Source organism: Euphorbia lathyris, chromosome 1 (genome assembly GCF_963576675.1).
Source record: "Euphorbia lathyris chromosome 1, ddEupLath1.1, whole genome shotgun sequence".
Classification (NCBI taxonomy): domain Eukaryota; kingdom Viridiplantae; phylum Streptophyta; class Magnoliopsida; order Malpighiales; family Euphorbiaceae; genus Euphorbia; species Euphorbia lathyris.
In genome coordinates, this window is record NC_088910.1 from 54,966,562 (window position 1) to 55,092,805 (window position 126,244).

At 35.9% G+C, this 126,244-nt stretch overlaps 5 protein-coding genes, 2 long non-coding RNA genes and 1 other non-coding gene across 11 annotated transcripts in view; 4 read left to right on the forward strand and 4 right to left on the reverse strand.

Moving 5' to 3' along the window:
• The window catches only part of LOC136233724 (ADP,ATP carrier protein ER-ANT1), a 4,260-nt gene extending 3,757 nt beyond the window's left edge, over positions 1-503 (reverse strand). For 3 of the 4 annotated variants that reach the window (XM_066023439.1, XM_066023435.1, XM_066023430.1), the window contains exons 1-2: positions 373-503; positions 1-73 (exon numbers count right to left, since the gene is read on the reverse strand). The exon at positions 1-73 is cut by the window's left edge. In XM_066023439.1, the coding sequence (XP_065879511.1) occupies positions 1-64 (64 nt within the window). In that variant the 5' untranslated portion in view covers positions 65-73; positions 373-503. The remainder of the gene's footprint in view (positions 74-372) is intronic. The other variant, XM_066023432.1, reaches the window with a different exon arrangement.
• Positions 504-36,182: 35,679 nt separating this feature from the next.
• Positions 36,183-36,631, reverse strand: LOC136203493 (uncharacterized). Its single transcript, XR_010674873.1, has 3 exons — positions 36,500-36,631; positions 36,296-36,424; positions 36,183-36,203 (listed from the first exon to the last, which is right to left on the reverse strand). It is a non-coding gene; the product is annotated as an uncharacterized lncRNA (long non-coding RNA).
• A 3,286-nt stretch (positions 36,632-39,917) lies between these two features.
• Positions 39,918-45,044, forward strand: LOC136233758 (hexosyltransferase GAUT11). Its single transcript, XM_066023453.1, has 2 exons — positions 39,918-40,613; positions 43,245-45,044. The coding sequence occupies exons 1-2, from the start codon at positions 40,461-40,463 to the stop codon at positions 44,697-44,699; spliced, it is 1,608 nt and encodes a 535-aa protein (XP_065879525.1). The 5' UTR covers positions 39,918-40,460; the 3' UTR covers positions 44,700-45,044.
• Positions 45,045-56,640: 11,596 nt separating this feature from the next.
• Positions 56,641-57,822, forward strand: LOC136203370 (uncharacterized). The gene is made up of 3 exons (XR_010674815.1): positions 56,641-56,890; positions 57,214-57,508; positions 57,592-57,822. It is a non-coding gene; the product is annotated as an uncharacterized lncRNA (long non-coding RNA).
• A 7,681-nt stretch (positions 57,823-65,503) lies between these two features.
• On the forward strand, positions 65,504-67,979 carry LOC136203418 (cytochrome P450 CYP736A12-like). Its single transcript, XM_065994601.1, has 2 exons — positions 65,504-66,247; positions 67,037-67,979. Exons 1-2 carry the CDS (start codon positions 65,528-65,530, stop codon positions 67,868-67,870), a joined length of 1,554 nt encoding a protein of 517 aa, XP_065850673.1. The 5' UTR covers positions 65,504-65,527; the 3' UTR covers positions 67,871-67,979.
• Positions 67,980-74,743: 6,764 nt separating this feature from the next.
• On the forward strand, positions 74,744-77,219 carry LOC136203498 (cytochrome P450 CYP736A12-like). The gene is made up of 2 exons (XM_065994697.1): positions 74,744-75,487; positions 76,277-77,219. The coding sequence occupies exons 1-2, from the start codon at positions 74,768-74,770 to the stop codon at positions 77,108-77,110; spliced, it is 1,554 nt and encodes a 517-aa protein (XP_065850769.1). The 5' UTR covers positions 74,744-74,767; the 3' UTR covers positions 77,111-77,219.
• A 15,796-nt stretch (positions 77,220-93,015) lies between these two features.
• Positions 93,016-95,846, reverse strand: LOC136203577 (isoaspartyl peptidase/L-asparaginase 1-like). The gene is made up of 4 exons (XM_065994802.1): positions 95,610-95,846; positions 94,328-94,561; positions 93,810-93,896; positions 93,016-93,693 (listed from the first exon to the last, which is right to left on the reverse strand). The coding sequence occupies exons 1-4, from the start codon at positions 95,766-95,768 to the stop codon at positions 93,211-93,213; spliced, it is 963 nt and encodes a 320-aa protein (XP_065850874.1). The 5' UTR covers positions 95,769-95,846; the 3' UTR covers positions 93,016-93,210.
• A 7,181-nt stretch (positions 95,847-103,027) lies between these two features.
• On the reverse strand, positions 103,028-103,134 carry LOC136215967 (small nucleolar RNA R71). The gene has a single exon (XR_010682968.1). It is a non-coding gene; the product is annotated as a small nucleolar RNA R71 (small nucleolar RNA).
• Positions 103,135-126,244: the final 23,110 nt, after the last annotated feature.

Consider the following 126,244-nt stretch of genomic DNA (forward strand, 5'->3'; position numbering starts at 1 on the left):
ATACCACAGCTGCCGCCCCTCCCATCAGAAAATCTGTAGAAAAATTTTCAGACTTTCTAGCCATTTCTCACCCCTGCAAATATAGAAACTATAACATATATTGTTTTTCTATTATATAAAAATCGTGTTAGGAACAAAGGGAGAGAATAACGATAGATTAGAACAACAAAACGGGCAGAAATTTGGAAATGAAGAATGAAATAATCAATTTTATTTGGATATTTTACTTCCTACACATTCTCACCTTCTTCTTTTCATAAGGTAATAAATCAAAATTAAAACTCGATAAGAGAATTGACAAATTGAAAACATGAATTGCAGCAGAGACCAAAATTGAAAATGAGAAAGAGATAAGAAACGAGAGTTAAGAACCTGAAGAAATAAATTACTGAATTATCAGGGATTTGGGCGGCAAAGTTCAATGTAGGAGGGCGGAAGAGAGACGTTTGGTTGTTGCAGATGCACCGGAGTTCGGAATTGCAGATAGTGGCGGTTTATTTTCTTTATGTATTTAAATTAACGAATGTGAATAAAACTGTAGTCACACAAATCACAATTTTATCAAATTACATGATAATCCCCACTAAGTTTCCAAAATTATATTATTACCCTTATTAAATATCATTTCGGATTTTACCACCCAACTTCTTATATATATAATCCAGCCACATAATTAAACAGAAGAAGAAACACAATCCGACGAATACAAGGTAAAATAAAAAACGAGAAATCTTCAATTAGAATTTCCATTTGAGAAAGACAAATAGCTCAAGCCGTTAAATTATGAGTCACTGAATTCGCTTGACGTCTCTCATATATAAATTTAGTTGTAGCAAAAGAATTTGCCACTTCTAGGAAATCACAAACAATAACACCCAACCAATTTGAAGTTGATTGATCTTGGCGCAATAGATGAATACAAGATAAAGAATCTATAACCATTAACATGGAATGAAATCCAGAATCCCGAACAATCTTGAGTGAAATTAAAATAGCACGTAACTCTACATGTATACCCGAAATTGTCAATCCAAGAGGACCACCACCCGACAAAGCTACAAGACCATTATTATCTCGAACCACCAAACCAAAAGCACATAAATGATTCTTAATCGAGAAAGATTGCATTACAGTTAACCTTATATAGCATAAGAGGCGGCGGACATTATCACATTGAATAATTACATTGCAAGCTTGCTGGCAGTGAGACAACATACTTGTCAAACTAAAAATTGAATGAACAATGCCTATATAATATATCCCGCAAATACAAAACAACTTTAATCAGGCCTATGCGAACATGACAAAGAACAATTGTGTTCCGTTTAGGGGTGGGGCAAAAGAATCGGTCAAAATCGGAAACCGAAAATTCGAACTGGAAAAACCGAACCAATGGAGGCAGTTGCGTTTGTATATATTGATTATAACGGTTTAGGTTTTGTATTTTTAAAAACCGACAGTTGCGAAGCGTTTATATTATTTTTTTATAAATATTATTATTATTATATATTACAAGGATCACTAGCTTAACCTCTCTTCCAAATGATTTCAGACAATTTATAGGATCCTTTCTAAAATTGCCCCTGTTTCCACGCATTTCACTCGATTTCATGCGGTTTCACTCTAACTACAGCCTAGTTTCAGCTGTTTCTTTATGGGTTTTAGACGATTTTAAGCGTGGCGATCACGAGCTTCACACGTTTTCAAACAGTTTCAAGCATGCGAAAGTTAGTTTTACCCACTTTCAGGCAGTTTTGATCATTTTCTGGTTTCACATTTTGCGAGTTTCACCCACTTTCATATAGTTTCAAAGGGATTCTTTTGGTTGCCTAATGGTCTATGAAGCTAGGATCTAGACATGCAAATGGTAAAACGTTCCTACAGTTAGGGGGTGTTTGGTTGCTCCTTTTTTTCCTCATGTTTTCCTTTTCACTTTAAAATCAAGAGATTTAGGTGTTTAGTTAGACATTTCCTGTTTGCCTTTATGTCCGAATATTAGCTTTTTATAAAAGCATATAATCTCTGTTTTTTGGAAAACAGTTTTTTAAAACAACAAATAGCAAACAACAAATAATTGTTCAACCAAATACGCCTTTAGTCTTTTTTTTCCTATCCCTGATCTATTTTGATTTTTTTTTTTTTTTGCTTATGAGTTCTTCCAACTCCTTTTTTAGATCACTAGACCCTTTGAGTCTCGGATACCATGAAATACGCCCATTTGGGTGCAATCACATGACGAAGGAAATAGAAAGGCTACCTTTTTTTTTTGCGTATAGAACTCTTAGGAGTTTTGATATTTTACTTGCCTGTTGTAAATTGAATGTTGTTTACTGAAGTATATTATGGTGTACAATCTTTATCATCTTTCATAATTTGGTGTATAATCTTCAATTTTACACACAAAACTGTACAACCTTTTGGTAGCCTCCCACTAAAATGTACTTCTAGTAATTGTGACCGGTCAACGCATCGTGTCAGCAATTTGACATCTCTAAAAGTAAAAAATTGACTCATCTAATATGAAATTACTTTTTATGTCCTTATCACGTCCACCATTTTCTCTCTCCTTCATCTCTCCCTCATTTCTTATTCTCTCTAAAAGCATCTCTAATGGGGGATGCTTGGAATGATGCTTTATGAGGTGGATGGTGCATAGAAGAGTGTCTTCCACTGGAGTAACTAAGGTTACTTAGTTTTTTTTTTACGTAATGTTGCTATTTTTTGGCATCCACTTGGTTGGCGCTCCTACTTTATCCTTCTTTTTAATATAAAAAAATGATTTAGTGGTCTATTATTGATGCATTGTTATGACAATATTTATAATTAAAAAAACATTATAAATAAAATAATGATTCGTGGAACCTTAGTTATAACTTTTGGAGTTGCTTACCGTTGGAGCATTTTCTAAAAAAAGTGTTAAAAGTGATGCAAATAAGAATAAAAATAAAATAATATATTTTAGGATAATATGTTAAGTTTTAGCAATTTTTTGAATTGCTTGCATTAGAAATGCTCTAACTCTTATTTTCTCTCTCTAAAACCAGTTGCAGCCTCACTCCTCTAGTTATCTTTCATTTTCTCTGCCTAACTCTAATGATCAAAGACGCTATGCAGAAAGCTCTCCAGCGATTTGAAGATAAATCACTTTTTCTTAAGGAGAAATTGTCCTTGGCGGTTAAGAAAGGCAAAGGACTAGTTCAAGATCGGGAAAACTTGAAACTTACTCCGATAAAAAGAACTCAGAGATTGAGAAGTTGAAGCTTGAATTACGACAACAATAATCTACTATTTCTAAAAGCAGTGATCAGATAATTAAATTTTCTATTGTTGTGGAACAAGTTCCAAAATTGGAGGTTGATCTTGCTGATGTGAAAAATCAAAAGGATCAATTTGAGCAGTTATTATTGGAGAGTAATAACATGTTGCAGAAAGTAATTGAGGTTGTTGACCATATTGTTCTACCTGTCGATTCATCTAAGTATAAATTCATTACAGGATGCATTTTCCGATGCCCAGAACCAAATTTCCCAGTTGTTGTATATAGGGGTGTTCAACATTTTAACCAGTTCATTCCAGAATTCTGAAATTTCCAGAAATCAAGAATTTCATAAATCAGGAATTCCAGCAAAAAAAAAAAAAAGAAGAAGAAGAGAAAAAAAATCAAAAAGTAAAAAAAAAATCAATTTTTCAGAAAAATATTACTGCAGTTTAACGGTGTTAAAGACTTTACCTTATTCTACTAATGACGCAAACTATAAGGTTTATTTCGGGGCAAAAAAACAACATAGTTACCAATCTATAAAAACGTGAAACCACATGGATTTTTTTTTTTTGAAATTAACCCTAAAATAAATTAATTATTTAGTTTAATCAAAATAATAAGGGAGAATTACTAAACTAGCCCCTTTTAAGGGGTTAGTTTACATTTCTAGCCTCTTTCAATTTTTTTTACAAAACTAACATATTTCAACAGACAACTTTCATCTTTGCCCTCATCTTCTTCCTAAACAGAACTTCATCACTCTAACGTATCAAACGCTGCGATAGGAAGAGGAGGAAGAACGAGAAGCGACGGCGGCACACTCAAATAGGTGGAGAAGCAAAAGGCGTCGATAGGAAGAGGAGGAGAAGCGAACGGCGAGGAGAAAGAGGAGAAGCGAATGGCGGGGATAGGAAGAGGAGGAGAAGAAGGCGAACGACGAACGGAAGAGGAGGAAGAAGGCGAACCTTTTCCGGCAATCTCGTCCCAATATATATTGTTTCTCTTCATTTTTCATGTTTTTCCTAGTCGTGCGTGTTGGTCCCGTATAACGTGACAAGGTTAGTTCCAAGGGGGGGATAGGAACTATTTAAAATTTTGACCGTTAAGGCTGACTTCTTTTCTTTGAGAAAAGGTTTACACAACGGCGCTAAGTAGTTTTAAGACACAAGCTTAGTCAACTGGTGACTAAGTTTGCTTCTTTCCTTGAGTCAGAAGATATCACTTAAGTCTATTCCTGAACTCAGCTTCTTAGTGTACTCAACTCAGCGTGAGTTCGTTACTTAGTCAGTTTTAATAGCAAGCAATATATAAAGGAGTTTAAAGGTTAGAAATATGTTACTCAGCAGACATATCCTAGTTCGGCCTCTCCGCCTACGTCCAGTCCCCGGAACTCATTCCGAGCTTTTTGAATCCTCTACTGAGCTCTTTAAAGGTAGAGCACGAAACCTTTTACAACAGAAGCTGAGTATACAAGAGTACTTTCCTCTATTCCTCTACTCACTCCTATAACTACCGCTGAGTACTATAACCGAGTACTCAGCTTCTCCTTTCTATTCTTCTAGAAATGATAAGTGTTTGTCCTAAACAACAATTGCTAAGACACCTTAGATGAATAAAATCACTCTAGACTTTTACACAATGATTGGAATTGGTGTAAGATTTGCTTTGCTTTTCTCACAGAACTTCAAGTATGAATTTGGTCAGCGTTTCGACTTGATTGAAGATCTGCATTGAATGAAGCATTTGAAAGGCCTATTTATAGTGACACTTCAAGCACCGATGATTTCGAATTTCAAAATAACCGTTGGAGGCTAATGGCTTCCTGTCGCTTTCACTCTGGACGTACTCAGTGTCGTTGGCCAATGAGATTCTTGTATCTTCTGTTTACGGCAGTGCTCAGCAGCTTTTCGTCAGATGAACAGAATGTTTCGACATTTATAGTAAAGTCTTCCAGACAGCTTACTGTGCCTTCTGAGCTTTACCCAAAGTAGAAATACTTTGTCTCTAAGTTGGTTCTGTTCTGCCGCTGACTTGTACTTCTTGTCGTTCAACTCAGCAGCTTCATCTTGAAGCAATTGATAGAAGGCTTCTCGATCCTTCTTCATGCTGAGCTAGTGCTTTGCTTGGAACGACTGCGTTTTGTCTTCTTGGGCCGTGAGGTCTTGATCTGTTGACTTGGGCTTGACTTCCTCTTATGGGCCTTTAGGCTTTTTATCTTAATGTCTTTAAATCAAATTAACTCAACATTGAACAAACACATTAGTGTGAATAAATTAAAGCATTTAAATTTAATGTGTTAGAATATTTTTATCATTTACATAAATAATTTTGTCAAATCAAAATCATGTGGAAAGGTGTTTCAACAAACTCCCCCATTTTGATGTTGGCAAAAATATTTAGTTAGGAACTCAGTGTTGAGCTCACTCATGATAGTTGACCTTGTTTTTCTCAAGATACTCCCCCATAAGGGTTGAGCTACTGACTTAGTTTTACTTTAAACATTTCAAGGTTTAATCAAGTAAGTCTAAGGTCAGTTTTCAGAAATAGGTCAGCTCATGGAACATATTCTATTTAACTCGGTTAAGTTCTGCGGAAGATTTAGATATCAGAGTATGCTGAGTATATCTTTGTTCAATGAGTTTTAGTTAAGAAGACATATAAAAGAGGTCAACTTATAGATCAACACAACAGACAATCATGAAGCAATGTAAGCACATAACACAGTTGATTTAATGAAGATGCGTTAAGTGTTTAGCACAAAACATAAGTAAGCATCACATAAGATTAGTCACTTTTGAAAAAAGGTAGATGCATGCATAGTTTTGGATTAATGGTCAGCACAACAAAATACATCAGGAAAAGAATACAAGTTTTAAAAGCAAAATCTAGCAATCCTAGTCAAGCTATTTTTTCTTGTAGTTGATCTGGACAGAATGCTCTTTGGCTTTTCCCTTTTGTTTCTGCTGACTTCCAGATGCTTCTCCTGTATGTTGAGTTCTTTGAGCTTGTTCTTTCTCCCCCATTTTGCTAGCATCAGGTGGAGGAGGAATGAAGGTGTCGTTGAGGGCAGCACGAGTTAACCGTACAGAGAATGTCTTAAGCTTGCGCATGCTTTCATTTATACCATCAAAAACAGGACCACCATCATCCAAGACAGGACGGGGAACCCTGTCCGAGGCACTGAGCATACTTAGAAGGTATGCTTGAGACTTCCCAACCTAGGTGATACTGTCAGTTAGCATGGCATAGGCTTGATGAAACATTTTAAGTAGAGCCGAGTCATAATACTGATGTTGAGCATTCGAGTGACGCACATGTTTGAAGATGGATTGGGAGTGTTGCAGAAGCTCATTTGTCTTGAGTTGGTCAGTTTCCATCTCTTCCTTACTCAAGTTGAGTAGACGGACAGCCTCACTAATTTGCTCAATGGAGCATTGGGAGGAGGAAGAGAGTTGCTCGTTGGTTTTGGCTTGCTCAGCGTGAAGTTAGTTGAAGAGTTGATGAAATTCAGCAGAAGTTGCATACATTGAGTTCGCAGCTGACAGGTTTTGAAATTGACCCTAGAGAGAGTTCATGTGATTGACCATTGTCAACTGGAGTTTGGCCAACTTTGTTATTGATTCCTGCTTGGGCTGTTGAGATTGGAGTGATGTCATGACACTCAGAAGATCTTTAAGACCTTTGATTTCTGTGAGAAGCTGAGTGACAGACAAAAGTTGAGTTGGCTCAATAGGAACTGACCCAGCGGCGTCGGCATTGGTTTGATGGAGGTCCTGGAGTAGAGCTTGAGCTGAGTCAATTATTCTTCGACCAGACTCAGTGGCATGCAAGTAGTTGTAGGATCCATCAATGTTTGACCCAAATGCCGGAGTATGAGTGGAACCGGATGGAGGAGGTGTTTGGTTCAGTTCATTATTGGAAGTGCCAGCATGATCAGCGGTTGGACTTGAGTTTAGATTGCCAGCAGGAGCTGACTGGTTGATATTCTGCACTTGAGGATGTGGGAGAGGATGATCGGCAGAATTATCTATTTGCTCAGAGTTAGGCTGAAGCTGACTGGTTTGAGGAGGTTGAGGTGTTTCAGCACTGACCTGAGTAGGTGTTTCCTTAGCTAGCTCAGTATGTTGAGGAGCAGGAACTTTGAGCACTTGCTCGGTATCACTTTGGCTTAGAGTAGCAATTGAGTCGGCATGTTCCTTAGGCTGAGAAACAGAGGCTTGCTTTTCCTGGTTCTCTCTTGGAGGAGACTCAGTGGGATTGGAGAAAAACTTAAACTGCATATCAGAGAGATCAGTGATCGGATCCCGCAGTGGTGAGTCATCCATAAGGTCAATCATTAGGGATTTATGAGCCTTCTTCTTAAGTCTCCTTAATCTCTTAGTCTTTGGAGGAAAGGGGTCATCAGGAATGGACTCAATTGAGTCAGTAGGTGAAGTTGCCCCTTGATCAGCGTGATCATTTGCTGTTGGCTCAGCTTCTTCTTCAACCTGCTCAGTGTTGGTTGGTTCATGTTGCTCAACATTTGATGTCTCATGTTGCTCAACATCTACTGTCTCATCAGTATTAAACTGACCACCCAATTCTTCTTCATCTTGGTTAGTGGGATTTTTATCAAGATCAATGCCCTGACTTCATGCAAAATGAGAGTCTTCAGAGATTATGACGTCAAGTGGAGGTGCATTGATAGGACTTAACCCAGAAGAGATCTTCTTCTTCTTTCTCAGTGGTTGATCAGGAGTGTCCTCTTTTTCTTCTTCCTCAGGCTCAGCTTGCCTTTTAAGGTTTTCTGCTGACTTAGGTCCGACCTGACCTTGTTGAACTTGAGGCTTAGTTCCCTTGGATACAAACTGAATCTTTTTCGGTGGAGCGTCAGCGTCTTTGGAAGAGCTTTGAACAGCTTTCCTTTTTCTGTCCTGCTTGTCAGCTTGAGTTCTCTTCACTTTCTTTCCTTCTCTGGTCAGCATCCCCTCGGTTTCCTGAACAATGGCCCCTTTTCCTTTCTTAGGGACAATCGGTTGGTCGTAGACCAAGCCGAACAATGCAGCTGCGGTAATTTCAGTTCCCCAAACATTAATTTCCTCAACCAAATTCACCTGGTGATCTTTGAGGATTCTGGTAATAAGGGAGCCTAACCTAAGGGTTCCAGTGCTCCGTTGAAAACCACCGATTAGAAAGACTGGCATGTTGATCGACTGGTAGTTCAGCATGTGCCAGATGAAGCACTGCTCGAAGTTCGACCTTTGGAAAGAGGAAATTGGTCAGTATATAGTGGGCCATCTTTTGATTCTGACCCATGGAGGTGCTCGAGATTTCCCCAACAAGACCGGCAGGTTTGCAAAACTCAGCGGGATAATCAATTTTATCTTGGTCACCTGATTTTCTAAGTTTAGCTCCTTCGTTTTTCAGTTTTAGCAGTGAGGCAAGGTAAGAAGGGTTGATGAAGATATCCTTCCCTTGAACCTTGGTGACCATGTAGTCCCGTTTATCATCAGCAGCTCTTAGGTTAGTGTAGAACTCCTTCACTAACTCAGGATAGGTGGCTTCTCGAGTCGAGAACAGCTCGGTCCAGCCGTTCTTTGAGATCCACTCACAGAAGGGTTTCTCAGCTTTCACAAATCCCTGCGAGAACTAGTGGGAGTGGTCAACCTTATATCCCCTTACGCTGTTGTACACTAGGGAGTAGGTACGTTCCATTGGTTTCTTTCCCTTATCCTGCTTCTGTTTCTCTTTCGAAGAGGTAGCTTGGTCAGCTTGGGTTTTCTTGCTCGGTGTAATGACCTTAGAGTGGTCACGCTGACTAGGTTCTTGAGACTTGGTGGGAGTCTCACTATACTCCTGCTGAGCAGGAGATGGAGGGTTTTCATCGGAGCAGTTATCGTCGTAACCGGCACCGGAGACATTCTGAGAATCGTTAGACATGATTCTTAGAGAAATTTGAGAAGTTTGGGATTTTTAGAAGTGAGAGGATTTGGATACCAGAAATTTCCGAGTGTAAAGAGGTACAAGTGGGAATTCGTCCACTATTTATAGAGGTGTCGAGTTGATCTGAAGCGTTGAGGTGGCCGTTTGACCTCGAGATACTCAACCGATAAAGATTCTGGCATTTATGACACAATTGGCGCATGTATTTTCTAATTATTACGCTTACGTCATCCTAGGTGGATATTTAATTCGCGTGTTTAGCATTAATTTGTGCAACGGATCTTTTACTCAGTGTTAAGAATTCTAAACGTTTAATGTTCTAAGTAGTCAGTTCTACGCAAAGGAATAATTCGTGTGCTTAGTCACTCAGTTTAAGATAACCACTCAGCGTATATATCTACTCAGCATGTAATAGATATTGATTTAGCATAAATCACTCAGCATGGTAATCAACTCAGCATGCATATATCACATATTACACTTGGAATTTATTGAAGAGGGTTAAACATACCAATGGCTTCTCTAAGTATGTTGAATTGCTCACGAGCTAGTGGCTTTGTGAAGATATCAGCAAGCTGCTCATCCGTTGGGACATAGGTCAGCTTGATCTCTCCCTTGAGTACATGATCTCTGATGAAGTGATGTCTTATGCTGACGTGCTTCATCCTAGTGTACTGGATTGGGTTCTTTGATAAGTCAATGGCACTTTTATTGTCACATTTGACTTCAATTGTTTTAGTCTGAACACCATAATCTTCTAGTTGTTGCTTAATCCAGAGGACTTGAGCGACACAGCTTCTAGCAGCAATGTACTCAGCTTCAGTGGTTGACAGGGCTACTGACGACTGCTTCTTACTGAACCAAGACACAAGACAGCTTCCAAGGAAGTGACATCCTCCTGAGGTGCTCTTTCGTTCAAGCTTGTCTCGTCTGTAGTCAGCGTCAGTGTATCCAATGAGTGTGAAATCATAAGTATTGGGATACCATAAACCTGCATTCACTGAGCCTTGCAAATATCTAAGGATTCTTTTTACAGCTATGTAATGAGATTCCTTAGGGTTAGATTGATATCTAGCACAATAACATACTGAGAACTGAATGTCCGGCCTACTAGCAGTTAAGTAGAGTAGAGAGCCAATCATACCTCGATACAGTTTGCTATCTACTGACTTACCATTTTCGTCAGCGCAGAGGACAGTGTAAGTGCCCATAGTGGTAGATATTGACTTGCAATTCTCAAGTTCATACTTCTTCAATATCTCCTTAGCATACTTAGTTTGACTGATGAAGATGCCATTTTTCCCTTGTTTGATTTGAAGTCCAAGGAAGAAGTTGAGTTCTCCCATCATTGACATTTCAAACTCAGTCTGCATCTGCTTACTAAATTCCTTGCACATGGATTCATTAGTGGCACCAAAAATAATGTCATCAACATATATCTGAGCCAGTAGGGTATCTTTACCCTTCCTCTTAATGAATAAGGTTGTATCAGCTTTACCTCTGACATAATTTCTAGTCAGCAGGAAATTGGTCAGCCTCTCATACCAAGCACGTGGTGCTTGCTTGAGACCATACATAGCCTTTTTGAGTTTATAAACGTGGTTTGGGAACTTGGGATCCTCAAACCCTGGAGGCTGATTAACATAGACTTCCTCATTTATAACTCCATTAAGGAATGCACTCTCAACATCCATTTGAAATAATTTAAAATTCATATAACTTGCATATGCATATAAAATTCTTATAGCCTCTAGCCTTGCCACTGGGGCAAAGGTCTCACCGTAGTCAATACCTTCTTGCTGACTATAGCCTTGAGATACAAGTCTTGCTTTGTTCCTGACCACGTTCCCTTGTTCATCTAGCTTGTTGCGGAAGACCCATCTTGTTCCTATGGTCTTCTGGCTTCTTGGATTTGGCACTAAGTCCCATACTTCATTTCTTCTGAACTGATCAAGTTCTTCTTGCACTGCACTCATCCAGAATTCATCGTGCTCAGCTTCCGAGAAGTTCTTTGGTTCCTGAAATGAGACGAATGCTACATTGCTGAGGTATCTCCTGAGTTGATTTCTTGTCATCAGGGTGTTTTCAGCAGCATCAAGAATGGCACTCTCTGAGTGTCCTCTTGGAATTCTAATCTCTTTTGGTAGAGTGATGTCTTGAGCTGGTTGTGTTTCAACAATCTCTGCAGGTATAGATTGGTCAGTGAAAACAATTTGAGTTTCGCTTTTACCTTTGGTCAGCCCTTGAGGTAGTGACTCAGCAGCTGTTTCTTGGTCAGCGGGTGTTGAGTATGGATCATCCTCAGTCAGTTGCTTGTCTTTTCCTGCAGGGTTAGTTTCATCGAACTCAACGTGTACTGACTCTTCTAAGACCTGAGTTCGTTTATTGAAAACTCTGTATGCTTTGCTGTTTGTTGAGTAGCCTAAAAAGATAGCTTCATCAGCTTTTGAATCAAACTTAGCAAGGTTGTCTTTAGTATTTAGAATAAAACATTTACAGCTGAAGGCACGAAAGTATCCAATGTTGGGCTTTCGTCCTTTCCAAAGTTCGTAGGGAGTCTTCTTTAATATGGGTCTGACTAGAGCCCTATTAAGTATGTAGCAAGCTGTGTTGACAGCTTCTCCCCAAAAGTACTTTGGAAGCCTATGCTCACTCAATATTGTCCTGGCTATTTCAACCAAGGTTCTGTTTTTCCTTTCAACAACCCCATTTTGTTGAGGCGTTCTAGGAGCAGAAAAATTATGGTCAATGCCGCTTGCTTCACAGAATTCAACAAATTATGGTCGGATGTGAGCTAACTTTAGGTCTTTATCATTTTCAAGTTTTCTTACTAATGTTGAAAATGTCTCAAAGGTTTCATCCTTGCTACTTAGCAAGATGACCCAAGTGTACCGAGAAAAGTCATCTACAATGACCAAGGAAAATCTCCTACCACCCAAGCTCAGCGGCTGGACTGGTCCGAAGAGATCCAAGTGTAGCAACTCAAGTGGACGCTTGGTTGAGACAATGTTTTTACTATGAAAGGATGTTTTAGTTTGTTTTCCAGCCTGACAAGCGTTGCATAATTGATCCTTTTCCAACTTAAGTTCTGGCAGTCCCTCAACTAATTGCTCTCTTGCTAATTTGGCCAGGAGGTCCATGCTTACATGACCAAGTCTCCTGTGCCATAGCCATGAATTTTCTTCCTTTGACACTAAGCATACATTTTTTGAAAATTTCTTTTCCAAATTCAACATAAAGACATTATCAATACGAGGGGCAGTTAAAATCAACTCATTTGTTTTACCCTCGAGTATTTTACATCCAGTGTCATCAAATATAACTTTTCTCCCATTATCACATAGCTGAGCTACGCTGAGTAAGTTATATTTGAGTCCGCTGACTAGGGAGACTGACTCAATAGTAGGATTACCACCAACGGTTCCTGACCCTACTATCTTACCCTTTTTGTTGTCTCCGAAACTTACGCTTCCACCTCGTTTACGCACAAGTGTGATGAACTGAGTTTCATCACCAGTCATATGCCTCGAGCATGCGCTGTCAATGTACCATATCTTTGACTTCTCAGCACACCTCAGGCTTACCTGCAATATAACTAGTTATCTTTAGGTACCCAAGTCTTTTTGGGTCCTTGTTTGTTAGGCTCAGCAGGTAAAGCATCATATTTAATCTTATGATGACACACTTGGACAGTGTGTCCATTTTTCCCACAGAAGTCACAGCTGACCTTCCGTTTAGGATATCTCACTGACTGGTCAGCACCCCAGTACTGAGCGTGTCAGCACACCTTTGTAGTGTGTCCTTTCTTCCCACAGAAGTCATAATGGACATTCCGCTGAGGATTCCATCTCTGCTGACTAGTACTTCGGTACTGAGTGTCCAGAGAAATATTTCTTTTATTCGGAACTTTGAATTGGTTCTGAATAGATGTGATGTCCTTTCTCAGTTTCTTAGAATCTGATTGGACCTCAGAGACAAACTTGTGCATAGTTTCTACGTTGCTATGCAAAGTTGAGTTGTCTTGGAGAAGATATCGAAGGTCACTCAGTTTGACCTCTTCAATCTCGTCACATCGCCTGCTGAGTGCTCTAACCTTCTTATTACACTTTTTGATAAGTGTGTAGAGGTCACTCAGGGCATCTATTATTTCATTTCTGAGCAGGGGTAGTGATATTACCTCAGTTGAATGTGCCTCATCGTCAGATGCAATGGAGGGGTCAGCATGCTCAGAAACACAAGGCTCAGCAAGCTCATCTGCTATGAAACAGATCTTTGCTGACTCAGTGGCATCAGCTTCTGATGATGATGATTCACCACTATCACTCCAGGTTGCCACCATTGCCTTCTTGCTGTTCTTCTTTTTCTTCCTCAAGGTAGGACAACTTGATTTGATATGGCTAGTTTGATGACATTCAAAGCATGTGATGGGCTTTGAGCTGTCCTTCTTGTACTTGCTGTCGCTAGACTCAACTTTGTACTTGTCAAACTTCTTGTAAGGCTTCCTGGAATATCTATCATTCTTTCTGAACATCCTTTTCATTTTTCTAGTGAACATGGCCATCTCTTCATCGTCTGTTGAGCTCCCATCAGTGGAGTCAGCTTTCATGACAAGAGACTTTTGCTTCTTGTCCTCAGACTTCTCTTTCACCTCAAAATTCTTCATTGAGATCTCATGGGTCAGTAGAGATCCAATGAGTTCATCATACTTGTAGGTGGCCAAGTCTTGAGCTTCATCAACAGCAGCTTTTGGGAAGACTCCTCAGTAAAGATCTTGCCAAGTCTTTTGAGCTCGTTGATAATGTTTGTGAATCTTGAGTTCATTTCAGAGATTCCTTCATCATCATTCATTTCAAACAGCTCGTACAACCTCATGTGCTGGTTCACCTTGGACTCCTTAACTTTGTTGGTTCCTTCGTAGGTGACCTCCAGTTTCTTCCAGATCTCCTGCACTGACTCACAACCTGAAATCTTGTTGTACTCTGCAGCATCTAACGCACAGTGAAGCATGTTTATAGTCGAAGCATGATTCTGTAGGTTCTTGAGGTCATCCTTTGTCCACTTAGTCTCAGCTTTAGCAACCATTTGGCCGTCAATAGTTTCAACAGGAACAAATGGGCCTTGGACTATAGAAAGCCATGCACTCATATTTGTTGCCTAAATGAAATTTTTCATTCTGTTCTTCTAAAAGGTGTAGTTAGACCCGAAGAACAGAGGAGGCCGAGTAATGGACAGTCCCTCAGGAAGAATCTGAGTTGTCTGATTTCCTGGGAGGAAACGAGTGCTGTTCTCAGCTATTGTGGGGGATTAGCTCAAGATAGTTATATCTTGCTCAGTGAGCTTTTAAGCTCTGATACCACTTGTTGGTCCCGTATAACGTGACAAGGTTAGTTCCAAGGGGGGGGATAGGAACTATTTAAAATTTTGTCCTTTAAAGCTGACTTCTTTTCTTTGAGAAAAGGTTTACATAGCGGCGCTACGTAGTTTTAAGACACAAGCTTAGTCAACTGGTGACTAAGTTTGCTTCTTTCCTTGAGTCAGGAGATAGCACTTAAGTCTATTCTTGAACTCAGCTTTTTAGTGCACTCAACTCAGTGTGAGTTCATTACTTAGTCAGTTTTAATAGCAAGCAATATATAAAGGAGTTTAAAGGTTAGAAATATGTTACTCAGCAGACATATCATGGTTCGGCCTCTCCGCCTACGTCTAGTCCCTGGAACTCGTTCCGAGCTTTTTGAATCCTCTACTGAGCTCTTTAAAGGTAGAGCACGAAACCTTTTACAACAGAAGCTGAGTATACAAGAGTACCTTCCTCTATTCCTCTACTCACTCCTATAACTACCGCTGAGTACTATAACCGAGTACGCAGCTTCTCCTTTCTATTCTTTTAGAAATGATAAGTGTTTGTCCTAAACAACAATTGCTAAGACACCTTAGATGAATAAAATCACTCTAGACTTTTATAAGGAAAAAGTTAAAAAGTGGCATGATGCCAAAATCAAAATTAAAAACTTTAATGTTGGGGATAAAGTCTTACTTTTTAATTCGAGATTAAAGTTATTTCCAGGTAAGCTAAAATCTAGATGGACTGGACCATTTTTGGTTGTTAAAACATTTGATTACGGAACTTTGGAGCTAGAAAAGTCTAATGGTGATCGATTTAAGGTTAATTGTTAACTTGAGGAAAAATCCTTGATCGGAGCACTTCCATGTGAGGTGCCGTTGGGATCGGCCGGGGACACTCCGATGCCAAAGTCAGTAAGATGGATCAAGGAAACCAACGGAATTGACAAGAATGGTGAGAATGTGTGTGTGTACCTTGATAACTTAGGGGATCAGGCTATATATATAGCTGGAAAGTCGTAACCTTCAGGTAACTAGAAAGTCTCCATTAATGCCTCATTAATGGCGGTTATGGGTTATTATGAACCTGGCGGATTAGCTAATTAATAACTCATTAATGATCTTTTATGGCCGAGTCAGCGGCCAGCCGTTATAGAGGCGAAGGGTGAGATTCGCCCTATAGGTCCGCCAGCGGATCTCTCTGAGCTGATCTGGGGAGATCCGCCAACCAGCTTCCTTTTGGAGACCACTACGCGGCGTACTTTGAGCTGACCTGCTTTCATACCTCACATCGAAGTGTCTGGTTTCTGCAGCACTTTTCTCATTGGTATATTCGTTCGAACCACTACAGTATGCGCCTGAAAATATGGCCTAAGGCGGATTGTCGTGGTTACAACAGCCAGTGCCATTTTATCAAGCTTTGAATACCTGGTTTCGGCGTCTTTCAAAACCTTGCTCACGTAATAAACCGGAAACTGCTGGCCATCCTCTTCTCGTATCATGACCGTGCATACGGCTTTGTCTGTGACCGATACATACATGTAGAGATCTTCTCCCTTCAAAGGTTGACTCATCATGGGTGGCTCTGTGAGGAACTGCTTGATTCCTTCGAAGGCTCTTTCACAATCCTCGTTCCACTTGAATGCCTTTTGCTTTTTGATGACTTCGTAAAAAGGCTGGCATCTGCGAGCTGAACAAGAGATAAACCTGCCCAAAGCTATGATACGCCCGTTAAGGCGTTGTACTTCTCTGATATTCCGTGGTGCTTGCATTTCCAGGACTGCCTTAACTTTGTCAGGATTTGGGCTAACTCCTTTTTCGCTGATCATGAACCCTAAGAATTTTCCATAGGTTGCCCCGAAAGTGCACTTCTCTGGGTTTAACTTAATGTTGTGACGTCGGAGTACGTCCAGTACCTCCTTTATATCATCTGCATGTTTTTCTACGGTCGTACTTTTGATGATCATATCATCTACATAGACAGAATAATTACCCCTTTTACTATCTGCGGATATCTTGTTCATCATCCTCTGATAAGTTGCACCTGCGTTCTTAAGCCCGAAGGGCATAACTTTGAAACATAAGTGGCTTGGTGTGTTACGAACGAGGTCTTGATTCTATCTGAGGGCTCCATAGAGATCTGATGATAGCTTGACTTCACATCAGTAAAGGAATACATTGCGTGACCGGCGGTTCCATCTACAAGCATGTCAATACATGGCAAAGGATAGTTGTCCTTAGGGCAAGCTTTATTGAGATCTGTAAAGTCAATGCACATACGGTAAGATCCGCCAGCTTTTTTCACCAACACGACGTTCGCCAACCACTGAGTGTAAAGTACCTCCTCGATGGCATCCGCCCTCTGGAGCTTGGCGATCTCTTCCTCAATCACCTTCTGCCTTTCCGGGCCATGATTTCTCCGCTTCTGAGCCACAGGAACTGCATCCTTATCAATGTTGAGTTTGTGAGTGATTACGTCTGGGCTAATTCCGGGGAGAATTTCATCCTTCCATGCAAAGACATCCTCCGCCTCACAGAGCACTTTGGTGATTGCATCTTTAATCTCACCCTTGAGCCCCTTCGCCATTCACACCTGCTTTCCATCCGCCATAAGGTACATTTCGGTCTCGCCCAAGGCCATTGTGACGCGCTCCTCTTCGTCTTCCTCTTTAGACTGGGGGCGAATCATTAATGATGCCAAATACGTCTCTTGGGCCACCTTTTGGCTACCTTTGATCATTACACCTCCCTTGGCCGTGGGAATGTAAAGTGTTAAGTGGCGAATGGAGATAAGAGCTGCAACTTCAGAGATCAAAGGTCGCCCGAGGATGATATTGTAAGCTAACTGACCATCCAAGACCGAAAACTCTAAATCTCCCCTCCAAACTTGATCATCGTCTGTAAGCTCACAGTCTAAAGTAACTTGGCCTTTTGTTTGAATAGTATGTCCCGTTACTCCCAAGATATCGACCACGATTGGCTCTACTTGAACAGGATCAATCCTGAGTTTGATGAAAGCTCCTCGGGTAATGACATTGCATGAACTTCCGGTATCAATCATTACCCTTTTCATCTCCCAGCCTTCAACCATCATAGTGACGACCAGAGCATCTGCATGGGGTGGTATCTCCGGACCTGCCTCTGAAAAGGGGCGATTTAATGACGTTCTGTCAAGGGCAGTAGTCCTTGCCTTTTTCACCGTTGGCTGGTACCCAGGTCCGCCTGCTATGACATTGATGGTACCCTTTCCTTTCTTCTTTGGGTCTTCCCTGGGTCTGTCACCTTCTCCTCTTTTGCCTTCCGTTTGGATGAACCGATCCAATTTGCCCCTTTCTATGAGACGCTCAATTTCTCGAGCTAATTCCCAGCATGCATTAGTGTCATGGCCATTTTTCCTGTGGTACTTACAATAGTTTTTAGGGTTTTTACCATTATTGGTATACTCCCCCCCCTTTGGTTCGGGGTATGAAATGCTCCGCTTGTGTTGGCTGTTCTCGATCCACATAAGAACTTCACTCTTAGAAGCATTGAGAGGTGTAAAGGAGGTGACAAACGTTGATTTATTCCTAGAATCTCTTCGCTTACTTCGGGAGGAAGGATCCTGACGCTTGTCTTTGTCCCGATCTCGAAGACGAGATTCGCCCCTGTCTCTTTTTGGCGATGATGGTGAACCTCGGCGAATGTCGTCTACCTCTATAAAATCTTTACAACGCTCCATCAGCTCCGCCATGCTGGTGGGTTTCTTTCGGATGAGATCTTCCTGCAAACTCTTGCAGGTAGTGTTTCTTACGAAACATTCCACAGCTACGGAGATATCTACATCAACGATTTGTATGCACAATTGGTTGAAAGTGTCCACATACTCCCGAAGGGGTTCATTCGCTTTCTACTTTAACTCAAAAAGCTTTCCAGATTTTACCACTGCAGGAATACAACCGGCGAATTTAGCACAAAATTCCCTGCTTAATTGATCAAAGTTGTTTATCGAGCCCGGAGGTAGAGATTGAAACCACAGATAGGCTGGGCCCCCCAGCGTGGTGACAAACATTTTGCAGAGCACGGGCTCGGTGGCTCGATTGAGCCTGGCCAATATTCGATATTTTCGAACGTGAGCTTCTGGATTATCTTTGCCTGTGTATATTGCGAGATTGGGAATCTTAAAAGCTCTTTCTGTCTCCTCCACCTCAATCCAAGCTGCAAAAGGCGAATCTCTATTGGCGAACGGGTTATGCCTGGCATTTTCTTCATTCATACGGAGCACCAGGGCCCTTACCCTATCATCAAAATTTTCCGGATCCGCCCTGGGACGGCCTCTTCGTGGCGATCTGCTTGGAGAAGAAGTAGAAGAAGAAGAACTTGAATCAGACGATGGATCTGATGGCGAACGTCTTCCTCCATTACCGCGTCCACTTCCTCCTCCACCTTCTCCTCCACCACCACCTCTCCCTCCATTTCCTCCACCTGGGGGAGTCAGACCGTTTCCTCCCCCCTGGCCTCCTGACGGGATATGTCCAACAGTCCCTGAAGGCGGCGGCGGCGGTGGTCCACTTGCATGGGATGCCTTTTCTGGCCTTTTACCTCGCCTACGGCCAGTAGATGGGGGCGATCTACCACGACGGGAGGATCTTGCTCGTCGGGGCGAAGGTGACCTTATCCGCTTATCTTTCTCTTTTCTATGCTTCTTGCGAGTTGGCCCTTTAGATCCGCCAAGGGATAAATTCGTCCGTGGTCGCCTGGGTATATCGGACCCACCAAGATTCAACCCCGGACCCCCAGATCCGCCAGGAAGGGTCGTATCATTTCTTTGACTTCCTTCACCAGGGAATAACTCCCGATTAATTGGTCGCTCGCCACCTGATGTCGTGGCCGTTAACATGGAATCCGTGTTGTGAGCTTGAAGGAACGAGGAGCTATGGGCACCTGGTCCAAGGCCAAAGTTTAACAAAGGCAAAGATGAAACGGTTGAAGTAGACGTCGTACTCCAACGCGGAGGAAGAGTCATGTATGTTCGAAGGCGATTTCCTATCTCGAGTCCATATCGCGCCTCGATATCTTGTGCACACATATTGATAAAAGCAGCGGTAGGCATGTTATTGTCGACATGCGTTATTGGAGCGGTTGTATCGGTGCGACCAGCACTAGATGGTGTAACTAACGGTGTTGCAATCCCTGAGGAGGGATTTTCACCTCCGTTGGTCATTGTGTTTTCAGCGTGAACGAAAAAACCCTTTGTTTGATTAAGGATTCCACGTTCACCGCACCAATGTTAACTTAAGGAAAAATCCTTGATCGGAGCACTTCCCTGTGAGGTGCCATTGGGATCGGTCGGGGACACTCCGATGCCAAAGTCAGTAAGATGGATCAAGGAAACCAACGGAATTGACAAGAATGGTGAGAATGTGTGTGTGTACCTTGATAACTTAGGGGATCAGGCTATATATATAGCTGGAAAGTCGTAACCTTCAGGTAACTAGAAAGTCTCCATTAATGCCTCATTAATGGCGGTTATGGGTTATTATGAACCTGGCGGATTAGCTAATTAATAACTCATTAATGATCTTTTATGGCCGAGTCAGCGGCCAGCCGTTATAGAGGCGAAAGGTGAGATTCGCCCTATAGGTCCGCCAGCGGATCTCTCTGAGCTGATCTGGGGAGATCCGCCAACCAGCTTCCTTTTGGAGACCACTACGCGGCGTACTTTGAGGTGAATATCCCTTTTGGTCCTCAAGATAATATCTCAATGTTATCATTAATGGTAACCGTTGCAAGATTTATTTCGACGGAGCTCCAATTCAAGCAATTGAATCCGTGGATAAATTCTATGAAAATTAATTTATTTAGTTTTCATGTTTTTAATTTATAGTTTTTCTTCTTTTATGATCATAGTTTTTTTTATTTTAGTTTATTTATTTTATGTTCATAATTTTTATTTTACTTTTTTTTTAATTTATTTATTTTTATTTATTTATTTTTGTGTACAAATGAGTTTTGTCAACATTAAAATTTTAATTTAGTCATGTTTTGAAAATGATTTCATTAAGTGTTAAGTGTTATTGAGAAATTAAATATGCAGAAATCTCAGTTGAGATTTTCCATGTTTCAGGATTTGGAAATGTCAGTTGAGATTCCGAAAATCTCAATTGAGATTTTCTGTCTTTTTGCAATTGAAATAACTGTAAGGGATTACAGTCTTCTTTCTTTAAAATTTCTGTCAGTTGAATCAAAGAGGTATCACTTTGGCACCTTTTTCTTTTTAACAGCCACAACCTTTCACTTATAGATCTTATATATTCCTGTAGGATCAGACTTCTTCCATTTCATTTTATCTTTCTGAATTCTTTCTCAAATTCTCAAATCCTACAGACTTCATTTTTCTTCTCTCTCACAGACATGACTAAGTCTTTGAAAAATGTTCAAAAACACACTTCTGCTCAAAGCAGGAAAGTTGATATCTCAGATCGTTATGGTGCATGGTTTCCAATTTATAACCATGACAAAGGGAAACGCTTTCTGCAATTCAGATATGCTCAATTCTTTGGCATGATGTATATGGACGAGTTTCTGAACGAGGAACTCGGGATAAGCGAAGACATTGATCGATATCTTACTAATTTGGGTTGGACCAAATTTGCTTCTATGAAATTTCCTATAATTGGAAATTGGGTTCTGGAATTTTTATCCACTGTTCGATTCGTCAATAAGAGACGTATTCGTCTCAGTTTTCGTTGTGAGGGGCATGTCTTCACTTTTGGATATCCAGAACTACATAATTGGTTTGGTTTTCCACCCCGAGACACAACTCAACACCATCCTGGAAGGGATATGGCTTCTAGAGATATATGGCGGATGTTAACCGGATTTTGGCGATTCAATCCACATCTTGCCTTCAACAAATCCATCAATTCTAATTCCTTGTTGTATCTACATAAATTCCTTTGTCACAGCCTTTTTGGTCGAGTCAGTAGCAATGTTGTGAAAGATACTGATCTCTATGTGTTGGGCGACATTTTCCAAGGCAACTCAGTGAACTCCTCGAAGATTCTAATGGAGGGGTTAGTTGCCGCTTCCCGTTCGAAGAACCGGAAGATTGGGTTCGCCAACATCATTTGTGGAATCATACTAGGAGCTAAGGGAACCATTTCTGTCCCTTGGACTGATACAGAACCATTCCCTATTCTAGACTACGAGTTCTTGGAGAACGAGGGGCTTGTAAAACGCGTTTTTCGTTCTGGTCCAACATTCCTTTCTGCACCAGAGAGGCAAGTCTTCATTCAAACGAAGATTAATAGGGCCAATGCACGTCGTCTGTCATCTACTTAGGGATATATTATGAGTTTCTGTTTGTTTTTTTATATATATGAGTGTTTCTATTTTGTATTTTTAGGAGTAAGATGTTTTTATGTAATATATATAATAAGGTATTGTTTATATTTTTGATAATAATAAATAAAAGTGCATTAATTCCTTAGTTTAATTCTTTTATTTAAGGAACAACCCTTGGTTTTCCTTTCATTTAATGTTTCAGTTTTGTTTATCTCAGTTTCAGGGATTAATATTCACATTAATGTCACTTAATTATAGGAGGAATTGGTTTAGAAGCGTTAAAATCATCAAAAACAGTCCCAATTTTACCCAGAATTTCCAAAATCTCAGTTGAGATTTTGAATTCTCAGTTGAGACAGCAAGAGGACCACTTTCAGCAAAATTTTAGACCCCCTACGTACTTGCTGTCGCGACTGAGATTTTGAAAATCTCAGTCGCGACTTGCGACTTCCAGTCACAGGATTTGGGCGAAATTTTGGTTCTTTTCCTCTTCCTACTCTAATTAATTACCCATTAATCTATCCTAATCAATACCTATTACTTACACCTATTTAAATCACCTCTTTTTACACCAATCAATCATCTTTTCTCTTCCCAATAACAAGATTCACTCATCTTCCCCATAAATCTTTACCCTATTCATCTTCTTCTTCCCTAAATCACCACCATTATCTTTTACTCTTCCTTCCATCCTTTCATATTTTCTTCATTCCATTCACCAAAATTCACAAACAAAATGCCTAGACAAAAGACCGTTGCTAACAAAGCTAAGGCCACCGAAGTCAATAGATTACGGGTTCAATATGGATCACCGTTCGATATTGCGACGGAAGCCGAAGGACGCAAATATCGTCGATTTTCTAATAGCCAAATAGAGTTCGTCGACATGCTTTTTCTTGACACCGACACGGTAAATACACTTTCTTTTACCGAGCGTATTGATGAATTTCTTTCCGTTCTTGGTTGGAAACGATTTTCTAGTATGCGTTTTCCTAGTCTTAAATCGCATATTATTGAGTTTTTGGTTACTCTAACCTATGGCAAGAAGAAAGGAGTTATCTCTTTTCGGAATGATGGAGTTCGTTATGACGTTGGGTATGCGGCCATGAACCGTTGGTTTGGCTTTCCTACTCGGAATTTTTATTCCAAACCAAAGCCTTTTAATTCAAACCCAGTTTGGCAATCTTTAACCGGTTTAGATGTTTTTAATCCAAAGAATACATCTAGTAAATTGCTTAAGGATGATTGTATCTTCTTATTTCACAAGTTTTTATCATTTTCCTTATTTGGTCGGGTTGAAAGTTCCAAAGTGCAAGTTCGTGATTTGGTTGTGTTAGATGCTATTTTTAAAGGTTTGACCATTGATAGTATCGAGATGATATTTACTAATTTAGTTCGAGCTTCCAAGTCCCGCAATAAGCAAGTGCCAATGGGTAATTTAATTACCGGCATTATTTTGGGTGCTCGGGGTGAATTAGTAGATTATCAAAATATGCCTCATGTTGGTTTACCTTTCTTGGATCTCATGACACTTCAAAGGGCCAATTTATTGAAGAAAATGGGACCGCCCGCCTTTATCTCTTATGCGGATCGCACAAGACGTGTTTTTGCTACCATGGGTAGTGAAGCCTCGGGTTCTCAAGGTTTGGGTGCCCAAGATGATGATGAGGAAGATGAAGAGGAATTTGATGAAGAAGAAGAGGAGGAGGAGAATGTTGATGTTCATGCCAACGAGCAAGTAAATGTGGAACCGAATGTTGAAGAACAAGTTGGATGGCAACGTGTTTTGCAACAAATGAACGAGCATAACCGTCACATGAATTTGCGGTTAGATGAAGTCGTTGCCACCAATACCGAAATGAGTTCGAGGATAAACACGGTGGATGCCAATATCACTACGTTGAGATGTGAGCACAAATCTACTCGTCACCGGTTGCTATCTTTCTTCCGACGCCAAGGAGTTGAGACTACGCCTTCTCCACCGAGTTCACCTTGATAGGTTTTATCCTTTCCATCTTTAACTCATTTTCGTTATTATTATTATTATGTCTTGTTAAATTTGGTACAATATTTTTTATTTATGTTTGGTACAATTCTCTTTATTATTATGTTTGAATGTTATCGTACTATATTTTTCAATTCTAATTCGTATGGTTTATTTCGTACTATTTTTCGTGTTTTATCAATTTTTGCACCAATGAGGATATGGCCCAAATTAAGTGTGGGAGGAGATATTTCATATTCGTTTTAATTTTAAGTACGAATGAATGCAACGAATAAGAATGAATGCTATTTATTTACATGCATATTGTTATTCAATTTTAAGTAAAATATAATATGCAACATTTTGCAAAATCAATTGCAACATTTTTATAATAAATGCAACACTTTTCAAAAATAATAGCTATTTTTCATAAACGTAAATTTTTTACAAAATATATTTTTCATATGTTTCAAACAATTTAACTTTCAAATTAATGTTAAGCATATTTTAAGGTTATCATTATTGGTAGAAATAATATTTCTATACGGGCAATATTTTTACAAATCTCCGATACGATTTTATAAAAAACGTCTCGAGTAAATGTATATAAGTAAAATTTCTTTAGTTTCAAATCTCTATTTTATATCATGAATTCATGATAAATATAAATCTTATTTTCAATTTTCAATTAGGTTTATAGGCATAAATCGAACTAACAACTTTAGCTTTTTAGCTCGATATTATTTTTCGTCTCACATTAAAAACCAATTGAAGTTTTTAAGGAAACTTTAGCCATAATACATGTTGAATTTCAAGTCAATATAGGATGAATGTGCTATTTTTCTTTCCCAATTTTATTTTTACATTTTTAAATCAAGTAGTCGTATTCTTAACTTTTGGCCACGATTGAGACCAACCTTATCACAATCGAGGTATGAAAGGGAAGAACATTAAGTACAGTTTACTTTTGGCCACGATTGCGACCACCCTTATCACGGTCGAGGTATGAAAGGAACGTTAGAAATTAAAACAAAATTAAACGTGTTTAAAGTTTTAAGTAACGATTGCGTCCACCCATGGCATGGTCGGTACCTCTTAAACGAACACAAAAGCAAATTAATTCATATAAAGTCACGGACGAGACCACCCTTCTCACGGGCGTGACTAAGCAAATATATCAAACCTAAGTCCTTAATAAATCTACATTTGTAATAGTTTAGGTTTGGGAAAGGAAATTTTGTGCTTAGAAATGCCTTGAGACGAAAGATTCAAAAACATGCGTGCTTACACCGTCCCGAATACTTCAATATAAAAATTGAGATACAAGATGAATAATATATCTCTTTTATACTAGCTAGTTTGATGCTTTGCGTATAAATTTACCATGAAAAGTTTATCTTTCGGTTTAACTAATTTAAAGAGGAATATATGGATATATGTTCTATTTATAAAGAGATTGATTAAAGAATAAATTCAGTGAAATTTTGCTCGGGACTAGCAAAAGCTTAAGTGTGGGAGTTTGTTAAGCCCAAAATATACCTAAAATATCATACATAAATACATTAAATTTACATTGAATTCGTGCTAATTATATTCATTTGGAATACTTTTACGTCTTTATTTACTTCTTTGATGCAAGGTACTTAATTATTTGGTTAAATCCAAATAGGAGCTAAAATGGAGCTAAAACGAAGCTAAAATGGAGGAAAAACCTAAAAAACGTACCGAGAATGCATATCAGTCAGAAGAACGCTCAAGGAGGACGAGAAGCAGTCGAGAGACAGGGAGATAACTCTCTGTCGCGACTGAGATTTTCATAATCTCAGTCGCGACTTACGAAAGGCGTCACGGAAGAAGAATGAAATCTTCAACTCACCCTTGTACCCCCTGTCGCGACTGAGATTTTTAGAATCTCAGTCGCGACAGCGAAGTATTCTGCACATAATTCACATGTTTTAATCCGAGAAACGCGTGTGTTCGTTTGGATAAAAGCGACCCTTCACCAGCGGACACGACCCATCATTTACAACCCTTCAACAACTATAAATAAGTGATCCATTTCAGAAATCCATAGGTTGGAAAAGTTAGAGAAATTAGAGAAGAAAGTTATTATGTTGAGTTTCTGATTCAGAAAAGAATCAGAAAGTTAGATTTCATTTCTGTGTAAACAAACTTGCTATACACAAGTTGTTATTAGATTAGTTATAAACACAGTATTAGTTTAGTTTCAAAGGTTGATCAGAGACAAGTTTTCATTCTGGTAGTGGACTGACCAGTCTCTATTCCGAAGATCCTGCGAGAAGAATTGACGGCTGAAGCGTATGAGGTTTGACGCACCTACGGAGTTTGAGGGAAAGATTGACAACCCGAATCTCAAAGTTTTCGTTGCAATGCTATCCAAGTTTCTACTTCTCTGTTAGCTTGTGAAAATTCACATTTCATTAATGATATACTTATTTATTCAATACATTCTTACTGTTGTTATTTTGATATTGTTCTGACAAAATGATTTTCAAAATGATAAATTGGTGTTTTTATTAAAACGTTCTATTCCATCTTATTCATATAAGAACTTTGTTGAACACTTGACAGATTTAGTTTTTATGGATGACATGATCGCTGATTTCGGCTTATCAGACATAAAATACTAGTTTGATTAAGGTAGAAATCTGCTCCGATCCAGAGAGATTTCTACGGTTCAAAGCCATTTAATTGAATAAATCCCTATATTATTACATGTCCATAATCTTTACAAAGTTAAAGTTGCTTTCTTTGCTTTATGAAAATGAGTTTTATACCTACTATTTATTCCAATTACGGAAGTATCTGTCTTGTAATCAAAATCTCAAGACAGAACTGTTCTCTAAACTCGATATAATACTTCTATCTAATCCTAATTTACCAAAACCAATTCAATCAATTAAACGAATTTCTTTTATTAAACCTAAACACGTGATTAAAACCGAATTAAATAAAGTTTTAGTTAAAAAGCGTTCCCTGTGGGTTCGATATCTTTTATTACTACAAGCGTATACCGTACACTTACGGAAATCACTCAACATTCTGCCGCTGACTTGTACTTCTTATCGTTCAACTCAACAGCTTCATCTTGAAGCAATTGATAGAAGGCTTCTCGATCCTTCTTCATACTGAGCTAGTGCTTTGCTTAGAACGACTGCGTTTTCTCTTCTTGGGTCGTGAGGTCTTGATCTGTTGACTTGGGCTTGACTTCCTCTTATGGGCCTTTAGGCTTTTTATCTTAATGTCTTTAAATCAAATTAACTTAACATTGAACAAACACATTAATGTGAATAAATCAAAGCTTTTAAATTTAATGTGTTAGAATATTTTTATCATTTACATAAATAATTTTGTCAAATCAAAATCATGTGGAAAGGTGTTTCAACAGTGCGTACCCCAAAAAAAGTGGCATTGTTATCTGAAAATGCATTTTGATTGGAATATCAGTTTCAGATTTTTCCCCGACAGTGTCGATATCTGTAGATATTTGTAGATATTTGTAGATATCTATAGATATGTGTTGTCGATATTAATAGGGGTAAAAAACCCCTATCTTTGGGTACGGTTTTAGGACGGTTTTTAGCGTTATTTCATGAATAAGCGAGCAATTCTCGCATTTATATGCTTTTGTGTGAGTTAGTTAGAAATTGGAAATGTTTTATTTACTTTTCGTTGTTTAGGCTCGTTTTCTGGTTATTTTAGGCAAATATGGCCAAAATAGCATGTACGTTAAATTTCCATTATCTTTTATAGCTAATTGATCTGCCAAAAGTCGCACCAAACGGAGTGTTTACTCAAAATGAGCGATGGCGGGTCAATTTAGCCTCAGAACTAATGTTGTTTGGAGTTTATGTGCGTGTGCAGGTTAAAACATGATCAATTTCAGGCAAAAATCGCGTCTCGGGGACCCCCAGGCACTACTCGGTGAGCTGGCCCTCAAGGGCCTGCTCGGCCGAGCTGGAGGCCAGCTCGCGTCAAGCTGGCCTACAAGAGCCAGCTCGCCGAGCTGGCTCACCCAGCTCGGCGAGCTGACCTGCGGGAATTAGTCAAAAGACTGATTCCCAGCCCCACGAAGTCACGATTGACCCCACGACTTCCCACCTGCAAAAGGATACGAATTAGGTCAGAAAGAGGGCCCGAACCGCATCTATAAATAGAACTTTTCAATTGTAAATTAGATATCTTTTATCTTTGTAAAAACCTAAGCTTCCACCTTGAGAAATCCTCTCCACCTCCTCCGTCTCCTTCAACCTCCATTGAAGACAGCTCTGAAGCTCCGTTCACCGAGGATTGCTCAAGTTCCATCTTTAAGTCCTAGGAAGACGCCTGCATTGGTAGACAGGTTCCCTAAAAGGGATTTTTCTTCTTTTATATTCTGTCTAGCCTTTGATCCATGCTATGAATCCTAGGCTCATTGTATCTTCGTGACAATACTTTTAATCTTTAATATATGTTATAGTTTTGTTTATTCAATTGTTTTATTGCTTAATTCTTTGTCTTACGCTTTATCTGATTGGATTAACTCATTCGATAATCCCAAAATTAAGTTGGCACATATTGCGAGCTGAATCTGGCCTAGTCAGTGCCTATAGGATTGACGACCCTATAGAAGATGAAGCCCAAATTGCTGAGCCTTAGAGCTAGTTTCGGCCTTACAAGGGAATCACGAACTAGGGACCTCAGGAGGATAGGTAGGGTTAATCGCCTCGGACACAAGTGACTTAGATTAGGTTTTAATTCCGTTGTCTAAACAATCTATTTTCATTATTATCGTATCACCTCATGTTCCTTCGGGTAATTACATTGGTAAAAGATCACCTAGGAGTAGTTTAACTTAATTAGGAGTAGAATAACTTAGTTCGAATTAGTATAACTTAGTTAGGAGTAGCATAATTCAACTAGGAGTAGATTAACTTAATCAAAACAAACTCAAAACCCACACAACCTAGATAACACCTGAGACCAAGTAGCTCGATACTTGTAGTAAATAAATCCTGTGGATTCGATACCTGGACTTGTCCAGATTTTATTACTTGATAACGACGGGGTACACTTATCCCTTAGTGAGCCTTCTCAACGGAGGCGCATCAGATATCGACAAATATCTACAGATATTATAGATATCTGTAGATATTGTATTTGTAGATATTGTATTTGTCGATATGTGATGTAGATATTTGTAGATATTCTACAGATATCTACAAATATCTACAAATATCGACAAATATCGACATTGTCGGGGAAAAATCTAAAACTGATTTTCCAACCAAAATGCATTATCAGATAACAATGCCACTATTTTTGGGGTTCGCACGACCAGGAAAAACATGAAAAAGGAAGAGAAACAATATATATTGGGACGAGATTACCGGAAAAAGGGTCGCCTTCTTCCTCCTCTTCCGTTCGCCGTTCGCTTCTGCTCCTCCTCTTCATATCGCCGTCATTCGCTTCTCCTTCTTTCTCCTCGTCGTTCTCTTCTCCTCATCTTCCTATCGCCGCCTTTCGCTTCTCCACCTCTTTGAGTGTGCTGCCGCCGCTTCTCGTTCTTCTTCCTCTTCCTATCGCAACGTTTGATAAGTTAGAGAGATGAAGTTCTGTTTAGGAATAATAAGGGCAAAGATGGAAGAATTTATTGAAATATGTTAGTTTTGGATTTTTTTTGAAAGGAGCTAAAAATGTAAACTAACCCTTTAAAAAAGGCTAGTTTAGTAATTCTCAGGTTTATGTGAAATTAATTAATGGATTGGTTGTTAATAGGGACAATTACAAAACTAGCACCTTTTTGGGGGTTAGTTTTCATTTCTAACACACTTTCAAAATCTCACCAAAACTAACACATTTCATTAACTAATTTCCAACCTTACCCTCATCTCTAACCTTTTAATAACGTTGTCTTCCCCCCATTTTTCTCTTTTCGTCCCGCGCTCTCTCTCTCTCTGTCTCTCTCTCTCTCTAAAGAACGGGATCAATTTACAGCTAACGATCAACAATCAATCCAACCCACAGTGTGTGCTTCAAGATTTTATACACAATCATATAAGTTTTTCATGAATTTACAATATTTAAAGCTTCGTCCTATTCATTGTTGATGTATCGGTTTGTTTCTTTGAAACCCAATGTATATCGTTGTTGTCGTCTATTCATGCTATTCCTGTTCGTGCGAAACCCTAAAATGAGTGACATCAATTGTAAGAAGATGCATTTGATTTGGAACTTCAATCTGCGATTTTCTCGACAGTGTCGATTATTGTCGATACTGTCGATATGAATGTCGATACAAGATTCATATCGACATTCAGAGATGTGCGATTTCCATTCTAAATCATAAAATTCAAACACAAAGCACATAAAACATAAGCATAATTTTTATATTATATATTAAAAAGGAAAGAAATACATAAAACATTAAAAAACGAAAAAAACAGAGTAACAAACACAAAACACATAAACAAAAAAAAAGAAACAAACACAGAACAACTAATATAAGTACGTAAACATTAAAAAAAACAAAAAAAAAACACAATTATTGGTACTCAGGACCCATTAACACCTCAGCGTAGTCCTTCTTGGACTTCTCCAAGTCCCACTTGAGGCGCCTTACTGTCCTCCTGAGCCGCCTGTTTTGGGCCATGACTGACTCCAGAAGGTCAGAGGTCTCTTCTGCAGCCCAAGACATGGTTTGTGCCATGCCCCTCATGAACCTGACGATTTCGTCCGTGTCTCCATCACGGAACGAGAGGATGAAAGAAGCCATGAGTTCTTCGAACTCAGGCATAGGATGAGGTGGTGGTGGTGGTGGTGGTGGCGACTGTGGTGATCCCGGTGGTGACGCTGCCATTGTTTTTGGATAAACTTGAGAACTGAAGAGTTTACTAGAATGAATAATAAAGTATGAACAGGTAATGAGTCTATTTATAGATGAAGGAATTGTAATATGCATGGGGAATCTCAACAGACTATAGGGTGATATTCGAATAAGAGTGACATTCGAAGAAGAGTGAAAGTCAAATTAATCATTACCTGCATTTAATGCTCACTAATAGAGTATTCCAGAAAAACGTCTATTCATATTCCGTTGATATACGTCGATATATAATCCGTATCGATATTCAAACCGACAATACTTTGCAGATACGTGCCGATAGGTGTCGAAATCTATGTTGTATCGGCATATATCGACGTATTTAATGCTTAGCCTGATAGTCAAAGTCATCATTACATGCATTTAAGGCACCGCTTAACAGATCATTCTAGAAAAACGGCTATTCAGATTCCATCGATATACGTCGATATATGAGCCGTATTGACGTATATGAGCCGATATGTGTCTATATGCAAGTTGCATCGACATATATCGACATATCTCATAGTTTGAAGTGTGAATACCAATAATATATAATTTTCGTTAACTTTCTTCGTTTAGATACAATAATATAACATTTAATTTACTTATGTGTTTATGGTAATGCAGAAATATGTCCACCCCGAATATTTGTCTGTGTATGGTTTCGTGGGATGGAGAATGGAAAAAAGAGGGGCCAATGGACACTATGATATACGTTGGTGGTCAATCTAAGGTGCTCCATTTTTCCACCCCAACTGATTACCAAACTTTGAGAGATAGAATTCACGCTTCCCTGAATGTTGATGCAACCTGTTTTGACATACAAATGGCAATGCACACAACATACGGTCCAAATAAACTTTTTGCACGATTAGCACAAATTGTGGATGACAGTGATATAGCTGGTTTCGTTGAGTTTTGTAGATGGAATAAACCCGATGTGATGCCATTATATGTGACTATGACTTCTCGAACAAGTGTTGCGGAAGTAAGGAGACCAATGGTTGCTGAAGTGAGGCGTCAAAAAGTTGCGGAAGTAAAACGTCCAATTGGTGCAGAAGTAAGACGACCAACTGTTGGTGAATTCAGTCCACAAAATGTTGCTGAAGCAGAGGCAACCAGAATAAGTTATTGTGTGCCTAACATAGAAATTGAGACTCGTGGTCCGGCAAAACATGTCATGAATCCATATACCCAATCTCCTCTTGGGCTAGACGATATTACATTGGATCACAATTGTGGGTATGATAATGTAGTGCATGGGGATGATCAAGGATATGGTAATGGATGTGATAACGATGACCATGGATACGATAACGACTACAATGGATTTGACAATGATGATCACGTATATGATAACGATCATCGCCAAAGATCCGTTTCAGAACCATCGATTGATAATGTTCAACCAAGTTTGCATGAGATTGATGATGATACAAGAATGAGGAGGAGAACGGATCCATTTCGTTTTGTTCCACAAGTACCAGAGGATGTAGGCATTCCGATCAAAAGTACAGGATCTTCCGGGGGTGATGGGTTGAAGGCGCATGATATGTTCAAAAGCAAATGAGAACTGCAAGATGCACTTGGGAGATATTCAATTGATAATATGTTCGAATGGAAGGTGCACAGATCAACTAAGTCCTTGTTTGAGGTCCGATACAAGCATGTTGACACATGCAAGTGGCGGGCTAGAGGTGGAGTCATACTCGGTTCAGATATGTTCATACTTCGGAGAATTGACAGTATGGACAGTCACACTTGTGATAGGGGTGGACAACTATTGCCACATCACAGGCAAGCGGGGAAACGAGTAGCAGGTATCATACTTAGTGAGAAGTTAGATATGGAGAATCGGGTGTACCGTCCAAGTCACATCATTTGGGAGATTGAAAAATTATTTTCAAACAATCTATCTTACATGCAAGCTTGGAGAGCAAGATGTTGGGCGGTAGATAGCGCGAGTGGTACACCTGAAGAATCGTACATGTTGTTACCTGATTATTGTGAGACACTGAAATTTGTTAATCCAGGTACGGTGACACATATTGAAACTGACGATGAAGATAATTTCAAATTCTTCTTCATGGCCATTGGTGCTTCAATCCGGGGTTTTAAGGCACATATTCGCCCCGTTATATGTGTAGATGGAACACACTTAAAGGTTAAGTATGGCGGGGTACTTTATGTTACGGTTGGAAAGGATGGTAATAATCAAATTTACCCTCTTGCATTCGGAATTGGGCCGAATGAATGTAATGAATCATGGGCTTATTTCTTCACCAGGTTGAAAGAATGTATTGGTGAAGTTGAAGACCTCATCATAATATCAGATAGGAACAAGAGCATTGATTATGCAGTCAATATGGTGTATCCAAATGCGGTACATGGAAGTTGTGCTCAGCATTTGAAACAGAATGTGAAGGCTAAGTTTGGGGGCGGGAAAAAGTTAGACATAGCGTATTGGCAAGTTGTAAAAGCATGGCGGACCTCTGATTTCCAGGAAAGATTCGCCAGACTTCGTAGTATAAGTCCGGGGGCAGCGGACTATCTAGAGGAAGCTCGTCGAGAGAAATGGATACGTGCGTACTTCTGCGCACGTCGGTATAACATTATGACGACAAACATATTAGAATCATTCAACGCAAGAATGGGAGATGGTAGACGTCTACCGATCACATTGTTGGTTGAGTATATAAGGACAATCCTCCAAGCATGGTTTCATGAGAGGCGCACAAAAGCAAGTATGATATTAGGACCTCGTCCATGGTATAATAGTAATAGTTCTTATGTACTCACATATTGAAAATGTTTTTGCAGGGGAACGAGAGACATATTTGTCCACATTTTATAATGAGAAGATGCATAAACATGTCAATAAGTCCGTTCAGTGTTCATATAAGCCCATTGATGCACACAATTTTGAAATCGGCGATCGAGGTAAGGGTGGGATAGTGAATCTGCGCGCGGGAACATGCACGTGTAGGAAATGGCAATTGTCACAATTTCCATGCAGACATGTATGTAAGATTGCATCCATGCATCGATTAGAGAATGCATATGCGTAGGTGCATCGATACTACAAAAATGAGACTGTACGATTATCGTACCATGAACCCATACATCCACTAGGCCACCAGTCTGAATGGAAAGTTTGTGATCCTCCTAGGCGGGTGCTTCCTCCTAAAAAGGCTGCGCCTAGAGTGGGACGTCCGAGAAATCAAAGCCGAATACCGTCAAGGGGTGAGGAGGTAACTCCGACAAGGTGCACCAGATGCGAGCAAACTGGTCATAATCGAGCGACTTGTACTAGTATGTTACAAGTTCCATCTCGGCTTCCACCAACAATATCGAGTGAAGCAAGCTGTTCTAAAAACCAGTGTTCTCCTTTATAATTGATGGGTATTAGCACATGTTTAACCTCATACCAGGGCCGACTGTGAAACTCTTTCATCCCATTGATTCGTTGCACAAACACATTGGAATGTCCCCATTTGCCGGGTTTGTCATAATTCTTGGTCATATTTGCAAACTCCATAAAGCCAAAGAAATTTGAGTCGATGGCAGTCCAATCCTGACTTTGATGGACGTATTTACCGTTTAATAACCACAAAAATGCATTTACAAGCTGCAACACACATGCACAAATAAGTTCAAACACAACATATACATAGTGAAGAATATAAACCAACAACTTGGAAAGTGACCAATATCTTACTTGACTGTCTATATACTTTCCAGTTATCTCTGCCTCTTCAAACCACGATACAGTCTGACCCCAATCGGTTCCACCTAACGTCCTTAGCTGATCGCGGGGGGTACTCTTCTTCCAGTCGTCATATGATTCTAGAAGGTGTCCTTTTATATGATCGCGACCATCGTGTTGTTCCACGGGGTACTTTGCATCATCATCATCATCAAAGTGATATTCCATCCGAGGATCAGTGAATGGTGACTTAACGTCTTTCCCACGTTTCTTTTCTCGATGGGGTCTACCTTTCACGTCTTCCTCCTTGATGTTTACATCCCTTCCTCTACCTCTCCCTCTTCTTCCTCCTCTTGTCCCTCTTCCTCCCACTCCATCCTTTCCTCCTGCATCCCTTACCCCCCCTCCTCTCCCTCCTCCTCTTCTACCTCCTCTTCCTCCTACTCCTCTTCCTCCTCTATTAACATGCCCTTCCTCCTCATGTTTAACCTCGATAGTCAAATCTTCTATTTCTCCTTTGTCTTCACGTATAGGTAAAGACGATTGGACAACTTGGTTAACCAGAAGAGTAAGCTGTCCATGATCGATCTCAGCATCATGGCCGTCATGGCTCTCATCCTGTTAAAACACCAAATAGAGACACAGATTATGTCATTGTGAATTCAGTTAAAAGCACCACCTTAAACGTTAAAAACAAACTTACATCAATCATTATAACAATTTCCCTCTCCTGCTGCTTCTTCTCTCTTTCCTCCTGTTCTTTCTTAGCCCTCTCCTCCTGCTGCTTCTTCTCCCTTTCCTCATGTTCTTTCTTAGCCCTCTCCTCTTGATCTTTCTTCTCTCTTTCCTCCTGTTCTTTCTTAGCCCTCTCCTCATGATCTTTCTTCTCCTTCTCCTCCTGCTCTTTCTTCTCCCTCTCCTCATGCTCTTTCTTCTCCATCTCCTTCTGCTGCTTCTCCCTTTCATCATGTTCTTTTTTAGCCCTCTCCTCATGATCTTTCTTCTCCCTCTCCTCCTGCTCTTTCTTCTCCCTCTCCTCCTGCTCTTTCTTCTCCATCTCCTTCTGCTGCTTCTCCCTTTCATCCTGTTCTTTCTTAGCCCTCTCCTCCTGCTCTTTCTTCTCCTTCTCCTCCTGATCTTTATTCTCCTTCTCCTCCTGGTCTATCTTCTCCTCAGTTTCTCTATTCTCCCTCTCCTCCTGAACAGTTTGGTCATCCAGACCTTGTCCTCCAATCCCCATATCATACATATCAACATCGCGTTGTGACTTCAGTTCCTGCACATCACGTTCTACAACGGACAATCTATTTACAAGGGTATTCAGTTTCCTATCTTGCTGACCAAAGTGTTCAGTTATCATCTTCTCCTGCTCATCAAACTTGGCATTCATCTTCTTCTCATGCTCATCAAACATCCTCCTCAGTACTCGTTCAATACCAGAGTGTTTCTTCTTCTGGACAGGTACTCTAGGTGAGACAATGAAGGCATTTTCATCATTATCAGTATCAGATTCACTGCCATCCTCTACATCAACATATCCGCCTTCATATGTACCCAATCCCTCCTGTTCCTCCTTTTCCATACCTTCATCCTCTTGCTCCTCTTTCCCCTCTTCTTCCACCTCCTTCCCCTTTGCAGCCTCTTGCCCTTTTTCCTCCTCTTGCACCTTTTCCAAATCGGCAAAGACATGGTCATAATTACAATGCAGACCATCCACATGGTTTACTAGATGATCATACCATGAGCTTTCTTTCTCGGTGTCTTCAGCTGTAAGTTTTATGGCATTTGGTTTTACACCCGACTAAAAATACAATACAAATGTACAAATAAACAAATCAGTCAGATGTATAGCACAATAGTGACACATATAGGCACAATGCTTGGTCAACTTACTTCAAAAATGGTTAGGACTTTGGGCAATTTAGCGATAGCGGTCTTTTTCCATCGTAGCCATCGTGGGATGCGAGTGCCTTTCTTCTCATACCATGTCCGGGTGGCATCCCATACTTCCAACAACCAAGCCTGCAACAAAGGTCCAATTCATTATTTATGCCTATGACCAACATTTCTAGTATACAGAATATACACACATCATACCTGAAATACGTATGCAAAACCATATAGGTTGTATGAGACACGGTTAATCCTTAAATTCTCCCTATAAGCGATCAATTGATCAATTCGGTCTTTTCCACCATCTATTCCATTAACAAGAGACCTGTAGGTCACATCCCAGCCACAAACACCCTACGGGAACTCGTTAAACAATCTTGGAAATTCAGCAAGTTCCAACACCCAACGAAGAACTTTTTTTTTCCGAGTGTTATCCAACACACAGCCAATGGCAAAATACAACATGGCAAATGAAACTGCATCCTGGTCAGACTGATCCTTCCAAATAGTTTGCAGCATAATTGTTTCCACGTCTTTATAGGATGGTGTAGGGATGCCTGGAAAAAACTTATTCCTAAATCTATATGGCTTCTTTATCCCACTGAACCTTTCCAGAAATGCTTCCATGTCCCCAAACCGTAACCCACTTAGGAGTCCAAACTCCCAATCCCCAAATCTTAACTCAACACCTCTAACTCTGAAGCAAAGCTCCCTGGGTTTGAGGTCTTCACGTATGATCTCCCTTGTTAAAACGGTGTGGCATAGGACTCCTTCAAATACTGTATTGGTCATTTCCAAGTACTGACCGAAGCAACTCTTCCTAAATAGATTTAGTTGGTCTGATGTTAACAACCCCTTTATCTGTTCTACTGCTTGTAGGTTACACCTAACCGTGATGACGCTTTCCGTTCCAAATGCTTTTTTGTATTTATATGCAGGTTTCTTCTTGGATTTCTTCTTCGACGGAGAGGCATGCTCATCTCTCTTCCTCTTGTCTACACGATCATGCTGAAAAATGTTGTAGACATATCATCAGGGAACATAAAATCAAGCTAATTATAACGTTGACCTAGAATGAGCTAGCGTATGCTAGAATAAGAGAGTTATCGGCAATATAACGTCGATATGAATGTTCTATCGGCAATATAACGTCGATATGAATGTTCTATCGGCATTATAACGACGATATGAAAGTTCTATCGGCAAACTGATCGACGATATGAATATTATAGCGGCAGTATATCGTCGTTATGGATGTTCTATCGGCCATTAGGCTGTCTATGAATATGTGCTATCTACAATTAGGTTGCCGATGAACATACACATCGACGAATTTCAACCAAACCGAATGACTTCCTAACACCAGATGAACCCAGAAAAAACCCTAACACCAGAAGCAGTAAACGAAACGAAACGAAACGAAACGAAATGTTCCTTCTCAAACACAACAAATGTACATGCAATAGAAGAGAGAAACGCAAATGTAAAGTCAAGTTATTTACCCTCTTTTTCGTTCTTCCTTCTGAGTTCGATTCGTTGTCTGAGCTTTGTGTTCTCGCCATGTCAACTCCAAGTAACAGAGATTCGCCGGATGAAATGTACAGAATCGGCCAATGAATCGCCGGAAAGTTAGAGAGATGAATAGATGGGTGTTAGGTTAGAGTGATGGAAGTTCGAATATTGAAGAGCGGGAGCGGAGTGTTAGAGATGAGGGTAAGGTTGGAAATTAGTTAATGAAATGTGTTAGTTTTGGTGAGATTTTGAAAGTGTGTTAGAAATGAAAACTAACCCCCAAAAAGGTGCTAGTTTTGTAATTGTCCCTTGTTAACAACCAATCCAAACCCAAACCAACCCAATCCAATTTTATAGAGTATTTATGGATTGGATAGGTTATTTAGCATCAATCCATAAATTTCTCAATTGATCGGATTTGATTGGTTTTTATATTCAATAACCATTGGATTGACCTATGAATACCCCTAGTTGCATGGACAAGAGGTGTTAGGAATATCTCATTTTTCGCGTTTAGCCATTGACGCCGAATCCGCACTGATTCTTTCAAGCCTTCCCGGTTTTCATACTGTCTAATCTTTGATGGTGCGAACTTTAGAGTCTCGTTTATTTTAATTCAATTGCATTCCACTACCGCAACTTAGATTCTCGTGTATTTCCCTTTCCCTTTGGTCTCCCCACTTGGGGACCTCCTGTACATGCTAGTCCCACTCATATTTATAGTAAAACAAAGAAGTAAAAATAAAGCCTTAAATTACTAAAGGGGCGTTTGGTTTGAGGTCTTTAGGAATGGGAGGGTTTCATTCCCTTTGTTCTTGTTTGTTTATAAAAAAAAACCCATTCCCTTTACCCACTTTAGGTTAAGCCATTACCCCACTTCAGGTTAAGCCATTACCCCATGCTCTCTAGGGAATTGGATTCCCTTTACCCCATTCCATTTCCTAAACATATCCAAACACATAGGGAAATTAATGGTTATTCCTTTCCTTTCCTTTAGTTTCCATTTCTTGATTCCTTTTCCCTTACCCCTTGTGAACCAAACGCCATCTGTTGATAATCACATGGTCACTGTGCTTGTACATGTGAGTTCCTCTCATCCTTCATTCTTGCTTGTGAGTGGGACTTTTGGGCTTTGCTGCCCAAGTTTTGAATCTGCTTCTTTTTTAAAATGGGCCTCAAATTTGGGCCTTGGACTGGATTTCTCACTTGCTTAATGGGCCCGGCCCAAATTGGACTCAGACTGAATAATGGATTCAGACTTTTTTGGACCCGGATGGACTTCGCCTTGACTTGTTTGGACACTGTCCCGAGCTTGAAATCTGTGGACTTGTAACGAGACTAAAATTGGTCACTTGTAAAAAAAAAATATCCCCGAATAGAATGTGGGTTTTGATCGACCTTTTGGGAATATTAAAAGTAGCATTTGGATTTAAAGCGAGGACTCCATGTACCTCCGACATTAACGTGCAGACCTTCGGATTCGCCATATTTTTTTAACTGTAATAAAAGCGAAAATAGTTAGACAGATCTTTGTAAAAATGTAATATTATGTTTATCTTTTATTAATAAAAGTTCCATTTTTATTTGTTTATTTATATCTGGATTATTTTATTTGTTTTCTCGTTACAAATTGTTGCTTAGAAACATGTTATCTCGAACCTAAATTGTTTATAAAAATCTCGATCTAAGTTAACATCGTATACAATGAAAGAATGAAAAATAAATTGATTAAATGTTTTGACGGGTTATTACGAGATTGAAATATAAGAACTCGTTAACTTAAGACGATTTAATAAGATATCTTGAATTATCATAGCCTAATAAATAATTGAATTCGAATATCATAATAATAAAAAAAGTTTATTTATTTAATTAATATAAAAATTTCGTATTCTGCGTATGATACGTTTTTTACTACGAATAATTTGATAAAATGTGGAGTTATAAATTGAAATGGAATTGATGGATGACATTTTAACGAAAAAACTAAAAGGACTATGTATAATGAAAATATCTTAATTTTTCTTTTTTTTTTATTGATTATTACAGCAATAGATAAATATATATAAAAAGATTGCGAAAATGATGAAGTAATTTTGATAGAGGCGGAGGCAAGGAAGGAAGGTATATGGGAAAGAAAATCAGAGTCACATGTGGTGGTGGCCAATTATATTCCATGGTCTCGTTGCTTTCCCTCTTCCTAAAACTTTCACTTTCTAGTCCATAGAAAGATTTCAACTCCACCAAACCCACATTCATTCAATTCAATTCAATGGTTAAATGCTCAATTTCTTAAAAGTTTCTTCTTCCTTCACTGTTCATTCACTCTCCTATAACACAACAAGACCTAGATCATTATCACTTTTCTTTCTTACCATTTTAACCCAATCTTGATTTCCAACTCTATAATGCCTTGCCCGGTTTCCTGATCACTAATCATTTCTATTATTGCTTCTTTTGATTGGTATTTTTGTCCCTTTTCTTTTTATTTTCAACTCTTGATTCTTTCCAACTTTGTCTATGTCGATGTGATGTTGACAATTAGTTCAATGGTGACGTTTTAATTGCGTATTCACTGTATTGCTTATCTCGGATATGCTCGGATTTCGAATCTTGAATTGGTGGTGAATTGTGGAGAGCGGATCGACTAAAGATGCGGAGGCGGGCTGCCGATTACCGGCGCCCGGTTAGAAGGAGGTTATCGCAATGGATCTGGACTCTTCTTGGGATGTTCTTGACTGCCGGACTAGTTTTGTTTGTATTCCATCATTATCAACATGAAGATCAGATTAACCAGCCCGTTGAGGTAAATTTCAAAGATTTTCAATCTTTTGTATTTCTGTAACTTGGATTTATGTGTTTAGTTTGCCAAAAGTGAATGAATTATCCCTCTGATCTTGCTATTTTAGTGATAACTTTAGTACTTCGATTCCTTCTTCCTTTATGAACTACAAGTTTTTGCTTTGTAATGATTCATGTTTAGGGAAATTTGTGTACATATTAATATATGTTGTCATGCTTGATTTTAATTACCTGACATTATTCCTGGATTGAATTTCTGGTATATAGTGAGGTTAATTCGTATTGCAGCAGCCAGTCAGGGGTTCAAACTTCAAATTCATACCCTTGCTTTCCTCACCACTATTTCTCTTGAACCAAATAGAAGCCAATCAATTAGGGTTCATTTCAATAACTTGACAGTGCAATTTTTTGCTTTAAATCATCTAATGGCATTCATATAACTAATGTGCTTTCATATAATTCATGTGATCTTAATTTTTTAAAATGCACAAATTTGTTGATTTTGGAATCATATTTGGTTTACCATTGAACTCAAATTTGTGATATTGGAATAATTATGATTTTATTACAATTATATTACGGACGCCTACCGTTTTGAACGAAGCATTATGGCTTTGGATGTAGATAAATTTAAGCACATTATAGTTTTGACCTTCTAGCATAAGATTATTCCATGTTTCTTACTCATCACTTAGTCTGTAGCACTGCATTGTATGCAAATAGATATTTGGTGCCATAATTTAATAAATAGCTTGTTTTAGACATGAAGAGCATAGAAGCATTTCATTCTTTAATCAATGGTAGTATTTGATTCATAGGGAAGGAATTTAAATTCTCAACGACATACTAGCTACATGTATTCTTTCAGAATTCAGAGTCAGTATTAGTTATTTTAGCAGATTTAAAAGCTGTGACCCTTAAATTCTTACAGGGCATTACATTATCCTGCTCAGGATTATACTGGCAGCTTATCTATATGGACTACTTTCAGAAGCATCCTTTTTATTTAATAGAGGAATATGACTAATGCTCTTGAATTTGTACTCATGCTCATTTCAATTAGTTAGCTGCTGCTCCAGAATGTGTTAATTTCATGCTCTTCACATTGATTTCGTATAGATGAGACTAAAATAAGTGCCCGCCATAGAAAGAAATCCCTACTCACTTTCTTGTGCCTGCCACTCTTAGGTTCTCATATCAACAGCTGCTCCATTTTACATCATTCCATTTTGCCAATGCATCTTTTTACTGCTTCAATGCTTTTATACATTAAAACTGAGTGGAAGCATTTTAACACACTTTTCTCTCTGAAATTCCTCAATGGTTTTAGTTCTGCAATATTAGAAATTGTAAGATTAGGTCACTTCAAACTCCGAGATTTGTTTCATTTGAACTCTATTACAGCCCTCAAGGAAGCGATGCTTTTTCTTCTTTACTAGGTTACTAACTACTCTAGCAGTGGCAGTACCAGGCTACTTTTTTCAGGAGGGCCAAATAATAAGAGAGAGTTAATAGAATTTATTCACAAGTATATATCAGGACAAAGTTTGTATTTTGAAGTTGGAACAGTTGCAAGTTTTAGGTGGGACAACTGAATGCAATATGAACCATATAAAGTATCAAATTATACATAACACACACACAAAAAAGGGCAAGCCCCCTATGAGTCTCCAAGTAGTGGCACCACTGTACTTTAATTTGCTGAAGGCACACCTCTTACCATTAATTAAAATCAGAATAGTTTTTCATGAAATGGTTCTATACTCGTTTCAGTATATCCTTTTGCAGGCCATAGGATTCTCTATTAGGAGGATGATATTGCTTGCAGTAATTCTTGGTCTTGTTATGCTGAGAGCTTACCGGCATTTTGTCATTCCCTCCAAGCCATTAACATTATGTATTTGGCTACTGAAGCTTCTTTGTTTATGATCAGGATATAGTTAAAGATTTTGTTTCATCTTTTTCACATGATTTAGTCTATACGAGATTAAAATCATAGAAAGCTACTTTAGCACATGGGTGTTAAATTTATCAGGCTTAAGGCTTAGGTGCTGCAGTTATTGATTTTTGTGCAATTTGCCAATTTCTGCCAGAAGTGCTAAACTTTTTAAGTAGTAGTCGTTATTGCAGTGTCTTATTCTTTTTCCTTTCTTTGATGAAGACTATGGGCTTCTTTTATGTGTCATAATCCAGCTATATGAACCTTTTCAATTTTGCAACTCATTTTTAAGACGATGCTTTAATTTTATCTAGTGAGACAATTATATCCCAACTTTGAATTTATCAGTTTTTGTTAATCAGAATGCAGTAGCAAATCATTGTTTTATATTTGAGGCAAACTTATATTGCATTAGCATACATCTCACTCTATCGTAGGTTAAGCTCAATGTTTTTGTCAAGGAAAATGGCTGGGGAAGCTAGGTACCTGTAGGAAATCCTTAATTAATCACATATTATTTTCCTAAATGTCATTCTTGTTTTAAATGCATAAGCATAACTGTACATATTAACTTTTAGATGATCAATTCTTTGAATAAATCCATAAGTTGTTTTGTTTATAGCAGTTGTATGCAATCAAATGGTAACGTTGTAGTTTTATGTGAAAATACGCTTATACTGACATTCATTTTTCCAGGAGAACATTGAAAGATCTGAACCAGTTAATCATGAGGGTTTGAACTTCACCACTGAAATATTAAGTGCTACGTCGTTTTCGAGGCAGCTGGCTGAGCAGATGACACTTGCCAAGGCTTATGTGATTATTGCAAAAGAGCACAATAATCTCCACCTTGCATGGGAGTTGAGTAAAAAGATCAGAAGTTGTCAACTCTTGCTCTCAAAAGCAGCCATGAGAGGGCAGCCCATAACATTAGAGGAAGCAGAGCCAATAATCATTAGCCTATCACATCTAATATTCAAGGCACAAGATGCTCATTATGATGTGGCAACAACAATAATGACAATGAAATCTCATATTCAAGCCCTTGAAGAACGTGCAAATGCAGCAACAGTTCAGAGTACGGTGTTCGGGCAATTGGCAGCCGAAGCTATACCAAAGAGCCTCCATTGCTTAAAACTGAAGCTTACAACTGATTGGCTTATGAAGCCGCCTCTTCAAGGCCTTGCAGAGGAGATGAGAAACTCCCCTAGACTTGTGGATAACAATCTTTATCACTTCTGCATATTTTCAGACAATGTTCTTGCAACCTCAGTGGTTGTCAACTCCACAATCTCCAATGCCGAACATCCGAAACAGATAGTCTTCCATATAGTCACAAACGGAGTGAGCTATGGAGCTATGCAGGCATGGTTCCATATCAATGACTTCAAAGGGGCAACTGTAGAAGTGAAGAATGTAGAAGAGTTCTCTTGGTTGAATGCTTCTTATGCTCCTGTCATCAAACAGCTTCTAGATGAAGAATCAAGGGGATTTTATTATTCAGGGTATCAAGATATGAAGGTTGAACCAAAACTACGAAATCCAAAGTACCTGTCTTTGATGAACCATCTTCGGTTTTACATCCCTGAGATCTATCCGCATTTGGAAAAGATAGTTTTCCTTGACGACGATGTTGTTGTTCAGAAGGATCTTACACAACTCTTCTCATTGGATTTGCACGGAAATGTCAACGGAGCTGTGGAAACTTGTCTGGAAGCATATCATCGGTACTATAAGTATCTCAATTTCTCAAACCCAATCATTAGCTCGAAGTTTGACCCACAGGCGTGTGGTTGGGCATTTGGTATGAATGTTTTTGATTTGATTGCATGGAGGAAGGCCAACGTCACTACACTATATCACTATTGGCAGGAGCAAAATGTTGATCGAACGCTGTGGAAGCTGGGAACACTTCCTCCTGCACTTCTGGCATTTTATGGACTAACAGAGCCGCTTGATCGAAGATGGCATGTGTTAGGACTAGGGTATGATATGAACATAGACAACCGGTTGATTGAAAGTGCTGCAGTTATTCACTATAATGGAAACATGAAACCATGGCTAAAATTGGCCATTGCCAGATACAAGCCTATGTGGGAAAGGTACATAAACCAGAGTCACCCTTATTACCAAGATTGTGTCATAAGTTAAAATCTGCTACTTCTTCATTATCAATACTTGATGCGATCTTTACTATTTTGACAGCCTCAACCCGTAATCGCATTATTGTAGATTCAGAAGTAGAAAATTTTGACTTTAGGGAGTTTTCTTTTGTGTCTTGATAGTTTCGTAAAGAAAAGAACAAGTTTTATACCATTAGAGAAATTTAAAATTACTAGGTCAAGAGTTGTGGAGAATTCATTTTTTGGGTTTATGGGGTTTCCTTCCCCTTCTGCAAGTTGTTAGAATCATTTGTTCTTCGGAAAATTCATGTAATAATTTTTACAGCTTTTTTTTTCTTGGATTATAATGTAACTGAACGCAGACATTTTTTGCTGTCTGTTTTCGTTATCCTTGAACATATAACAGATATTATGAATGTCACTATGAGGATTCTTGAAATGTAATTTCTTGTTGCTCTTGATTATATAACTTATTCTGTTGTCTTGTTTTTATTATTACTCTCTCTGAGTTTTTACTATGACTGAAAAGATATTAACTAGAATAAAATTTAGAATAAAATTGAGATTATTTTGTTTTAAAAAGCGACCTACAAAGAAATGGAGCCAGTATTTATCCGATGGATGGAGTATTTATTATTGTCTTTTATCCAATATACAAGATTGGAAAAGAGAGAGTTAGGTATTAGTATCTTTATTATTGTCTTTTATCCAATATAAAGATACTAATCGGATTTGTATCTTTATATTTTTTATTTGTTAATAAACAAATTATTATATAAATTAAATTAAAATATGTATTAACTATCTAAAAATAATAATATAAAATGATTTAATATAGAAAAACACATATATTTATAATATATAATAATAATAATAAACGCTTTGGTTCATGGTCTAGATAGGGTCTATGGGCCAATTTGAAGTGGCTGGAGTAATCTAAGAGCCTAACAAAACAAATGATTCTGCTGTTGAATTTGTTGACAAGGAGGAGGTAGTTCTTAATTAGTGTAGCTTAAGTTATGATGGAAGCATAGGTCACTTGTTTTGAATATTCCAATTTGTAAAGCCAACTTGTATTTGACAATAGAATAGAATCTCCACCTCCTTTTTGCTGGTCAAAACACTCATTTCTTCTTCACAAGATATGGAATTTGATTCCTATATGTATTTTTCACCAGTCCTGTCCTCCCATGTTTTTCCAAAAACAAGCCAATTCCTATATTAAGATATGTTATACCCACAATTAATTTGGGTTTCAATATTTTTTATCTAAGTATTTAATTCCATTAATTCCTATTTATTAATTGAATTCATGGTTTTAATTAATTTAAAGTAGATATGATAGAGAAGTGGTATAGTGAATTTTTCGAGTATTAGAATTATAAAACAAACAAAAGTTACGAGAAGTGAGCAGACATGATGCGGGTTGTTAACATGGATTATGATCTATTTACGACTCGAGTAATTCACAATTAAACGAATTAGGACTGACTTATCCATTTATTGTTTCGGTTATAAATGAGACACAATTAACTCATAAATAAACGGGTTGGATCACGAGTTAATTGGGTTGACCTATTAATCTATCTAACAATTTGTGGAAACATGAAAACCTGCTAAAATGAGAAAAAATGAAAAAACCGAAAAAACATGAAAATGTATAAAACTAAATAAAAGTGAAAATAGAAAAAAAAACGTGAAAAATAGGAAAACGAGAGAAACAAAAAAAAAAGAAAAAAACATGAAAAACGAAACAAAAAAAAATGTAAAACATGAGAAAATGAGGAAAAACGAAAAACCCATGAAAACTGGGAAACTAGAAAAAAACAAGAAAAACATGGAAAACTGTAAAAACGGGAAAACGAAATAAATGTGAACGAAAGAAAAACCCCATAAAAAACACCAAAACAATGAAAAACAGTAAAAATGAGTGAAATAAACGAAAATACAGAAAAATATGAAAAAACATGAAAAGCGGAAAAAATAGAAAACATGAAAAACGAGAAAACCGTGAAAACCCAGAAAACAATATAAACATGAAAATTTGAAAAAACTCGAAAAATGAGAAGAAAGAAAAAAAATAGGAAAAAAAAAACGAGAAATATGGGAAAAAATGGGAAAACAAGGAAAATATGAAATGCAAAAAAACGGGAACATTAAAAACGGTAAAACAAATTATTTGTTTTTTTTTTTTTGTGTTTTTCACGTTTCCTCATTTTTATGTTTTATCATTTTTTTCAAGTTTTTTCGTTTTCACGTTCATACCTTGTCACGTGTTATCTTTTTTCGTTCCCCCTATATTTTCATGATTTTACATTTTTTTTTGTTTTTGTCGACTTTTTTTTTCCTTTTTTATCCGTTTCCTCGCTTTTTGTGTTTTTCATGTTTTCCTATAATTTTCCTTTCTTTTTATGTTTTTTTAGTTTGTCGCATTTTTCTTTTGTTTTTTTACTTTCCTATTTTTCATTTTTTTTGTTCATTTTTCATTTTTTTTTATTTCTCATGCTTCCCTATGTTTCCCCGTGTAATGAGATTATGGAATTTCAACTAGATTATAATGAAGTGAAGTCTAATGAATTTTAAATTTAATTGTACTTAAATTAGCTGATCGGGTTAAATGACTCAATCCGTATAAATGACTTGGGTAGTGCCAACCCATTTATTAAATGGGTCGTGTCAAACCGTTTACAATTTTGTAGCAGTTGCTTTTACTATATGAATAGAACACAGATCCATCATATCATGTGTGTGTGTTTTTTTTTTGATAAAAATGTCATACATCATTCCATTAGATTAAAAAATACAGATACAACATAAAATTAAAAGGAATTAAATTTCATATTCATACATGCTACAACCAGTACAAGACCCACAAAGGGGAGAAAATATACTACAAAGAGCAATAATAAAAAATACAAATACAACAAAAATATGAATCATATCCTTTTCGTAAGTCGAATTCCGTTTGAAAAACACTGTAGTCTAGGCTCTTTCGGACGTTCGGATTTGAGTCCTTTTTTGCAACCACGCAGATCTCTGGATCTACGGATAAGATGAACATTTTTCGCTCTTGTAAAGACCAAAAAAAGAATAAATGAAAAAAATATAGCTAACAAGTGTAGATCTGACGGAAAAGAAAGTTCGATAAGGAATATAAACTTCAAACTAACAACAAAAAATAGATCTCAAGCTAAACATAAATGAGAGGAGAAAGAAGGAAGGTAAACTTTATTCTTTCTCCTCTAAGTAAACCTGATTAGAAAGCTAGATCAGAAGTTGAGTGGCGATAATGGTGGTGGCGGAGAGTTGAAGAATTGGATACTTGAAAAGAAAAAAGAGACAGAAACTTTGTCAGGACTCGAATACCCGACTATGATATCATGTCATGAACCAATTGAACTAAAAAATTAAACTAATAGTTAAGATCCAATCATAGATCTGGAAAAAAAGGTTGTCATGGAAAGCTGAGATTCCAGAAGCAACCATTTTTGGAGAGATGCATCAAATTACTTTATTATAAGAGAACAACATAATTAGAATTCAAAAGCCTAATGTTGCTATAGGATTCCATTTGCAGGACAACAACTATGCAAAAAAAATTCTAGTAACTACACCAGAGAAGAAGAGAAAGGAGTTGTCCATGACTCTGGGTGGGGGCTGAGACTACATAAAATTAATGAGTTGCAAATAAGTGTGGGTGGTATTTTCTCTGGATAGTAGCAATGGAACTCTATTGGTAGACCATGTATTTTCTCTAATAAGTTATAAAATAATTTGATAGAATGAAATTGATAATTTTTACATTTAAGAAGTGATGGGTCATTTTCGTAGAGAATAAGTTTGCATTTTGAATTTGTAGGCATTCGTTATCTTGTCACCATCGGAACCGATGTCGTTTAGGATCGGGTGTGACACAAACTCCTCAAATTTTAATTTAAGATTCCGACAAATTAGTCTCTTGGAGATTAAGACTTTTAGAATTAGGAGCAAGATGCATGTGTTAGTAATCTCGTCATAGAGTGTTCTTGTAAATTGAACTTTGCTTTAATGTGTGATATATGACCTATACATAATCAGATTTATTGAGGGTAAATTACACCAATGGCCACTGAACTTTACCCATTTAACATTGTGGTCACTGAACTTCAATTCTTAATAGTATGGCCATTGAACATTACATTTTTTAACACAGGTGTCCACTTAACGTTTCAAAACGACCGTTGACGGTCTCAAAATAAAAAATTCGAAGAGTTAATGATATTCTAAAGAACTTTAATTCTTGAAAATTTTCGTTTTGAGATCATTTAGGTGTTTTTTGGTTAGGAGAGAGAAAATTTGTAGAGAGAGAAAACTCCAAAAAAATGTGATTTTGGAAAAAAAAGGATCAAATACATGAATATCATAATTAAGTACAAAATTACAACTAAGTCATATCACCAAACTTAATTCTTAATATGCCATTATTTTTTATATATTATGATTTTACACCATAATTTTAAAAATCTAGACTCCAATTTATAAATCATAAATTCTAGAAAATATATTCTATACTTTTAATTTATAAATTCTAATCTTTAAAATATATTAAAAGTACTAATTTTACTAGTTTGATATAATACAAAATTATGCCTTGACATCCGAATTGATTAATGGAAGGTTTTCAATCAGTTATTGATGATTGCGAATTGGCTAGCATGTATATGAGAGGTCACCGTTTTACTAAGGAAACCAGTCGGGGGTCAGAAAGATGGATTGAGGAATGTCTAGATAGAGCTCTCGTCAATCCAAAGTGGAAAGAACAGTTTCACCATGCGACTCTCAGCAATGTAATTACCGTCGGGTCTGATCACTCGGCACTACTAGTGGAATTTAAACTTGGGTCAGAAGCGGCTCAGTTAAACGTTTCCGATTTGAGAATTGCTGGTTAACAGAAGGGCGGTGTGGATCAGTTGTTCAACGGGCTTGGGAGACAGGGGGACCTATGGTATCTTGGGTAAGATTACACGATGTTCTGAGGCACTAAGTATATGGAGTCCTTCATTAGAGATGAATTTCAATAAAACGTTGGTGGAGCAGCGTAGGAAATTAGCGGATTTAAAAGGCCGATCAGACAGGTACAACACGAACTTATATTTGGCAATTTTGAATCGGTATGCTGTTACTCTGCACCAGCAGGCCGAGTTTTGGAGACGGCGCGCGAAGATATTGTGGTTGAGCAAAGGCGACTGTAACTCCGGTTACTTCCATGCCCATGCATCAACACGAAGACACAACAATACGGTAACGGCTTTGAAAGACTCCACAAACAACTAGTGCAGTAAGGGCAAGGGGCTGGAGGACCTGTTATTCAATTATCTTGAGGATATTTTTACCAACACTGGGAGTCAGGCTCATGAGATATTATCCCGCGTCTCAATTAGGAGCTCAGAAGATGAGAAAATATTGCTCTCATGCCCGTTTACAGCGGAGGAGGTCAGAGAGGGGTGTTTTTCAATTCACCCGGACAATAGCCTGGGTCTGGATGGCTTAAATCCAGCTTTTTACCAACATTTTTGGAACATAGTGGGGGAAGATGTAACAGCGGCTTGCCTATCGTTTCTTCAGGACACCGGTATTTCTCCCAACCTGAATGATACGCTAATTGTGCTAATTCCGAAGAAGAAAGATGTGGAGGTAGTAACAGATCTTAGACTTATTTCACTATGCAATGTCCTCTTTAAGATTGTATCGAAAATGCTAGCACAGAGATTGAAGAAGGTATTGCCATCCATTCTTTCTGAGAATCAGAGTGCATTTCTGTCAGGGCGTCTGATCACCGACAACATCATAGTTGTATATGAGGCTATCCATAAGCTAAAAGGTTTGAAACAAGGGAGATACGAGCTGGCGACTTTAAAGCTCGACATGAGTAAAGCTTATGATAGAGTCGAGTGGTCATTTCTTCGGGAGATGATGTCAAAGTTGGGTTTTCCGGATAGATGGATCGAATTGGATTATGATGGGAGTGACGTCGGTTAAGTACACTATTGCACATGGGGGAATGGAAATTGGCCCAATCACACCAACGCGGGGACTAAGACAAGGTGACCCTTTATCACCTTTTCTGTTTCTAATTTGCGATGAGGGGCTCTCGATCCTTCTATCTTCTCAGGAAAGATTGGGTCGAATTCATGGATGTCAGATTGCTAGAAATGCGCCAAGGGTCTTGCACCTATTTTTTGCAGACGATTGTTTACTGTTCTTCCGAGCTATTCATATGGAGGCCTCGATCGTACAAAATTGCTTACACATTTATGAGTTGGCTTCTGGACAGAAAGTAAATTATCAGAAATCAACCGTTCTATTTAGCAAAAACACCACTAGCTTCCATCGAGATCAGGTAATGGAGGTGTTGGGGGTTAAGGAAGTCAGTGACCATGACTTGTATCTAGGAGCCCCAATTGAGGTTGACAGGAATAGACTCAATACGTTCGGTTATATCAAAGATAGGGTCAGACAACGTATTACAAACTGGAAGGAGAAATTTTTGTCACGAGTCGGGAAAGAAGTTCTGATTAAATCGGTACTTCAGTCGATTCCTACATTTATTATGAGCGTATGCTTAGCCGTTCTATTTTGCACAGATATGACTAGTATGCTTAGCCGTTTTTCGTGGAAAAATCCCAGCAGTCCTGGCCGTGGCATTTTCTGGATCAATTAGAAACGACTCTGCATCCCAAAAGTCCAGGGTGGCTTGGGCTTTCGTGATATAAGGGGTTTTAATTTGGCCCTGCTTGCAAAACAGGGATGGCGTATCCTTCAATATCCACAGTCGTTGGTGGCCCGTATTTTAAAAGCCAGATACTATCCGTCATCAATCTTTCTGACAGTGGAAGTTGGGCACAATCCATCGTATGCTTGGCGAAGCATCCTTCGGGGTAAAGAGCTGTTACTACAAGGTGTAAGGAGGAAAATTGGTAACGGGGCAGACACTGATATCTTATTGGATCCGTGGCTCCCCAATGATGACAGCCTGTTTCCTTCGAGTGTATCTGACCTGACACTAGGAAACAGCAAGGTCAAATCCTTACCGGATAGGGATGGCTCGTGGAATCTGAACATTCTTCAATCGTCCTTCTCTGACCATGATATTCAGCTAATATGTTCGATCCCTAGGCGGAAGATGTCGAATGTTGATGGGTGGTCTTGGTGCAAGGAGAGGAACGGCAATTACTCGGTTCGAAGCGCATATCGTCTGTCGTTAGCCCATTTCACGGCCTCGCTGCCTCCAACGATTATTAATTGGCAGAAACTCTGGGATACTCGGGTGGCTCCAAAAATGAAGAACTTCTTATGGCGTTTGTTGACTCAGTGCTTACCAACAATGTCTAATCTTGAGCGGAGGCATAGCACCCTTGCCAATTTTTGTCCCATATGTCAAAGTCCGAGGGAGGATGAAGATCACGTCTTTATATGGTGCGGGGTTGCAAAACTGACATGGTTGAAAGTGTTTGGGGATCGCCGCATGGAACAAATTGGCTCGTGTCTCACTTGGTTGAGTTCGCTGCTCGAAAGGAACACTGATATCCCCGTTATTGTTAGCATTTTATGGTCACTGTGGCATAACCGGAACCAAGCTGTTTGGACGACCAGGGCGGAGGGAGCAGACAGTATCGTTGAGTTGGCAAGGAGGGAACGAGAAGGTTAGGAGGCGGTAAATAATAGAATAAATGTGGGAGCTGCTGCTCCTACGATATTGTGATGGAAGAGACCTCCTCCTGACCGGCTCGCCTGTGACGTCGATGCTGGGATTTTCGCAGCAGATGGATATAGCTCATTTGGGTTCCTTATCAGGAACTCCGAAGGATATTGTAGTTTCGCATCACATGGCGCGCTGGAGGGACTGTACGAGCCCATCATTCCCGAAGCAATGGCTATCAGGGAAGTATTATCATGGCTGAAGAATAACGACTACAAGAACGTGGAGGTTCGATCAAATTATTTATCAGTAGTTCAAGCAATTAACAAGGAGTTAGTTCATTTTTCATCCTTATGTGACATAGTTTCAGATTGCATTCTTTTATTGCGAGCATTAGATAATGTTTCAATTTTATTTGTCAAACGTTCAGCGAATGTCGCGGCCCATAGTTTAATTCGGGCGGTTGCATCAAAGTCTGTTCGTGGGGAGTGGACAGGCCCACCCCTATTTATTTCGGATATTCTTTCGATTGATTCTAATTAATAAAGCATTCTTTGATTAAAAGAAAAACAATGAGTCTTATTATGTAATCATTAACAATTCGAATTTTAATTATATATGAAATAATATTTTAAATTAATTTTTATTTTTTTATTCAAAATTACACATAGAATCTATCCTCGTTATTTTTTTTTTTTACTGAAGCTCATTTTTTTACTCTACGCATATATGACATATGCTTGGAGATAAAAATTTTCTTTTTTAGCAAAATTAGAGCATGTTTTAAATAATGTTTTTAGCGTTATTCAGATCCTGATTAAATTTCAAATAACATTTCAGATTAATCATTTTTATTCTATATGTACAATTTCAACAAATGTCGGGATTAATTATGTACAGTAATTAGAATACTATGATAGACTCGGGAATTTAACGAAATGGAATAAAATAATTTATCAATAATAATAAAAATGAAATTGGTAAACAAAAGGAATAAGGATGAATTTCATGTGACCGAAATGAATAAATAAATACTTAATTGGAAGTTGATTGATTATGGGGAGAATTACTAAGCTAGCCCCTTTTAAGGAGTTAGTTAATATTTTTAGCTCCTTTTAAAAAAAAAAATTCCAAAACTAACATATTTCAATAAATTCTTCAAACTTTGTCTTCGTCATTAACACTCCACTCTCTCTACCCTAACACCCCGCTCTCTCTCTCTCTAACTTACCGGCGTTTCATTGCGCGAATCCGACGATTCATTGCGCAAATCCGACGATTTCCTCCGGCAAATCTCTCTAACTTCGAGTGGACATGGCGAGAACGCGAAGCTCAGACAACGAATCGGATTCAGAAGGAAGGACGAAAAAGAGGGTAAATAACTTGATTTTACTTATGAGTTCTTGTATTGTATGTACATTTGCTCAGTTTGAGAATGAATCTTTCGTTTTGCTTACTTCTTCTGGTGTTAGGGTTCATCTGGGTTTGCAGTTGCCGATATCAATGTGATATCGACAAACCCTCCATTCATTGTTTTTTTATCTTCTATCTTCGTGCATATATTTAGGAAGAAGACGATGGTAAAGTTGGAAGTTATCTCTTGAAATATGTTAGTTTTAGAATTTTTTTTTTGAAAGGAGCTAGAAATGTAAACTAACCCCTTAAAAGGGACTAGTTTAGTAATTCTCCTTTAATTATATTAAATCATTGGCATGCTTAATTAAATTATTGGTTAGTGATTAATCAATCGAATCACCACCGGCGAGTTTTAGATCAATAGATCAATTTAATCATAATTCTTTAATGATCTTGATCGATCGATTTGATTGATTAAAGTAGTAGACCGATTCTTTCGATTAATCAATCGATCACCGAATAATTAATCACTCAATCTCATTTATTTACAAAGTAAAATAGAATAATAAATATTAGAGGGGTGAAATAAAAAATAATGGGCTAAATTGCAACATTTAGTAGGGTATAATTGAAATGCGTAACGATAAAATTGAACTGAACTTAAACAATTAGAGTCTAATTAAAACATGAAACGGCGTAATTAAAAGAATTAAGAATTGACAGAGTTAAATTAAAATGTGAGAACGTGGGATGGGTCAATTTAGGAGTCAGGGGACCGAATCGAATTAATTAACACAACTGGGTGCGATTGAAAATACAGAGGTGCTTAAATTTTATGGATTGGAATCAACAAGGTCGAATTAAGACAATTAGAAATTCTCGCTGGTCGATTTGCAACGATTGGAAAATTGTGGAGTTAATTTGTGAACGGAAAAAACAATTATTACAAAGTTGATCAAAAACATAAAAAAAAAACAATTTTATAAATCAAACCATATATTACGAACGAAACGAAAATACATATCATTCTGAATACAGGGCCGACTCCAGTATTTTAGAGGCCCTAGACAGGGCCGGTCCTGATTTTTTATGGGCCTAGATGAAAGAAAGAGATAAAGGCCCTTAATAAAAAAAATTGTACTTAAAAGTTTAAAATAGAAATTTGGACATATTTTAGATCTAAAATATCATATTATTTGATTATTTTAAAAAATTACTATATATACAGTAAAATACAATTTGAGACCATTTTGGCTCAGGTCCTAGGCGATCGCACTCATGGCCTAAATTCAGGACCAGTCCATAAACAATTGAGCCTTTTTATGATTTATTGTCCTACTAGATTATAATTTTCATTTTAAATTTTTAAAAATATTCAGCATAAAAAATTTGATTGGTACAAGTTGTTATGTAATTAACTCAATATGTTATATTACAAAAAAAATTATTTTTTATTAAATCACGTCATAAAACTCGAATACCGAGCTCATTCCATATAAGCCCAAAAAAATATATATTATTTTTAAGGATAAGAAATGATTTGCGGTGGTCTATAACATTTTGCGGTGGTTCATAAATATTCGAACCTTCTTATAAGTTGTTGTCCATAAATTGTTATGTAATTAACTCAATAGCATGAGTAAATTAGTGAAAATTAATTGTGTCCTAAAATATATTGTAACAAGTAAATCAATATATATTAGTCATTTTAGATTGAATATATATTAACACTTTGGTTTAAGAAAAAAATTTAAATTATAAAAAAATAATTATTAAAATTATATAATAATAATAATAATAATAATAACAAAACATATGAAAAATAAAGAGAAAAGAAATTTATATACTAATAAGAAACATATTCTTCTTATTACTAAGAAAATCAAGAATAAAAGAAAAAAAAAAATATATGCTAATAAGAAATATATTCTTCTTCTTGACAGGTTTGAGGTTCGATTTCCCACTCCGTCAAAATTTAGCCCTCATTAGTAGGTAATCTGTAAATACCACTGTAAACCCTCATCGAGGTCTGTGCCCTGACCTTGGGAGTGGGTAGACCTACCCTTACCTAAACTTTTTTCCTACAAAAAAAACATATTTTTCTTATTACAAAGAAAATCAAGAATAAAAAAAATGAAAAATGAGAACCAAAACATAAAACATATTGTTCTGGAAATCAAACTCACTCTCAAAATTAGTTTCATTATACCTTTACCAATCAGCCTTGCAATATATTTTGTTATATATCCAAGTCTACATATTTTTAACCATTGCAATTTTAATAATGATCAAATTTGAAAAAAAAATTCCGATCGGAGACCTTAGGCGTACGCCTAGGTGGTCTCCCCCTAGAACCAGCCCTGTCTGAATATAATAAGAAACATAAAAATCTTCAATTAAAATTTCTATATGAGCAAGAGATTGTGCCCAATATATCTATATCTATATATATATATATATATATATATATATATATATATATATATATATATATATATATATATATATATAGGGGTGAGATCCAGCTAGGGCTGTAAGCGAGCAGAGCCGCTCATGAGTAGCTCGGCGTTCGGCTCGATAAAAACTCGGCTCGGTTCGATTTGTAAACGAGTCGTTCGTGAGCATGATTTTCAAGCTCGGTTTGTAAACGAGCAGAGCTTGAGCAGACCAAAGCTCGGCTCGAAAGCTCGTGAGCAAACTCGATTAGAGGTTCGTGAACAAGTTCATGAACAAGCTCGTGAAGAAGCTCGATAAAAGCTCGTAAATAATAAAAATTATATTTATATAAAATATGATTTACACACAATAAAAATGATAACTTAAATTTAGTACAAATGTTGATATTAGGCCCAAAACAATTAAAATCAAAGAGCAGCCCATGCCCATCATAAAAAATGAATCAGGGACCTAATTTACAAATGGTTTAATTTTAGATATCATTTAACAGGTTTACGATTTCATATTTCTCATCCATACGAGTCGACCTAACCACGCCGCCTCCCTCTCTTTCTCTTCTCTTCCTCGTATTTGATCGCCGCCTCCCTCTCCACGCCGTCGTCGCCTCTGCCTCCCTCTCCACGCAGTCGCCGCCTCCGTCTCTCTCTTCATCTCCTTCACGCCGTCGTCGTCGCTGTCGCCGAGTTCCATCTAATTTCATCATCTCCTCTGTCCTTCCTCCATTTTCGGTTAGTAATTTCTGTTAACTTGTTTGCTTTTATTTTATGGTTTGCTTTTGATTTCTGCTTTTGTTTTGTGGTTTGCTTGATTTTTGCTTTTGTTTGTGGTCTTTTTTGTCTGGGTAAATAGGTTCATGATACTGCCTCTGTTTTTCTTTAACTATTTCAATGAAAAAAAATCCCAAAATAATTGATTTGTAAATAACTATTGTTTTATTGAGCACATCTGATTTTGTTGCAGCAGGTATAAAATGGTTTGAGTTGTGTTGTTCTTCAATATTTTGCTATATCGAATTTTCTTATTTTATGAGTTTGAGTTGTGTTGTTAGCAGAGGCCTTTGAGCTGTCTATTTAGAGGAAAGAAACCATGTGCATAATGATGAGATAGACCCTCCATTTGATGCTTTGAGTTGGTGGAGAGATCAAAGTTTGAAGTTTCCTATTTTGTCAATAATGGCTTGTGATATTTTATCAATTCCAATCACAACTGTAGCATCTGAATCGGCTTTTAGTGCCGGAGGTAGAGTTATTTCAAGTCATCGTACATCTTTGGGCACCGACACAGTGGAAATGTTGATGTGTAGTGGTGATTGGGTTAGAGCCTCACATGGTTTGAAGAAAAAGAAGGTATGTTTTATTAAATTTTTGAGTTTGTGTTTTTTTTTTGTATAAGTTATAATATTGATTTTCTAATTTTTTGTAATATGTAGAATTTGGAGGACGACCAAGAAGTTCACATTATTGAATATGAAATTTGATCATTGAAGAAATTTGGGATGGAAAGAGAGAAGATTTATGAAGCCTAAAGACTTTTTCATCTATTTATTGTTTTAAAACATAGTTTGCTAATTTAGTCACTTTTAAGTATTTATTTTCTATTGAATTTGTACTGAATTTGATATTATTATGTACTGATTTTTCTATTTATTGTACTGAATTTGATATTATTTTGTTCGTGAACACCATAAACAAGCTCAATCGTGAGCAAAACAAACGAGCTGCTCGCGAGCAAGCTCGTTCGTGAGCAAGCTCGTGAGCAAGATAAACGAGCTCGGCTCGTGAGCAAGCTCGTGAGCTTGATAAACGAGCTCGGCTCGTGAGCAGCTTGTGAGCTCGCGAGCTGCTAAACGAGCTGAGCTCGAACAGAAATTTGAGCTCGAACCGAGCTCGAAGCTCGGCTCGAGCTCGATAAGAAACTGCCGAGCCGAGCTCGAGCAGGCCAAAGCTCGGCTCGGCTCGGCTCGTTTACAGCCCTAGATCCAGCGTGACAATGAGCTTATTATGTGACATAACAAAACTACGTAGTTTTGATGATAATTAAAAAGGGCAAGGTGGCAAATTGGTAAATAAAATGAAAGAGGGGATAGAGAAAATTATTTTATTTCTTTTCTTTAAAATACATTTTCCCGACATTTCTAACATCGTTTTTCGAAAATTTTTGTACTATTAGACTCGTCTAAATTAGACGGTCATTTTAAGAGCCCTGAAGCTCAATTAAAAAAATTTCCGGTGAACGGAATCCGGGTGGGCGTTTTCCGGCGAGAAAAAAATGCCCAGAAAATTCTCAAAAAATTTCAGAAAATGTAAAACATTATTCTAAGAAACTTTAATTCTTGGGTCGAAACAGGATTTCTTACGGTATAGTCCCAATAAAACTTTTTCCTTAATTTTATTTATTTTACATGCTTCAACAATTTGTTGGGACTATACCGTAAGAAATCCCGCTCCGACCCAAGAATTAAAGTTTCTTAGAATAATATTTTACATTTTTTGGGATTTTTTAAGAATTTTCTGGGCACTTTGTTTCTCGCCAGAAAACGCTCATCCAGATTCCGTTCACCGGAATTTTTTTTACTTGAGCTTCAGGGATCTTAAAATGACCGTCTAATTTAAACGAGTCTAATAGTATAAAATTTTTTGAAAAACAAAGTTAGAAATATCGGAAAAATGTATTTTAAAGAAAAGAAATAAAACATTTTTCTGTTGGAACAATACAAGTATTATGTTGGAACAAATGGTACACTGATTTGGAACAATGTAAGTAGGACAAAAAACGTGCCCAGAAAATTATCAAAAAATTCGAAAACATATAAAACATCATTTTAAGAAACTTTAATTCTTGGCTCAAAGCGAAATTCCTTACAGTTTTGATCCAATAAATTGTTGAAGCATGTAAAATAGATAAAATTAAGGAACAAGTTTTATTGGGACTAAACCGTAAGAAATCCCGCTTCGACCCAAGAATTAAAGTTTCTTATAATAATGTTTTACATTTTTTGGAATGTTTTTAGAATTTTCTAGGCACTTTTTTCTTGCCAAAAAAACGTCCACTCGGATTCCGTTCACCGGAATATTTTTTACTTGAGCTTCGGGGATCTTAAAATGATTGTCTAATTTAGACAAGTCTAATAGTATAAAAATTTTCGAAAAACGAGGTTAGAAATGTCAGAAAAACATATTTTAAAGAAAAGAAATAAAACAATTTTCTGTTGGAACAATATAAGTATTATGTTGGAACAAATCGTGTTCGAGTCGTGTTCGTGTCGTGTCATTTCGGGTTCGTGTCAAAAAGAGTAAACCCAAACCCAACCCAAAAACTTTCGTGTCAAAGTCGTGTTAACCTATTCGGGTTAGTGTCGATTTCGTGTCGTGTTTTCGGGTTACATGTAATTTTGTTATGCGTATATATTAATAATAACTCTTAAAAATATAAGAAGATTTGGTACTGTTTTTAAACATTTTATATCATTTTTAGATTAGTATGCTAACAATAATTATCGAAAAGTTCGATAATATCATGTTAGAGGGTTATGTAATGTGTTTATAACAATTTAGGAAATTCAAATTAATATTTGCAATTAATAATTATAATTTTATTATCTTTATTAATAAAGTGACATAAAAAAACACGAGAGAATATAACAATAATTTTCAATATCCGTGTCATTTCGTGTCGTTTTCGGGTTCACATATCAACACTAACCCAACCCAAAAATTAGCGTGTCAGTTTCGTGTCAACCCAAAAATGACCCATTACCTATTAAGCTCAATCGTGTGTCATTTTGCCACCTCTAGGTACATTGATTTGGAACAACGTAAGTAGGATAAAAAACGTGTCCAAAAATTATCAAAAAATTCCAAAACATGTAAAACATTATTTTAAGAAACTTTAATTCTTGGCTCAAAGCGAGATTCCTTACCGTGTTTATCCAACAAATTGTTGAAGCATGTAAAATGGATAAAATTAAGGAAAACATTTTATTGGGACTAAACCTTAATGAATCTTGCTTCGACCCAAGAATTAAAGTTTCTTAGAATAATGTTTTACATTTTCTGGAATGTTTTGAGAATTTTCTGAACACTTTTTTGCTTGCCGAAAAACGCCCACCCGGATTCCGTTCACCGGAATTTTTTTTACTTGAGCTTCATGGATCTTAAAATGACCGTTTAATTAAGACGGGTCCAAGGGTATAAAATTTTTTGAAAAACGAGATTGGAAAAGTTGGGAAAATGCATTTTAAAGAAAAAAAATAAAACAATTTTCTCTTTTCTTTTATTTACAAATTTGACACCTTCTTTTGGTTAATTACAAAATTGGTTCTTATCACACAATAAGGCTTGTCGCACCATAAGTAATGTGTCACAATCTCTCCTCTCTCTCTCTCTCTCTCTCTCTCTATATATATATATATATATAAGTAGTAACATTCGCTTATCTTCAGCTTATCTTTTTTTTTCGTACACGAACTCAATTGATGTAAAAGAATGAACTATCTCCATAATGTCACCAACAATCCCCAACAACACTAAATCACCTTTAATTATTTGAATCGCAGATACTAAGTCAAAAGCTATCACAATCGAGGTGAACCCACAATCTCGAACTACACATAAAAAAAATTAATATGAAAAGTTAATTAATGGTCATTAATTTTTTTTTTTTTTTGAAAAAGATTTTATTTTCTATTTATTTGGTTATATGTGCAATTCGAAATAGGTTATATGAGGGTTAAATTAGTCAAAAAAAAAAAAAAAATAATAATAATAATTTTAACCAAGTTTTTTTAATAATTTTAAATAGGGTAATTAATTTATTAGTCCCTATATTTTAACAAAACATACTGTTTAGTCCTTGTATTTTAAAAAACACACGGTAAAGTCCTTAACGTTTTTCTGGGTGAACTGTTTAGTCCTTGCCGTTAGATTCTCATGAAGATTTTGTTAGTCAATTTGGATTTGCGTTCTTCTTTTCCTTTATTTTCATTTCCTTTAAACTCTAATGCATCTGAAATCAACTTTGGGTGTTCTTCTTCTTGATTTTCTTCTTAATCGTTCAAATTCGTAAGCATTGGGTCTGTTCTTTTTCTTGTTCTCCATATAAATAGCTTCTTTTTCTAAATTGGATTTCCTCTTCTGAAGTTTGAAGGTAAATAGTAAAGGGTAATTTAGTCATTTCCGAAGTCATAAACGGTAAAAAAATCTACCAAATAGACCGAAGGACTAAACAGTTCACTGAGAAAAAGGTTAGGGACCTTACCATGTGATTTTGAAAATACAAGGACTAAACAGTATGTTTTGTCAAAATATAGGGACTAATAAATTAATTACCCTTTTAAATAATGCACTTACCTGGAGCTTGTGTTTCTCTATTGGTTTGACTTAAATAGTGCTTACACATAGTATTAATTTGCAGCCTCCTCATCTTGACCTACTGCCTGCCTTTTATGCATTTCTTCAGTATTTTTTTTTTCTGTCGCATTAATTAACTTCAATTATTCATGACGATTTAAAAAATGCAAAACAATTTTTTAGATGTAAAGGAAAATAATATTATAAAATAAAAAAAAATGTAAAAAATGTAAAAAATAAAGGTGTTCCGGAGAAATAGAATTTCAATATATACGGCTGCCACCAAGTGCGTAATTGACTTGACCCAAAGTGAAATAACTGTGTCAACAAAATACTTAGACTTCGTAAGGCTTCGCTGACCTCTAAATGAAATACAAAGCAACCATACTCACATTATTTATTTATTTTTTTTAAAAAGAATTAGGGAAAATTACAAAACTGAGTCAAATGGGAGGCCCATTTACATATTTAATCCATTTACTAATCTTACTATATATCTAGACTGATTTTGTGTGACTTTCCCATAATACCCCTAACCTTCCCACTTCCACCACTCATTGGTTATGCGAATCGCCGCTCCCCCTATCTCATTGGTTATGCGAAAAGTTGCTCTTGCATTAATGATTTCAAGACTTTTGATCTTTCTTTCTTCCTTTAAATTGCACGAAATCTGCACCATTTAGTCAAAATCACAATGAATTTCTCTTGTTCATCTCTTCATCTCTTGATTCTGCAACTTCCCAACCCTAGAAAACGAAGCCATGGTTTTTCATCTTCCTGTTCGTTGCTTGGTTTCTTTCTTCTTGTTACCATCAAAGAAATGGTTTTTCTACGTTATTTCCTTCGTTCTTCCCATGTTATCATATTGTTATTGTCGCTTTTCGGGGTGAAAGGAACGAAAAATGTAAGTATCTGTTTTTTTTTTTTTTGCGTTTTTTCATGAATTCACTTCGCAATCGATGGTTTCACGAAGCTTTGCGAAGAGAACGAGCCTGAAAAGTGACGATCTACTTCGTTAATCGTTGATTTCGCGAAGATATGCGAAGAGAAAGCGTCTGAAACGTATGGATCTACCTCGCGAATCTATTAGTTCGCGAAGTCTGCGAATAGATCCTCACGTTTCAGACCTCGCAGACTTCACGAAAGCATCGATATGCGACGTAGATAGTCACGTTTCTGACCTCGCAGACTTCACGAAAGCATCGATATGCGAAGTAAAACCCTGCACATTTACATTCGCATGCTTTGCTAATCTTCATTTCGCGAAGCCAAAATCGTTTTTTCCTGCCTAACACGATTAATTTTTTCTGTAGATGGTTGAATACGTAATATCCCTTTTTGGAAGGCGGCGTACTGGGCTGCAGGGGAGATGATTTTCCTTCCTGTATAGGGATGAACTTCCCCAAGACTGACACATTCACTCTTAAAGTGGTTGGTTAGGAGAGGTTTTTTCAATCTTGGGGTGCACCATGGGACACGTCCATCCCATGGTGCCAATCTTCAAAGTGGACCTAACTTAATCCGGTACCAATCTTGAATCAGATGAGTAATCTTGGTGTGCACCGTGGGACACGTCCATCCCCAAAGGTCTGGAAGTCCAGACCTTTTGGGATGGATGTGTCTCACGGTGCCCACCAAGATTACTCATCCGTTTCAAGATTGGTACCGGATTAGTTAGGTTCACTTTGAAATGATTCGTTAGGAGAGTTCATTGTGGCAATCTTGTTGTAAATTTTGATAATGTTATGATTTGAATGTTGTTATTGTGGCAATCTTGTTGTAAATTTTGATAATGTTATGATTTGAATGTTGTTATTGTGGCAATCTTCTTATAAATTTTGATAATGTTATGATTTTAATGTTAGAATCCGTTGTTGTTTGCCATTTTTTGTTATATACCACTTCGCGAAATAGCTTCAAGCATATCCAGCATTCGCATATGCGAACTAAATTCATCAAGCAAAACAAACTTCAGCTTCGCATATGCGAACTAAATTCATTAAGTAAATCCAAACATCAGCTTCTCAGGCTTCGCATATGGTCGAATATGCGAAGTTAGACGGGATAGAGCGAGCCGCGCGTAAATATTGAGGGTATTATGGGAAAGTTACACAAAATCAGTCTAGATATGTAGTAAGATTAGTAAATGGGTTAAATATGTAAATGAACCTCACATTTGATCCAGTTTTGTAATTTTCCCAAAGAACTATGGAAAAATTGTACCATGCAACTTTGATTTTCTCACAATTACTCTTCTAGAAATTTTCTTTCCCAATACATATCCTCTTTTAAAATGTGTATCATTTTAAATATATTATTTTTTCCAGAATTTATCATTACATTTAAGTCTTGTAGACATCACTACTCATTCATGCATGTAAAATCTTATCATTTCAAGAGGAACAAATATAATTACAAGCATTTATTTTGATAGATTTTAGACTACTTCAACAAGAGAATTTAATGGTTTTTTTTTTTTTTAAATATGAAGTGATTTGAAGGAATTTGACATTAATTATGAGGGAATTTTCACTCAATTCATTTCTTGTCAAATGTGATCCCCAAGCTGAATTTTATGAGGGTTGAAAGGCTATATATTATACAAAATGTCACTCAGAATTAAAATCTACTTTTTTTTTTTATCAATTAACATATACTTTTTCCTTTATCCATTTCAAAATAATTGTCACATCTGACCAAATCACACATATTAAAACAATTATCAGACTAAAATACTATTTATCTCTCTTTATTAATAATTCTCATTTTTTTATCGCTGACTAAATTGATCACTCTCTATACGTTGAAAACTGAAAATGACAAAAAGTGGAAATTAATATTAAACTAATTAATAAAGGTAAAATAAAAAAGAATTACCGTAAAAACTAAACATGACAAATAATATAAAATAAGAAAAATTTGATCAAATTTAGTGGTTACTTTGAAGAAAATTTGTTTTATACATAGCAATAGCAATGTTTTGATTTATTAGTTACTATATATTTTTAGAAACGGTTTAGTTTCATATTTTAATAATACAATTTTAGTTATTACCTTTTTTCTATTCAACATAAGTCCCTCAAATATTTCAATTATTGAACAATTTAATCCTTTTATAATAAGGAACTAAACTACTGAATATAACAAACATTAAAAACTAAACAATGTATTATTAAAACAAAATGACTAAACAGTGTGTTAATTACAATTGTAGAAATTAATAAATTATTTATCCTTATTAAAATAAAAATATATATGAGAAAAAAATAAAAAGCTAATTAACTTGACTCATGGAAAAAAAAGTTCTCTATAATTTATGAAGAAAGTTCTCTATAGTTTATTTTCTACGTGTTTTTCGTATTATAGTGTGTTTACATCATATTGGAATCTATATCTCTCGCGGTGGATATTTTTCCATCTTGCATCTGTTATCCACAATTTTTTTTCATTTGTTTAATTTTGAATTCAACATGAGCAGAAATGTTTCATCTCGAATTTTTTTTATCAGTGCAATGTCAATTATTAAATTTAGTGATTTCAGTACGATAAATGTAATTTATCTAATCCAATAATGAAATTTGAATTTAAACCTTATCGATGTGGTTAAGGATGTGTGGGAAGTATATTACTTTTTTGCTTTAGAATTACCTTTTATGATGTATTTTCTTCCTTTGTGGTTTTTCAATAGGCTTTAATCTGTATTTATACGGATTTTTATTCCTTTTTGTTTTCAACTATAGCCTCTACCTTTAATAGAAAAAAGAAGTCAATAACTACAAAATGGTGGAGAGAATATTTTCATGGTTAGCACATTAAATTATAGAGATAGTGACATCACTAGGTAATGGAGATTAAATGATTAGTTTTATTTATCTATTGATAGAATTAAATTATTAGTTGTAAGTAAATATGTGAGATACACACCTCTTTAATTTTGAATTATTCAATTTGGTTCCAACTACTTCCTTCAGCTATATAAATGCAACTTCCATTTCATTTTTCAACTCAAAATTAAGAATGTCTCCTTCTATTTTAGCTGCACTTTTCTTCCTTATTGCATCTTTTCTTCCCCTAAAAGTAATTTACAATCTTTGTGTTATATTATGGCATCCAAACCCCAAAAATAAAAAACACAATCCAAGATTATTTCTTCCTCCAGGTCCCCGACCGCTCCCAATAATCGGGAACCTTCACTTACTAGGAAATCTCCCACATCAAAGCCTCTACCATTTATCTAAACAACATGGTCCAATCATGTTCTTGAAGCTAGGATTTGTAGAAACCGTTGTCGTTTCATCAGCACAATCTGCCGAGATATTCCTTAAATCAAACGACCTCGTTTTCGCAAACCGTCCTAGAATGATAGTTTCTGATTACTTGTCTTATGGTTCTAGGGGCATGATTTTTGATGATTATGGTCCTTATTGGCGTGATGTGAAAAAAGTTTGTAGCTTGCAGCTTCTTAATAGTTCAAAGATAGAGTCTTTTGCACCGTTGAGAAAAGAAGAGGTGGAATTGATGGTTGCTAACTTAAAGAAAGCTTGTGAGTTTGGTGAGAAAGTGAATGTTGGAGCTAGAGTTGGTGATCTCAGTGAAAACTTGATTTGCAGGATGATATTCGGACAACGTCTTAGTGATGAATTTGAATTAAGACCACTCATTAAGGAGGCTTTGGATCTAGTTGGAGCTGTTAATGTTTCTGATTATGTTTCTTATATTCGACCCCTTGACCTTCAGGTACATATATATAATATATGCTATTACTTTTTCTTCTTCTTTGGTATTTTGAGTCAAGGATTTATATTAGGGTTTACATGTTTAGTTTTTAGACTTCACAATTTTATTGAATAATTAATTAAAAATATGTAATTTGTGTTAATATTTTATTGGTTGATGTATAACGTGACATTAAATTATTAGTCTGGTGCATAAATATATAAATATGATGCTGGAGACTTATAGTAAAATTTCTCCTATTCAAATTTTTTTTTTGACAGATTTACTATATGTCAGCGACGGATTGCATAGTGTGTCAGGTCAACAATTTGATATCATGTAACATTTCAACCGAAAAAACATTAATATTGTTTAATTAATTACTTTTTTATATAAAATTTTAGACCTTAAGATATAAATTCTAACCCTAAAGTATAATCCCTAAACTTGTATATATATGACATGAAATTAAATTATTGACTTTAACTATTCCTAGACATATAGTAAATTTTCCCACATTTTCAAAATGTTTTTAGTGCATATTGTGATTTGGTCTTATATATATATGGATTTTGACACCTTATTAGATATAAAAAAAAGACCGTTGGTATATAGTTTGACATTATATATAGTTGAATTTGTCTAACATTATGTTCAAAAGAAATCACAATCTTTATCTGGAATTAATTAATATAATATAATACTACATAGAGATAGACATGTATTGTTTGGCTTACCAAATTCATATTATAAAATAGTAATATGTTTTTGGTTAGTATATAATAGTAATATTATTATTAATACGTGCAGGGATTGACAAAAAGGATGAAAGCATATAGAAAAGGAATGGACAAAGTCCTGGAGAAGATAATCGACAGCCATGAAAAAGATAATCAATGGCAAATCAAAGTGGAAAAGGACAAAGATTTCATCGATGTCTTGCTTTCTTTAATGAACAATAAATCCTCCGAAACCGAAGACTCATCATCCTACGTTATTGACAGAACATGCATTAAAGCAATCATACAAGACATTATCATAGGAGGATTCGAAACTTCAGCATCTTCAATCGAGTGGACTTTTTCTGAATTAATCAGACATCCACGAGTAATGAAATGTCTACAAGAAGAATTACAAAACGTCGTCGGATTGGACAGGATAGTTGAGGAATCAGATTTGCCCAAATTAACTTACTTAGATATGGTAATTAAGGAAAGTTTAAGACTTTATCCAACATTACCATTTATTCCTCGGAAAAACTTAGAGGATGTCACTGTTAATGGATATCATATACCCAAAAATGCAAGGGTTCTTATAAATGTGTGGGCCATAGGGAGGGATTGTAATGCGTGGAAAGAGAATACACTTGAATTTTATCCGGAAAGATTCGAGGATCAAAGTGTAGATTTTCGTGGGAGACATTTTCAGTTGATTCCATTTGGTGCAGGACGAAGAAGTTGTCCAGGACTTAACCTCGGATTAAGGAATGTTAAACTTGTTGTTGCGCAATTAGCTCATTGCTTTAATTGGGAGATGCCTAATGGTATGGTGCCACGTGACTTGGATATGACGGAGACATATGGACTTACTATGCCACGTGCTAATCGTTTATTTGCTGTGCCAACATATCGCTTACATGTTTAAGATGACCATTCAAGATATTGTTAGGAAATAAACATTTGGTTTTTATATACAATTGTTATTATAGTTTTGTACTAAAATTTGAGATTGTTTATTGAATTATAGTTAGCCATATGTATATGAATGTTTTTTGCTTATCTTTTAAAAAGCAACTGAGATAGAGAATTAAGAGAAATAAATATCTGATGAAAGAGAAAATTTCTAATTCTTAGAAAAACATGCTAAACATTATAAACAAGGAAGAAATAAAAATTTCCTATTACATAGGATTAATTATAACAAAAGCTTTATATATTTACCAGTGAAAGAAATTATATAGGAATTCAATTTGGAAATAAAAATAATAAAATCATGAAAATTGACATTTTTATCCTAATACATGGCTGACCTAAAAGGCAATTCAGATCAATGAAACCAATTTTTCTAAAATTTCTCTCATATGTTTTTGTACACTATTACTATTTCATCCACAAAACGCGTACGTAAACATCTTTCTTTGAATATTATTTCATAATATGTATTTCTTAATTAAAGATGTAAAGGGTATAAAAGTAGTTATATATAAAGTGGGTAATGAGTGAAAATGAGTGAAGGTTTCAAAGATGTTGGATTTTAGTGAAGAGATCGACTAATTGGTTTACAGATTTGATGGGGAAAAGATGAACGGAAAAAGATAACATTCGATGTCTACGTGCTTCATGCGTTCAAGGAATAGTGGGTTATAGGTGATGTGGAGTGCTGCTTGATTGTCGCAGAACAAGATGGTCTGCTTCTGAAGTTTTTGTTGAAAATCTCGAAGAAGGTATATGAACCATTGGATCTCATAGACAGTAATGGCCATGGCCATGTATTCTGGCTCAAAGTAGCTTTTTGAAATGGTGGATTACTTCTTTGACTTCCAGGAATTAAGGATTTTCTAAGGAAAATACAAAAGCCTTTAAGCGATTTCCTTATTTTTGAGCACGATCACTAGACAACATTAGTGAAGCCTCTTAGTTCAATGGTGTTGTTAGCTAGAAAGAAAAGACATTGACTTGGGATCCTTTTATGTTGGTCCCTTGTGAGGTTAGATTAGATCCAAATGGGGGTGAATTGGTTTATTGGTTAATTTTAACTTTTAATATGTTTTCCTCTTTTAGTTCAATGGCAATCACAGAGGCAAGCTTCAGAATCAGAGGCAAGTTCAGTCTAATGAGCTTGATTCTGCTTCTGACGTATGCGCTCAAAGGACAGCTTGTTTAGTATAGCTTCTGACTATTCTTAAGATAGATGATAGTTTAATGTGCGCATAATAATCAGAGCTTATGTGTGAGATAAATAATCAGAGGAAGCAATATATCAGAAGTAATAAAGGCAGAGTTAAGAATTAAGTTACTCAACAGCTTTATATCGGTTCAGCCTCTCGCTTACGTCCATTCCTCAAAATTCATTCTTCTGAGTTTTAATCCACTAAAGTAATAAATGAGACTCATTAGATTATTTTTCTCCTTCTTCCTTAATTTTTTTCTATCTTAATCATTTCTTAATTTACCCATTCTTCAATATTTTCTCTCTATTTAATTTACTGAAATGTTCTCCATTTGATATAAAAAACCGGACACTTTTAATAATTTACTGTAAAATTCGGTGAAATATTTCCTAACTCCAAACAATTATATTTAGCAGGTAGTTTTGGTTATTTTATTTTCAATCCTTATTTTTTTACTTTTAGTTATTTTCTTTTTAAAATGGAGTCTATTTTATAAAAAAATAATATGTTGACTATTGTATGAGTATATATATAGGAGAGGGCTCTTGTGAGAACCCTTTCATAGGTGAGAACCACCCAAAACTACGTAGTTTTGGGTAAGGAAATTTAAAAAAAAATGCTACTGTCTAGAAGGATCGAACCTAGGACCTACATCTATACTCCACACTACTTACCACTGAGACAATTGTCTTTCTTGTGTACTATGTGTCGCGCTGCTTAATATATTACGACCCTTTTAGCTTCCATTGTTTAATATTTGATGCATTCACTTATTAATATCAATTAAATGTGCATAATAATAAATTACTAATAAAAAAAGAAATATGCATAATAAGGTAAAGGCTATGCTTACTTTGTATTTTACAAAGTAAGCCTTACTTTGTATGTTTTCACCATTAGATTACTTTTATACTCCATCATCCAATGGTGAAAACACACCAAGTAATGGTACTTTGTAAAAAACAAAGTAATCATAGAAGGCACCTGCATAATAATGAATTATTAATAGAAAAAAAATGCAAAAACATGCTCTAATTTCTTATTTATTTAATTCCTCTATATTTTTGTAATTTATATTTTAAAATGTTAAGGACGATGTTCTAAATATTGTTACATATATTCTAAACTTTATAATTTGTGTTCTAAAAATTAAGTATAATGTTTAAAAAATAGTAAATATATGGACCATTTTTACCTTTGTTCTATAATATAATTTATAACACTCATATTCTAAATAACATAATGTATGTTCTAAAAAACATAACACATGTTCTAAAGTTTATATTTTGTGTTCCAAAAATTAAGTATAATTTTCTAAAAAAATCAGTAGATATCTCGATCGATTTTTCATTTGTTCTATAATATAATTTATAACTCATGTTCGAAAAAACATAACACGTGTTCTAAAAAACATAACGTATGTTCTAAAAAATATGTCGTACGTTCTAAACTTCATAGTTCGTGTTTTAAAAGTTAAAATATATGTTCTAACGTTTGTTTTAAAAAATATATAGTTTGTGTTCCAAAAATTAAGTATAATGTTCTAAAAAAATCAGTAGATATTTCGATCGTTTTTTCACTTGTTCTATAATATAATTTATAACTCATGTTCGAAAAAACATAACACGTGTTCTAAAAAACATAACGTATGTTCTAAAAAATATGTCGTACGTTCTAACTTCATAGTTCGTGTTTTAAAAGTTAAAATATATGTTATAACGTATGTTTTAAAAAATATATAGTTTGTGTTCTAAAAATTAAGTATAATGTTCTAAAAAATCAGTAGATATCTGGATCGTTTTTTCATTTGTTCTATAATATAATTTATAACTCATGTTCGAAAAAACATAACACATGTTCTAAAAAACATAACGTATGTTCTAAAAAATATGCCGTACGTTCTAAACTGCATAGTTCGTGTTTTAAAAGTTAAAATATATGTCCTAACGTATGTTTTAAAAAATATATTTTCCTATGTAACATAAATTACAAAAATATAAAGGAATTAAATAAATAAGAAATTAGAGCATGTTCTTGGATTTTTTTTATTAATAATTCATTATTATGCACATTTCTCTTTTTTTTTATTAATAATTCATTATTATGCACATTTCATTTTTTCTATTAATAATTCATTATTATGCATATTTAATCGATATTAATAAGTGCATGCGTCAAATATTAAAAAAAAAACAATAGAAGCTAAAAGGGAGATGGTATATTAATCAACGCGCGAAATAATATATAAAAAGAGCAATTGGCTCAGTGGTAAACAACATGGAGTGTAGATAAGCAGCAGCATTTTTTCTTAATTTTCCTACTCAAAACTACGTAGTTTTGGGTGGTTCTCACCTAAGGTGAGTTCTCACTTAGGGAAGGGTTCTTACTTAATCCCTCCCCTATAGAGTAGGTTCAATAATCAATACTATAAACTTTTATAATTATAATTTCTTTTTAAAAATTTAAAAGTTGCCACTGAAGATATGGTATAACTCTACCCTTATTCAAATAGATGACCTCAATAGCCATCTATCCTCCAAAGAAACTTGACCCCAATTGCTCAAAAAGCATGACGAACCTTGCTAATCACAGACAAACTCAAATTATTGTCAACAAATTGCTTGTCCCATCTATTTTATTTAATCATAGTTGGATAGTTAAGCTTATCTAATACTTTAACCATTTAGATTATCTGCGGAGCCAATGAATCCGGATTTGGGGGCTAATTTTAGTCCTGCGTTTGGCTGTAACTTTTCAAAAGAAAAAAAAAAAAGCCAACAACACCCTAAAACTTTATCATTCTGATATGTCGGTTAAAAAATTAAAAGTGTCCAACGTGAAAAGAATATACACATTTAATTTTAGATTAAGGTGCAAAACTACCCCTAACATTTTGGGTCAGGAGCAATTTTACACCTAATATGTAAAATTGTGCAATTTTACCCCTAACATTGGAAGTCAATAGCAATTTTACCCCTAACGTTGATAAATTAGGTCAATTTGAGAAATAATTCATCAAACTATCTTCTTGGTCATGAATCTTGTCATCTAAACTTCATACGTATGTCATTTTATCAGTAACAAATCACAAACATATGTTGGGAATGTGAAAAAAATAATAAAAAATATAGTCTTTTATACGAATTAGATAAAAAAATTCAAAAAATTCACCGAATTTATGAATATTAATCTCCAATTCTATTATTAAATAATAAAAAACATGAAATTCTTTTTCGATCACACATACTTTTAACGTCGCTCTAACAGTGGCGAACGTGTGGCGATTTTTTTTTCTCCACAAAAGACCTTTAGTGGCGCATTTTCGATCTTCTGTGGGGACAATTTTCCCCACAAAAGTCGGTTTTTTGTAGTGAAATTGATATGCAATTTGTGTAGAATAAGGAACAAAAATATATGTGTTTTATAATAGTGTCTGAAATTGACCCAAATTATCAACATTAGAAGGTAAAATTGCTCTTGGCTACCAACGTCAGGAGTAAAATTGCACCATTTTAAATGTTAGGGATAAAATTGCTCATAATCCAAAATTTTAGGGGTCATTTTGCACCTCAATCCTTTAATTTTTTATAAGTTCAATGCTATTTTTTGTAAACTAATAATATTTTTACATTTTTTTTTATTTTAATTTTTATAAATTAAAATTTAATTCAGAAATTAAGTTATTTGAGTATTAAAAATAAGAAATTAATTTTCTTTATGAAAAAGAAATACACTAAAAATGTGTTGAAAAGTGTTATTAAAATTAAGTATCCAGTTAATAATGAACATAGTTTATAATTATTTGGAAAATAAAATTCAAATAAATAAAAACTATATAAAATAAAATGACATTGGTAGGATTTGAATTCATAACTGCTTATTTAAAAGCATGCATGTTAAACAAACTCAATATTAGTATCCATAATATTAAAATAATACTGCATACAGTAAATATAAACTAATATTTTGGGTCTACAAAGAATGAATTAACTGGTACTTAAGAGTGGAGTCAGTGACTGGAAGCTCCATGCACCGGGCTTTGGATTGGCTCGGCCAGGGGCGGAGACATGGGTGGGCCTGGGGGACCCGGGCCCCTCCGGCCACTGGAACCACCATAGTTACGGATAGTTTCGGCCCCCCAAAAATTAGTTTATATATGCTCTATGTAGCAATATTTCATTATTTAAAGGAAGATGAAATGGTTAAAACACTTATTTTTTTTAAAAGGTCCTAGGTGGTTCAATTCCCCCAACCTCAATTTATTTTAGAAAGTGTTTATTTATTTAAATTTTATTTTTCTGCGGAGCTCTGGGCTATTCTTACTGGAATCAATCTTGCTAAAAGGCTGGGTGTTAAGAGGCTCTCTGTGGAGTCTGATAATTTGGAAGCAATCAAAATGATTTCTGAGAATCATTCTATGGGTCTTAACAATCGCAACCTCATCAAAGCTATTATAAGGCTTTGCTCCTCCTTTGAGTTCGTAGAGTTCGGACACATTTTTAGAGAGCAGAATCGTGTTGCTGATCGCTTGGCGGCGGCGGGCCATGAAGGGACGTTAGGCGTTACTACCCTTCCTGTTTCCCCTAGTTTCATCTCTCATCTTCTCTTAGAAGATAGGATTGGGGTTAGCTTCCCTAGGCTAATTCCTGGGTAGTTTCATATTTTAATAATACAATTTTAGTTATTACCTTTTTTCTATTCAACATAAGTCCCTCAAATATTTCAATTATTGAACAATTTAATCCTTTTATAATAAGGAACTAAACTACTGAATATAACAAACATTAAAAACTAAACAATGTATTATTAAAACAAAATGACTAAACAGTGTGTTAATTACAATTGTAGAAATTAATAAATTATTTATCCTTATTAAAATAAAAATATATATGAGAAAAAAATAAAAAGCTAATTAACTTGACTCATGGAAAAAAAAGTTCTCTATAATTTATGAAGAAAGTTCTCTATAGTTTATTTTCTACGTGTTTTTCGTATTATAGTGTGTTTACATCATATTGGAATCTATATCTCTCGCGGTGGATATTTTTCCATCTTGCATCTGTTATCCACAATTTTTTTTCATTTGTTTAATTTTGAATTCAACATGAGCAGAAATGTTTCATCTCGAATTTTTTTTATCAGTGCAATGTCAATTATTAAATTTAGTGATTTCAGTACGATAAATGTAATTTATCTAATCCAATAATGAAATTTGAATTTAAACCTTATCGATGTGGTTAAGGATGTGTGGGAAGTATATTACTTTTTTGCTTTAGAATTACCTTTTATGATGTATTTTCTTCCTTTGTGGTTTTTCAATAGGCTTTAATCTGTATTTATACGGATTTTTATTCCTTTTTGTTTTCAACTATAGCCTCTACCTTTAATAGAAAAAAGAAGTCAATAACTACAAAATGGTGGAGAGAATATTTTCATGGTTAGCACATTAAATTATAGAGATAGTGACATCACTAGGTAATGGAGATTAAATGATTAGTTTTATTTATCTATTGATAGAATTAAATTATTAGTTGTAAGTAAATATGTGAGATACACACCTCTTTAATTTTGAATTATTCAATTTGGTTCCAACTACTTCCTTCAGCTATATAAATGCAACTTCCATTTCATTTTTCAACTCAAAATTAAGAATGTCTCCTTCTATTTTAGCTGCACTTTTCTTCCTTATTGCATCTTTTCTTCCCCTAAAAGTAATTTACAATCTTTGTGTTATATTATGGCATCCAAACCCCAAAAATAAAAAACACAATCCAAGATTATTTCTTCCTCCAGGTCCCCGACCGCTCCCAATAATCGGGAACCTTCACTTACTAGGAAATCTCCCACATCAAAGCCTCTACCATTTATCTAAACAACATGGTCCAATCATGTTCTTGAAGCTAGGATTTGTAGAAACCGTTGTCGTTTCATCAGCACAATCTGCCGAGATATTCCTTAAATCAAACGACCTCGTTTTCGCAAACCGTCCTAGAATGATAGTTTCTGATTACTTGTCTTATGGTTCTAGGGGCATGATTTTTGATGATTATGGTCCTTATTGGCGTGATGTGAAAAAAGTTTGTAGCTTGCAGCTTCTTAATAGTTCAAAGATAGAGTCTTTTGCACCGTTGAGAAAAGAAGAGGTGGAATTGATGGTTGCTAACTTAAAGAAAGCTTGTGAGTTTGGTGAGAAAGTGAATGTTGGAGCTAGAGTTGGTGATCTCAGTGAAAACTTGATTTGCAGGATGATATTCGGACAACGTCTTAGTGATGAATTTGAATTAAGACCACTCATTAAGGAGGCTTTGGATCTAGTTGGAGCTGTTAATGTTTCTGATTATGTTTCTTATATTCGACCCCTTGACCTTCAGGTACATATATATAATATATGCTATTACTTTTTCTTCTTCTTTGGTATTTTGAGTCAAGGATTTATATTAGGGTTTACATGTTTAGTTTTTAGACTTCACAATTTTATTGAATAATTAATTAAAAATATGTAATTTGTGTTAATATTTTATTGGTTGATGTATAACGTGACATTAAATTATTAGTCTGGTGCATAAATATATAAATATGATGCTGGAGACTTATAGTAAAATTTCTCCTATTCAAATTTTTTTTTTGACAGATTTACTATATGTCAGCGACGGATTGCATAGTGTGTCAGGTCAACAATTTGATATCATGTAACATTTCAACCGAAAAAACATTAATATTGTTTAATTAATTACTTTTTTATATAAAATTTTAGACCTTAAGATATAAATTCTAACCCTAAAGTATAATCCCTAAACTTGTATATATATGACATGAAATTAAATTATTGACTTTAACTATTCCTAGACATATAGTAAATTTTCCCACATTTTCAAAATGTTTTTAGTGCATATTGTGATTTGGTCTTATATATATATGGATTTTGACACCTTATTAGATATAAAAAAAAGACCGTTGGTATATAGTTTGACATTATATATAGTTGAATTTGTCTAACATTATGTTCAAAAGAAATCACAATCTTTATCTGGAATTAATTAATATAATATAATACTACATAGAGATAGACATGTATTGTTTGGCTTACCAAATTCATATTATAAAATAGTAATATGTTTTTGGTTAGTATATAATAGTAATATTATTATTAATACGTGCAGGGATTGACAAAAAGGATGAAAGCATATAGAAAAGGAATGGACAAAGTCCTGGAGAAGATAATCGACAGCCATGAAAAAGATAATCAATGGCAAATCAAAGTGGAAAAGGACAAAGATTTCATCGATGTCTTGCTTTCTTTAATGAACAATAAATCCTCCGAAACCGAAGACTCATCATCCTACGTTATTGACAGAACATGCATTAAAGCAATCATACAAGACATTATCATAGGAGGATTCGAAACTTCAGCATCTTCAATCGAGTGGACTTTTTCTGAATTAATCAGACATCCACGAGTAATGAAATGTCTACAAGAAGAATTACAAAACGTCGTCGGATTGGACAGGATAGTTGAGGAATCAGATTTGCCCAAATTAACTTACTTAGATATGGTAATTAAGGAAAGTTTAAGACTTTATCCAACATTACCATTTATTCCTCGGAAAAACTTAGAGGATGTCACTGTTAATGGATATCATATACCCAAAAATGCAAGGGTTCTTATAAATGTGTGGGCCATAGGGAGGGATTGTAATGCGTGGAAAGAGAATACACTTGAATTTTATCCGGAAAGATTCGAGGATCAAAGTGTAGATTTTCGTGGGAGACATTTTCAGTTGATTCCATTTGGTGCAGGACGAAGAAGTTGTCCAGGACTTAACCTCGGATTAAGGAATGTTAAACTTGTTGTTGCGCAATTAGCTCATTGCTTTAATTGGGAGATGCCTAATGGTATGGTGCCACGTGACTTGGATATGACGGAGACATATGGACTTACTATGCCACGTGCTAATCGTTTATTTGCTGTGCCAACATATCGCTTACATGTTTAAGATGACCATTCAAGATATTGTTAGGAAATAAACATTTGGTTTTTATATACAATTGTTATTATAGTTTTGTACTAAAATTTGAGATTGTTTATTGAATTATAGTTAGCCATATGTATATGAATGTTTTTTGCTTATCTTTTAAAAAGCAACTGAGATAGAGAATTAAGAGAAATAAATATCTGATGAAAGAGAAAATTTCTAATTCTTAGAAAAACATGCTAAACATTATAAACAAGGAAGAAATAAAAATTTCCTATTACATAGGATTAATTATAACAAAAGCTTTATATATTTACCAGTGAAAGAAATTATATAGGAATTCAATTTGGAAATAAAAATAATAAAATCATGAAAATTGACATTTTTATCCTAATACATGGCTGACCTAAAAGGCAATTCAGATCAATGAAACCAATTTTTCTAAAATTTCTCTCATATGTTTTTGTACACTATTACTATTTCATCCACAAAACGCGTACGTAAACATCTTTCTTTGAATATTATTTCATAATATGTATTTCTTAATTAAAGATGTAAAGGGTATAAAAGTAGTTATATATAAAGTGGGTAATGAGTGAAAATGAGTGAAGGTTTCAAAGATGTTGGATTTTAGTGAAGAGATCGACTAATTGGTTTACAGATTTGATGGGGAAAAGATGAACGGAAAAAGATAACATTCGATGTCTACGTGCTTCATGCGTTCAAGGAATAGTGGGTTATAGGTGATGTGGAGTGCTGCTTGATTGTCGCAGAACAAGATGGTCTGCTTCTGAAGTTTTTGTTGAAAATCTCGAAGAAGGTATATGAACCATTGGATCTCATAGACAGTAATGGCCATGGCCATGTATTCTGGCTCAAAGTAGCTTTTTGAAATGGTGGATTACTTCTTTGACTTCCAGGAATTAAGGATTTTCTAAGGAAAATACAAAAGCCTTTAAGCGATTTCCTTATTTTTGAGCACGATCACTAGACAACATTAGTGAAGCCTCTTAGTTCAATGGTGTTGTTAGCTAGAAAGAAAAGACATTGACTTGGGATCCTTTTATGTTGGTCCCTTGTGAGGTTAGATTAGATCCAAATGGGGGTGAATTGGTTTATTGGTTAATTTTAACTTTTAATATGTTTTCCTCTTTTAGTTCAATGGCAATCACAGAGGCAAGCTTCAGAATCAGAGGCAAGTTCAGTCTAATGAGCTTGATTCTGCTTCTGACGTATGCGCTCAAAGGACAGCTTGTTTAGTATAGCTTCTGACTATTCTTAAGATAGATGATAGTTTAATGTGCGCATAATAATCAGAGCTTATGTGTGAGATAAATAATCAGAGGAAGCAATATATCAGAAGTAATAAAGGCAGAGTTAAGAATTAAGTTACTCAACAGCTTTATATCGGTTCAGCCTCTCGCTTACGTCCATTCCTCAAAATTCATTCTTCTGAGTTTTAATCCACTAAAGTAATAAATGAGACTCATTAGATTATTTTTCTCCTTCTTCCTTAATTTTTTTCTATCTTAATCATTTCTTAATTTACCCATTCTTCAATATTTTCTCTCTATTTAATTTACTGAAATGTTCTCCATTTGATATAAAAAACCGGACACTTTTAATAATTTACTGTAAAATTCGGTGAAATATTTCCTAACTCCAAACAATTATATTTAGCAGGTAGTTTTGGTTATTTTATTTTCAATCCTTATTTTTTTACTTTTAGTTATTTTCTTTTTAAAATGGAGTCTATTTTATAAAAAAATAATATGTTGACTATTGTATGAGTATATATATAGGAGAGGGCTCTTGTGAGAACCCTTTCATAGGTGAGAACCACCCAAAACTACGTAGTTTTGGGTAAGGAAATTTAAAAAAAAATGCTACTGTCTAGAAGGATCGAACCTAGGACCTACATCTATACTCCACACTACTTACCACTGAGACAATTGTCTTTCTTGTGTACTATGTGTCGCGCTGCTTAATATATTACGACCCTTTTAGCTTCCATTGTTTAATATTTGATGCATTCACTTATTAATATCAATTAAATGTGCATAATAATAAATTACTAATAAAAAAAGAAATATGCATAATAAGGTAAAGGCTATGCTTACTTTGTATTTTACAAAGTAAGCCTTACTTTGTATGTTTTCACCATTAGATTACTTTTATACTCCATCATCCAATGGTGAAAACACACCAAGTAATGGTACTTTGTAAAAAACAAAGTAATCATAGAAGGCACCTGCATAATAATGAATTATTAATAGAAAAAAAATGCAAAAACATGCTCTAATTTCTTATTTATTTAATTCCTCTATATTTTTGTAATTTATATTTTAAAATGTTAAGGACGATGTTCTAAATATTGTTACATATATTCTAAACTTTATAATTTGTGTTCTAAAAATTAAGTATAATGTTTAAAAAATAGTAAATATATGGACCATTTTTACCTTTGTTCTATAATATAATTTATAACACTCATATTCTAAATAACATAATGTATGTTCTAAAAAACATAACACATGTTCTAAAGTTTATATTTTGTGTTCCAAAAATTAAGTATAATGTTCTAAAAAAATCAGTAGATATCTCGATCGATTTTTCATTTGTTCTATAATATAATTTATAACTCATGTTCGAAAAAACATAACACGTGTTCTAAAAAACATAACGTATGTTCTAAAAAATATGTCGTACGTTCTAAACTTCATAGTTCGTGTTTTAAAAGTTAAAATATATGTTCTAACGTTTGTTTTAAAAAATATATAGTTTGTGTTCCAAAAATTAAGTATAATGTTCTAAAAAAATCAGTAGATATTTCGATCGTTTTTTCACTTGTTCTATAATATAATTTATAACTCATGTTCGAAAAAACATAACACGTGTTCTAAAAAACATAACGTATGTTCTAAAAAATATGTCGTACGTTCTAACTTCATAGTTCGTGTTTTAAAAGTTAAAATATATGTTATAACGTATGTTTTAAAAAATATATAGTTTGTGTTCTAAAAATTAAGTATAATGTTCTAAAAAATCAGTAGATATCTGGATCGTTTTTTCATTTGTTCTATAATATAATTTATAACTCATGTTCGAAAAAACATAACACATGTTCTAAAAAACATAACGTATGTTCTAAAAAATATGCCGTACGTTCTAAACTGCATAGTTCGTGTTTTAAAAGTTAAAATATATGTCCTAACGTATGTTTTAAAAAATATATTTTCCTATGTAACATAAATTACAAAAATATAAAGGAATTAAATAAATAAGAAATTAGAGCATGTTCTTGGATTTTTTTTATTAATAATTCATTATTATGCACATTTCTCTTTTTTTTTATTAATAATTCATTATTATGCACATTTCATTTTTTCTATTAATAATTCATTATTATGCATATTTAATCGATATTAATAAGTGCATGCGTCAAATATTAAAAAAAAAACAATAGAAGCTAAAAGGGAGATGGTATATTAATCAACGCGCGAAATAATATATAAAAAGAGCAATTGGCTCAGTGGTAAACAACATGGAGTGTAGATAAGCAGCAGCATTTTTTCTTAATTTTCCTACTCAAAACTACGTAGTTTTGGGTGGTTCTCACCTAAGGTGAGTTCTCACTTAGGGAAGGGTTCTTACTTAATCCCTCCCCTATAGAGTAGGTTCAATAATCAATACTATAAACTTTTATAATTATAATTTCTTTTTAAAAATTTAAAAGTTGCCACTGAAGATATGGTATAACTCTACCCTTATTCAAATAGATGACCTCAATAGCCATCTATCCTCCAAAGAAACTTGACCCCAATTGCTCAAAAAGCATGACGAACCTTGCTAATCACAGACAAACTCAAATTATTGTCAACAAATTGCTTGTCCCATCTATTTTATTTAATCATAGTTGGATAGTTAAGCTTATCTAATACTTTAACCATTTAGATTATCTGCGGAGCCAATGAATCCGGATTTGGGGGCTAATTTTAGTCCTGCGTTTGGCTGTAACTTTTCAAAAGAAAAAAAAAAAAGCCAACAACACCCTAAAACTTTATCATTCTGATATGTCGGTTAAAAAATTAAAAGTGTCCAACGTGAAAAGAATATACACATTTAATTTTAGATTAAGGTGCAAAACTACCCCTAACATTTTGGGTCAGGAGCAATTTTACACCTAATATGTAAAATTGTGCAATTTTACCCCTAACATTGGAAGTCAATAGCAATTTTACCCCTAACGTTGATAAATTAGGTCAATTTGAGAAATAATTCATCAAACTATCTTCTTGGTCATGAATCTTGTCATCTAAACTTCATACGTATGTCATTTTATCAGTAACAAATCACAAACATATGTTGGGAATGTGAAAAAAATAATAAAAAATATAGTCTTTTATACGAATTAGATAAAAAAATTCAAAAAATTCACCGAATTTATGAATATTAATCTCCAATTCTATTATTAAATAATAAAAAACATGAAATTCTTTTTCGATCACACATACTTTTAACGTCGCTCTAACAGTGGCGAACGTGTGGCGATTTTTTTTTCTCCACAAAAGACCTTTAGTGGCGCATTTTCGATCTTCTGTGGGGACAATTTTCCCCACAAAAGTCGGTTTTTTGTAGTGAAATTGATATGCAATTTGTGTAGAATAAGGAACAAAAATATATGTGTTTTATAATAGTGTCTGAAATTGACCCAAATTATCAACATTAGAAGGTAAAATTGCTCTTGGCTACCAACGTCAGGAGTAAAATTGCACCATTTTAAATGTTAGGGATAAAATTGCTCATAATCCAAAATTTTAGGGGTCATTTTGCACCTCAATCCTTTAATTTTTTATAAGTTCAATGCTATTTTTTGTAAACTAATAATATTTTTACATTTTTTTTTATTTTAATTTTTATAAATTAAAATTTAATTCAGAAATTAAGTTATTTGAGTATTAAAAATAAGAAATTAATTTTCTTTATGAAAAAGAAATACACTAAAAATGTGTTGAAAAGTGTTATTAAAATTAAGTATCCAGTTAATAATGAACATAGTTTATAATTATTTGGAAAATAAAATTCAAATAAATAAAAACTATATAAAATAAAATGACATTGGTAGGATTTGAATTCATAACTGCTTATTTAAAAGCATGCATGTTAAACAAACTCAATATTAGTATCCATAATATTAAAATAATACTGCATACAGTAAATATAAACTAATATTTTGGGTCTACAAAGAATGAATTAACTGGTACTTAAGAGTGGAGTCAGTGACTGGAAGCTCCATGCACCGGGCTTTGGATTGGCTCGGCCAGGGGCGGAGACATGGGTGGGCCTGGGGGACCCGGGCCCCTCCGGCCACTGGAACCACCATAGTTACGGATAGTTTCGGCCCCCCAAAAATTAGTTTATATATGCTCTATGTAGCAATATTTCATTATTTAAAGGAAGATGAAATGGTTAAAACACTTATTTTTTTTAAAAGGTCCTAGGTGGTTCAATTCCCCCAACCTCAATTTATTTTAGAAAGTGTTTATTTATTTAAATTTTATTTTTCTGCGGAGCTCTGGGCTATTCTTACTGGAATCAATCTTGCTAAAAGGCTGGGTGTTAAGAGGCTCTCTGTGGAGTCTGATAATTTGGAAGCAATCAAAATGATTTCTGAGAATCATTCTATGGGTCTTAACAATCGCAACCTCATCAAAGCTATTATAAGGCTTTGCTCCTCCTTTGAGTTCGTAGAGTTCGGACACATTTTTAGAGAGCAGAATCGTGTTGCTGATCGCTTGGCGGCGGCGGGCCATGAAGGGACGTTAGGCGTTACTACCCTTCCTGTTTCCCCTAGTTTCATCTCTCATCTTCTCTTAGAAGATAGGATTGGGGTTAGCTTCCCTAGGCTAATTCCTGGGTAGTTTGTTGTTATTCGTTTTTCTTTTCCTTTTCTACCAAAAAAAAAAATAAAACTACGTTACCATTATTAATTAATTAATTTATTTTCTTAACACTTTTGAACTCATTTTTATTATGTCTTTTTCAATCTGTTACCAAGGCCTAAATTTATACCATTTTTTAAACATAAGCTTATATTAGTGTCATTTTGTACGTGGAGCTTAAATTGATACTTTCCCAAAAACCATACACCTATTTTAGGCTCTGTTCTTTATTACTGAAAAAAACTGAACTGAACTGAATGCTACTGAACTGAACTGAACTGAACTGAACTGAACTGAACTAAATGATACTGAATACTGAACTGAACTGAATTTAACTGAATGCTACTGAACTTAACTGAATGATACCGAACTTAACCGAATTTAATCGAACGTAACAATAATGATGATATTAGACTTTAAAATAATTTAATGATAATATTGGACATTAATAAGCTTATAATAATAATAATAATAATAATATTTCTACCAAAAAAAAATAATATCAATAATAAATAAACATATTATTAAAGATTAAACTAAATTAAATATCAAATAAAATCTAGGCTCGATAAAATCCTATGACATTAAATAAAAATGAGTCTAATTTAAATTAAAAATATAAATTACATACAAACACAAATTTATATGTAATTTAAAGCTTATGAAATTAAATACAAATTTTTATATGAATACACACTCTTAACTTTTTATTACAATTAAGTATTAAGGTACAAAAATACCTTTAACGTTTTGGGTCCGGGGTTATTTTACTCCTAACGTCTAAATATGAATTTTCATATGAATACAAAATCTTGACTCAATTTATAAATGTTAAGGGTAAAATTGCTATTGGCTTCTAATATTAGGGATAAAATTGCACTATTTGAGATATTAAGGTAGTTGAGCCAGTTAATTTTTTAGAGCATTGTAATGTAAACGTATTAATATAATATTTATTTACTTTTCGCAAAATTTGCAAATAAGTTGCACCAAATAATTATAATTATAATAAATAATGATAATATATATACTGAAACTGAAACTAAATAATTATAATAAATAATGATAATTATAACAAATAATTATAATATATATAATGACAAAGCATAAATTATATATAAATATAATTATAATGAAAATAGATAAATTAATATATAATAAATTATAATAATTATAATAAATTGCTGAAATTATAAATAAATAATGATAATAATAATAAATTATATATAATAATAATAATAATATATAATAATTATAATAAATAATGATAAATTATTGAATACTGAAACTGAATACTGAAACTGAATACTGAACTGAACTGATTACTACTGAACTGAACTGAACTGAACTGATTGTTACTGAAATTAAGTAACAAAGAACAGGTTCTTAGTACCTTATCCCTAATTTTTTTTAGAAACTAGTATTGAACTAATAAAAAAATTAAATATATCTCATTACATGTTAGGTTTGTCCAAAATTCAAAATTTCATTATTTTGGACCTATTAGGCCTCTCTAAATCTAAATTTCTATTTTTTTTTTTGCCTGTTAGGCATCTATAAATCCAAATTTCTAATTTTTTTTGATCTTAGGCCTTCCTAAATTCAAATTTCTAATTTCTAATTTTCTTTTACCTGTTAGACCTCCATAAATCCAAATTTCTAATTTTTTTGGCCTCTTAGGCCTCCTTAAATCCAAATTATTAATTTTTTTTGGCCTGGTATGCCATCTGAAATCAATTTTCTTAATTTTTTTTTACATGTTCAGCCCTCCCTAAATCCAATTTTTTTTTTTTTACATGTTAGGACTATTAAACGAAATCTAACTTAATTTAGAGAAATTGTACATTAATACTTAAAATTGGTTCTTGATCATTCAAATTATAACACGCATATATACAAAAAAAAAAATAAAAATTAAGCAAGTTCGATTTATCAAAAAAAAAAAAAAAAAATCCGAGCGCACGTGTAAAATCGGCCCCTCAACTAAGTAATCCTGTATTCGCCACTGGACTCGGACTACATGCTTGGTGGTTATATTTTTTTTAATGAATTACTCGTTCCTATGTGGTAAAATGTCATTTAAGTTGTTGATTATGTAAATGTCATAAGTATTTTTTTTTTTCTTTTGAAAGTTGTGGAAGAATATAGGAAAACTTGTGTTATACGTTCCCGCAATTGAAAATACAGCAGACATTAATAGACTTGGACTCAAAGTAGATGAATGGCAATGTGAGCTGATTAGACGTTAATTTGTGTAATTTTATTTAGTAAATGAAATATGATTATACCAACAACAACCCAATCTCAATCCTGATTAATACATTATACATATTTAGAACCCCGTGGAACTTTTATAGATATATACAAAAAACACGTCTCAACTCAGTAGTAGACAGGCTTACTTGGTCAACTCAACTAAGTTGTCCTGTCAGTATCACAACATATTATATATGTATATATGACTATCAAATTCAACGAAAATTCATTTGTTGTTGTTCATAATAAAGTCAATCTGATTTTATTCTTTTTCAAGATTCACAATTCCCTCTTCTATTTTATACTAATATGATATCATTCCAATAATACAAACAAATTTCTTCTACTTATAGCAGCCCCTCAACTACAGAATATTATTGAACGTCACATAGCTATACGCGTTCTTTTATAACTCTTCTTTCTATTATATAGTACTTATTATTTAAACAAAATGCATTATTGGAACTTTTTATTTTTACTTATTCTATATACTTAGCAGCCCGGCTATTGGACAGCCGGCCTAGGCCTCCAATTTGGAGGGTTTATTACAAAAATCGATAATACTACATTGTCCTTTTTTTCAATTATCGTCTTTTAATACAATGAAACAATAGAAGGCTTTTAAAATTTATTTGGCAATTCTCATTTAACGATAAGAGTAAATTACAAAAAATAAAAATAAAAACTTTATAGCTTGACCGATTTACAAACATAATTCCGCAGTTTAAAGATTTACAAACGTGAGTTTTTGGTTTGTATCATTTGCAATTAAAGTATCTATGTCAATTTTCCAAATAGAAAATACTTATGACTAGTTAATTTGTAAAGTTTAATTTTTTTAATTTCTCCAAATCGTTCCCTGTAGAGTAAATAGTCATGATAATAATTGTTAACAAAATATTTGAGTTTGCAAATTGCACAAAACACATACTTTTATTTATAAATTTTTAAATCATGAGAATACGTTTGTAAAAAAATCAAAACACGCGATTTTTTTTTTACTTTACACTAACAATAATACAATACTAATTATTTCTTTCTTGCTAATTATCTAAAATGTTTCATATTTATTTAGTTTTTTTTTCAATATTAAGTCAACTAAAATGTTGGAGCAACCCTCACCTACAAAATATCAAATAAAAGGTATTCTTCTTCAAATTAAAGTATGATTATCCTATAATTTATATAGGATGCAAGTAACGTAGATCGGTGATAGAATCACCGATTAGAAACCCATGGGATAGAAATAAGGATAATTTTATCCCCGTGAAAGGGATGGGACGGGGATAGGAAATGGTATCCTGTCCCATGGGGATCCCCGATCCTGCCCCGTTAATCCCCGATAGAAAATCTCTGACGGATCCCCAATTATTTCCTATTATAATTAAAATTATACTTTGAATGTTATAATTTATAACATTTAACTTAAATTAAATAGATTTATTTTCAAATATAAAATTAAACGGAATAAATAAAATATTAATCATGGATTAAATGGATATTTTTTCTAAACTAAACTAAAAACATAGTATCTCTGCCATTTTTTCGAACAAACCTAGAATTAGAAAGGACAGTATAAAAGAAATATATACTGATTTTTTTTAAATATAAATGGTGATTTCCCGTAGAGATGAGGCTGTGCAATAGAAAAAAAAATGTTTTTAAATAACGATGGGGGACAAATTTGTCCCCGTCTAACTTGCATGGACGGAGATGGGAATCTCCGACTAGTCGGAGACATGGATGGGAACTGCATTTTCCGTCCCGCCCCGCCCCGTTTGCATCTCTAAAATTATGTCAATCAAACGTGATAAATATATAAGTGGGAAAATTACAAAATTAGGTCAAATGGGAGGCTCATTTACATATTTAACCCATTTACTCAACCTACTACATATCTAGACTGAGTTTGTATGACTTTCCATAATACCCCTAACCTTCCCACTTCCCACAACGCGAACGGCCGCTCCCCCCCTTTTCATTGGTTAAAAGTTGGCTCCTCCATTAATGATTTGAAGACTTTTGATCTTCCTATCTTCCTTTAAATTGCACGAAATCTGCACCATTTCGCCAAATCACAATGAATTTCTCTTTTTTCTCTCTTCATCTCTTGATTCTGCAACTTCCTAATCCTAGAAAATAAAGTCATGGTTCTTCATCTTCCTGTTCCTGCTCGTTACTTGGTTTCTTTCTTCTTGTTACCATCAAAGAAATGGTTATTCTACGTTTTTCCCAGTTTATCATATTGTTATTGTCGCTTTTAAGGGTGAAAGACGCGAAAAATATAAGTATCTGCTGTTTTTTCTGCGTTTTTTCATGAATACACTTCGCGTAGTCGATGATTTCGCGAAGAGAAAGAGCCTGAAACGTGACGATCTACTTTGTGAATCGATTAGTTCGCGAAGTCTGCGAGTAGAAAAGTTCATGATTTCCCTCGCAGACTTCGCGAAAGCATCGATATGCGACATAGATCGTCACATTTCAGACTTCGCATACCTCGCGAAAACATCGATTAGCGAAGTAAAATCATCTCTTTCCCTGCACATTTACATTCGCATGCTTCACTAATCCTCATTTCGCGAAGCCAAAATCGTCTTTTTTCCTGCCTAACACGATTAATTTTTTCTGAAGGTGGTTGATTATATAACATCCATTTCTAGAAGACGGCGTCCTCGGATGCAGGGGAGATAACTTTCCTTCCTGTATAAGGAGAAATTTCCCTCAAGATTGACAGATTCACTCCTAAAATGGTTGGTTAGGAGAGATTGTGTCAATCTTGGTGTGCACCATGAGACACGTCCATCCCAAAAGGTATGGACTTCCATTTTTCATCCCAAAAGGTTTGGACTTCCTATAGGGAGAGAAATTACCCATCCGCTTCAAAATTGGTACCGGATTAGTTAGGTTCACTTTGAAGTGATTTGTTCGGAGTTTATTGTGGCAATCTTGTTGTAAATTTTGATAATGTTATGATTTTAATGTTGTTATTGTGGCAATCTTGTTGTAAATGTTGATAATGTTATGATTTTAATGTTAGAATCCATTGTGTTTGATATTTTTTGTTATATACCACTTCGCGAATTAGCTTCAAAACACATCCAGACTTCACATATGCTAATTAAATTCATAAGTAAACCAAACATTAGTTTCGCAGGCTTCGTATATGCCAATTAAATTCATCAATTAAACCCAAACATTAGCTTCGTAGGCTTCGCATAATATCTAATCTGCGAAGTCAGACGGGAGGGAGCGAGACGCGCGTAAATATTGAGGGTATTATGAGAAAGTCACACAAAATCAGTCTAAAATATGTAATAGATTGAGTAAATGAGTTAAATATGTAAATATGCCTCTCATTTGACCCATTTTTATAATTAACCCTATATAAGTCGCATGCCCGTGCAATGTAAGAGTATATAATTGCCTTTTTCTTGGAAGCATAATTTCCTTGTTTTTTTTATCGTGCCAATTTAAAGGCCTAAAACACTTTTTGGCCCATGACCTATTCAAAATTTGTGCATTTGGCATTTGACCTATTATTTGGTCATATTTGGCTCATGACCTATCAAATTAGATAAAATTCAACCCATATTGAATAAAAAATTAACTTTGTTGGAAAATTAACAGCATTCACCAATACAAAAACGACACATGACACATAAATAAAATTAATTTTCAACTGCAGATGACAATAGTAACTATTTTACATAGTAAAAAATCCTAAAAACTTTTTCTAGTGTTCCGATAGAGTGAAAATTAATTTTATTTATGTGTCATGTGTCATTTTTGTATTGGTTACTGCCGTTAGTTTTCCAACAGAGTTAATTTTTCATTCAATATGGGTTGGATTTTATCTAATTTGATAGGTTAGGGGCCAAATACGACCAAATAATAGGTTAAGGACCAAATGCACAAATTTTGGATAGGTCAGGGGCCAAAAAATGCTTTAAACCCAATTTAAATATGCTATTAAATTTTTAAATAATTTTTTTAGAATATAGTATTATTTATTCTATTTTTTAGAATATAGTATTATTTGTTCTAATTAAATAGTATACAATTTATCTTTCAATTATCTGAATTAGCATCTGAGTTATTAGAAAACCAATACATTATATTTCTCTAATGTCCATAATATAGAAGCAAAATATAAGGATGGTAATGGATAGGGTACCGTGGATAGTGTCAATCCTAAACTTTTACCCTTTTTTTTTTATTACCCGTAGCCGTCTCATTATCCTAACGGGTATATGTTTTGTATCTCATAATCGTCACATTTAATTCACGGGTACCCATACCCGTTAAGAATAAATAAATAAAACAAAAAAAATTACAAATTTAATAAAGTATAAATTTAATAAATCATCTATTTAAAAATTGAACAAATTCAATTTTGATTAATAAAAATAAAGTAGTTCAGTGGTATCATTTAACGGTTGAAGAACAAAATGTTGGTATTCAAATCTCACATCTTACATTTAAAACACAATAATATTTTCTAATATGTAAACGAGTTATAACGGGTAATGAGTACCATGGGAGTATTCTCATACTCGTCCCATTACCCTAACGGGTAATGATTTTGATCTCATACCCGTCTCATACCCTTTTATACAGGGTACGGATAGTCCCATTAGGGCCGGATGTACTGGATACCCGCGGGTAGAATATCCATTGTCATCCCTAGCAAAATATTAATTTCTTTTCCATGAATATGTATATTAAAAAGTCTTTACAATTTTCTTTTTGTACTTCAACAAAAAAGTAAAGCAAAAAGCATCTTAGTCTTTAGGTTTGGCTAAATACCGTCCTTAATTTACTTATTACCGTCCCTGGCGGGCATTCCACCTGTTTGCCCTAGGGGCAAATAGGAAGTTCATCCGCTTGCCCTAGGGACTGGCAGGTGATTGACCCCCGCCCCCCTACAGAGGGTCGAAACATATTAAATTGCATGTTTTCTTTCGTTTGATTGGCATTTTTAACAATTATTATGCATTTCATTTATTTTCAAGAGCCATTAGAAGATTGGTATGCCAACAGGATTGATTACAGCAGTCGTTTCATTACGGACACCCTTTTCCCGATAAGTTCCGAAGCTATTGCATGGGCTAAAAACGTTGCAATTTAGAATGGTTTCGAGCTAATAATTTCTTCGCACAATCATGAAGGAAAGCAAAAGCTCTTGAGATATTCACGTGGTGAACGCTATAGAGGAGTTATGAAAATTGGTGAAGAGTCTTTAAGAAGAAAAAGTAAAATTAAAGCGTGTGGTTGTAAATTCCAGCTTAAAGTCGTTCAATATCAAGACTTTTCTGGTTGGAGAATACTGGTTAAGGAAGGGATAAAGGGTATGCAAAATCATACAATGGTTGTTTATCCACAAGGATACCGATACAAAAGCGGACTCAGTCCCGCATCTAAAAAATTTGTGCGTGATATGAGTTCGGCTCAAACAAACCTGTGTGCTATATTGGCATCAATTGAATACAGCAGACAACCCAACCATAAAACATGTGTACAATTACATGGATCGATTGAGAAAGGATGGGTTTGAGGGTAGGAAGTGACTAGTCAATTTAATTCTTCCATCTAGCTATCGAGAACATGTATGCTCATTCGACTCTTGTTAATCCGGAGTCTGGTGTGTTGACGCATGTGTTTATGGCACATCCGGATTCAGTGAAATTATTGCAGACCTACTACTGGTACATTGACATTGATTCAACGTACAAAACTAACAAGTACAAAATATCATTTGTCGAAATTGTTGGGATGACTCTATGTAACAACAACTTCAAGATAGCTTATGCGATTATTAAAGATGAGACTGAGTGAGCCTACTACTGGTACATTGACATTTGATTCAACGTACAAAATTAATAAGTACAAAATGCAATTTGTCGGAATTGGCATTTTTTCCTTTTCTAATATGTTGAATTTTAAATTTAACTGTATTTAAAGTATATTTAATTAGATTTATTAAATCGGATAAAACGAGTCAATCTATAACTCGTTTAATAAATGAGCCGTGTCACGTCAATTCATTTATAGGTAAGTCTTGTCAACCCGTTTGTAAATGGATTAGATTGTGTCGACTCTGTCATGGAACTAATTGAACTAAAAATTTAAGTTGATAGTTAAAGATTCAGTTCATATTAATATTTGACACATCCTGCACGCGAATGCCAACTGGACTTGAAGCGTGAACATGTTCTCATTTTGCCATTTGTTGATATTAATTCAACAAATAGGACTACCGAAAATTGAATCAATTGATATAAAATCTCAAGCTTTTAATTAAAAATTCAATTCATATTAATATATGATATCTGTTTATCTATTTTGATAACCCTAACTTTGACTAGATAACAAAACAACAATAGGACATAAACAGGTAGTTAAAGTCAAGTTGAAGAGTGATAATAATTTACAAAGGTACAAGGCAACGCTAATTGTTAAAATCTACACACAAATAGAAGTTTTGAATTGGTTGTAATAAAATTAAGGGTAATTAATTTATTAGTTCCTATATTTTGACAAAACACATTGTTTAGTTCCTGTATTTTCAAAAACACACAATAAAGTCCTTAACGTTTTTCTCGATGAACTGTTTAGTCTCTAACGTTTTTCTCGGTTAACTGTTTAGTCCCTGCCATTAGACTCTCATGAAGATTCTGTTAGTCAATTTGGATTTGTGTTCTTCTTCTGCTTGATTTTCTTCTTAATTGTTCAAATTCATAAACATTGGGTCTGTTCTTTTTCTTGTTCTTCATACAAATAGCTTCTTTTTCTAAATTGGATTTCCTCTTCTGAAGTTTGAAGGTAAATAGTAAAGGATAATTTAGTCATTTCCGAAGTCATAAACGACAAAAAATCTAACAAACAGGCGGAAGGACTAAACAGTTCACTGAGAAAAAGGTTAGAAACCTTACCATGTGTTTTTGAAAATACAGGAACTAAATAGTGTGTTTTATCAAAATATAGGGACTAATAAACTAATTACCCTAAAATTAATTCACTATGCTGGGGTTAATATCAGAGATTAATATAAGATTTATAAAAAGGACGGCACTACGCGTCCCCGCTCAGCGAGGGTCCGGAGAGAGGTCTCACTAGAAGGATGTACCGGAGGCAAACCTTCTCCTACCAATATAAGATCTATGATTGAGTTTTAACTATCAGTTTGACCCTTTTAGTTCAATTGATTGCATAAATTCTCCATATAATGCACATCAAATCATTCATTGTTTACTATACATAAAAATGATGATTTGACAGTAATATACACATAGCTAGCACATTGTGTCAATTCCTGGGGAAGCACACAAATATTCTTGTGCAATTTGTTCCGTTGTTCTGCAGCAACCTATCAGATATACACATAGCTAGCTAGCTGCCCAACGTTTCACGAACACATAAAACATACTGAACTTGATTGCTATTGTATGTTCGAGACATCAGTTGGTTTACAATTTTAAAAAAGCTTCACCTTCAGACTTGCATTCCTTTTTTGAGCAAACTTGAAGCACTTTCTACAAATTTATATCTTGATGATTATATTAAATAATAAGAGTTCAGTTAATTTAGTTCAAACTTTCTATATAAAGAAAGTCAAAACAGCTCTGTAAGGTTAGTTCTATATGTACCAGCTTCTTGTAAACATTAAGTTGTAATGACAAAATCTCATTTGCTTCATTTGCTGTGGAATTATTTCATAAATACTGTTTACTGAGAACATTTCTTACTAATTCTTTTGAACTATTAACTTACGTATAAGCGATTGAATTGCCAAATTTCCATGCAACATAATGGTATTTCATATGAAATCAACCTTTTTTTATAAATTACATGGCATAGAATAAAATTCATTACACATTTTGTGTAAGTTCCATGTGTTGATATTACCGTTAGCATACGTATCACTCAATCTTGAAGAGAAGGCCATATACCAATTTCAGAGGAGCCACCTTCAGTAGCAGAAGCACGAAACATGCCAGTTGTATTGAATGGCATGGTGACTTCTCCTGTAGCTGATACAGCAACCAACCCAACATTTCCTCTTGGAACACACTTCTCCACAACATAAGCTGCTGCTTCCTTTAGAGAGAGACCTTTATATTCCATAAGAGCAGCCACATCCCTAGCAACAGTACCACGTATTATAGCTTCTCCTACGCCTGTAGCAGAAACTGCACAGAGATCGTTCGCATATGTTCCTGCACCTATAATCGGCGTGTCTCCAATCCTACCCACCATTTTATTCACTAATCCACCAGTAGAAGTTGCAGAAGCTAAGTTTCCATTCCCATCCACAGCCACACATCCAACTGTTCCAGTTTGGCTATCTCCATCAGCAATTGACCTTTCTGCTTTTTCTTCTTTTCCAATGGGTTGTGTGTAATCAATCTTTGGATGATAGCAGTAGAAAACAAATTATCTAAATCCAGAAGAACACAAAAAAAAAAAAAAAAAAAAATAGCAATAGAATAGAAAACACTGAAATCCTGAGCAAAGAAGCACACCTGAACTCTGTTTGCCTCTTTTGCCTGTTGCAGCCTCTCAATATTTTCTGGAGTCACAAAATGACTTGACTCAATAGTCTCAACGCCCTGACATATTACAGGCAAATACATATGTAAAATTCTAGTTGAGATAAGATGAGTTCTTCTGTATTTGCTAAAAGGCATCCATGAAAGGAGTCTTAAGTTGTGTAATGGAAGCATGGTAAGAATAGATTACTGCAGATATGAGATCAGGTTGTCTCTTTCAACGTACACACAGGAAAGAAAACATGTAAAGATAGTTAGGATATAGATTTGAAATCAGACCCTAAAATTATGGATTAAGCCTTAAACTGTGAAACTATCAAACTAATATTGTTAATTGCAAATTTAATAACTTTTTCATTCAAATATTATGATGTTATAATGGGGGATCTCAACATGGGTAACAAACAGACAAAATATGGCATAATCAAGGAAAAGGTAAAGACAACTTGAGAAATATATTGCATAAGCTAGTAAGTAAGATGATAACTCACTTGCTCCCTAGCAAAAGCTTCTGCTCCATCAAATCCAAGATAGATATGAGGAGTCTTTTCCATGACGATTCGTGCCAATGATATCGCATTGACAACAGTAGTGAGCCCAGAAACAGCACCGCAACTTTTAGTTTTTCCATCCATAATACTAGCTTCCATCTCGATCGTGCCAGCAGCAGTTAATACAGACCCCTTACCAGCATTGAAATTGGGGTTATTTTCCAGTTCACGTACCTACACAGAGACAATAGCAACAAATCAGATAGATACCCACATATTGACAAGATTTACAACTTCATAGAGCCCCTTCATCCCAATTTCATACTATTGAATATCAGATCAGTAACAGTAATCCCAATTACTCAATCATGAACATTAAACAGAACACATTGCATTTCCTGTATATCTTCAGCCATTTAAGGCAATTATATAACTTATGTCTGGGGTGAGTATGGTTCCATACAATTCGGGAATTTGAAAATCTCCGTGATTGTATGTAATAAAGTCAATGGTACAATTCCATTTGGTACTTGTGAAAAATTGACTTTTTCTTCCTGGATATTCGGTTCCGATCGATTGGAGAATCTCCAGCACAATTTGAAAATCTCCAGAATTGTATAATTAAGTCACCTGTACAATTCAGTTCGGTCCTTTAGAATAAAAAAAAGTCAAAGGTTCTAGAGCTTTATTTTCGAGTATTAGGCCCAATTCAATTCAAGAATCTCTTAGGATCTGCTTGGATGAAAGTTTCGTAAGGTTCATTAAAGGGAGGGGAAGGGAAGGGAGGGGAGGTTAATTAAAGGGAGGGGAAGGGAAGGGAGGGGAGATTAGAGAACCTCCAGATCCCACCAATTTGGTAGGACTGAAATTGGAGGTTTTTGAACCTCCATTTAACCCTCATTTAACCCTCGTTTAAACTTAAACTCCTTCCTTCCCAAGCAAGGTTAAGCAAGGTTAGAAAAATAACCTCCATTTAAACTCCTTCCCAAGCAATGTTACACAAATAATCTCCCTTTAATTAACCTCCACTAGATAAATCAAGGCCCTGTGGAGACAATTGCATTTTCTATCCAGCATAGCATACTAGTACTACTGATGGAACAAATAGAACCAATAAAACTAGGAAATATCATCTTTATGTGCCCAGAACACATCGCCACTGGAAAATGAACAGACATGAGGGAAACTAGTCGGTACTAGAAGGTTTACAGGAAATATGTAGAAGGATTCTGTTATGATCGTACAGATAGTTTGAGTAAGTTATGTAGTTAAGAGTACATACCACAAGTTCGACAACATCGAGAGGGTGTTTATTGGCTTGGAGAGCGGCGACACCGATCTGGAGACAGTGACGGAGAGCGGCCTCGCGAGGTTGGCGGCGTTCCGGTGGCAATGAGAGTGGTACGCCGGCCCCACCATGAAGTGCAATTGCCCACCCCATTTCACAAACTGACACTTGAATGACTAATGTAATGACTAGTTTATTGGAGGGAAGAGACTTCTCCCCTGCTATTCATTGGCCAATGTATTTTTTTTTCCGTTTAAAATACCATTAACTACTATATATAAAAAAAATACTATATAATTTACATAAATAAATTAACATATTTTATTTTTAAATGATTTTATATCATACTATATATATTTTTTTTATTAATAATTCAAATCAAATTAAATTTTTAATTAAAGGCTGGTTATCGAGAAAGAACCGAAGACGGACATCCCAGCGAAGCTGGCACCCCGACCTCAACCCCATAACCCCCGAACCAATATTATTAAAAGAGAAAATAAAAAATCTGAAAACAAAAGAATGAAAGAATAGAAAATACAGAACATGATCAAGAGAAACGGTAAGAGCACCGTCCTCCCCTATTATGAAGAAAAGCCGATTCACAGAAGTTCGGAATATCATCCCACCACGTAAAACTAGAAGCTGTCCGTCCAAAGTTTGCAAGCGAGTCGGCAACCTGATTACCTTCGCGGAAAATATGAGAAACACCACAGTTCATAGCTTCAACCTGTGTCAAACAATTTAACCAATTCTGTCTAATTACCCAAGGAACCGATGTGGATTTGGATTTCAGCATCTGCACTACATACATAGAGTCGCTTTCAATCCAAATCTTCCGCCAACCTCTATTGTAAGCCAAATCAATAGCATGAACAACCGCAGATAGCTCAGCAAGGAAGGCAAACGAACTGGTTATTGAAAAAGCAAATGCTCCCAGACACAAACCGGTACTTGATCGAAAAATTCCTCCGCACCCGGCTTGTCCAGGGGAACCCAAAACAGAGGCATCAGTGTTAATCTTCGTCCAATCCCTCAGAGGAAGCTGCCAAACAACCGGGATAATTCGCGGCCCTTTAGCATACCTTTTAGGAATCCCGAGCTCTCCCAAAATTTGTGTTTCCACTAACGAATTCCAAGTAGTACCCCGGCCAGTGTGAGAGGATTCTCTTAAAACTCTCCAAATGCGTCTTAAAACCATTACTGTTTCCGGTTTTTCATCCTAAAAAATGCATCTATTCCGAGTAATCCACAATGCCCAAATAGAATTTCCAATTGCAGTTGCCCATAATTCAGAAATTTGAGAGCTAAAACGCTGAACTATGGCATCACTTATGAGATCTTTAAGTGTCGAGCTTGTGTTGATCCGACGTCCAAACAACGAGCTAATACCTTGCCAGATAATTCTAGCAAACGGACAAGTGACGAAAAGATGATCAATTGATTCCACATCAGACAAACATAAGCTACAGCGCGAGACAATAAAACAACCACGAAATCTCAGCTTGTCGTTGAAGGATTTGAAGCGGAAGCATGTTGGTATTTAGGAGACGAATTTCAAAAAATTTCCCTAAACAAATAATCAGTGTGATCCAATCACTCTGATAAACAGTCAAACATCTGATTTCTGACATCAAATCCTTAACCAAAATCATTAAGTTCTTCAATAATCAAATTGATATTTATACTACGAGATTGGAAAAATACCTCTTGTAGATTCCAATCGGATATTAAAGCTTCTCTAGTGGTGAAGCCTCTAGTCAGTCCACTAAGTCGATTAGATCAAGCCTCGAAGAAATTGATTAATCTTGCTCAAAGTTGATCGAACCCATAAAACAATCAAAAACCTTTTTTGATTGTATGTATATAATTTTGTAAAATGTTATCTGTCGATAACTTTTACAAAGTTATATATATATATATAATAATTAATTAACAACTTAATTAATTACTATTATATCCTTTATTCAAACAGTCAACACTTGACTATTGTATTTGGAAAAAGCCATCAACTTAAATTGAGCAAGAATAATAATTTATAATTTCTTCAATTGAATATCAAACAGTGTTAGAATATTTTGTCAATCTCATTGACATATTCAATTATGTCAATCAATTAATTAAAACACTTTTAATTAATCAATTTAACTAAAGCTTGATACAAACAACTTGTATGTGTGTGACTTTCTAGGTTCATTTTTAACTGGCATTAGAGGCATAATAATAACACTTATTAATTATGTTAGGAATCCAATTCCTTGTACTACAAGTGTATCCTATATAAGCTTAACTTATATTTACTTATAGTCCTCTGAAGGTCATGATCTCCAAACTCTAATCGTCAAGATACTAAGAAATATTGATTAAGTATTTGATAAAATAAGACTCTTATCAAAGAATCATTCTTTGATACTTATCTCATCAGATGAGTCTTATTGTCCTGGCCAGGAACTCATTCCATCAAAAAACCAATCAATAACTATCTTAGGATTTATCTCTATTTACTTAGAGTAATGAATCCTTGTTACACTACACAACTAACTATAGCGATTCACTGCCGGATTACCAGAATTAAGATCCCAGTACAAAGCAGGAACAAACTATAATTACCTGCGCAAGAACAACTAAGTTTCCTCAAGTGAAAGGACTATATGCACTATTATGACCTAGATAATAATTATGTTGACTATGAGTAAACCTTTGTGCAATTATTATCTAACGTCACAGTTCGAACCATTCGCCTCTTCCAATATCCACATATTTATTCTGATATCAATATATCAAACAGAATGAGATTTTTTGTTTCTGATTAATATCTCATACTAATCGAGAAAATAAACAGAGGTGATAGTCTAAGGATAGATGAGTGTCCAATTCATTATCCACCGACTATGAACATTTAAGATTATTATTGTACCAAAGAAATATATCTCATTATTATTAACTCTTAATAATATTATCTCTTTGTAAATAATCTTTAGACTAATATATATTCATTAAGTAATTAAACAACACAAATAATTACACATGAATACATATTTTATTCATTGCCATTTGGATACAAAATTCACATTGTAAAATATACAAAAGGAATGGCCTAGGGCATACAACACTTACAATCTCCCACTAGCACTAGAGCCATTCAGTACAGTATTTAAGACATATCTTCTTAAGATGACGGTCTAACTGTGACTGAGTCATTGGCTTAGTAAATGGACCGGCTAGATTATCAGCTGATGCTATTTTCTGCACCGAGATATCTCCTCGTCTAACAATCTCTTTGATTAAGTGATACTGCCTAAGCACGTGTTTGAAGTTCTTGTGAGACCTTGGTTCCTTGGATTGTGCAATCGCTCCATTGTTATCACAATACAAAGGGATTGGACTAACAATGGAAGGAACCACACCAAGTTCGATGATAAAGTTCTTCAACCACACTACTTCTTTAGCGGCACTTGAGGCGATAATATATTCAGCCTCAGTTGTGGAATCAGCTACAGTATCTTGTTTAGAACTCTTCCAAACAACTGCAGCTCCATTACATGTAAACACATATCCAGAAGTTGATATAAGTTTCTCCTTATCTGATTGAAAGCTAGAATCTGTAAAGCCTTCAATTAACAGATCACCTCCTCCATATGTTAAGATCATATCTTTAGTTCTTCTCAAGTACTTAAAGATATCCTTAACAGCAATCCATTGAGCCATACCTGGATTTGATTGATATCTGCTTGTTAGACTAACAGCAAATGCAATGTCTGGCCTTGTACATAATATAGCATACATTAGACTTCCTATAGCAGAAGCATAAGGAATCTTGGCCATTTCTGCTCTCTCTACTGGAGTCTTAGGTGATTGCTCCGTGGAGAGTTGCAAACCATGTCTAACAGGTATCAATCCTCTTTTGGAGTCTTCCATTCTAAATCTCTTTAGAATTTTCTCCAAATAGAGTTTTTGAGATAGCCCTAATATTCTTTTAGCTCTATTTCTATAAAGCTTAATACCAAGAATATAGGTGGCTTCTCCCAAATCTTTCATAGAGAAGGTAGAGGATAACCAGACCTTAACATTAGTTAACATACCAATGTCATTCCCAATTAACAGAATATCATCAACATACAAGACAAGGAAAGTGATAGCTCTCCCACTAACCTTCTTGTAAACACATGGCTCATCAAGATTTTTGACAAACTCATAACCCTGTATGGCTTCATCAAATCTTTTATTCCAACTCCTTGAAGCTTGCTTAAGTCCATAAATAGATCTCTTAAGCTTACACACTTGAGAACTTTCCTTGGATATAAAACCCTTTGGTTGTTCCATATAGATTTCTTCTTCAAGAAATCCATTGAGAAATGCAGTTTTGACATCCATTTTCCAAATCTCAAAATCAAAGTGTGTTGCAATAGATAAGATTATTCGAATACTTTTAAACATAGCAACATGAGAGAATGTTTCTTCAAAATCAATTCCCTCCCGTTGGCGATAACCTTTCGCCACAAGCCTTGCTTTATAAGTATCCACAATTCCTTCAGAATTCAGTTTGCGTTTGAATACCCACTTACAACCTATAGGAACTATTCCTTCGGGTGGGGTAACAAGTTCCCAAACTTCATTCTTATACATGGAATCAATCTCACTTTGCATTGCTTCTAACCACTTAGAAGATTCAGTATCACATATTGCTTATTCATAAGTAATTGGATCATCAGGATGGTCAGTACTACCAAAAACAAATAACTCTTGTTCGTGGTCAGTAATTAAACCATACCTATCAGGAGGATGTGAAACCCTTTCAGACCTCCTAAGAGTTGGAGTGATGATATCTGTTGTTTTGGTAGGCTCATCTGGCTGATCAATTTGCTTTGATTCAGCATGTTGGATTTCTTTATTAGATGACTCCTCATCCAATAAAATCTTTCTACCTTTACCACCTTCTTGCAGAAACTCTTTCTCAAGAAAAATGGCATCCCTACTGATAATAACAATTTGTTCATCAGGGAGATAGAAATAATAACCCATATATCCTTTTGATTTAGGGTATCCAACAAATCGGCCTTTAGTAGACCGTTCCTCTAATTTTTCTGTTTTCTGCTTTTTTATATAAGCAGGGCAACCCCAAATTTTAACATGATTCAAAATTGGTGCCCTTCCAGTCCATATTTCATATGGTGTGGTAGAAACAGATTTAGAAGGAACCCGGTTGAGAATGTAAAGTGTTGTCTCAATTGCATATCTGTTAAGCCTAAAATATAACTAAAATATCATCGTTAATTACATCAATATTGCTACGAATTTATGCTATTTATAACTGTTTAGAAAGCTTTTACTCTCGAATATGTTTATTTCTTGTAAGGTACATAAATATTTGGTAAAATCCAAATAGGAACGAAAAGAGCTCAAAAACAGAAGAAAAACCCTACAAAAGGAGTCGAAGACGACAGAAATTAATAACGCCAAATCGAGGACGCGAACGAAAGCAGAAGAACCGAAAAACGTTCCGTGCCGCGACCGCGGCCCCCACATTCTCGGTCGCGACACGTGTTCCTCAGCTTCTCCTTCCCTTCGTTTGAAGACCAATTGATGCTCCCCCATTCTCGGTAGAGAATTTAATATTCTCGGTACGAGCAGGAGTTTGTAGAGGCCTAGTTACACACTTTCGTTTTCGACGAAACGCGATCGTTCGGGTGGATAAAGACGTCCTTTCGCAATGGACACGATCCTTCACAACAGACATGACACTTCAATCAAGACTCTTCAATATCTATAAATAAAGAGTTGATGGAGAGTTGAAGATATGTAGAAAAAAGAGATTAGTATAGAATTTATGCAGAAATTCCGAGTCAAGTGATTCAGAAGTTAGATTTCGATTCTGTAAAAAGCAATATGTTGTACACACATTGTTTATTCAATAATAAAAAGTTTAGTAGCGTTTAGACATTGTTCCAGTTTAGTTTTCAGTTTGGTAGTAGACCGACCCAGTCTCTATTACGAAGATTCAACGAGAAGATTGAGTAGAGGATCCGCCCCTGAGCCTGACAAACTCTAACGAAACCCAAGGAAAGGATTGACAACCCGTTCACTTGCAAGTCGTCGAATGTTTCCATGCTCCATGTTCTCTGTAAACTTGTATCAATTTATATTTCATCTAATAAAGTTCGTTCTATTCGATAGATTTTTATGCAGCACTTATGGTAACCAATCCACTAAAGTGACTGCTGGTGTTTTCATTAAAACGTATTTAATCCAAAATCTTTACAAGGAAACTTTGTTGAACACTTAGGCAAATTATTATCTCGAAAGAGTTGTAATTTGATTAAGGGCAACTATCCCGGAAGGGTTTTGTCATGTTCAAAGCCAATTAATTAGAGGTTCCGTCATTTATTTCATCTTTATAATTCGTGCAAAGTTTAAAGTTGTTTTCTTTGCTTAATGCAAATAAATACATTTGTTTACTTTTCTAAAAAGTACTAAACGTTCCTATCTTGCAAATTCATTCTTAAATCAGAGTATTTTCTAACGTCTTCATACTCTAGTCTAATTCTCATTCTAGCAATTTCAAAACCAAAACCGATTAAACGATTTTTCCATATTATAAACCTAAAAGTAACTTTAACCGATTATAAATTAGTTTTGTTCAAAAAACGTTCCATGTGGGATCGATATCTTTTATTACTACAAGCGTATACCGTGCACTTGCGGAAATCGCTCAACAAGTTTTTGGCGCCATTGCCGGGGAACGCCAAAATTTTTGACAAAATTTTAAATTTTTCGTGTTTTATTACGAATCTAGGTTTATTCATACTTATTCAAACTTTTATATTTTATTTATTTTCAATTACTAACATATTTATTTTTCAAATTCTGTTTTGTAGGTAGTTTCGGTTCGTGCGAAATTTCAAGTTCATGCGCAGTTCTCGAAGTTCAGGCACGTCACCAGATCCTATTGACCCAGAAATTGAAAGAACTCTTAAAAAGAACAAGAAAGAAAAGAAAAACAAAAACAAAACCCCAATAAAACTAGAATTACCGAGCCAGAAGTTATGACCACACTTATGGATTACGCTAGGCCAGGAGTGGCCGGTGTAACAAACAGTATAGTTAGACCCCAAATTATTGCAAACCAATTTGAAATTAAGCCTGCGTTCCTTAATATGTTGCAAAATAACGTAACATTTTACGGGTTACCTAACGAAAATCCTAATACCCATTTGACGAATTTCTTAGAAATTTGTGACACTTTTAAAATTACTGATGTAACTGCAGAAGCAATCAAACTTCGCCTTTTTCCTTTTACTTTGAAGGATCGAGCCAAAGAATGGTTAACTTCTATGCCAGCCGCATCATTTGCCACTTGGGAGCAATTAGCCCAAGCATTTTTATTAAAAAAATTTCCTTTAGCAAAAACCGCAAGAGTCATTAAAGAGTTAACATCTTTTTCTCAAAATGATAATGAAACTCTTTATGAGGCTTGGGAACGTTTTAAAGAACTTCAACGTTTATGCCCACACCACCAATTGCCCGCTGAACTTTTAATGCAAACATTTTATAATGGACTAAATCCTACAACTAGAGGTTCATTGGACGCTATGTCTGGAGGGTTATTTATGAAGAAAACATCTGCCCAAGCAAGGAAACTTTTGGAGAAAATGGCAATCAACAGCAGTATGTGGCCCGTGGAACGTGGACACGTACCATTAGCGAAACCATCATCCTCAGCAACTTCATCAGTTAAAGGTATAGTGAATCTTGATCCAGTAACGATGTTGCAAGCCCAATTTTCTGCCTTATCGCACAAAATTGATAGGTTTATGGCACCGTGTGATCCTAATGGTAAGCCAATCCAAACGGATGTGGATTACGAAGGTATGAGTGAAATTGAACAGGTAAATTTTGTCCAAGGGCAAAACCAAAATAATAACCCTTATTCCAATACATATAATCCTGGATGGAGAAATCATCCTAACTTTAACTGGAGAGATAATAATAATAATACTAATGCTAATCAAAATCGTACTGCTAATTATCAAAATCAATCAAGAGATACGATTAGCACTTTATCTTCTAAAATCGACAAATTTATTGATGCTATGAGCGGAAAAATAAGTAATCACGACGATGGTTTTAAACGGATCGAGAATAAATTCGATCAGCTTATTAAAAACCAATCATCTAGCATCCATAATTTGGAGATTCAAATTGGACAACTCGCTAAATCAATTCCATCCCGCAAAGAGGGAAGTCTTCCAAGCCATACGGAAGAAAATCCGAAAGAGCATGTTAAGGCTATCACTCTTTGTTCAGGGAAAAATTACTTAGGCCCGAAAATGCCCGGAAATTCGACCTTACCTGGAACTGATTTACCGACGCCCAAAGAAGATACATTAAAACAAAAAGATGCACCAATTGACTCTAGTACAAAAACTTTTGTACCCAAACCACCTTTTCCACACAAAGTCCGCAATAAGGACTATGACAAACAACTTTTAACATTTTTAGACAAACTTAAGAATTTGCATATTAATTTAACATTTATGGATGCGATTACGCAAATTCCCAATTATGGTAAATTCCTCAAAGATTTAATTTCAAAGAAAATCAGTTGGGAAGGAATTTCATCCATTTCACTAACTGAAGATTGCAGTTTGATTGTGTCAAGCAATTTGCCCACTAAACTCAAGAATCCCGGATGTTTTACCATTCCGTGTAAATTGGGAGATATTGAATTTCCCAGTTGTCTCTGTGATTTAGGAGCAAGCATTAACTTGATGCCATTATCCATTTTTAATAAGTTAGGCTTAGAAGAAGACATCAAACGTACCAATATGGTTTTGCAATTAGCGGATCAAACCACTAAAAGACCATACGGTATAATTGAGGATGTTTTAGTTAAAGTTGACAAATTTATTTTTCCTACCGATTTCGTTATTTTAGATTTTGCTTATGACATAAATTGTCCGCTAATCTTTGGTAGACCGTTCATGAACACGGGACGTGCTCTAGTTGATGTGTCGGAAGGGAAAGTAGTTTTAAGAATAGGCGATGATAAGATTGAGTTTGATATGAATCAAGCGATGAAGTATCCTATGGAGGATTTCGCTTGTATGAAACTTGATTTAATTGAAGAATGTGTAAATGACATTGTTCAAAAAGAAGAAATAATAGAACCTATAATGAGTGAGGAACTAGAAGATAAGGACCTAGAACCTTTGATTCGAGAAGATGGACCAGTTCCGCCTTCAATTATAGTTCCACCTAAATTAGAACTTAAAGAATTACCAAGTCATTTGAGGTACGCTTTCTTAGGCGAAGGCGATTCTCTACCTATAATTATCTCTAACAAATTAACACAAGTCCAAGAAGAGAAATTGAAAGAAGTTGTTAGAAATAGGATAGGAAGTATGGGTTGGCAAATTTCAGACTTAAAAGGTATTAATCTGAGCATTGTAATGCACAGAATTCACTTAGAAGAAGATAAGCAACCTAAAGCGGATAGGCAAAGACGCCTAAATCCGAATATGAAAGAAGTAGTAAAAAATGAGATTACTAAACTTCTAGACAATGGAATCATTTACCCTATCTCGGATAGTGAATGGGTTAGTCCAATCCATTGTGTACCTAAAAAGGGAGGCATAACAGTTGTAAGGAATGAAGAAGGTGAATTAATACCTACGCGAACCACCACTGGTTGGAGGGTTTGTATAGATTATAGAAATCTAAATAAAGCAACTAGGAAAGATCATTTTCCTTTTCCTTTCATTGATCAAATGATCGAAAGGATAGCTGGTCATGCTTTTTACTGTTTTCTAGATGGTTACTCTGGATTCTTTCAAATATACATTTACCCGGATGACCAAGATAAAACAACCTTCACATGTCCTTACGGAACATTTGCATATAGAAGAATGCCCTTTGGTCTATGTAACGCACCTGCAACATTTCAACGTTGTATGACTGCGATTTTTAATGATTTCATTGAAGATATCATGGAAGTTTTTATGGACGATTTTTCAGTTTATGGAGATTCTTTTGATTCGTGCCTAGAAAACTTGGATAAAGTTTTGTCTAGGTGTGAAGAAACAAATTTGGTATTAAACTGGGAAAAATGTCATTTCATGGTTGACGAAGGAATTGTTTTAGGTCACAAAATATCTGAAAAAGGATTAGAAGTAGATAGAGCAAAAACCTCAGTAATAGAGAAATTACCCCCTCCAACTACTGTTAAGGGAGTAAGATCATTTTTAGGACATGCCGGTTTTTACAGAAGATTTATTAAGAATTTTTCTGTAATTTCCAAACCACTCACTAATCTACTCATGAAAGATTCCACCTTTGATTTTAATGAAGATTGCGTTAAAGCTTTCGAAACATTAAAAACAGCTTTAGTCAGTGCACCTATTATTGCTAAACCCGATTGGGATTTACCATTTGAAATTATGTGTGATGCAAGTGATTTAGCTGTCGGATGTGTTTTAGGACAAAGGAATGATAAGAAACTTCATGTCATTTATTATGCAAGTCACACACTTTCCGGTGCACAATTAAACTACACCACAACTGAGAAAAAAATGTTAGCTGTAGTTTTTGCGTGTGATAAGGTTAGGTCATACTTGTTAGGTTCGAAAGTAATTATTTACAATGATCATGCAGCATTAAGATATTTATTTGCTAAAAAGGATGCAAAACCACGTCTAATTAGATGGGTTTTATTGTTACAAGAAGTTGATATAGAAATAAAAGACAAAAAGGGAGTAGAAAACCTTGTCGCCGATCATCTATCGAGACTTGAAGATGAGAACGGTCCCATAGGTGAAACTAACGGTATACGAGATGATTTCCCTGATGAACATCTCTATCAAATGAAAAGCGTCATGTCACCATGGTATGCAGATATTGCTAATTATCTTGCAGCCAATATTGTTCCGGAAGGATTAAATTTCTAACAAAAGAAGAAATTTTTCTTCGACATTAAACAGTATTTTTAGGAGATGCGTTGGTGAAAATGAATATGAATCCATAACGTCGGAATGCCATTCTAGCTCTTATGGAGGACATAATGGAGCTAACAAGACAGCAGCTAGAATATTTGAATGTGGTTTTTTTTGGCCTACGATGTTTAAAGACGTCCGTTCATTTATTACTCGTTGTTATAAGTGCCAAAGAATAGGAAATCTAGGAAGGAAAGATGAGATGCCCCTCACAACCATGTTAGAAGTTGAAGTCTTTGATATGTGGGGAATAGATTTCATGGGACCTTTTCCCCCTTCTTTTGGTAAAACTTACATATTAATTGCCGTTGATTATGTTTCAAAGTGGGTTGAAGCAATTGCAACCCCGACGAGCGATTCTAAAGTTGTCGTTAATTTTCTTGACGATATATTTTGTAGATTTGGTTGTCCAAGAGTCATCTTTAGTGATGGTGGTACTCATTTTATAAACCGAAGTTTTGAAACGCTTATGAAAAAATATGGAGTACGCCACCGCGTATCAACGCCATACCATCCTCAGTCAAATGGTCAGGCGGAGATATCAAATAGAGAACTCAAATGGATTCTAGAGAAAACAGTTTCATCCTCAAGAAAAGATTGGTCTTGTAAACTAAATAATGCGTTATGGGCATAACGTACTGCATTTAAAACACCAATAGGAATGACTCCATACCGCTTAGTGTATGGGAAGGCATGTCATTTGCCAGTCGAATTAGAACATAAAGCCTATTGGGCTATTAGGGAACTTAACTTTGATTTACGACAAGCAGGTAAGAAACGTTTGCTCGACTTAAATGAGTTAGCTGAGTTACGCCATCTATCTTACGAAAATGCAAAGATTTATAAAGAAAAAGTGAAAAAATGGCACGATGCCAAAATTAAAGTCAAACACTTTAATGTTGGGGATAAAGTGCTGTTATTTAATTCACGACTTCGTTTATTTCCAGGAAAACTTAAGTCCAGATGGATAGGACCATATTTAGTCGTCAAAACATTCGATTATGGTTCTTTAGAACTGGAAGGTCCTAACGGAAATCGTTTCAAAGTTAATGGTAATCGATGTAAAATCTATTACGAAAATATTTCACGAATAGAAATTTCGTTCGTAACAAGATTATCTGACGTATAAATCACTCAGTTTTTCGATCACAGTTTATTTTGTTTTATTTCTTTTTATATTTTTGCTCATTTTATTTTTATTTTTATTTTTATTTTTATTTTATTTTATTTTTATTTTATTTTATTTTTCCAAATGCCATTTTTGTGATTAGATGACTTTATGTTATGATTTAAATGCATAAAATATGTTTATTTCATGATTTTAGATTTAATTTTAGGAAATTAGAATGAAATTGAAGTTTCAGGCAATTCTCTGCCGAGAATTTGGAATTCTCTGCCGAGAATTCTATTTTTCAGATTTGTCCAAATAGGTTAGATTTTCTCTGAACTTACCGAGAATAATAAATTCTCTACCGTGAATCAGGACATGGCTTACGACGCCCGATTTCTGCAAGGAAATCAGCGTGTCGCGACCGCGAATTCGGAATTCTCGGTCGCGACACGCGTTTTTCCTGCACATTCAGGTCTGAATCATCCTAACCCTTTCGACGAACCTCTTGACAAACGAAACCTTAAGTTTCTTCGTTCCCGAAAGGTGTAATTTTATACCTTTTCATCATTAAAACAACACCTCTTTTCATCTAAAACTCTTATAAATTAGTCCTAGAGGATTCAAGTTCTGTTACAATTCTTTTCATATTTGTCAGATTTCTGATTTCTTCAAAACACTATTTTTCATTTAGTAACAGAAACTTTGTTTCCTTCAAACCACCACCATGCCTACCAAATACAAACCTTCAAGGCACAATGCTGCCTCAAGCAACAAACGCCCAAACTTATCCAAACGATATGGGGCGCCTTTTCCTATCTTCAATCACGATGAAGGTAGGCGTTATTGGAATCTCTGTTACAAATTCTTCACCGGAATGTTGTATATGGATGAATTTCTTAACAGCCAACTAGGTATTACTGATGACATGAGCCGCTATATGGAACGCCTAGGGTGGACAAAATTCGCCCAAATGCGATTTCCAATAATAGGCGACTGGATACTCGAATTCTTCTGTACCGTGCGTTTCACTAACAAACGACGAGTACGTCTCAGTTTTCGTCGAGAAGGCGAAATCTTCACTTTCGGCTATCCCGAATTGCATGCTTGGTTTGGTTTTCCCCCGAGGGATACAATCAAACGTCATCCTGGAAGAGACATGACATCCACAGATGTTTGGAGAATGCTCACCGGTTTCTGGCGATTCAATTCAAAAATCGCCTATAATCACTCCTTTCGCTCCAACTCCATGCTGTATTTGCACAAATTCTTGTGTCACAGTTTATTCGGTCGCACATTCAGTAGTGTGGTCCGTGACACAGATCTTTATGTTCTTGGAGATATATTCCAGGGAAATGCAGTAGATTCTTCAAAGATTCTGATGGAGGGTCTTGTCGCCGCTTCTCGATCCAAGGATAAGAAGATTGGGTTCAGCAATATAATCTGTGAAATAATTCTTGGTACAAAGGGTACCATTGATGTTCCCTGGAGTGATGATGAATTCTTCCCGACAATTGACTATGAATTTCTCGAGCACGAAGGACTTGTGAAACGTGTCTTTCGAGCAGGGCCTCACTTTCTGTCTGCACCGGAACGTGAAACTTTCGTGCAGTTTCAAATTGATCGTATTAAGGCTAGAAATATCCCGCTTGATAGGGATGAGTATATAGAATAGTTTAGGTTTATAGATTTTCTTTTTTGTACATATTTTGTGTGTTTTTGTATTATTTCGTTTCATTCTTTGTTTTTATATTTTTGTTTTATTCAATAAAGTTCTATTTCATTTTAGTTCATTTATTAATTTTACAAAGGTTAGATATATGTTTGATTCCATTTCTTATATAATCATGGTTAGCTCTATATAAAATCTATAATATTAAACAATCATGGTTTTCTTAATTAACACATATATTCACACTTTATCCAATTTTTACAAACTTCGTTCATTGAGTTTAAAACATTAATTCATTCAATTGATTAAATTCATATTATTAATGTATATTTATATGCACTTATTATGCATTTAATATGATTCTTTTAACTTATATGAATAAATAAACATTTAAGTTTCATTAATTCTTCATAAACCAATTTATTACACTTTAATTCAATTTATTAAGGTTAAACCTTTGGTTTTCCTTGCAATTAATGTCATTTATTTTAGTTTTTAAGTGCAGGGACACTTTATATTAAGTTCAGGAACCAATACATCAACAAAATTGCACAAACCAAGCCAATAGGCATCCAAATAGGCCATTTCGACCAATTCTCTACCGAGAATTAATAATTCTCGGTATGAGCAGCAAAAACGGACGAATTTCAGGAGGAGAATTCCCTGAAAATCGCGTGCCGCGGCCGCGGCCGCGGCCGCGGCTTTGCTATTCGCGGTCGCGACACGTGTAATATGTGCCCTTTTGATTCCGATTTTGCCACAATTTTTGCCTATTCCTATTCCTATTCTACCTATACATTCACCTAATCACCCTATATAAACCTACCTCTTACACAAACCTCACATCACCTCTATTTTTACCCAATCCCTTACTCCAAACTCTTCCCCAAAAACCTACTTTTACTCTTCCCAATTTATTCACTCCAATTTATATCCTCTTTTCTATTCAATCACTTCCAAATTCCAACCCCCAAACTCATTTTCAAGCTTTACCCTTTCTCTCAATTCTTTTTTTCTTCTTCTTCTTCTCAAACCCTAAACACACTAAACACCATCACCATGGTTAGGACTAAGTGTGTTGGTAACAAGCCCGCTGTTACGGAAGCTAATCGCCTTCGAGTTCAATGTGGAGCTTATTTCGACATCGCTTCGGAGGAGGAAGCTGTTCGTTTCAAACATTTTTCACAAGCCGACCGCCAATTTGTGGATATGCACTTCTTAGACTTCCATTCGGTAAGAACATTGAATTTCTCTACTCGAATTGATGCTTTTATTGAAGCATTGGGTTGGCAAGAATTCGTTAATATGCGTTTTCCGCGTATTAATGAATATGTGGTGGAATTTATGGTCACCTTGAAAATGAACAAAAAGAAAACCTCCATCTCTTTTAGGAATAATGGTATCACATACACCATTGATTATGAAGCAATGGGAAATATGTTCGGTTTCCCTACTTTTGATTTTTATGATAAGCCTAAAGATTTTGATAATGATGCTGTTTGGCAAACTCTTTCGGACCAAGACTATTTTAATTCCAAAAACACTTCAAGCAAGTTGATTAAGGACAATTGTGTGTTCTTCTTTCATAAATTTTTGAGTTTCTCCTTGTTTGGGCGTGTGGAGAGTTCAAAGGTTCAGGTTCGGGATTTATATGTTTTGGATAGCTTGTTTAAAGGCTTGAGGATTGATAGCATTGGTATGTTGTTCGATAATTTGTTCCGTGCTTCGAGGGCTACTACCATTCAGATCCCTCTTTGTAATTTTATCACCGCTATTGTGTTGGGAGCTCGGGGTGAATTGGCTGATTTTGACATGTCCACCTACCGTGGGTATGTTCCACTCTTGGATATCTCGGCTCTTGAGCGAGCTCATTTATTGCTTCCACAAGGTCCCCCCCGTCTTTATTTCGTATGCCTCCCGTATTATCCACCTTCGTGGCACTATGGGTGGTGGCGCTTCAAGTTCTCAATTTGTAGGTACCGAAGGCGGCGGAGAGGCGGAAGGAGAGGAAGATGAACCCCAAGCTCAACCACAACCCCAAGCACCTCAAGCGGATGATCCGGTGGATTTGCAGAGGATTTTGAACCAAATCAATTCCAACAATCGTCAAATGAACTTAAGAATTGATGATTTGGTCGAAAACAACATGGTGATGAATGACAACCTCAACCTTTTGAGGCGTGAGCATAGATCGACTCGGCATCGGATGCTTTCCTTTTTCCGACGCCGAAATGTGGAGACTTCACCTACGCCTCCGGATTCCCCGCCTCAAGCTTAGGTTGTTTCCTTTATTTTCTTTTTATCTTGTTATATTTGGTACAATTTTAATTTTCATATGTTTGGTACATTTTCTATTTTTAATTTTATGTTGAATGTTTCATTTCCTACAATTTCAATCTTTGTTTCGTATGCCTTATTTCGTATTTATTTTTTATGTTTTCTCCATTTTTGCACCAATGAGGACATGGTCCAATTTAAGTGTGGGAGGAGATATAACATATATCATTTCCACATATACGAATAAATGCTACGAAAATATTATTTTGCAAAACAAATAAATGCAACGGATAATTTTATACAAATGCAACACATTTATTTTTCAACACTAATATATTGCAACACATTTTTCATATGTTCATAAATTAACCATAAGTTAATATGATTATTTGTTTAGGTTATCATTATCGTTAGAAAGAATATTTCTATACGTATACGGGTAATATTTTTCAAAAATTTTCACAAATCTCCGATACGATTTTAAGTAAAATTGTCTCGAGTGAATGTATTTTAATTAAATAAATTCTTTATTTCAATCTCTATTTTATATCATGCAATTCATGATACAATAAATCTTATTTTAAGTTTTCAATTAGGTTTATAGGCATTAAATTGAACTAACAATTTTAGCTCGGTTTGATTTCGTCTTACATTAACACCAATTGAAGTTTTTAAGGAAACTTTAGCCATAATACATGTTGAATTTTAAGTCAATATAGGATGAATGTGCTATCTTTCTTTTTCCCAAGTTACAATTTAAATTTCATGTTTCATATTAATTAATCAATTAGTTAAAATTCTTAACTTTTGGCCACGATTGAGACCAACCTTATCACAATCGAGGTATGAAAGGGAAGAAAATTAAGTACCGTTAACTTTTGGCCACGGTTGCGACCACCCTTATCACAATCGAGGTATGGAAGGAACGTTTAAAGCAAAAATTATAAGCGTGTATAATTTTAAAGTAACGATTGCGTCCACCCATGGCATGGTCAGTACCTCTTAAGCAAACACAAAGCAATAAAATACGTATAAAGTTACGATCAAGACCACCCTTATCTCGGGCGTAACTAAGCAATAATTAATCCCAAGTACTTATTTAAATATATAATATATCTCATATATTAGTTTTTAGGTTTGGGAAAGGAAATTTTGTGCTTTGAAATGCCTTGAGACGAAAGACTCAATAACATGCGTGCTTATATCGTCCCGAATGCTTCAATTCAAAATTAGAAATACAAGACAAATGATATATCGTATTTATACTAAGTTAGTTTGATATTTTGCGTATAAATTTGCCATGCGAAGTTAGTCTTTTTGGCTTAACTAATTCAAAAGGTAATACAGAGATATATGACTCATTTTTATAAAGAGATTAGTTAGAGAATAAATTCAGTGAAATTTTGCTCGGGACTAGCAAAAGATTAAGTGTGGAGATTTGTTAAGCCCAAAATATACCTAAAATATCATCGTTAATTACATCAATATTGCTACAAATTTATGCTATTTATAACTGTTGAAACACTTTTCTACATAATTTTGATTTGACAAAATTGTTAAAATACATATTCTAAACACACTAAGTTTAAATGCTTTGATTTATTCTACTAATATGTTTGTTCAATGTTGAGTATAAATGTTATAAGTCATAAGGATTGGATGGCCCAAGCCCAATACGGAAGCCAAGGCCCAAGTCAAACAACTCAGTACACTCGGCCCGCGTATATCAAGACGTTGCCGTTTTGTTCAAAACGCAACTCAGCAATCGGAAGGATCTAGAAGACCTTCGGGAACAACTTCAAGATGAAGCTGCTGAGTAGTCTCGACAAAGCGTACAAGACAGCAGCTGGCAAAGGAAAACTTCCAGACAAAGTGTTTCCTCTTTTGGCAAAGTTCAGACGATACATTATGCTGTCCAGTTGACTTTACCATAAAAGGAGAGACCATCTGCTGTGCTGACCGAGGACAGAAGATACACAATTGTGATTGGCCGAGAGCTCTGTGCAAGTCAGGATGACAACGACACATAGCCGTTTCCCTCCAACGGTTATTTCGAAATTCGAAATGACCGAATGACCAGACGTCTCTATAAATAGTGTCATCACAAGCTTCACAATACACAGAACTTGATCAAGCCATTACGCTGACCAAATCTCTACAAGTTCTGCAAACAAGAAGCAAAGCAAAATTCTTACACTACATTTTCATATCTGTGTAAAAGTCTAGAGTGATTGTAAATCGTCTAAAGTGTCTTAGCACATCTTTGTATTAGGACAAAAACACTTATCATTTCTAGAGATAGAAAGGAGAGGCTGAGTACTCGGTTTTAAGTACTCAGCTGAGAGATTAGGATTGAGTAGAAGTATAAAAGAAGGTACTGTTGTCATACTCAATTGCTGATATTGTAAAAGGTTTGAGGCTCTACCTTTAAAGAGCTCAATAGAGGATTTGAAATCTCGGACGTGTTCCGGGGACAGGACGTAGGCTTAGAAGAAGCCGAACCTGGATAAATCTGCTGAGTGAAGTATTTCTAAACCTTTGACTCCTTATTTATATTGCTTGCTTAAACAATCAAAACTGACCAAGTCAAGAGGTCAAGTTGAGTTGTGCGCATTAAAACGTAAGAGCTCAGGAATAGACTCTAAGTGCTATCTCCTGACTCAAGATAAGAAACTGACCTAGTCACCTGTTGACTAAGCCAGTGTCTTGCTGATTGCTAAGTGCTGCTGTTATATAATCTTTTCTCAAAGGAAAGAAATCTGCCCTAATCATTTAAAAAAAAGTAAAATAGTTCCTAACCCCCCCTTGGAACTATATTTGCAACCTTACAAGGGACCAACAAGTGGTATCAGAGCCTAAAAGCTCACTGTAAAAGGTCTAACAACCTTGAGCTGATCCCTACCATGGGCGAAAACAGCACTCGGTTTCTCCCTGGAAACCAAACAACTCAAATACTGCCTGAGGGGCTGTCCATTACTAGGCCTCCCCTATTCTTCAGGTCAAACTATACCTTCTGGAAGAATAGGATGAAAAACTTCATTCAGGCTACAAACATGAGTGCCTGGCTATCTATAGTCCAAGGGCCGTTTGTACCTGTTGAGGTTGTGGCTAGCCAAACAGTTATAAAAGCTGAGGCCAAATGGACAGAGGATGATCTCAAGAAGCTTCAAAACCATGCTTCGGCTATCAATATGCTTCACTGTGCGCTCGATGCTGCAGAATATAACAAAATCTCAGGTTGTGAGTCGGCACAAGAGATCTAGAAGAAGCTGGAAGTCACCTACGAGGGAACAAACAAAGTAAAAGAATCCAAGGTGAATCAGCAGATGAGATTGTACGAGCTGTTCGAGATGAACAATGATGAGGGCATTTCAGACATGAACGCAAGGTTCACCAACATCATTAATGAGCTCAAGAGACTTGGGAAAATCTTCACTGAGGAAGAACAAGTCAAAAAGATACTCAGGAGTCTTCCAAAAGACTAGCAAGCAAAGAAGACAGCAGTTGAGGAAGCTCAGGATTTAACCACCTACAAATATGACGAACTCATCGGTTCATTGCTGACCCATGAGATATCCATGAAAAACTTTGAGGTGAAGGAAAAATCTGATGACAAGAAGTAGAAGTCACTTGTCATGAAGGCTGACTCCACTGACGGGAGTTCAACTGATGATGAGGAGATGGCCATGTTCACAAGAAAGATGAAGAGGCTGTTCAGGAAGAACGACAAATATTCTAAAAAGCCTTACAAAAGGTTTGATAAGTATAAGGCTGACTCAAGCGATAGCAAATACAGAAAGGACAGCTCAAAGCCCATTACATGCTTTGAGTGCCATCAAGCTGGCCATATTAAGTCGAACTGCCCCACGCTGAGGAAAGACAAGAAGAGTGGGAAGAAGGCAATGGTGGCTACTTGGAGTGATAGTGATGAATCTTCATCAACAGAAACTGAGGCCACCGAGTCAGCAAAGATATGCTTTATGGCTGACGAACTTGCTGAGCCATCCATCGCATCAGATGATGAAGAGCAATCAAATGAGGTAATTTCTCTTCCTCAACTCAGAAACGATATGGTTAATGCCCTGAGTGATCTCTATACACTTGTTAAGAAGTGTAATAAAAAGGTTAGAGCACTCAGCAGGCGCTGTGACGAAGTGGAAGAGGTCAAACTAAGTGACCTCAGATATCTTCTTCAGGACAATTCGACTCTGCATGATAACATGAAGATCATGCGTGAGTATGTGTCTGAAGTCCAGTCAGTTTCAAAGAAACTGAGGAAGGACGTCACAACCATCCAGAACCAACTAAAGGTTCCTAAGAAAAATAACATTCCTCTGAGAACTCAGTACCAAGGTACTCAGCAGAGATGGAATCCCCAGCGAAAAGTCCAGTGTGACTTTTGTGGGAAGTTAGGACACACTACTAAAGTGTGCTGGCACGCTCAGCACTGGGGTGCTGACAAGTCAGTAAAAAATCCTAAACAGAAGGTTAGTTGTGACTTCTGTGGAAAGAATGGCCATATTGTCCATGTATGTCGCCATAAAATAAAATATGATGCTATACCTGTTGCACCTAACAAGTCAGGACCCAAAAAGAATTGGGTACCTAAAAGTAACTAGTTACAATGCAGGTAAGCCTGAGATGTGCCGAGAAGTCAAAGATGTGGTATATTGACAGTGCATGCTCAAGGCATATGACGGGTGATGAAACTCAGTTCATCACGTTTGAACATAAACGAGGAGGGAGTGTAAGTTTTGGAGACAACAAGAAGGGTAAGATAGTAGGCTCGGGAACCATCGGAGGTAATCCTACTATTGAATCTGTCTCCCTAGTCAGTGGACTCAAATATAACTTACTCAGCGTAGCTCAGCTATGTGACAATGGGAGAAAAGTTATATTTGATGCTACTGGATGTAAAATATACGAGGGTAAAACTAATGAGTTAATTTTAACTGCCCCTCGGATAGATAATGTCTTTATGCTAGACTTAGAGAAAAAGTTTTCAAAAACTGTGTGCTTAGTAACAAAGGAAGAAAATTCCTGGCTATGGCACAGGAGACTTGGTCATGTAAGCATGGACCTCCTGGACAAACTAGCAAGAAAGCAATTGGTTGAGGGACTGCCTGAACTTAAATTTCAAAAAGATCAATTATGCCACGCTTGCCAAGCTGGAAAACAAACCAAACAATCTTTTCACAGTAAAAACATTGTCTCAACTAAACGTCCGTTAGAATTATTACACTTGGATCTCTTTGGTCCAGTCCAGCCACTGAGTCTGGGTGGAAGAAGATTTTCCTTGGTCATTGTAGATGATTTCTCTCAGTATACGTGGGTTATCTTGCTGACCAGCAAGGATGAGACCTTTGAGACATTTTCAAATTTGGTTAGGAAAATTGAAAATGAAAAAGACCTAAAATTAGCTCATATCCGTAGTGATAACGGTGGAGAATTCAAAAACCAAAAGTTTGTTGAATTCTGTGAAGCCAGCGGCATTGACCATAATTTTTCTGCTCCTAGAACACCTCAGCAAAATGGGGTTGTAGAAAGGAAGAACAGAACTCTGGTTGAAATAGCCAGGACAATGCTGGATGAGCATAGGCTTCCAAAGTATTTTTGGGGAGAGGCTGTTAACACAGCATGCTACATTCTTAATAGGGCTCTAGTTAGACCTATACTCAAGAAAACCCCCTATGAACTTTGGAAAGGACGGAAGCCCAATATTGGATACTTTCGTGCCTTTGGCTGTAGATGTTTTATTTTAAATACCAAAGATAGCTTAGCAAAGTTTGATTCAAAAGCTGATGAAGCTATCTTTCTGGGCTACTCAACAAACAGCAAAGCATACAGAGTTTTTAATAAGCGAACTCAAGTTTTAGAAGAGTCAATACATGTAGAGTTCGATGAAACTGACCCTGCAGGTAGATACCAGCCGCTGACCGAAGATGATCCAAACTCAGTAACCATCGTTGACTCAGAACCAGCTACTGAGTCATTCACGAAAAGGCTGACCAAAAGTAAGAGTGAACCTAAGATTACTTTTACTGACCCATCTACCTCTGCAGAGATTGTTGAAACAGGAACAGCACAAGACATGAATCTACCCAAAGAAATAAGGATTCCAAGAGGGCACTCCGAAAGTGCAATCCTTGATTCTGCTGGGAATACCCTGATGACGAGGAATCAACTCAGGAAGTACCTCAGCAATGTTGCTTTCGTCTCAGTACAAGAACCGAAGAATTTCGCTGAAGCTGAGTACGATGAATTCTGGATGAACGCAATGCAAGAGGAGCTCGATCAATTTCGAAGAAATGATGTATGGGAGTTAGTGCCTCATCCAAAGAGTCAAAAGACCATCGGAACAAGATGGGTCTTCAGGAACAAGATGGACGAACAAGGAAACGTAGTCAGGAACAAAGCAAGGCTTGTAGCTCAGGGCTACAGTCAGCAAAAAGGTATAGACTACGGTGAGACCTTTGCCCCAGTGGCGAGGCTAGAGGCAATTAGAATATTATGTGCATATGCATCTTACATGAATTTTAAATGATTCCAAATGGATGTCAAAAGTGCATTTCTTAATGGAGTTATAAACGAGGAGGTTTATGTAAATCAACCTCCAGGTTTTGAGGACCCTAAGTTCCCAAACCATGTTTATAAACTCAAAAAGGCTCTGTACGGCCTCAAACAAGCACCACGTGCTTGGTATGAGAGGCTGACCAGTTTCCTACTGACTAGAAATTACGTCAGGGGCAAAGCTGATACAACCTTATTCATTAAGAAAAAGGGTAAAGATACCCTGCTGGCCCAAATTTATGTTGATGATATAATATTTGGTGCAACAAACGAATCAATGTGCAAGGAGTTTAGCAAACAAATGCAGACTGAGTTTGAAATGTCTATGATGGGAGAACTCAACTTCTTCCTCGGTCTTCAAATTAAACAAGGAAACAATGGCATCTTCATCAGTCAAGCAAAATATGCCAAGGAGATCTTAAAGAAATATGACTTGGAAAATTGCAAGCCAATATCCACTCCTATGGGCACTGACACTGTCCTCTGCGCTGATGAGAATGGTAAGTCAGTAGACAGCAAGTTATATCGAGGTATGATAGGCTCTCTACTTTACTTAACAGCCAGTAGACCGGACATTCAGTTTTCAGTATGCTACTGTGCTAGATATCAATCTAACCCTAAGGAATCTCATTACATTGCTGTAAAAAGAATCCTTAGATATTTGCAAAGCTCAGTGAACGCAGGTTTGTGGTATCCAAATACTCATGATTTTACACTTATCGGATACACTGACGCTGACTATGGACGAGACAAGCTGGAACGTAAAAGCACCTCTGGAGGATGCCACTTCTTAGGAAGCTGTCTTGTATCCTGGTTCAGCAAAAAGCAGGCGTCAGTAGCCTTGTCCACCACTGAAGCTGAGTACATTGCTGCTGGTCACTGTGTTGCTCAAGTCCTATGGATCAAGCAACAACTTGAAGATTATGGTGTTCAAACGAAGACAATTGAGGTCAAATGTGACAACAAAAGTGCAATTGATCTGTCCAAGAACCCAATTCAGCACAGCAGAATGAAGCATGTCAGCATCAGACATCACTTCATTAGAGACCATGTACTCAAGGGAGAGATCAAGCTGACCTTTGTCCCAACGGACGAACAGCTTGCGGATATCTTCATGAAGCCACTGGCTCGTGAGCAGTTCAGCATACTGAGAGAAGCAATTGGTATGTTTAATCCTCTTCAGTAAATTCCTGTGCTAAATGAATATGAATGCTGAGTGAATTACATACTGAATGATTTATTGTTTGATGAGTTACTCATCGGAACTGTCTGAATATACAATAACTGAGTAAAACTTGCATACTGAGTAAATTAGTTTAGAACTTGAACTTAAATCATCCTTAAATACTGCACTGACCACTCAGAATATCAAACGCTTGACATTCTAAATACTGAGTGATTAATCCGTTAGCATAAATGCAAAGCACGCGTATAGCCTAGGATGACGTATTCGCCGTAATGTGTCATAAATGCCAGGATCATTGTCGGTACATGATCCCAAGGCAAAACTGACACATGGATTCGATTAAGATCCACACCGTTCATTTCGTCTATAAATTATGGGTATTTCCCCATCTTTTACTCTTTACGCTTAATCAACTCTTAAGGCAAAGAAATCACTTAGAACTTCATTTCTCTCAAATTCCTCTAATTCCTCCATATTCGAAGAATGACTAAGTTGTCTTTCAATGTCTCCGGTGCCGGCCACCAAAAGTCCAGCTCCGATGAACCTTCACAAAACCCTTCTACACCAAGCAAAGGTAAAACTGGCCAAACATCTGGCCAAGGGAAAGCTGTTAAGATCAGGACCTACTCCAAGGTCTTCGACAATGTACGAGAATGGAAGGTAGAACCCTCCAGATGGGTTTCGGAGCACTTTGTACAGAACGAACAACCATTTGCTGAGTGGATTTCCAAGAACGAATGGACTGGGCTGTTCTCGGTCAGGGATGAGACATATCCTGACCTAGTGAGGGAATTTTACCACAACCTCAAGGTTGCCAGTGACTCCGCCGACTACCTGAGCACTGAAGTAAAAGGGAAAACCATCTTCATCAACCCTCTGTACATAGGAAATCTCCTCCAGCTCAAAACTGAGGGAGTAAGGCTGAGGAAGTCAGGAGATCAGGACAAAACCGACTACGTCCATACCTTCTGCAAACCTGAGGGTCACTCAGGAGAGATCTCAGCATCTTCGATGGGACAGCATCAGAAGATGGCTCACTACCTGCTGAGCTACTTCATTTACCTAAAGATCAACTGCACTACATCAGCAACCAACTTTGAAAAGTGCTTCATATGGCACATGCTGACGTACACCCCCATCAACATGCTGGTTTTCTTAGTTGCTGGGTTCCTACGCAGCACGGGTACAATGAGGTTGGGATCAATCATCACCAGGATCCTCATCGACCACAAGATTGACCTCGAAGGTGAGGAATCTTTCAGAGGAACCGAAATCACAGCTGCCTCTCTGAGGGCACTTAAATTTGGACAGCCCTTGAAGAAAGGAAAAGTTGCTGCTGCTGCTGGCCAAACGGATCAGACTGAGGAGACTACTGCTGAGCCTAAGAAAGGGCGAAGAACTAAGGCCCCAGTTTCTCACAAGAGAAAATCTGCTGAGGCACCTAATGTTGTGTCTCCAGCAAAGAGGCAGAGGTCAGCTGGAAAGTCAGCTGAGAAGAGAAGCAGGCAAGATGAGCCTGACACTGAGGAAGCTACTGAGCTACCTCAGAAGAAGCAGAAGTCTTCAACACTGGCACCTCTCGACGTCATGCCGACAGATTTTATTGTACCGGGTGATTCTCATTTCACTCAATGCCAAGGTACTGATGCTGACGAACCTGAGGTCCAGTTAGATGACCACTTCATCTCCCAAGTTGAGGAAGAACTTGATGGAGATAATACTGAGGAGGAAGAAGAAGACGATGAAACCAGCGGTCAGGATGACGCTGAGGAGTCTGAAGAATATGACAGCGAAATTGAAGCTGAGGACGCTAACACTGGGTTAGCTGGTGGAGCTGTGCAGACTGACACTGAGTTAGCTGCTGGGGTTGAGCAAGTTGATCAAGCTGACCAGACCCATACTGAGGAAAAGGAACCTACTCCTACTCACTCAGAAGAACCTGCTCATCATACCACTCCACCACGTAGAAGGCGAAAGCTGGTTAAGGCCAGTGAGAAAATGGTCAGTGAACCCCCTGTGCAATCACCATCTATTCCTGAACTTGTCCTCTCCAAGACAACAAAGGATCCTTCTACCGTCCAATTAAAATTTTTCAAACGGCCCTCAACTTCCTCTACTACAACGCCGTTGGAAAAACAAACCTCTGTTTCTTCTCAACAGGAACATGCCGAGCATACCACTTCCACCACTTCAACAAGTCAGGTTGAACCAAGCACTGTACATGCTGTTTCCTCAAGCATGGTGCTGACTCCTCATCCTTCTGCCGTCAGCACAGATAGTGTTCGGGTTATGACTTCCATCACCAACCTCTCTGTTGATCAATCAACCTTACCTCCAACTCAAGTGCAGATTGAGCCAAGTCATCCAGTCACTGACCAGGGTACTCCTTTCACTCCACTTTCTTCTGGTCATACTGATGTACATCGGGATGCCACTGAGTCCGGGAAACAGCTCATTGACTCAGTGCAAGCACCCATCCACGATCTTCAACATTCCGCTTCGCCTGCTGCTGGATCTTCAATTCCTGAGACAACTCAGCTTTCCCAGGTCACTCTACTTCTCAACGAAGTCAAGGGACTCAAGGATCTGCTGAATGTAGTCTTGTCATTCCAAGCCCAGCAAGCTAAGCAGGATTCACTTGCCAAGTTGGCAGAGATACAGCTGTCAACAATTCAACATCTGAACTCTCTCCATCAGCAAGTTCAGAAGTTATCTGCTGTGAACACTGACTACGCCACTTCCTCAGAACTCAAGATGCTTTTTGCTCAGCTTCATACTAAGCAACTTAAGACAAATGAGCAAATGGTGTCCTATAGTCAGTGCTCAGTCGAGCAAATCGGTGAGGCCATCAGGCTACTTAATCTCAACAAACAAGAGATGGATACTGACGCGTTGAAACAGAATGAGTTGCTATCTCTCGCACAGCAATCCTTCAATCACATCCGTCATAATAATATCCAGCGTCATCATTATGACTCAGCTCTCTTAAAAACTTTCCACCAAGTCTTTGCTGGCCTCTCTGAAGCTCTCATCTGGCAAGCCAAAGCTCAAGCTTTCAGTGTAAATATGCTCAGTGCTGCTGATCTTCATATACCAGTAGAAGTATCAGTTGATGGAGTTGCCATTTTTGATGGCGTAAACGAAAGTGCTGACAAACTAAAAGAGCTTTCCCAAGAACTTTCTTGTGCTGTCTTAACCGATGCGTTCAAGCTCCCTGAAGTTGACAAAACGGGGGAGAAAGCGCAAGCTGCCAGAGCTCAGCATGAGCGACGTCAGTACGAGCGAAGTCAGTCACAGGGCAAGAAAAAGAAATAGATAGGCTAGGTCTTCACATTTGTAGTTTATTTCTTTTGCCGTGTAACTGCTGACTTCTTTCAACTTATATATCATACTTACTTTTCCTATTCAAATACTGAGTTATGATATATGCTAATAAGTACTGAGTTATTATGTATCTTCATTTATAACAGCTTTGTTTAACACTTGCAATATTTGACTAAAAGATATGCTGATAACATGTTTGACATGAACCCATACACTTATGAAATATTCTGATAAGAACTCATTGAACAACAAATTACTCAGCGCGCTCCATATGTCTAAAAACTTCCGCCTAACACTGAGTAAATAGAATATGTGATATAGCTGACCTATATCTGAAAACTGACCTTAGACTTACTCATTTAAATCCTTAAATGTCTTAAGAAAAACTAAGTCAATAGCTCAACCCTTACGGGGGAGTTTGCTTAATTATACTAGGTCAACTATCATGGGGGAGCTCATACTGAGTTCCTTGCTGAACAGTTTTGCCAACATCAAAATGGGGGAGTTTGTTGAAACACCTTTCTACATAATTTTGATTTGACAAAATTGTTAAAATACATATTCTAAACACACTAAGTTTAAATGCTTTGATTTATTCTACTAATGTGTTTGTTCAATGTTGAGTATAAATGTTATAAGTCATAAGGATTGGATGGCCCAAGCCCAATACGGAAGCCAAGGCCCAAGTCAAACAACTCAGTACACTCGGCCCGCGTATATCAAGACGTTGCCGTTTTGTTCAAAACGCAACTCAGCAATCGGAAGGATCTAGAAGACCTTCGGGAACAACTTCAAGATGAAGCTGCTGAGTAGTCTCGACAAAGCGTACAAGACAGCAGCTGGCAAAGGAAAACTTCCAGACAAAGTGTTTCCTCTTTTGGCAAAGTTCAGATGACACAGTATGCTGTCCAGTTGACTTTACCATAAAAGGAGAGACCATCTGCTGTGCTGACCGAGGACAGAAGATACACAATTGTGATTAGCTGAGAGCTCTGTGCAAGTCAGGATGACAACGACACATAGCCGTTTCCCTCCAATGGTTATTTCGAAATTCGAAATGACCGAATGACTAGACGTCTCTATAAATAGTGCCATCACAAGCTTCACAATAGACAGAACTTGATCAAGCCATTATGCTGACCAAATCTCTACAAGTTCTGCAAACAAGAAGCAAAGCAAAATTCTTACACTACATTTTCATATCTGTGTAAAAGTCTAGAGTGATTGTAAATCGTCTAAAGTGTCTTAGCACATCTTTGTATTAGGACAAAAACACTTATCATTTCTAGAGATAGAAAGGAGAGGCTGAGTACTCGGTTTTAAGTACTCAGCGGAGAGATTAGGATTGAGTAGAAGTATAGAGGAAGGTACTCTTGTCATACTCAATTGCTGATATTGTAAAAGGTTTGAGGCTCTACCTTTAAAGAGCTCAGTAGAGGATTTGAAATCTCGGACGTGTTCCAGGGACAGGACGTAGGCTTAGAAGAAGCCGAACCTGGATAAATCTGCTGAGTGAAGTATTTCTAAACCTTTGACTCCGTATTTATATTGCTTGCTTAAACAATCAAAACTGACCAAGTCAAGAGGTCAAGTTGAGTTGTGCGCATTAAAACGTAAGAGCTCGGGAATAGACTCTAAGTGCTATCTCCTGACTCAAGATAAGAAACTGACCTAGTCACCTGTTGACTAAGCCAGTGTCTTGCTGATTGCTAAGTGCCGCTGTTATATAATCTATTCTCAAAGGAAAGAAATCTGCCCTAATCATTTAAAAAAAAGTAAAATAGTTCCTAACCCCCCCCCTTGGAACTATATTTGCAACCTTACAAGGGACCAACAATAACTGTTTAGAAAGCTTTTACTCTCGAATATGTTTCTTTCTTGTAAGGTACATAAATATTTGGTAAAATCCAAATAGGAACGAAAAGAGCTCAAAAACAGAAGAAAAACCCTACAAAAGGAGTCGAAGACGACAGAAATTAATAACGCCAAATCGAGGACGCGAACGAAAGCAGAAGAACCGAAAAACGTTCCGTGCCGCGACCGCGGCCCCCACATTCTCGGTCGCGACACGCGTTCCTCAGCTTCTCATTCCCTTCGTTTGAAGACCAATTGATGCTCCCCCATTCTCGGTAGAGAATTTAATATTCTCGGTACGAGCAGGAGTTTGTAGAGGCCTAGTTACACACTTTCGTTTTCGACGAAACGCGATCGTTCGGGTGGATAAAGACGTCCTTTCGCAATGGACACGATCCTTCACAATGGACACGACACTTCAATCAAGACTCTTCAACATCTATAAATAAAGAGTTGATGGAGAGTTGAAGATATGTAGAAAAAAGAGATTAGTATAGAATTTATGCAGAAATTCCGAGTCAAGTGATTCAGAAGTTAGATTTCGATTCTGTAAAAAGCAATATGTTGTACACACATTGTTTATTCAATAATAAAAAGTTTAGTAGCGTTTAGACATTGTTCCAGTTTAGTTTTCATTTTGGTAGTAGACCGACCCAGTCTCTATTACGAAGATTCAACGAGAAGATTGAGTAGAGGATCCGCCCCTGAGCCTGACAATCTCTAACGAAACCTAAGGAAAGGATTGACAACCCGTTCACTTGCAAGTCGTAGAATGTTTCCATGCTCCATGTTCTCTGTAAACTTGTATCAATTTATATTTCATCTAATAAAGTCCGTTCTATTCGATAGATTTTTATGCAGCACTTATGGTAACCAATCCACTAAAGTGACTGCTGGTGTTTTCATTAAAACTTATTTAATCCAAAATCTTTACAAGGAAACTTTGTTGAACACTTAGGCAAATTATTATCTCGAAAGAGTTTTAATTTGATTAAGGGCAACTATCCCGGAAGGATTTTGTCATGTTCAAAGCCAATTAATTAGAGGTTCCGTCATTTATTTCATCTTTATAATTCGTGCAAAGTTTAAAGTTGTTTTCTTTGCTTAATGCAAATAAATACATTTGTTTACTTTTCTAAAAAGTACTAAACGTTCCTATCTTGCAAATTCATTCTTAAATCAGAGTATTTTCTAACGTCTTCATACTCTAGTCTAATTCTCATTCTAGCAATTTCAAAACCAAAACCGATTAAACGATTTTTCCATATTATAAACCTAAAAGTAACTTTAACCGATTATAAATTAGTTTTGTTCAAAAAGCGTTCCCTGTGGGATCGATATCTTTTATTACTACAAGCGTATACCGTGCACTTGCGGAAATCGCTCAACAATATCCCCAGAATGAGATAGGCAAATCAATAGCACCCTTAAGTTGTGTTGAGGCATTTGGCCTCACAAATGATGGACTTGTATTAGTGGTATTTTGAACTTTCTTTTTCTTTTTTTTAGGTTGGGTCTTACCCTTCCTTTCAAAAGAAGATGCAGCCACTATTACAACGTCATCTTTCTTTTTATCTAGGTCCACCACATTTTGTTGGTGAACAACCAGATTCTGCAGCAACTGAGCCAAAGTACACTCCACTTTGTTTA

Bases quoted from the DNA above. Each gene is read 5' to 3' on its own strand.
- LOC136203577 (XM_065994802.1), bottom strand. From the start codon at position 95,768: ATGGGGTGGGCAATTGCACTTCATGGTGGGGCCGGCGTACCACTCTCA. The intron at 94,562-95,609 runs GTATGTACTCTT...GTCTCTGTGTAG, and splicing joins TCGATGTTGTCGAACTTGTG to GTACGTGAACTGGAAAATAA. The intron at 93,897-94,327 runs GTGAGTTATCAT...GTAATATGTCAG, and splicing joins AAGCTTTTGCTAGGGAGCAA to GGCGTTGAGACTATTGAGTC.
- LOC136203498 (XM_065994697.1), top strand. From the start codon at position 74,768: ATGTCTCCTTCTATTTTAGCTGCACTTTTCTTCCTTATTGCATCTTTT. The intron at 75,488-76,276 runs GTACATATATAT...TAATACGTGCAG, and splicing joins TTCGACCCCTTGACCTTCAG to GGATTGACAAAAAGGATGAA.
- LOC136203418 (XM_065994601.1), top strand. From the start codon at position 65,528: ATGTCTCCTTCTATTTTAGCTGCACTTTTCTTCCTTATTGCATCTTTT. The intron at 66,248-67,036 runs GTACATATATAT...TAATACGTGCAG, and splicing joins TTCGACCCCTTGACCTTCAG to GGATTGACAAAAAGGATGAA.
- LOC136233758 (XM_066023453.1), top strand. From the start codon at position 40,461: ATGCGGAGGCGGGCTGCCGATTACCGGCGCCCGGTTAGAAGGAGGTTA. The intron at 40,614-43,244 runs GTAAATTTCAAA...TCATTTTTCCAG, and splicing joins AGATTAACCAGCCCGTTGAG to GAGAACATTGAAAGATCTGA.